General features: G+C 46.0%; 5 protein-coding genes across 6 annotated transcripts in view; 2 read left to right on the top strand and 3 right to left on the bottom strand.

Annotated features, from left to right (window-relative positions):
* DUOXA1 (dual oxidase maturation factor 1) overlaps positions 1-999 on the top strand; it is a 3,361-nt gene extending 2,362 nt beyond the window's left edge. For both annotated transcript variants that reach the window (XM_056134225.1, XM_056134224.1), the window contains 2 exons: positions 1-35; positions 692-999. The exon at positions 1-35 is cut by the window's left edge and continues 183 nt beyond it. In XM_056134225.1, the coding sequence (XP_055990200.1) occupies positions 1-35; positions 692-948 (292 nt within the window). In that variant the 3' untranslated portion in view covers positions 949-999. The remainder of the gene's footprint in view (positions 36-691) is intronic.
* Positions 1,000-2,080: 1,081 nt separating this feature from the next.
* DUOXA2 (dual oxidase maturation factor 2) lies at positions 2,081-10,835 on the bottom strand. The gene is made up of 6 exons (XM_056133982.1): positions 10,689-10,835; positions 4,440-4,497; positions 3,859-3,993; positions 3,404-3,617; positions 2,542-2,756; positions 2,081-2,271 (listed from the first exon to the last, which is right to left on the bottom strand). The coding sequence occupies exons 1-6, from the start codon at positions 10,833-10,835 to the stop codon at positions 2,081-2,083; spliced, it is 960 nt and encodes a 319-aa protein (XP_055989957.1).
* A 1,580-nt stretch (positions 10,836-12,415) lies between these two features.
* Positions 12,416-33,768, top strand: DUOX2 (dual oxidase 2). Its single transcript, XM_056133862.1, has 33 exons — positions 12,416-12,473; positions 13,020-13,109; positions 13,311-13,475; positions 13,993-14,180; positions 14,296-14,497; positions 14,806-14,972; positions 15,324-15,384; positions 15,682-15,778; positions 16,199-16,289; positions 16,689-16,791; positions 18,062-18,225; positions 18,891-19,066; positions 19,252-19,370; positions 19,650-19,787; positions 19,965-20,078; positions 20,276-20,478; positions 20,929-21,114; positions 21,972-22,197; positions 22,281-22,374; positions 24,220-24,403; positions 25,660-25,757; positions 26,135-26,218; positions 26,892-27,070; positions 27,211-27,441; positions 27,552-27,651; positions 29,295-29,344; positions 29,584-29,711; positions 29,912-30,065; positions 31,372-31,604; positions 31,824-31,982; positions 32,727-32,882; positions 32,986-33,114; positions 33,367-33,768. Exons 1-33 carry the CDS (start codon positions 12,416-12,418, stop codon positions 33,487-33,489), a joined length of 4,650 nt encoding a protein of 1,549 aa, XP_055989837.1. The 3' UTR covers positions 33,490-33,768.
* Positions 33,769-55,986: 22,218 nt separating this feature from the next.
* On the bottom strand, positions 55,987-108,813 carry SORD (sorbitol dehydrogenase). The gene is made up of 9 exons (XM_056134095.1): positions 108,665-108,813; positions 89,112-89,145; positions 85,374-85,538; positions 72,387-72,546; positions 67,597-67,715; positions 63,865-63,930; positions 62,546-62,721; positions 58,734-58,855; positions 55,987-57,650 (listed from the first exon to the last, which is right to left on the bottom strand). The coding sequence occupies exons 1-9, from the start codon at positions 108,725-108,727 to the stop codon at positions 57,485-57,487; spliced, it is 1,071 nt and encodes a 356-aa protein (XP_055990070.1). The 5' UTR covers positions 108,728-108,813; the 3' UTR covers positions 55,987-57,484.
* Positions 108,814-123,307: 14,494 nt separating this feature from the next.
* Positions 123,308-139,842, bottom strand: TERB2 (telomere repeat binding bouquet formation protein 2). The gene is made up of 7 exons (XM_056134356.1): positions 139,779-139,842; positions 139,606-139,687; positions 138,823-138,962; positions 135,456-135,517; positions 130,762-130,844; positions 126,611-126,699; positions 123,308-123,482 (listed from the first exon to the last, which is right to left on the bottom strand). The coding sequence occupies exons 1-7, from the start codon at positions 139,840-139,842 to the stop codon at positions 123,340-123,342; spliced, it is 663 nt and encodes a 220-aa protein (XP_055990331.1). The 3' UTR covers positions 123,308-123,339.
* Positions 139,843-142,888: the final 3,046 nt, after the last annotated feature.

Raw genomic sequence — 142,888 nt, 5'->3', positions numbered from 1 at the left:
CCTTGGGCCTGCCTTCTGGATCACACTGTCTACAGGTGAGGCTTGCTCCCAAAGAGGGGCTCTGGGGGCCCCGGTGTCAGCAGTAGAGGGTTGGGACCTTCTTCATGATGGGACATTTTGAAGGCTTGTCTCTGGGGACCTGGATGTTTTTCCCTTCTTTGAAGCTCCCCCTCTCATGTTCCTCATCCCTGGGGTTTCTCTCCAGGTTTCCACTTCCTCTCCTCCCCAGTTGTAGCCTCTGCTGCCCCTCTGTGTCTCTTATGGTCCTCATCCCCTATAGCTCTCTCCCCCCATCACTTCTAAAGCTTCATATTTCACAACCCTGCCTACTTCCCCCTAAATGTTTTTCTTGGGTCCCTTGTTCCTACCCAAGGATCCTTATTTAATGCCTGGTATATCCCTCTCCACAGTAACCTCCCACATGCCAGCAGGACTGTCCACTGTAGCCAGTGGCTCAGCTGCTGCCCTGGGTCTCTGCCCCATGTAACCCTTAAGTGTTCTCTCTCTCTCTCTCTCTCTCTCTCTCTCTCTCTCTCTCTCTCCTCTCTTATTAGTGAAAGATCAGTGGTATTAGCCTATGACTAAATCGGCCACTTCTCTGAGCCCATATTGTCCTCCCACGGTTCAGAAGGTCCTAGAAGGTGTCCTTGGGAGAGTCTCTGAGTAATGGCCCCCTGTTGCTCCTGCCCAGGGTTTCTGTGTGTGCTGCTGGGGCTGGCTATGGCGGTGGCTCACAGGATGCAGCCCCACAGGCTGAAAACTTTCTTCAACCAGAGCGTGGGGGAAGGCCCTGTGCTGAGTTGGAATCCTGAGGAAGGAGGACTCCTGAGCCCTCGGTACCGCTCCATGGCTGAGAATCCCGAGCCCCAGAACATCCCACTCTCAGAAGCTTCCTCTGAGGCCTGTTGCAAGGAAGAGCACCCTGAAGAACCTGACTGTGCCCTATAAGGCTCCTCACCCCAGTGGCCACCTAGGCTTCCAGCCTGGAGCCGGACATTGTCAGAGTACCATAAAGCCACTAACACAGCCCATAAGATGTTTGTGGCAGGACCCTGTTCCAACCTATAGGTAGTTCGGAGAATTCCTGAGACTGGGGAGGTACCTCAGCAGGCTGAGCACATGGTCTGCAGGCAGGAAGCCTGCATTCCCTTCTATTCTGGACACTGTGTGGCCCCCAAACCATGCCAGGTGTGAGCCCCCCCCCCACCCAAGGCAAAAAATGAAGCAAGCAAGAAAAATCCTAGTGTGCAGAAAAGACACTGGGGCTGCCCATGAAGCCTGTCACTACATAGGACTAAGCCAAGGCTGTTTCTGCCTGGTGCTTGTCTGTTTGCTGAAACTCGAGCTCTACCTACATAGTGACTTGTGGGTACAGTGGGTCCCCAGTGCCTGCCTCACCCCTTTGCTCCTCTTGTTTTCTTTTTCTCTGGGTCCCTTTGTTCTTCCCTAACTCCCCAAGTTTGTATGACCTCTTGGTACAATAAAAGGCAGTACTGTGGAGGGGAAGAATGTGAACTGGTCTAAACTAAAATTAACCAACCAAGACCCATTCTCTAGGAACTTCAGTTCTCAAAGTTTGCTAAATAAGGAGATAGGAGTTGCAGGACATCCTCAAAATTTGCATTTTGGTGACAGCTTCCTTGGCCTTCGGACACCACCTGCTAGTGAATCATCTGAAGTTAGTGAATAAGCTCAAAATGTGCCCTTTCCTTGTCCACCCTGCTGGGCCAGGTGGAAACCTGTGTCAGGGCCTTCTCCGGCCGCTCTGCCCGGTTCCCCGCTGTGCTCACTAGAGGGCGCTCCTCTCACTGTGCCGGTGAGGTTATCCCAAGCCCCCAGGCGCGGGGTACCAGGCTGCCTCCAATACTCCACTTGTCTGGAGCGCGCACATCCCCAAAGGACTTGGAGAGCCGCCGAAATGATTAGGAAATGGGTGTTTTTTTACTTTTTGAAAAATAATAAAAAGTAGTTTATTTACAGTTCATTCTGGAACTTTTCCCCCACGATGAACACGACGAGCACGGCTTCCCTGCCGGCGTGAACTAAGGTGGCTGGCGTGGGAGTCCGAGGCTGCGCCCCCTCACAAGTTAGTACTGGTCATGACCACCGGCTCTAACGGTTTGTGAAGCGGGTTATTGAGGACAAGGGATAAGCCGCTTCTCGTATGGTCGCCACAGTCCTTGAAGCTTTGGTCCAAGAAGATGCGAAGAGCGCCCGGTCGAATGTAGTGGAGACTCGCCACAGCGACGCCCAGGAGGAGACACAGGATGCCTGTCGCGGCGACGGAAGGAAAAGGGGGTGCTCAGCGCTCCAGACCAGATCTCGAGGGTCACACCCCACATGCACATGGCCACACATTCCCCGAAGAAAGGCCTTAAATGGGTCACACGACACGCTAAGTGGGGCAAGACCCTGATTGCTTCTAAACTCTTCCAGCCTCCCCTGCGAGTCCTCTTTGCAAGTAAACTGGGGAGGGCACATCAGTACAAATCCCCTGCCGCCCCGCAGCCAACCCCTGGTCCGGGTCCCCTCGGTCCTCACCGGTGGCCAGCGTGATCCAAAAGGCGGCCCCGTAGTGCGTGGTGAGGGCCGAGGAGCCAAAGCGGAAGGGGCAGAGGGGCACGCTGGAGATGGAGGCGAAGGCGAAGACGGAGAAGAGCACGAAGGCGCCGGTGACAAGCAGCGCCAGGCCGCCGTAGAGCGGGACGGGCATGGAGAACAGCGCGTTGGAGAGCAGCCAGAAACAGAACGCCACCCTGCGGGAAGCAGCGCCGCGCCGTGAGCCCGCAGCTCCCAGCCGCTCACTGCACGCGCCCTGGCCCGCAGCTGCCCGCCGCCTGCACCCCTGCCGTGAGCCCGCAGCTCCCAGCCGCTCACTGCACGCGCCCTGACCCGCAGCTGCCCGCCGCCTGCACCCCTGCCGTGAGCCCGCAGCTCCCTGCCGCTCACTGCACGCGCCCTGACCCGCAGCTGCCCGCCGCCTGCACCCCTGCCGTGAGCCCGCAGCTCCCAGCCGCTCACTGCACGCGCCCTGACCCGCAGCTGCCCGCCGCCTGCACCCCTGCCGTGAGCCCGCAGCTCCCTGCCGCTCACTGCACGCGCCCTGACCCCCAGCTCCCCGCCGCCCGTACCCACCCCGCCGTGAGTCCGCAGCTCCCCGCTTCGTGCTCCCGGGAGGTTCCTATCCCAGATCTCCCGCTCAAGGCTGGGAGCTCAGTGGCGGAGAGGAATCCCTGGGGGAATCCCGGCTCCCAGTGCTGGCTGAGTTCCCCGGAGTTTCCGAGAAACTGGAGAATGACCTTCAGTCTCCCAGCGAGTCTCCGAGAGCATCTTGCAGCGTCTGCGGCTCCCAACGGGTCCTGCCCAGCCCAGGCCAGCGCCTTCTCTCTCCCCCAGCGCTCACCACAGCGTGGCTGAAGCGTAGTGGCCCGCCAGGCGGTACTGGCTGTACAGCCCACACGGGCTGCTCGGGGTGAACTTCTCCGCCAAGTAGAGCACGGGATCTGGCAGCCCCTTCGCCAACGCCCGGGCGTACTCCTCCTCATAGTCCTCCCCGAAACGCCAATGGAACTGCTCGTTGTAGTCAATGGTTTCGTTCATCTGCCGCACTGGGGTCCCTGGAGAGCGGGGCAAGGTCATGAGGGCGAGGGTGGGGTGGGGTGGGGGCGCGCTGCATGCAGCCGGGACACCTAAACGCATTGTGATTGGAAAGCTACGGTGCCAGAGGATTCCATTTAGCAGACAGGAAAACACAAGTCTTAGAGGATCAAAAGGTTTCTGAGCTCCAGCTGCTAATGCCACATTTACCCACCCATGGGGTCTGCCTAGCTCAGTAGGTAGTGGACCCTACCCGCTCACCTGTGAGTGTTATGTTGATACTCTCCAGGCCCACGTGCAGACCGACATGCGCTCGGACCTGCTCAGTGCTGAAGGCTTTGTAGGAAGTATTGGTATCAACTCTGCCCACCGACCATTCTGCGCTGAAGTGCACAGCTGGGGGGAGAAGCACATGGGCGGTTGGGGGAGGGGAGCGGGTGGAGGTTTCTGCAAGAAGTTGGAGATAGAATTCAAAGGGGTGAGAGGTTGCATCGTGCAAAAGAGGGGGGTGTCCTAGGGATCCAATGTGTTGCATGCAGTAAACAAGGAAAATTTGCCACTCAAAGGGGCTTGGAGGGAGTTGGGGGTAGAGACAATGCAGGAGGATAGATATTTGTCATGCATGCAGCACCGCACCCCTGTAGGGGCACCACAGGATGCTCTAAGAAACAGGAATAGCCCCCAAACACTGCTTGGTGTGACACCCCTACCTCACCCCCCACCCCCTGCAATTAAAAAAAAAAACACTTGAAGGAGAAAGGAGGCAGGAACCAGCCACCCAATTCCCATTTTTCCCTCTACCCCCCATCTTCCTACCCCCATTGGCTGTACCACAAACTCACCCACAATTTCTGCACCTATAAACAGACTGAGAAGAACTCTCACCAACCAGAACCAGCGCTGTGGGGAAAAGCAACCCATTAGACCTGGGTACTCTGGTATAGAACCAGAACTCCCAAGACTTCCTTGACCCCATGACACCCTAATATGCAGGGCCCTGAAACTGCCTTTTAAGTTGGGGGAAGGCAGTCATGAGAATAAGTAGGACAGCTTGTTGACCTTCAAAGTGAAACTAGGTGGGGGGGTGGGGGTGGGGAAAGAGGGCTGTCACCTCTAACCCCACTTTGGAACATACATTTTGCCTGTCTTCTCTGATCCCAAAAGCACATCTGCTCCCAGACACATCTCTGAGATAAAAATGTGTAGGGGCCAGAGTGATAGCACAGTGGGTGGGGTGTTTGCCTTGCACAGGGCTGACCTGGGTTAAATCCCTGGCATCCCATATGGTCCCCTGAGCACCGCCAGAAGTAATCCCTGAGTTCAGAGCCAGGAGTAACCCCTGGGCGTTGCCGGGTGTGACCCAAAAAGCATAAAAAAATGTGTAGTTCAGGGGGCTACAATGGGTAGCGCATTTGCCTTGCATGGGGTTGATCCAGGTTGATCCCCAGCATCTCATATGGTCCCCCTTCCACCTCCCACCAGCACTGCCAGAAGTAATTCCTGAGTGCAGAGCCAGGAGTAACCCCTGTACATCGCCAGGTGTGACCCTCAAAAAGTTAACCAACCAACCAAACAACCAAACAAACAAACAAACCCAAAAGCAAACAAACAAAAAACCCAGGTAGTTCAGACCATCTAGATCGATGTGATTAAACCCACCAAGGCCTCTCTGTATGTGAGATTTTGGCAGGAGGGTGTGGAAAATGCTGGTTTTTACAGGCACTTAAGACAAAACCTAAGTATGTTCCCTTGGTTATTAATACTGCTATCTAGCAATGCAGAGCAGTCTGCTGTGTGATCAAGAAGAGAAAGGAAGGCTTGCCACAGCAAGCGGACCTTTGCTATGAGCAGTTTGGTGAGGCTGAAACTCAAGTTAGAAAAATTAAAGAGACCTCAGATCCATTGTGCAAAGGTGGGAGAGCAACGTGACCTCAGATTTAAGGTTCAAGCTCTTGTGACAAAGCCTGATTAGGACATTAAGTGGTGGGATGGGGGAGGGAAAGGAGGCAGATTTAAATAGCAATTGCTCAAAACTTCTTGGAAGAAACTTGCATTCCCCCAGTGTCCCAAAGGATAAAAAGGAAGATAGAGACTTAAAATACAGACTGCCAATACATTTGAGAAGCCTGTGTTCTCTCTTTAACATTCTCTCATCTCTCTCTCTCTCTCTCTCTCTCTCTCTCTCTCTCTCTCTCTCTCTCTCCTGAGGATTAAACCTGGGGCCTAAAGCATGGAAAGCATGCACTCTATTGCTGAGTGTTTAGCACAGCTATTAGTAATTTTGAAAAATTTCCTCAAATCAAATTCTGAGTCAAGATATATAAAAATTTGGAGCTGGAGCGATAGTACAGCGGGTAGGACGTCTGTCTTACATGCAGCCGACCCGGGTTCGATTCCCAGGATCCCATATGGTCCCCTGAGCACCGCCAGGAGTAATTCCTAAGTGCTTGAGCCAGGAGTAACCCCTATGCATAGCTGGGAGTGACCCAAAAAGCAAAAAAAAAAAAAAAAAAAGATCAAATTTATTCAGTCTTATTTGATTTGCTAAAATTTATTGGGATTATTGATGAATAACAAGAGATGCTTCCTCAAGTCTGGTCCAGTTGCCTGGGCCAGTATCACCTTGACTGGCCCCTGGTACCCTGAGCACTGCTTGGGAGGATTCTCCCTCCCCCCCAAAAAAGTGAAACTAAACTTTCTTTAGGGTGTAAGTGTTCTGGCAATTCCTTAAAAGTACTGATACGATGGGGCTGGAGCAATAGTATGGCAGGTAGGGAAGGTGCCTGTTTTGCACGCAGCCAACTTGAGTTCCATCTTCAGCATCTCATATGGTCCCCTAAAACCTCCAAAATGATCCCTAAGTACAGAGCCAGAAGTAACCCTTGAGCATCACAGGGTGTGCCCCCCCATCAAAAAAATACTGATACCTTCTCAAACAGTGTTACCATGTATAGACTTGTCTCTGATGCAGGATACTCTGCAGATTTTTCTGGAAATTTGGGGGCATGGGGACTTGATAGTGAAGTCACAGAAAAATTTAAGGTCCAGACCATTGCTGTAAAGCTTCAGAAATCATTTAAGTAAGAAGTACATTATTCCAGGAGTTGTAGTTGTTGGACACGAACCCTAAGGCCCCAAGTCAGATTCCTAAGAATGGAACAGAGTTTGGAGTTCTTGGAGGAATAGGGGATAGGGAAGTGAAGTATTTTTTCATCCACCTAGCATGGTGTCTCTGTTCCTTCTACTGTCAGGTAAAGAAAGGGCATGTGTGAGCTGGGGATCAGAGTGATAAACCACCCTTGAGAAGAAAGGCTAACATAGGAGTGAAGCAGATTAAAGCTCTGGACATCTTACAGACATTTGAGTTACTGTCTGTGACTACAGAAGGTATGAGCTAGGGCGCAACACAATAGTGCCTCTGACATTTTGGTTTCAGCTCTTTACGGGGTCCTGTAAACCCCCATAAAGCAACAGCTCCTATCCATACATGTGGAGCTTCTCACACAGCAGTGGTGGGTTGAACTGAGTTGTTGGCTGATCACTCAGAAGCCCTGGCTGGCCTTCTTCACGTACAACCAGCTCATTCTAAAGGAATTTGTCCTTTGCATTGGGCAGCAGGATGTTGAGGGGTGTATGATCACAAGAGGTACCTTGCAGGGTCAGGATATATAGAGAGACATCTGAGTGCAAGGACAAGAAAGGTGAGGAGGTCCTCACTGTCATACACATCTTGACTCTGACATTCCCTGTCAATAAGGAAATTGCTGCCCTCGCTCAGTTACCATCCTTAAGAATTAAAAAGGTAGATCTGTCACTGTCACTGTCCTCCCATTGTTCATTGATTTGCTTGAGCGGGCCCAGTAACATTGTGAGACTTGTTGTTAGTGTGTTTGGCATATCAAATACGTCATGGGTAGCTTACAAGGCTTTTGCTGTGCGGGAGAGATACTCTTGGTAGCTTGCCGGGCTCTCAGAGGGGCCGAGGAATTGTACTTGGGTTGGCCTACTGGCCACATACAAGGCAGATGCCCTACCCTACCTGCTGTGCTATTAACAATGCATTATTGAAAGAGAAATTGTAGATGCCTGAGAGATAATATAGAGGCTACTTTCCTTGCACATGGCTGACCCTGGTTTGATCCCTTGTGCTTCTTATTTAAATGATTCCTAAAGCTTTACAGCAATGGCCTAGACCTTAAATTTTCTGTGTCTCCACTATCTAGCAAGTCCCCATACCCCCAAGTTTCCAGAAAAGTCTGCAGAGTATCCTGCATCAGAGACAAGTGTATTCATGGTAACACTGTTTGAGAATGTATCAGTGTTTTTTTGGTGGTGGTGGTGGGGGCACACCCTGTGATGCTAAGGGTTACTTCTGGCTCTGTACTCAGGGATCACTCTTTCAGGTCTTGGGGGACCATATGGAATGCTGGAGATGGAACCCAGGCTGGCTGTGTGCAAGGCAGGAGCCCTCCCTCCCTGCCTTGACTGATACCTAATATGGTCACCGAGACCACCAAGGAGTGAGTGATCCCTGAGTGCAGAGCTAGGAGTAGGTCCTGAACATAGCCAGGAGTGGCCCCAAAGTGCACGGGGCGGGGGGAGCGAGAGAATGAGAGAAAAGAGTTGACTTGTGTGCAAAGCATGTGCTCTAGTTCACTCAGCTGAGCTACCCCTCTGGTCACTCACTCAACAAGTCTGAACAGATATCCCCCTCCCCCCACCCCCACACACACACCAAAATCTGTTCTTTCTGAACACTGAAATGTCTCTAAGGAGAAAAACCATCCTTCCTAAATAGAATGCATTTCAGTACTTGCTTCACCTGTGCCATTATCCAAACAGAATGGCATGCATTTAGACCTGAGGAGTCTGCTATCGTTGTTATTTTTTGGTTAATTTTGGACTACATGCAGCAGTGTTCAGGGCTGACTCCTGGCTTTGTGTTCAAGGTATTACTTCTGGTAATACTTTGAGAACCACTGGTGGTACAAATAAAGTACCTTAACTTCTCTATTATCTCTTCAGCCCACTATCATTGTTATTAACTCACACAAGTGGACACACATACTGACTGTTATAAATCATGATTTATATTATGGGGATTCCTTATAGAAAAGGAACTCACTAATACTAGAAATCACTGTCTTAAACTAAGTTTTGTCTCAAATGTGTCTGTATGCTGATGGAATTTGCCTCCAGAGTAGTCAAAAGCAGCTGAACAGCCCTGTCTAGGCTAATGAGGTCCCTTGCTGACTGCCTTGATAGCATCTGGAGCAGGCTATCAAAAGACACTTGCTGACCCTCAAGCTGGACCAGGGAATTATAGGTGCCTCACAACCACCCTCTCAGCATTTGGGGGGTGTGTTTCACTTGCCTTCTTGTTCCCAGAAACTGCCAAAAACAAAAAATCTTACCTATAAGATAAACTATAGTACTGTAGCATTGTCCTCCCATTTGTTCATCGATTTGCTTGAGCGGGCACCAGTAACGTCTCCATTGTGAGACTTGTTGTTACTGTTTTTGACATATTGAATATGCCAGGGGGAGCTTGCCAGGTTTGCCAGGCTCCCAGAGAGGAAGGGAGGAATCAAACCCATGTCAGCTGAGTGCAAGGCAAACGCCCTACCTGCTGTGCTATTGTTCCAGCCCCAGTAACAAGTCTCACAATGGAGACATTACTGTGCCTGCTCGAGCTAAAAGATAAACTATAGCAACAAAAATTAATTAAATATATTTTTAAAAAGATAGTTTTTAAAAAGATAATTTTAATATATATTTATATATTTAAAAAATAAAATGTATTGTTGAGACTACTGGATGATGTATGTGATTAAGCTCACTAAAGATTTTTGGATAAACCTTAAGATGTGGTGGAAGGTGCAAAAAAAAATGCTCTTGTTTTGACAAAGTGAAAGTCTCAGAAGGAAGTACCCTTGGTTATTAAAGCTACCATCTTGCAATATGCCGTTTTCTGCCGTTTTCTTGGGTCTCTCTTTGTTTATCACATGGAGTGGGACTTGATTTCAGATTATTCCTGGGATCATCTTGAGGCTGCACCCCCAACACCCTGTTGCCTCATTCGCTTTCCCAGTTACATTCCTGACATTTTGAAGGGAAAGCAATCTTTGAGGAGGAAGCAGTCTGGCTTTTCATGCAAGGCCCCCTGGATTGGTGGCATTTCTGATATTCTCTAGCTTTGCATTCCACACACACCCCCATTTCCCAGTCCACCCTACCCAGTGGTGAGGATGAAGGTATCTCTGACTAGTGATCTCCCATTGCCCTCACTCCCCCAGCCAACTAATTCCTGATCCTGCTTCTCACCTAGCTCTCTGCTGTGATGAGGATCAGTGAACCCAGAAGTGCTAGCTAGCAAGGATCACCTCCCCCAGGAGAGGGAGGCCCTGATCTGGTCTTCAAGTAGAGACGGTAGGTGTACAGCCGCTCAGATTTCCCTAGGCACATCAAGATCCAAGCAAGCCAACAGCGATCAAGGTGAGGGGCTGCGTCCCCCTAGACTTGAGAAACAGACAGTCTAGATGGTACAGGGAGGTGTGTGTGTGTGGGGGGGGAAAGGGGATGTGTCTAAGGAAATGTATCCAGAGTCCTACAACTTTGCATCTTGTCCTGGAGTTTCTCAGTTCATGGGATGAGAGAGCCCATATAGGTTCCTCTCAAGCAGCAGGTTGGGGGAAACAGCAGTCTGAATAGTTTGGGTTCTGTTATCTTTGCCCAAAAGTATTATGCAGAGGGCAGAATGAGGGTGGAGCTGCTGTCTGGAGGAGGTAGGTATCCGTGTGGAGGAGGTAGGTCTCCTCAGCACAGTGAAGACTAGAGTTGCGCGCAGGATTCCTGGACTGGGCACCTACTCTGCAGCGACCTCCCAATGCTCCAGACATTCCTAGGATATCTTGTACGTGAGCTACCCCTGATCTCGCAAAAAGGAAACGTACTGCACCTGGCTTTGGCGCCTGGGAGTCTGTTCTCTCTCACTTCGACTATTCACGGAGCTCCTTGCTTAATTCTCACCTGTCCTGAACCCTCCAGTTGGCGCCCCCACCCCCAGACCCAAGCTATTAGCGTTCCCTTACCGAATGGCCACGAATCCCGGGCAAGATGAGCAGGAAGCTGGAGGCCAAGGCCAAGAACACCACAAGGACGATGAGCAGCGGGACGCTGAAGCCCGCGGCGCGGGGAGCCTGGGGGTAGAAAGGTAGCACCCCGTCCCACAGCGTCATGCTGCCGGCGGTGGCCTGGAGCTGCGGGGAACCGGGTCAGCGGGCGCTGCGGCCGCACTCTGGCTCACTTTTCTTTATCCCGCCCCTCAATGTGCTAGGACTGGCCCTAGTGGGCTGGTGGATCTGAGCCCTCGGCTGGCCGCCCGCAAAAGCCAGGAGCTGGCCCGGGAGGAGGGGGCCGCGCGCGAGCAGAATTCTTTCTCACGGGTTGCGGCCACACACGTAAGTCCGCGGCTCTAGGCGAGTTTGCGCCGAGTTTGCGAGTCGCGCCGGGCGGGGTCAGGTTTTATAGCAGCGACGGCAGTCACTGAGGCCAAGCGGATGTCGAGGCTCCAGCGGGAAGAGGTCTTGGCAAGGAAGGTCGGCGATAGCTATGCAAATGAGAGGAGCCCCGCCTTTGCCGCCAGAGAACGAGCCTTGGGGCCAGATGCTCACACCTGCCGGCTGGTCGCGCCTGAGAGGACACTCACCCGCGCGCTGCGGCCCAAGAAACTGACACCGAGGGAAGGGTGAGAGTGCCGAGCGGGTGGGGGCTTTGGGGCTGGGGCGGCGAGGATGGAACAGGCGGTGTGTAGGCCGGGAGTAGGGCAGAGTTGCAGTTCCAAGAGCAAAACCTTCTAATCCTGGTTTTCACCCCACTGTGTGCATGGGGGTGCGGGGACATGCAGAGAGTTCCCCTCTCATGAGCCTCTTTTCCTCCCCACTCCCTGCCACCTTTTTTTTCCTTTTTGGGTCATACCCAACAATATTCAGGGGTTAATCCTGCCTCTGCACTCAGGAATTACTTCTGGCGGTGCTTGGGGGGCCGTATGGGAGGCCAGAAATCGAACCCGAGCCAGCCGCATGAAAGGCGACCACCCTACCAGCTGTGCTATCGCTACAGTCCCAGTCCCTGCCTCCTTCCTCCAAGAAGCAGTTGTGGAGGAGGACGGACTCAAAGAGTATGCAGAGCACTCTCGCCCGAGCCTTCCCTCACCCCCCACTTCCCCGGGTCTGGATGGTTCTTTCGAGTGATGGAGAATGGGGAGCAGCTGCAGCATCTGGAAGACCGCCAACTATCCTAAAAGAGAGAGGCTTGTGGGCCGAAGGGACAGCTCCACTGGGCTGAGCTCATGCCCTGATGACCCTGACACCGCAGGGTCCCTCCAGCAACAGACCCCTTGGAGCAACAACATGGGAAGTCTCCCGTGAGCCCATCAGAGTGTGGGCCTCAAACCAAAAATAAACAGATAAAAGAGGTTGCCAGAGCGATAGTATAGTGGGAATGGCACTTAACCTTTCATGAGGCTGACCCCGGTATCCTATATGGTCCCGGAGCCCACCAGGAGTGATCCTCAGCACAGAACGAAGAGAAAGCCCAGAGCACCGCTGGGGGCTTACTCCTGGCCCCAAAATACATTTTAAAAAGAAAGTGCTCAGTAGGTGTGGATCCTTGGTGGTGGGATGTTTCTAAGAGTTCTGTGCCAAAAATGAAAGCAATCAGTGCCACTCCCCTTGCAGCCGCTGTGAGTTTGCGGGGAGGCCAGATCCAAGCCTCTCAAGTTTCGCCTCTCTGCCTGCTACGCCACTGAACGGAGGGGATGCTCTCTGCAGAGGCCCTAGTGCTCCTGGGAATTCTGCTGACCGCCCATCCAGCAGGTAAATATCAGGTGCCTCTAGCTTTGGTATGTCCCGTCTGGAGGTGGGGCAGAAAAGTAATTCAGGGAAGTGGTTTCTTTCTTTCTTTCTTTCTTTCTTTCTTTCTTTCTTTCTTTCTTTCTTTCTTTCTTTCTTTCGGTTTTTGGAAGCTACACCTGGCGCTTACTTAAGCAAGCCACATCAGGGTTAACTTTTGGCTCTGTGTTCAGGGATCACTCCTGGGGCTCGAGGGGACCATATGTGGTGCTGGGATTGGGATCGAACTGGGTAGGCCGTTAGTAGGGAGCGCTCCTTACCGCTTTACTAGCCCCCCCCCCCCCCCGTCCCCCTCCGGCCCGGAAAGCGGTTTCTGGAGGTTGGGACGTCGGGTCAGATTGCGGCGCATCTCCCCATTGTGGGAGCTTTGGGCGTAGCCGCATTGCAGCGCTTGTCTAGGTCGGGCGCGGGCTGAGACTGCCTCAGAGATCCTCGTAAACGCAGATGGGCGCCTTGGAAGCCCCTGTAGCGCTGAGGACCAGTGCGGAGACTCTATTCCTTGTCCCGCAGGTGGCCAAGACCCGCACTCGCTGTCCTGGGAAGTGCAACGCTACGATGGCTGGTTCAACAACCTGCGGCACCACGAGCGCGGTGCTGCTGGTGAGTCTCGCGGCCCGACGGGGCTTGGTGGACTGCCTGCCTCACGGTGCGGGCGCCGGGGCGCGGAAGCTGGGCACGGCGAGCCGGGGGACCGAGCAGTCTCATCAGTGAGGACGGGGGCGAGTAGAGGGACGCGGATGCGAAGTTTGTAGGCCTCCTGGAGACACCGGCTCTGACCGCGAGACTCTCCTCTCGTGACAGGTGTGCGGCTGCAGCGCCTGGTACACGCCAATTACGCAGACGGCGTGTACCAGGCCCTGGAAGAGCCGCTTCTGCCCAACCCGCGCCGGCTCAGCGAAGCAGCCACGCGGGGCACGGCTGGCCGGGCATCCCGGGGCAACCGCACCGTGCTGGGACTCTTCTTTGGTAAGCGCAAAGCGGGAGAGCACTGGGGTTCTAAGCGCCTGCGGGAGGGACTCTTGGAGTCCCTCCACAAGTCCACAAGAAACCAGGTTTGGAGTGTGCCGGCCACCGGCCGAACTCACACTCCCTTACCAAGCAGCATTTCCAACCTTCCTTCATTTCGGAGAGATTAGTGGCAGTGGTGGTGGTGGTGGTAATGGTGCTGGGATTTTCTCGGCTCAGGGATGCTTGTCTCCCTCATAACTCCAACCTCTTATTCCAAATGCAGAAATAGTCCTGAACCCCCATTATAGGTGTTCCTCCAGCCCACCGCCCCCACCCCTCGCGCCCCCAGGGACGGGGAGGCACAATCCCTCAGGAAGTGGCAGAGCCCATAGATTATGTTTTGATTATTATAACAATGCTGTGAGGTGCGGTAGAAGAGGATTATATTCCCACTTTGCAGAGCTAGCGGTCCAGGCCCAAAGAGTGATAGTTTCCAGGAGTTAGCGCTCCTACTACCCGCCCCCCCCCCCCCCAGGCTACCACGTGCTGTCCGACCTGGTGAGCGTGGACAGACCCGGCTGCCCCGCCGAGTTCCTCAACATCCACATCCCGCCCGGAGACCCTGTGTTCGACCCCCACAGCCGCGGGGACGTGGTCCTGCCCTTCCAGAGGAGCCGCTGGGACCCCCAGACCGGCCAGAGCCCCAGCAACCCCCGAGACCTGGTGAGACGAGGCGGCCGCAGGACTCACTGCAGGGCGGGCGCGGGGGAGCCCCGGCTGGGGTCGGGGTGTGAGGGAGGCTCCCACGCCATCTCAGCGCCCCTGCGCCTGCCCGCAGACCAACCAGGTGACCGGCTGGCTGGACGGCAGCGCCATCTATGGCTCTTCGCACTCCTGGAGCGACGCGCTGCGGAGCTTCTCCGGGGGGCAGCTGGCGTCGGGGCCGGACCCAGACTTCCCGCGGGACGCGCAGAACCCGCTGCTCATGTGGGTCGCGCCGGACCCGGCCACGGGAGATCACGGGCCCCGGGGGCTGTACGGTGAGGCGGGGCCGGGCGAACCCCGGGCTGGGCTGGGTCTCAAGAAGGGGTGGCGGGGGAGGGGGCGGAACCCTAGAACAGTGGGGAGGGCGTTTGCCTTGCACGCGGCCGACCTGGGTTCAATCCCCGCATCCCACATGGTCCCCACAGCACCGCCAGGAGTAATCCTGAGTATAGAGCCAGGAGTGACCCCTGAGCATCGCTGGGTGTGGTCCAAAAAGAAAAAAAAAGAAGCAGAAGAGGTGGCGGGGAGGGGGTGCCCGGGACGCCCGGCCGCGGCTCACGTGCCCGCGCCCCCCTTGGTGCAGCCTTCGGGGCGGAGCGCGGGAACCGCGAGCCCTTCCTGCAGGCGCTGGGCCTGCTGTGGTTCCGCTTCCACAACCTGTGCGCGCAGAGGCTGGCGGCCGCGCACCCGCGCTGGGACGACGAGCAGCTGTTCCAGCACGCGCGCAAGCGGGTCATTGCCACCTACCAGGTGAGTCGCAGCCCAGCGCCGCCCTGGAGAGCCCCGAGGCCCCGCGCAGGCCCCTCCTGGACTGCCCCGCCGCCAAAACGCCCCATTCCAGCCTCCCCCCGACCCAAACCCCCAACGACTGAAGGCATCGCCCCTGGGAGTCGTGGAGGGGCAAAGGGCTCCTCACCCGGAGACTCTGGTCTGTGACCCCTTCCTGGAGGGTGAGGTGGGACAACGCCCCATCCGGCTCTGGAGGGGTCTCTCCCCAGTCAGCCCTGCCTGTGCCTCATCTTCCCAGGAGTCTCCCGGGCTCGGGTCCCTGTGGGTCCCTCCGCTCCAGCTCTCAGCCCCTCTCCCTCCCTTCTTCCTCAGAACATCGCCATGTATGAGTGGCTGCCCAGCTTCCTTGGGAAGACGCCCCCCGCCTATGCAGGTGAGGGTCTGGGGCCTAAGAAGGCTTGAGAGAGGCGCTGGGAGGACTGGAAATCTCTGGGGCACTTTTCTTGGAGGGCGCTAGCCTGGTGTGTTGGGTAGTTCAGGAGTGATATGCTAAACCACTCTATTTTGGGAGGGAGATAATACAGTGGTTTAGTGCTAGCCAACACAAGTTCAATCCATGGCATCCCATACAGTCTCTGGAGCCCAGGAGTAAGCCCTGAGTAATGCCTGGTGTGGCCCCCAAAACAAAACAACAACAAAATATTAAAGGCCCAATCTTCCCTTCCCCCAGGGTACCGCCCTTTCCTGGACGCTAGCATCTCTCCAGAGTTCCTGGCGGCTTCTGAGCAGTTTTTCTCCACCATGGTGCCCCCTGGCGTCTACATGAGGTGAGGGAGGAGCTGAGGGTCGAAGAGGGAAACCCTCTGCCAGAGCACCCTGGACTAGGGCACTAAACTCTTTATACACCTCCAGTTTATTAGAGAAGAGAAGCTAAATTTGGTCCTGTAAAGGCTCAGTTATAGCCGTCTCTCACCTCATCTGCTGCTTCTCCTTCAACTTCTCCAACTCAGGCTATTTTCAACTCTGGGTTTCCTCTTCCTTCCCTCTCTTCTGAGCCATGTGCACAAAGAGAACCTTCTACTCCCCACCCCAATCCCCTTCTCCTCTCCCCCCACATGCAAAATTCCTGCTGTCCTCAGGGAAATCCAGGGACTCTGACCAGTCCTGCCTGAGTTGTTCACTCCAGTTAATTACATCTTAGCCTTTCCCTAAATTCCCTTACTGCTCCCTTGATTCTACCATTTCAGAAATGCCAGCTGTCATTTCCAGAAGATCCTGAACCCAGACAATAGCAGTTCCCCAGCGCTCAGAGTCTGCAATAGTTACTGGATTCGAGAGGTCAGCCTGGGCTCGGGTCATAGTGGATCAATCTAATCAGAGAGGCTGGGAAAAGCAACTGCTTCCATTCTTGGATGTCAATGCTCTAAGATGGAGAGGGATGCAGGGTAGAGGGATCCAGACATGTGTTTTAGGGGGCGGGCCTCACCCGGTTGTGTTCAGGGCTTACTCTGCACTTTGTGCTCAGGGATCACTCCTGATGGTACTGGAGACCAAACCCAGGTGAAGGCAAGGTCCTTAAGTCACTCAGGTGTCTTGTGAAACCTTATCTGCCCTTAATCCCTATGGCTACAGTGAGTCTGGGACTGGCTAAGTGCCCTTTGTCTTGTGATGTTTCTTGGGTTCAGGCAAGAGGCTCTGGTGCCTGAGGAACCACTTCAGCCTGCTGTTTCCTTTTAGAATTCCAATCTGAATAGTAGCCAGGCAGTGGATCACTTGCTGTTGGGAATGGCCTCCCAGATTTCAGAGCTGGAAGACAGAATGGTTGTTGAAGATCTGAGAGGTAAGCTTGGAAGTTTCGGGTCCCTTCTTGGTTAAATCATCAAGCAGGTCTAGGCTGCCAGATCACAGCAAAGAGTCATCAGAATGGTTTAGTCCTTAATATTAATTTAGTGCTGCTTTTATTCTAAACAATTTCATGTCTGGATTGAGGGTACGATAGCAACACAACACTAGATTCTCTTTTTTTTTTTAATTTTTTTTTTTATTAGTGAAACACCATGAGGTACAGTTGTAGATTTACAATTTTTTGTGCTTGGGTTTGATTATACAATGATCAGATACCCATCCCTCCACCAGTGCCCATTTTCCACCACCATGGATAATATCCCCCCACCCCCATCCCCCCATCCCCCCACCCCCCCCTGCCTCTGTGGCAGGGTAATCCCCTGTGTTCTCTCTCTCCTTTTGGGTGTTGTGGTCTGCAAAAGAGGCATTGAGTGGCAAACATGTTCAGTCCATAGTCCACTTTCGACATGCATCTCCCCTCCTGGGAGGATCCTCCAAACACCCTTTATTTGGTGTTCCCTTGTCTATCTGAGCTGCCCTTTCCTCTAGAATGCCCGACTGGCCACTAAGCTATGGAGTAATCCTCCTGGTGCTGATCTCAGCTATTCTTGGGTATTAATCTCATATTTCGTTACTTTATGTCCCTCAGATGAATGCATAGATTCTCTTTTGTGCTTAGATCTTCTAAAGATTTTCTCAGCCCTTTCTTTAGAGTAAGGAAGTAAAAGATGGGGAATTTACATCTTGGTGACTGATACAATCTAGAGTCTTAGAGGAAGAGAGTTGCCAGAAAAACTATGCTTGGTCATACCTGGTGACATTGCACCCACATCAAGGCAAGGTCCATAAGGACACAAGTCATGCATGTGTCTTGAGTGTTGGATGTGGACAGGGCCAAGGCTGTCACGCAGAGGAGGGCTGGGGGGACCAAGCCCATAGCTTGGCCTCCTTTCCTCAGATTATTTTTATATTAGTCACTGTGAAATTACAAAGTTATTTATGAATGAGTTTCAGGAATACTTTTTTTTTAACACCAATTCCTTGGCCAGTGCCCACTTTCCTCCACTAATTTCCAACCCCTCTTTCCTCCTACCCACCAGTCTGCCTCTATAAGAGCACTTTTTAAAAAGTATGTAAGTTTTTGAATTGTGGTTTACTATACTGTTGCCATAGGATTTCATACAAAATACCTTACCACCTTTCAGCACCACCTCCACCTGTTTGATTTTCCCTCCACCACAATCATTTCTCCTTCCTCTCTTCAGATTACTGGCCTGGCCCTGGCAAGTTCTCCCGCACGGACTACGTGGCCAGCAGCATCCAACGTGGCCGAGATATGGGGCTACCCAGCTATAGTCAAGCCCTGCAGGCCTTTGAGCTAAAGGCTCCAAAGAACTGGACTGAACTCAACCCACATGTGGACCCCGAGGTTGGGAATAGTCTTGATAATAGCAGCTAAGCTTTCTGTGGTGATGCTGTTCTTAGACCATTACACAGTAACTGAGTCTTTGTCACAAACATAGAGTTGATACTGTCAGTTCCTTCTTTTTACTAATGACACAGTGTAAGGCAGTGGCAGAGGCAGGATTTGAGTTCAGCCATCTAACTCCAGAGCATGTTTGTTTCTGCAAGCCTACTCCTCAGAATGGGTACCACTCTCTGCTCCTGGAAGGTTTTGCTTCTTGAATTGGGGGGCCTAGGAATTTTGGGGAGTGATGGTCACATGGGCATTGAGAGTGGTCTCAGCATAGACAGGAAGACAATAGTCCTCCACTAAACTTGAGGGAGGCTGCCAGAAGAGGGACTCCCTTAAACCCAAACAGAAAGCTAGGCCCCTGATGGGGTCCTTTGTTTGCAAGATTGGGCAATTGTGGCTGCTTTCCCTGTAGTACCAACACACACACACACACACACACACACACATTCATACACTCACACATACACACACTCTCTCACATATACACACACATACACACACATACACTGACACACATATATACATACACTCACACATACATATACACATGTAGACTTTCTCACACCCACACACACAAATACTTGTGTGCTCACTCCTCACTTCTGGTGGTGTCTCAGGTACTAAAGGCCATAGCTGCCTTGTACAACCAGGACCTATCTCAGTTGGAGCTGCTCCCTGGGGGGCTCCTGGAGAGCCAAGGGGACCCTGGACCCCTCTTCAGTGCCATTGTGCTTGACCAGTTTGTGCGGCTGAGGGATGGTGACCGGTACTGGTTTGAGAACACTAAGAATGGGTAAGGCCTGCCGGGATCCCCCATCACACCCCTCCCCAGCCTAGTTCCCAGACCCTCTGCCTGTCTGACTACTTCCCGATGCCCCCGCCCACCCCTCCCTTGTTTTTCTCCCTCATCTGCAGCCCACGGTTTCTGGAGGCCTGCTTCTTTTTCTTTCCCAACAACCCTGACTTTGTCCCACACAGGCTGTTTTCTGAGGAGGAAATTGCAGAGATAAGAAACACTACTCTGCGAGATGTGGTGATGGCAGTCACCAAGGTGGCTCCGAGTGCCCTGCAGCCCAATGTCTTTGTCTGGCATGAAGGTGGGTGGGATATGGCCAGAGCATGAAGGTGGGGCTATATGTACAGGGGCAGGAGTCCCATGGAGCAGCCCGGTGAGTCAGGTACCAGGCAGGCGTGGTGAGGGGAGTCCCACACTAGCTGCCTCCCAGGGTCCAGCTGGAGGGGATACTTAAATATCTGGGATTTGCAAGGGGACATTTTGATGGATGCAAATTCCAGGTTGTTGGGCCTGGGCAGAAGGAGGTCTGGCTGGGGCAAAAGATCCTCAATTCTGAGGTGCTCTGCACCCTCTCCCTCAGGAGCCCCCTGCCCTCAGCCCCGGCAGCTCACGACTGAAGACTTGCCCCGCTGTGTGTCTCTAACTGAGTTGGACTATTTTAAGGGCAGCGGGCCTGGCTTTGGCATCACTATCGTGGCTCTCTGCTGTCTTCCACTAGGTGAGCCCCTCCCCCCATCTTCCCTCACACCATCTATTTCTGCTACAGAGTTAGCTCTGTGGTACTCAGGAGTAGAGAGGCTGAAATGGTGTTGGGAAGGAAAGGAGTAGCCACCAAAGCCTCAGTGATCTGCAGGCCAGGGGCTCCTCTCAACTGATGCCTTCTGTCCCCCTTCAGTGAGTCTGCTTATTTCTGCACTGGTGGCCCACTTCAGGCGCCGAGAGCTCAAGAAGTTACAAAAGAAAGGCAGAGAGAGCATGAAGAAGGAAACACACAGAGACGGGGTGCCAGGTGAGAGGGGACTGTGGAGACAGAGGGAGGAAGGGAACAAACAGGGATTCTGGGAAGAAAAACCAAGCAACAGATTGTGGGACAGGGAAATAGACTCACACTTTGGGTTCCTATTCAGACAGGGAGAGTGGAGCTGGCGGGAGGTCAGAGGTTGGGGACTTCAGTGGACTGCTTCTACCTACTTGTCCCTTCCTCAGCCATGGAGTGGCCAGGCCCCAAGGACAAGAGCTATCCCGTCACCATCCGGCTGCTCCCAGATGAGGGGCTGCAGGTCCTGGACCAGCGTCTCACCGTGCTCCGCACTGTTCAGCTGCGGCCCCCACAGCAGGTCAACCTCATCTTGTCCAGCAACCGTGGCCGCCGCACCCTACTGTTCAAGATCCCCAAGGAGTATGACCTTGTATGTCCCTACCTGGCTGCAGCATTGGTGGCCTGTTCCCATTCCTCTCTTCAGCAAGCCCCCTGTCCTGGTGATGGTGACAAACTGAATCTGGGGAGCAGCTTTGTTTGTTTTTTTTTTGCTTTTTGGGTCACACCCAGAGATGCACAGGGGTTACTCCTGGCTCATGCACTCAGGAATTACTCCTGGTGGTGCTCGGGGGACCATATGGGATGCTGGAGATCGAACCTGGGACAGCCATGTGCAAGGCAAACGCCTGACCCACTGCACTATTGTGCTAGCTCCAGGGGAGGGGCTTTTTTTTTTCAGAGGTCCCAAGACACCCTCTGACTGCCATGGAATCCTCACCTGGTCAGCCTGGGTGGAGGAGAAACTTTTCCCTCCCATACCAAGTTCCTTTGAAGGGAGAGGGAAGCCTGAGTTGCTTCGTCCGGACTTCTTTTTGCCCAGGTGCTGCTATTTAACTCCGAGGACGAGCGGGCTGCCTTGGTGAAGCAGCTGCAGGACCTCTATGCGTGCTGGGTGCTGGACTTGGAGCTGGCTGAGCTGGCTGAGGAGGAGCTGTTCCGGAAGGCCGTGACCAAGCAGCAGCGGGGCCGCATCCTAGAGGTCTTCTTCAGACATCTTTTTGCCCAGGTGCCATGGCTATGCCTTTTGGATGGAGCCCAGTCCAGGAGTTAGAAGGAACCTGGGCCAGACAGCAGCCTCTTTATGGGGTGAACTGACCAACTCTGGGGGTGAATCCTCGCTTTGCCACTCACTAGCTGTGCAGGCTTAAGTTGCATCATCTCTGCTCTGTATCTGTTTCGTCATCTATAAGCTATCCCATTGGTTCGCTGTGAGGATTCACTGACAGTTTCTATTGGTGCTTCTCAAAGTGCAGCAACAGCAGCTTTGCCTGGGATCATTAAAAAGCAGATTCTCAATGTTTCTCAAACATTTTAGAATAGAATTTCTATATGGCCCAGTGATTACTCTTCTTTGAGTCTATCTATTTCCCCCAATACAAAAGCATTAATTCAAAAGGAGATCAACACACCTATGTTAATTACAGCACTTAGTACAGAAGCCAGGATATGGGGGGAAACCCCCCCCCCCAAAAAACAACCTAAATGTCCAGTGATAGATGAACGGGCAAAGAAATTGTGGCACATAAAAACAATGGAATACTGTTTGGCTTTTAGAAAAGATAAAATCCTGCTGCAAAACAGATGTTAATCAAAATCATGATAAGCTAAGTAAGACAAATTCTGAATGATCTCACTCAGTTTTTAGACTATAGAGAGACAAAACGAGAGAGTGGATGGTATCAACTAACTCTTGGCCATCGATTACCAAGCAGTGTGAAGAAGATGAATGGAGAAGTGACATAGGATGAGAAGCAGCCATAGGGCTCATCTTCTCTGAGCTAGACTCTGGGGAAATATGAGAGTGACCAACTTCTTCCAGGGAAGGCCTCAGCTCCTCTCCTTATGTCTGCTGCTCGACTGCAGGTGCTGGACATCAACCAGGCCGACGCGGGGACGCTGCCCCTGGACTCGTCCCAGAAGGTGCGGGAGGCCCTGATGTGTGAGCTGAGCAGAGCCGAGTTCGCTGAGTCCCTCGGCCTCAAACCCCAGCACATGTTTGTGGAGTCCATGTTCTCTCTGGCTGACAAAGACGGCAATGGTTACCTGTCCTTCCGGGAGTTCCTGGACATCCTGGTGGTGTTCATGAAAGGTGGGGGATGGTGGACCATTGTGGGAGGCCACATGAGAGTCTTTCAGCAGAGAGATTACCTTCTCCCCACTTTCTTTTCCCAGGTTCCCCAGAGGACAAGTCCCGCCTGATGTTCACCATGTATGACCTTGATGCGAATGGCTTCCTCTCCAAGGATGAATTCTTCACCATGATGAGGTACGGGGTGGGACACTCTGATCCAGAGATTTCCTGGTTTGTTTTTGTTTTGGGGCCACACCTGGCAATGCCCAGGGGTTACTCCTGGATTTATACTCATGAATCACTTCTGGAGGTGCTCAGGGGATCATAAGGGTTACCGGGGATAGAATCCAGGTCTGCCACGTGCAAGACAAGTACTCTACCCACTGTACTATCTTTCTGGCTCCCTAACCTTCCAGTTTTAAACAGGAAGCAAGTCAGGTCTGAGAAGCTATGGTCATCTACATTGAGAAGTCGCCTACTGTCTGTAACACAGTAGCATCAGTGAAGGCCTTGGAGACCACTCAGAGGGCAGAGCTCATACTTTATATGTGGGAGTTCCAGGTCCAGTCCCTAGCATTGCATGGGGACCTGAGCACAGAGCTGGGAGCAGTCCCTGAGCACCAGTGGGTATGACCAAAACAGTGAAATAAACCAAAATGTACCTGATCAGGCCACTCTTGATCTCCACTGTCCATACCAACCAGAAAATTTATCTAGTTAAGAAAAAAGATCACTAATGATATCACCAGTAACAACATTCAGGACTAGAGAGGTAACTTGACAGGCTGAATGCATGCTTGAATCTAGGAAGCCTGAGTTCAATTCCCAGCACTGCATGTCTCTGAGCAGTGCCAGGAGTGACCCGCCCCCCCACACACACCAAGTATAGAGCCAAGAATACCCCCTGAGCACTGGCAGGCTGATTGTCCCTAACCCAAACCTACCTGCCCCAAACCCAAACCTACCAACCAAACAAACAAACAAGCAACAAAACCATCAGAGAATGTGCTGTGAACATTGATATAAACTCTGATATAATCTATGGATTTTAGTTTACAAACTGTATCAGAATTTAGAAAAAGAAGCCACTAGGGTGAAGCTGATTGCAGTATGTTTGAGCTGGGGGTGTCTTTTCAGGCCTCTGGTGGGCTTGGTAGTAGATGGCAGATCTCTGCCCCATCAAGGACATTTTTGTCCTGACCTTAGTATGGATCTTGCTTGTCTTTTGGGGTGATGTGTGTTTTTTAGTTTATTTTGGAACCCTACCCAGAAGTTCTCAGGGCTTACTCCTTGCTCTGTCCTCAAAGATCACTCCGGGGGGTGGGGTCAGGGAACCCTTTGGGATGCTGGGGATCAAATCCAGTTGGATGCATGCAAGGCAAGTGCTTTAGCTGCTGTAGTATTTCTCTGGGCCCTATTAAGTAAGTGCCATTAGTGCTTGCTGTATGGTGCAGGTGAAGGTCTGTTTGTATTTGCTACATTCCTAAACACCTATGGTCTGTTTATTTCTGTGCTCAAGCACAACCTCAAAACAAGAACTGGGTCACCACAGCTACCTTTCTGGATGTGCGTCAGCTGGTGCGTGGAAAGTTTACCCGTGCCCTGTCGTGTTGGCATGAGGAAGCAGCTGCCATCACAGTGACATCCTTTCCCTGCCCTTCTAGCTGACTTTACCACCCATCCCACAACCTATGGAAGGGGGAGCCCCTGGGGTGCTGTGGGAAGTATCAGCAGTGGATGAGAGGGCAGAGAGTCTGTTGAGCAAGAGGAGGATCTGGTCAGCTGGGTATGTCCCCAAACAAAATGGACTATTATCCTGCCTCCCACCGCCAATTTGAGGGTTCCTATCTCACACTTTCAGTTTTATTCTGCCTTCTAAGCCTGTGGCAACCCCACCCAGCTTAGTATCAGCCACAGCAGCCTACGTACCTTCTCAGAGCCCTGTTCCAGGTCATGGTAACTATGTTAGGTATTCGGGGCTGCCCCAGTCCCAGCCTGAGTGCACTGGGTGACAAATTGCCTGTTCTGCTCCTTCCCTAGCTCCTTCATTGAGATCTCCAACAACTGCCTGTCCAAGACGCAGCTGGCTGAGGTGGTGGAGTCCATGTTCCGGGAGTCGGGCTTCCAGGACAAGGAGGAGCTGACATGGGAGAACTTTCACTTCATGCTGCGGGACCATGACAGCGAGCTCCGGGCCACACAGTTGTGTCTCAAAGATGGAGGTGTGTATGTCTGCAAGTAATGTTCTGGATTAGGAGTGGCTTCCTTCAGAATGAGAGCTCCCGGTGGACAGGACGGAGATCTTGGACTGGGATGTGGCTCAGTGATAGAACACATACCTTGCTAGAACACATGCCTTGTGTGTGGAGGACCTGGGTTTGATTCCTGGCACCAGCATCAGCAGCACATGAAGTCTAATTTCTTTCTTAGTTCCAGGGACTTGCACAGAACCAGTCACATGTAATCAAGGGAGGGCACATGAAGCTATGCAGTTGGCACAAAAGTATAAATGTGCCCGATGAGGAGTTGAGAGGAAGAAGGAGATCTGGCCTTGGTGCTGCCTACCTAGCACTGCACATGGGTTGGGGAAGAGGAACTATTTTCTTGACACGACCACTGTAAAGTGGATGTACCTTTGCCACACTGTCTGTTCTGTGTACAGTGGGGCTCAGTGAGGCATTGAGGAGGAGGCTGGAGGAAGAGCTGGGACCAAGTACTTGGGGAGTCATGTGCAGCTTTTCCACCCCACCTGCCATGTGGGACGTCTGTTCAGCTTCTTGTTCTTGGTGTCAGTTTACTGTATCTCTGTCATCCTGTTGTTCATAGATTTCCTCGAGCAGGCACCAGTAACGTCTCCTTTGTCCTAACCCTGAGATTTTAGAAAGTGCCACATTGGAGGCTCTTTCAGGATCAGGAGAATGAGACCCATAATTGTTCCTGGTTTTTGGCACATTGAATATGCCATGGGGAGTTTGCCAGACTCTGCCCCATGTGGGCAGGATACTTTTGGTAGCCTTCCAGGTTCTCCAGAGTAAGAACTAGATAATAAGATGTTGCACGGCCACAAACCCAGGAGCTGGGTTTTATAGTCTCTGGGTCTTGGCCATTGATGGGATTACATGGCGCCGGGGGCAGTTGGTGGGTGTAACGCCTACATACTGGGAGATGGGAGATCTGGGTGGAGGAGGCCCAGTTCCAATCCGAGCAGGCTTGGAGATCTATGCCCCGGATTCCGCATACCTGGTTTCCTCTGCCAGATCCTTCATGCGTGAGGCTCATCAGTTATTGGAGACATTTGGCAGGTGTGTGTGTGTGTGTGTGTGTGTGTGTGTGTGTGTGTGTGTGTGTGTAGGAATAGTAGTGAAATACCTGGTAGTGCTCAGGGGCTATTTCTGGCTCTGTGCTCAGAAGTGACTCTTGACAGTGCTCGGGGGACCATATATAGTGATGGGAATTGAACCATAGTCAGCCTCCTGCAAGACCTTACCCCTATACTATCTCTCTGGTCCTCCAGGAGATATTTTTAAACCCAACATCAGTTGTCGAGTCTCATTCATCTCTCGGACGCCTGCAGGATGGTGAGCAAAAATGGGTGGTCCCTGGGGCCTCTTCTGCAGAGCAATGAAGATATTGGAGGGTGAGATCATCCCTAGGGGTCTGATATTTGTCCTTTGAAGGAAACTTTAAGAGTGTGGTGAGTTCCATCCTACATTCAGTTCCCCCCTCAACCTCCACCCACATATACCCTTTGTTCACATGCCAGGCTAGTTCTCTCTGCTACTCCAGGACAGAATCATTCTACAAAGAAGATCATCTCACAGTCATCTTCCTGTCCTGCTCCCAGTCTCCTTCTCTCTGGCCAGTTACAGGGCATGCATCCACTGCTCCCTTAAGCACTGACCTGCTGGTTCTTCTTTTGGCGGTAAAGAGAATGAGCCCGTTTTCCTTTCCTCAGCTCCAGATCCCAGGGAGTGGGGCTCCCTATGTCAGAAACCCCAGAGCTGCATGGCCCGAGGCTGAAGAAGAGGTTTGATAGAAAGTAAGTGTTTGGTAAAAAGTCAGTAAAAAGTAAGTGTTTCAAAGATCCCTGGGCCCACAGATATGTAAGAAGAGGTCTTGAGGTCTCTGTAACCCTTGGTACCTTCCGTTGTGTTTCATATAAGACTCTTCAGCTTTGTACATCAAAAGACAGATCAGCCTCCCCACCCTAATCTTTAGCAAAAGGCCTGACCCTTGACTGTAAGACCAATAGGACAACGAGGGGTCTCTTGGCTCCTGCTTGTTTTGAGGCTAGTGCAGGAAGTAGGAAGAGGGAAGGATACGAGGTGAAATAGCGGTGAACAGAAAAGTGGTAGATAGAGCAAATGAAGATGAAAGCAGGGCCTGGAGGACAGTACAGGAGGCAGAGCGCCTGCCGTGCATGTAGCCGACTTGGGTTCATTCCCAGGACCACATATAGTTCTCTGAGCATGACCAGGAGTGACTCCTGAGTGCAGAGCTAGAGAATGAGCCCTGAGCACCAAAGGATGTAGTAGCGCTGTGCCGCACCACCACCCCCTCCCTGCCCCCCTCCATGAGAACAAATAAAGATGAGGAGTTTGCAGTGTGGGATTTACCCCCAAAGTGCTTTTTCCTTTATAGAGTGTCATTTTGGGGGGTCAGGTGACCAGGGTGGTGCCCTTAGCCCCCAACCTCGTTTCTCATGGCTGCAGGTCTGTGGGGCCTCGCCCCCAGCTGTACACAGAAGCCCAGCAGGAGAAGATGCAACGGGGCTTCCTGGTCCAGAAGCTGAAGCAGTATAAGCGCTTTGTGGAGAACTACCGTCGGCACATAGTCTGTGTGGCAGTGTTCTCCGCCATCTGCGCTGGCCTGTTTGTGGAACGCGCGTATTGTAAGGGTGGGGAGGCAACCTTCTGCTGTCATTCCTTGCCCCTTGGCATCTGGCTGGGGAAGGCCCCAATTTGCAGAGGTCTAGGCCCCTACTTCTGTGTCCTGCTGATTCATACATACCACCCTCATCTCTTTCCCCAGACTATGCCTTTGCCTCACCACCCTCGGGCATTGCAGAGGTCACCTTTGTGGGCATCATCCTGTCCCGGGGCACGGCGGCCAGCATCTCCTTCATGTTCTCCTACATCCTGCTCACCATGTGCCGCAACCTCATCACCTTCCTGCGCGAGACCTTCCTTAATCGATACGTGCCCTTCGATGCTGCTGTGGATTTCCATCGCTGGGTTGCCATGGCTGCTGTCATCTTGTCTAGTATGTGTCTCTGGGGCCTCCCTCCCATGACTGCAGCCTACTCCCCAGCTTGAGCTGTAGGGAAGCCATGAGAGGCCTGGGTGGCGTTTCTAATTGTCTCTGTCTCTCAGTTTTGCACAGTGTCGGCCACGTGGTCAATGTCTACATCTTCTCAGTCAGCCCCCTCAGCCTGCTGGCCTGCGTCTTCCCCAGCGTCTTTGTGAATGACGGGTCAGTCTGAGGAAAGTCCTCCTGATCTTGGAACACCTGGGATAGGTCTAAGAGTACATTAGAAGGAAAATAGAGGGCCCTAGATACTGAGAGGGTGAGGCCCTATTCTTGGGGAGACAGATTGTCAGGAAGGAAGTTAGCTATGGTTGGCCAGGAAAGCAGTTTTGTAGATGAATCTGGGGGCTCCTTTCTACACATCTCTGACACCACAAGCTTGCCATCTTGACTTATTGTCACCCATGGAGCAGGAGTGATACCTGAGTTCAGAATCAGGAGGAAGCCACTGGGTGTGGCCCAAAAACCAAGAGAGAGGGAGGGAGGGACAAAGGGAGAGAGGGAGGGGGAGAGAGAGAGAGAGAGAGAGAGAGAGAGAGAGAGAGAGAGAGAGAGAGAAAGACAGCAGAGAGAGACAGAGAGAGACAGAGAGAGAGAGAAAACGATGGAGCATATCTTTCAATCTTTCATCCAGGTGCCAGGAGTAGGATGCTAATACACAAGCATTTGTTCAGGAGTTATATGTGGAACACTGTCTGACTCTGTGTGAGTACAGTGCTAGAGCACCCTTACTCCCCCCACCAGTTTTTTCTTTTTTTTTTCTTTTTTTGTAGGAGTACAGCTATTTATTAAGCCACTGATTAGCTGATTGAATTGTGCATGAACTCCACCTCCTTTTTTTTTCTTTTTCCATTTTTTATAATTTTATTTATTGAATCACCGTGAGAGCAGTTACAAAGCTTTTGGGTCTAAGTCTCAGTCATACAATGAAACACCCATACCTTCACCAGTGCCCATTCTCCACCACCAAAAATCCCAGTATACCCCCATCCCACACCCTCCCCCTGCCTGTGGGGCAGATGATTTCTACATTACTCTCTCTCTACTTTGATCACATTCACTATTTCGACACCAGACCCACCATTATTTAAGATTTTACCCCAACACTCAGATCTGCTGAAAAGGCAACAATAGACAATTTGTGTTCTATTGCTGGTTGTGAATAACATGATGTCGTGTGACTGCAGTAGGGCCATGTGTTTTTGAAATTCTGAAATTTTAACACTTAAATCTGGAGGGATTTCTGCCAAAAGCCACTGGGTTTAGAGATCTGCTCCTGAGTCTCTGGAATCATGGCCGTTGAGCAGCTTGATGAGGAGCCAATGAGGCCGTTCATGGGCGATGACTTGGGGTCTCATTGGGGTGGGGAAGACAGGCCCGGCTCCACCTCCCCCCTCATCCCGTGAGACACAACAAGTTTCGTCACTGCGGGCCCAAGCCTGACTGTCCAATGGCCTCTGGAGGATGACAGCCACCAAGTCGCCAAGAGGGAGCAGGCAGAGGGACAACAACACCCTTTCCTCCCTGGGGTGGCCCGGCGACAGTAACGTACCCCACCAGCTTTTTCGACCCCTCTGTCCCAGGAAACTCGCAGAGAGTGAATCAGGTGCTCAAGCAAACAAAAGTCAGCTGATGGAGATTCAGGACATGGGACCACTGTGGGAGGGCAGATAGTAAAAAGCAGGAGGGGCATGTGCCACGTTCCTTGGGTGACCTACTGGGTGGAGCCCTGTAAGTGCTGCTGTCCATGTGAATATGCTGGAACTCTCCGGTCCCCACCAGTGACTCCACATGCCTTTGTCCCACAGGTCCCAGCTTCCCCAGAAGTTCTACTGGTGGTTCTTCCAGACTGTCCCAGGTAGGGAATTGTGTGTGGAGTCTAAGGCTCTTTCTGAGCTTTTGTCTTTGTCTGCCCATCATATACATTTGATAGTGGTGGTTGTTGGTTCCCTTTCTAGCTCTGGGACCAGCCCCAGCTCCAGTCCTTTCAGGCAAGGGAGGGAGAAGGGAGGTCAGGGAGGAAGGGTGGGGAATGCTTTGTTGTGCTCTTAACCCCAGCGGAGGTCCTGAGATTGCTTCTATCCCCACTTTCCCCAGGGGTGACAGGGGTGCTCCTACTCCTGGTCCTGGCCATCATGTACATCTTCGCTTCCCACCACTTCCGGCGCCGCAGCTTCAGGGGTTTCTGGCTGACCCACCACCTCTACATCCTGCTCTATGTGCTGGTGAGAGACTCCTTTGGGCAGGGCTCGGCCATGGGACAGAAATGAGGTCTGACAATTCAGGGCTGAGAGCCTGAGATCGGAGAAGCCCAGAATCTGAAGCCCCTACTAGTTCCCTGGATCTAGGCCCAGGCTAAGGCAGGAAGTGCTGCAGGCAAGAAGCCTGACGGGGCATGAGCTACACTAACTGGCTGTGTCTTTAGATCATCATCCATGGCAGCTTAGGCCTGATCCAGCTGCCCCGTTTCCATATCTACTTCCTGGTGCCAGCACTCATCTATGGGGGTGACAAGCTGGTGAGCCTGAGCCGGAAGAAGGTGGAAATTGGAGTGGTGAAGGCAGAGCTGCTGCCCTCAGGTACTCAGTGAAGCCTGACCTGGGGTGATTGGCTGGGGGAGGGGTTGGGAGGGTTCTGGGGAAGATAGCTACCCAGGATATCTGTGGGACCCCTACCATTTGCTGATGCAAATACAGCTTTTATTTATTTATTTATTTAATCGTCTATTTTATTTATTTTAACTTTTAGGCACTTTCACAATATTGTTACTGATAGGGTGGCTTACATAACACATTCCTTCCACAGTCCCATCAGAGTAGTCATATCCCTCCACCATTTTCTCAATGTTGAGTCCCCAACCCCCCACTACATGGTAAGCTTCGTACTAAAGACAAGTTCTTAGTTTCTGTTGCATTTGGGTATTTGTTATACCCCACTTTGTTTTGTTATATCCCACTTATGAGAGAGATCATTCTGTGTCTGTCCCTCTCCAAATGCAACTTTTAAAAAGGCTGTGCTGCACTGCACTAGTCTAATAGCCAAGATATGGAAACAACCCAAATGCCCAACTACAGAGAATGGATCAAGAAGTTGTAATATACATATATACATATATATACATATATACATATATATACACACACGCACACAAACACACATGCAGAATACTGTGCAGCTCTAATAAAGAACAAAACCATGCAGTTTATAGCAACATGGATGGACCAAGAGGATGTCATACTGAGTAAAGTCAATCAATAAGGAAAAGAATAGATCTAGAATGATCTCTCTGATATTTGGGACTTAAAGATACAAAGCAAGGCAGCAGCAAATATCCAAAGGCAGCATAATGGATTAATTGATCTATATGTTGAGTTCGAAGGGATGAGAAGGAGGGGGTTGGTGTCCTTGGGGGAGGAAGATGGATACTCTGGTGATGAGTGTGGTGTTGCAATTATGTCCATAAGGAGCTCTAATAAATAGTATTGTAAAAAATATCAAATAAAAATATGCAAATAAAATTTAAAAATAAATTTAATAGACTGTGCTGGACCTTGAGGAGGGCGTGAAGGTTAGAGTATGCTATGAGAAGAGCCGGCTGAAAGCCATACAGAAAGAGAGGGCAGGAGATATCCCTCCTTGTGAATGGGTGCAGGACATGGATCTCTTCCCTGTCCTTCCCTCAGAATAAGCCTCTGAAGAAGACAGGCAAAGAGAGTTTTGTTGACAGTCAATGTTGGCCAAGACTGGGCAGCTTGATTTCATAGAGAGTGGCAGGAGATGCCTTTAGGAGTGTTGGGATGAACAGTCTAATTGTCAGGATTCACACAATAAGAAACTGAACCCGAGTTCCCTAAAAATGACTTCATTTCCCTTCTCTACTCCCAGGAGTCACCCACCTGCAGTTCCAGCGACCCCAAGGCTTTGAGTACAAGTCGGGACAGTGGGTGCGGATCGCCTGTCTGGCTCTGGGGACTGATGAGTATCACCCCTTCACGCTGACATCTGCACCCCATGAGGACACTCTCAGCTTACATATCCGGGCAGTAGGACCCTGGACCACTCGCCTCAGGGAGACCTATTCAACCCCGCTGGGTGACACTTATGCCAGATACCCAAAGGTGCCATTGCTGGGAACTACTTTCGGGCCCTAGACCTTGGTAGAAGGTTCCTGCCCACGTAGATCCTGAGATTCCCTCTGAGACCTAACTAGGAGTGGAATGGAGTGCCTCAACTGACTCTGGGGTGCCCTATATCCTCTACTCCCTGTCCTTCTTTCTTTTCCAGCCTCAGAAATGAGGAAAGATCTTTCTCACCTTATCTTCCCATTTTCTTGGCAGCTGTATCTTGACGGGCCATTTGGAGAGGGCCACCAGGAGTGGCACAAGTTTGAGGTGTCCGTGCTGGTGGGAGGGGGCATTGGGGTCACCCCCTTTGCCTCTATCCTCAAAGACCTGGTCTTCAAATCATCCTTGGGCAGTCAAATGCTCTGTAAAAAAGTGAGTGTCGGGCAACAGAGAGACAGAACAGGGTGGAGGCTTTCTTAAATGCAACCAACCCTGGTACTCCAGCACCACCTTGAATCCCCTGAGTACCACCAGGTGTAACTCCTGACCACAAAACCAGGAAGAGCCTCTGATCATTGCTGGGTGTGGCCCCCCAAATGTAGCACTGTAGCACTGTCCTCCTGTTGTTCATCGATTTGCTTGAGCGGACATCAGTAGCGCATTATGAGACTTGTTACTGTTTTTGGCACATTGAATACCTATGGGGAGCTTGCCAGGCTCTGCTGTGGGGGCGGAATACTCTCGGTAGTTTTCCAGGCTCTCCGAGAGGGATGGAGGAATCGAACCTGGGTTGGCCACATGCAAGGCAAATGCCCTACCCACTGTACTATTGCTCTAGCCCCCAAATGTTAAAAAGATAAAATTAAGAAAGTATTTCCTATTCTCAGAAGGAATGAAGATTGACAGTGGATATGTCCCCATATCACAGCAGAGAAACTGTCCACAGTTCAGGCACTGAGTCTGCTGGGATGCTTGGACCCAGTTGTCCAGATGGCAGACATCAGAGGCAGGCTGGAAATGTAGCCAGAGGGACCAGTGCTGGGGCTGTCAGCCTGGATCAGGGCTTGGGACACTGCCAGAGGGCTGATGTCTCTGAGGGGACTGGGATTTTCCAGGTTTCTGGAAAAGGATCTGGAATTGGGGAACCTCAAACTGAACTGAGCCCTTTTTCCCCAGATCTACTTCATCTGGGTGACGCGGACTCAGCGGCAGTTCGAGTGGCTGGCCGACATCATCCGGGAGGTGGAGGAAAATGACAGCCAGGACCTGGTGTCCGTGCACATTTACATCACTCAGCTGGCCGAGAAGTTCGACCTCAGGACCACCATGCTGGTAGGTCAGGGCTGGCCCTGTGGGGGCGGAAAGTTGCCACCTGGACGAGCAGCTGACCCTGGGCCTGCCTGGCGGGACCCTCCCCCTCCTCTCTGTCCCCCAGTACATCTGTGAGCGGCACTTCCAGAAGGTGCTGAACCGGAGTCTGTTCACGGGCTTGCGTTCTGTCACCCACTTTGGCCGTCCTCCCTTCGAGCCCTTCTTCAACTCCCTGCAGGAGGTCCACCCGCAGGTCAGTTTTCCCCTAACCATTCTGGGACATCTGGACCCTCAAGGACCCCACAGTTCTTTCCTGAGGCGAGAACGCCCACACTGACCCAGGTTTCATCCCCTCACCTTTGCCCCTCGCCCCTGCCTCTTCTTCAGGTCTTGGGGAAATTCTCTCGTCACTGCAACCAGCTGTTAGGAGCAGCTTCTTCCCAGAAACAGCAGCTCAGCCTGCCATGTGTTTTCTTCTGAAAACCCTCCCTCTTCCACTTGACAGGTGCGAAAGATTGGGGTGTTCAGCTGCGGCCCCCCAGGGATGACCAAGAATGTAGAGAAAGCCTGTCAGAGCATCAACAGGAAGGACCAGGCCCACTTCATGCACCACTACGAGAACTTCTGAGCTCAGCCTCCGTGACTCCCACTTTCTTACTATGGGGCCTGCCACTAGCACTTTCTCTGTCAGAATCTACCAAGGCCTCAAGTGCAGAGCTGGAAGGACCTCTCCCTCATTGTCCCTCTGTCCCATGCACTGAGAAGCTAGAAAAGATCTCTCCAGCTCAAGTCACAGCAGGTTGTGATGAACACAGTGTGCAGAATCAATCCCTGCCCTCAAAAGTCATGAGATCCAACTGCATGTGCCCAGTGTCTCTGCCTAACTCCCACAAAATCCATCCATGACTGCTTCAGCATCTTCTCTTGGCATTGGGGTGGGGGGTGGGGTGGGTCGGTATTTGCATGTGCTGTGAGGGCAGGGCTCAGATTGCAAATTTCCTCAGAGGCTACTTAGAAGCTACTTAGCAAAGGACAGCCTGGCTGCTTCCACCCAGTTTCTAAAGTCTCTGCAGCACCATGCACACCCACCTTCATGCTTCCAGAGGACCAGAAAGCATAGAGTAAAGATGCCTCCTAATCCTGATATTGGCCAGCGATGCCCCCTCTCTTCTTCTGTTGGTAGGCCCCTCTATACTTGCCAGAGCAGCCCTGGAACACAGACTGAGGGTGTCCGGCCCCTCAGCCAGACACCTCAGATACCGTTCTTGTCCCCCTAATACCACAGGAGTTGGGCATTCAAATGTACCAATTTGACCAGGACTATCCCAGTTTTAACACTGAACATTTCTTGTTCTTCGGAACCCCTCATTCCAAGGATATTTCAATCTGGACAACCTTCCTGGGAGTCAAACTGGGCTGTGACCCCCATAATTAACTCTTTAAGACTCTTTCTTTCCGTAGCTCTTCCCTGAAAAACTGCGCTTTGATGGTTTGGTACTAAAAAAATTAGATATGATTTTTTATGCAGTTAAGTGTAGAAACATTTCAAATTTTTCACAATTATAAATAAAGCTGCTAGAAACATTTTATACTGGTCTTTTGGTGAACTTAATGTTTTTGTTCTTTTGGGGTATTTTTATGGGAGTGGAATTGCTGGATCCTAGAGTTCTCTAGCTAACCCAACTTATGATGGAAGGTTTTAGACCACCCCTGTCATAGACTCCTTTCTTTGTTGGGCCACTCTACTTGTCTTAGATATGCCAATGACTGGGTTCCCAGTTCTCTCTATTTCTTCCCCTTCGCTATTTATTGAAATTAGTCAATGATGTTTTAAGTGCTTTTCAATAGTCACATTTGTTTTTCCTTAAGAAAGGACTGTGCGCAAATGGACAGTCTATTTTGGGGAGTGGGGGTGGTATTGGCTGTACTCAAGCAGTCCTCAGGGGCTCTTCCTAACTCTGTGCTCAGGAGTGATTCATAGTGGTGCTCAGGGAAACCTAGGTAGTGTCAACAATTTGAACTGGAGTCAACAGGATGCTAGGCAAGTGCCTTAGCCCCTGAACTATCTCTCTGGTCCCAACTGCTTTTTCTTTTTTCCTTTCTGTTATGGGCAGCATAACTGAGGGTGCTTGGACCCAGAGATTGAATCCAAAGTTTCTGCCTCTCACATTCAAGCTAGATACTCTACCTCTTGAGCCACATGCCTGCCCCTGGATTGTTTTTCCAATATGGTAATAAATAGTGAGACCAGGTGACAAGTATATGTTCTTCTCTGAGTGATTAGAAGTTGTTTCCAACCCTCTATATTGAAGATATATTCAATTTGATAGATCTGGATGACCATTGAGTCAGGAATCAGTGAGATAAACAATAGATGTGTAGTCTAGTGGCCACTTCACTTCTAAGTAGCAGCAGAGAAAAGTCCCTTAATCTCTTAATTTCCTCATGTATTAACATGTCTTATTAAGTATTAGGAAGTCAGGTAGTGAACAGGATCAAAAATTATAGATGAAAAATGCATGGGAGGGGCTGGAGTGATAGCACAGTGGGTAAGGCATTTGCCTTGCACACGGCCGACCTGGGTTCGATTCCCAGCATCCCATATGGTCCCCTGAGTTACCGCCAGTAGTAATTTCTGAGTGCAGAGCCAGGAGTAACCCCATGCATCACCAGGTGTGACCCAAAAAGCCAAAAAAAAGTATGGGAATGTAGTACACAACTACAATGTAATAATTATTATTATTATTTTGCTTTTGGGGTCACACCCAGCGATGCACAGTGGTTACTCCTGGTTCACACTCAGGAATCACTCCTGGCAGTGCTCGGGGGACCATATGGGATGCTGGGAATTGAACCTGGGTTGGCCGCGTGCAAGGCAAATGCCCTATCCTCTGTGCTATTGCTCCAGCCCCTGCAAAATATTATTACTATTAATCTACTTATTTATAAACAGCACCATGCTTCCAGGCTTCCTGTCCATTGCCAGGTGCATAGTCATTCATCCTCACCTCCCATCTTGTAAGGCCCAGTCTTAGCTTTATCCTCACATCTGATCACATCAGTGCCTTCCTTTCTCTTTCTAAACTTGTTTCCAAATACTTGTCTGACCCACACTAATTCACTGAATCTTGCCAGATCAGAGTGTGTTGTTAGTGTGGCTGATGATTCTCTATATGACCCCTCCTTAGCTCTGATATCCCTCGTCTGGAGTTTGAGTAAAGGTCTTCTAAAAATTTTATGACCACTTTTGCCCAGAACCCAGTAATGCCAAGTATACATCCAGCTGGTCAGAGGGATGTGCCATTATGATCAAAATTGTTGTTGATGTTTTTGGTCCACACCTGGCTTACTCCGACCTCTTACTCAGTGATCACTTCTGACGACTCCAGAGGACCATATGGGGTACTGGGGATCAAACTAGGGCCAACCGCATGCTAGGAAAGCACTCTGCCCATTGTATTAACTCTCCAAGCTCCTAATTAAAAAAATTAGTCACCATGATTTACAATACTGTTAATATTAATGCTTCAGGCATACAATGTTGTTTTACTACATCCTCTACCAGAGTGTCAGTGCCCATCCACCACTTATTCTAGGTCCCCTCTTTGGATTCTCCCTGACTTAGCCACTCAGTTATATAGGTCTGTAGCACTGCAACACTGTCATCCTGTTGTTCATCGATTTGCTCGAGCGGGCACCAGTAACATCTCCATTGTGAGACTTGTTGTTACTCTTTTTGGCATTTTGAATACACCAGGGAGCTTGCCAGGCTTTGCTGTGGGGGCGGGATACTCTTCATACCTTGCCGGGCTCTCTGAGAGGGATGGAGGAATCAAACTCGGGTCAGCCTCATATGCAAGGCAGATGCCCTACACTCTATGCTATAGCACTACAGTACAGTGGGTATATAGGTCAGTTCTCATTATTCCTTTATTATGTTCATTTATACTCTATGTATAAGAGAGATCATTCTCGTTTTATCCTTGTGCTTTGATTCACTTAGTTCTGCATGACATCTTCCAGTTCCATTCACGTGGTAATGAATTACAGGGCTCCATTTCTTGTTTCTTTTCCTTCTCCCGCTCTGTTGAGCCATGCCAGTAATGCTCATAGATTTTCTCCACCTCTGTACTTAAGGGGGTCATTCCTGATGATGCTCAGTAGACCGTGCAGTGCTGAGGATCAATCCTAGGTCTCTCGCATACAAAATATTCTCTCAGTCCCATATGCTACAATTTTTTATCTCCTCATTTGTTCTTGGGTGCTTGAATTGTTTCCAGATGTTGGCCATTGTTAATAGCACTGCAATGAATATAAAGTATAAACATATGTTGGAATGAATGTTTTTTGGCTTTTGGGGTAGATGCCAAGAAGTGGAATCTCTGAGTCATGTGGAAGCTCAAAGCACAGTGGGTAGGGCGTTTGCCTTGCACAAACAGACCTGGGTTTAATTCCTCCATCCCTCTCGGAGATCCCAGCAAGCTACCGCGAGTATCTCACCCGATTGGCAGAGCCTGGAAAGCTCCCCATGGCGTATTTATATGCCAAAAATAGTAACATCAAGGCTCACAATGGAGACGTTACTGGTGCCCACTCGAGCAAATCGATGAACAACGGGAGGACAGTGCTACAGTGCAGTGCTACTTTTCCCTCATTGTTAATTTTTTCTTGGGGGTGGAATCTCACCTTGCAGTGGTCAGGGATTACTCCTGACTCTGTGCTCAGGGATAATTCCTGGTGGTGCTTAGGGGACCATAGTGCTTTATAGTATAAAGTTGTGCCTTTAAGATCTTGAGAAGCCTCTGGTAGCACTCAGCCTGCTTATCCCGTCTCCACAGCCCAGTCAAGTCCTAGTTATCAGCTCTAGGCTGATCACATACACTTAGTTATTCTGGCTGCTCTGCCTAACTTTGTTCACATTCTCATAAAGTCCCTCATTTCTTGGATAAGAGTCAAGGACTTGCATAAAGTATAGACATGTCTTTGGGCTTTTGTCATGAGCTTCAATTAACTCCATCCTGCGTGAACTTTGTGATCGGCTCTCTTCAAGAAGTAGATGAGGGGCCAGAGTGATAGCACAGCGGGTAGGGTGGTTGCCTTGCACGCAGCCGACCTAGGTTCAATCCTTGGCATCTTATATGCTCACGCAAGCACTGCCAGGAGTGATTCCTGAGTTCAGAGCCAGGAGTAACCCCTGAGCATCGCTGGGTGTGGTCCAAAAAGAAAAAAAAGAAAGCAAATGAAAGTAAGACAAGAGCCATCATTCATCAAGTGATATGCCTTTGGTTTACATGATGAGGTCATAGGAAGTAAGGGGGAGGTTAAATTCTAGAAAATAGATAAACAAAGTAGGCTATAAAAATAACTCAAGGGAAAGAAGACTAAGAAAAGATGACTGAAAGGAATGTTTCATAGAAAATTTGACAGTGAGTGCAAAGTTTGGGTCACAACAATCAGTCTTAACCTTTAGGTACAATCCCAGGGACAGGGACAGGATGAGACTGGAACAGGGTGGGAAAAGGTTGCAGCTGGGATTGGAGATAGCAAATATAATGAGGGCGATGAGATTATCTGGAAAAGCCTTCATGAGAATGGAGTAGGCAAGAACAGGGAAGTGAAGAGGTTGAGTTTTGTAGGAAAAGAATGAAGGCTAGTTCTTTGCCTCTTTTTTCCAAGTTTCTAGACTCAGCTTCTTCCTCAGAAAGAAGGAAGAAACTGAGAATAAATGGAAACCTTCTTACCCATTAGCTAGGAATTTTTGAGGAAGAGGCACCAAGCATTGGTGTACTAAAGATTCAGTGGTCAAAAAGACAGTATAGAGGGTAAAGCAATTGTTTTGCATATGGCCAGCTAGGCACACATGTGGTCTTCTGAGCACTGTCAGCTATGACTCCTGAACACAGAACTGGGAGTCATCCCTGAGCACCACTGGATAAGACAGAAACCCCAACCCCTAAAAATACAAAAATAGTAAGAATTCATGAATCAAACTGGATTTCAGTTCTGATGCATGATCTAAAGCAAACAAAGGAAAATTGATGCCTCAGTTACCTCTCCATAAAGTGAGGATAGCCTAAGTATTTTCTTGATTAATAGAATTTGGACAATCCCGTGTGTTGAATTCATTTCAACAGATTTTTGCTAGGCATTTTTTATGTCCCAGACATAGATCCTGTTCTTACAGAATTTACATAGTAGTGGGAACAAACAAAAAAATAAGTTAAATTTTAAAAAAAGGAAAGGAAGGAAAAAGAGATCTTAAGAGATAGCTCAGTGAGTTGGAATACATATGTTGCATTCAGGAGGCCTGAGTTTGATCCCCAGTTCTGAAACAATGCCAAGAGGAACCCCTAACTGAACATGAAACTAGGGGAGGCCCCGAGCATTGTTGGAAGTGACCCAGAAGCCATTAAAAAGAATAAGGAAACAATCGTTTCAGGTAAGGATCAAGTACGTATTAATAATAAAGCAGAATATATTAGTGAGTCATCAAGGAAGGACTTTTAGATAAAATTATAAAAGACGGACAAGGGAGATAGCTCAATAGACCTGGTTTTGATGCCCAGCACCTAAGGACAGTCATTGTCAGGAGTGACCCCTGAGGTAACCAAGGGGAGTCCCTGAGCAGCACTGGGCTGACCCCAACTCCCCCAAAAGATAATTAGGAAGATTAGTGAAAGACCTCCAGTAGATTGTATTGATTTCTGTGCCCAGTGTTGCTACAAGTGTGTTAGATATATTAATTCACTTAATTCTTAGAATAATGTATGAGGCAAGCAGGCACTGCCATTCTCTCCATTTTTACAGGGAAGAAAATACAAAGAAAACAAGAACTTTGAGCAGCTTGCCTCTGAACAGCCTAGAATGTAAGTGAGTACAGAAAGGTTTTTTTGGGGTGAGGGGATTGGGGGTATATGGGCCAGATCTGGTGATGTTTAGGGGCCGCTCCTGGCTCTGGAACTAAGAAAATTTAACCTAAAGACCATGATCATAATAACCCTTTATCTTGCCCCTCAAAAGCAAAAGCTGTTATAGGTTTTCAGCAAAGATAATAAATGGAGGAAATGTACTTGACACCTAGCAATACTACTGTATCATCACTGATACTTAAAAAATTATTTTTGTTTTTGGGCTACACCCAGATATGCTTGAGGGCTATAGTCACTACTCAGTGGTTGGTTGTTGCTTCTGCTAGATGGACCAATCAGTGTTGGGAATCAAATCGAGGCTCACACACACAAAACAAGTGCTCCACCACTGAGACACATCCCTGATCCTGCTACTTATTTATTTTTTTTTAAAGGGGCTATCCCAGTGGTGCACAGGGCCTGTTCAGGAGGGCTGTATGGTGCCAGAGATTGAACTCAGGGACTACAATATGTGCTGTTACTTGAACTATCTCCCAACACTATCACTATTTTTGTTTGTTTGTTTTGTTTTATTTTGAGGTTTGGATTAGAGGCCATACCTGGAGGTGCTCAGGGACTATTTCTGGATCTGACCTCAGCAGTGATTCCTGGCAGTACTCAGGCCCCATATGTGATAATATGGATCAGAAACAGGGATAGCTACAGACACGGCAAGTGCCTGTCCTCCTTTGCTAGTTATAATTAAAGAGACTATTATTAAAGAGACACTGAAGCTCTGGAAGGCAGAGCTCTGCACTCAGAGGAGTCTGGAGTACTGGGTGCTTGAGTAATGTTTCGTGACTTGCTGCTAGTCCAGGCTAGTTAGTTCTGTGATGTCACCCGCCTCTCCCATGCTGGGAAGGAGAATCCCTTTCCCTGCTAGAGATACCAGATGATCTGGAATCCCTCCACCTTGGCCCTGCCTGGGAAGGAACATGACAGGGCAAGTAGTTTCCCCACCTAGTCTCCAGGAAGTTGTAAACGACCTGGGAATTGCTCCAGCTTATTTTATCAGAATCTGTAATCTTTCAAGACAGCGACCTTGAATGAACTCCCAGATGAAGATGGTCTCATATGTTTATTTATTTGGGAGCATACTCAGCAGTGCTCAGGGCTTACTCTTGGCTCTGCACTTGTGGGTCATTCCTGGAGGGCCCGGGAGACCATCTGGGGTGCTGGGAATTGAACCTGGGTCATTCTCAATTTTAAGAGAAGCGCCTGAATAGCACTGGATGCTAGCGTGGGTTCGTTTTCCAGCCTGGCCGCTTAAAATCACTATTCAACTTTAGAAATCAATCAAGCACTCTGGGTCTCCATTTCCACATGAAGAAAATAAGGGATTAGGTCATAACTTTTTGGAAACCTAAAAGTTTGCTGTTCCTTGCTGCACTCATTGTCCCAAATCAGTGAATTCCTATATTTGGAAAACAATTTCACTGGTTTCTCATCCAAGATTCATTTGGCCACAGGAAAGAAAGAATGTGGAAGCGTTTATATGTTAGAGTCTGCAGCTGATTTACAAAAACCCCTTTCACTTAATCTTCTTTAGAGGAGGCAGAGGAAGCTCCTGAGAATCAGAGAGCAAATTGTCCACAGGTATACAGCTAAGAGCCAGGAAAATTAGGTTTTAAACCCAGATCTCATAAAATTTCAAAATCTCTGCTCCTTTCATCCTCCTGCCTCTATAGGTTAGTAAAAGAAGGTGATCAAGAAACAATGAAGTGTTTTAATCATTTGCTCCCCATAGTTCAATCCTCAAGTCAAGTCTGTAGGGTAACCTCTGTAAAGACAGACCATATCAGATTCCATATACCCCAGAAGGAATACAAGACCCACTTCCCCCAGAGTAGAAAACCAGTTCAGCTTGGAGAGAAAGTGTATATGCAAAATCTCTCTCTCCTGTTATGCGGTAAACCATAGAAGGGAGGAACTGTGCCTTTGTTAGTCACTTTACCCTTCCTCCATTGCATAGCATAAGACAGATTCTCATGGGAAGGAAGTGGGTTGAGCTTTCCTCCCCACCCCGACCAGGGCTCCGGCAGCCAAAGACCTCCAGGACCAGCCACCACCATGCTGAGACCACTCTCCGCACACACATGAAGGTACTGGCAGAGGGACAAATCCACGCGGGTTCCGGGGGCCGAGATCTCCAAGCCTACTCGGATTTGGGCCGAGCATCCTCCACCCAGATCCTCCCAATTCCAGTAGGCGGGGGTTACACCCACCAACTGGCCCCCTGGCGCCGTGTAATCCCATCAACGGCCAAGACTCAGAGACTATAAAAACCAGCAATCGATGAATAACAGGATGATTTGTGTTGTGTGTGTGTGACTTCGTGAAGAAACTGCATTTTAAAAAGTGATGAATTAAACGCCAAGGTAAGTGGGAGAGGTTTTTTTTTTCTGGGTCACACCAGACGATGAACAGGGGTTACCCTGGCTCATGCACTCAAGAATTTCTCCTGGAGGTGCTCAGGGGACCATATGGGATGCTAGGAATCGAACCTGGGTCAGCTGTGTACAAGGCAAATGCCCTACCCGCTGTGCTATCGCTCCAGCCCAAGTGGGAGAGTTTTGAAGATTGAGGAGTTTGGAAAATATCTATGGATAAGGAAGGTTATGAGCTAAATATTTGGGGGAAAATGGGATCACACCCAGCAGTGTTCAGGATCTATTCCTGGCTCTGTGATGCCGTCACATGCAAGGCCTTATTTCCTGTACTATATCTCCAAACCCTGATTCTTGAGGAATAAAGGTCAATTGCACAAACTCATCTCTGAACTGGACTCCACATCCCAAACGTCCAGATTTGAACTTTGTTGCCTTTCATAGCCTGATCTTCCTCATGACAGCACCCTTAGAAAGAAAGCACATCTCTGGGAGGGCTGGAGTGATTGTACAATGTGTAGGGCGCTTGCTTGCCTTGCACACAGCTGACCTGGGTTTGATCACCATCATCCCATATGGTTCCCCAAACACTACCAGGAATAATTCATGAGTGTAGAGCCAAGAGTAATTTCTGAGCATAGCAGGGTCACTGTCACTATCCTCCCGTTGTTCATCGATTTGCTCGAGCGGGCCCAGTAACGTCTCCATTGGAGACTTTTGTTGTTACTGTGTTTGGCATATCGAATACATCATGGGTAGCTTGCCAGGCTCTGCCCTACGGGCGAGATACTCTCGGTAGCTTGCCGGGCTCTCCGAGAGGGGCGGAGGAATCAAACTCGGTCGGCCATGTTGGCTGCGTGCAAGGCAAACGCCTTACCGCTGTGCTATCGCTCCAGCCCACTGCAGGGTATGACCCCAAAACAAAACAAGACAATACCAACAAAAAAAGCATCTTTGGATTCCAATTATCTTTGTTTGGCTCTCCCAGAAATCAGATGGCAGTGCTATTGCCAGGTCATTCGACAATATTCCTTGGACTTATTTTATAAATGGATGTTTGTATTTTTTGACCATCCATCTCCCCACCTCCTGTTCCCCCCGCCCCCACCACACAGCACCCTGCCCATCCACACCTCTGCAAATCACGGGGTCTGTTGTGTGAGCATATTTCATTTTGGAAGATTCTACATAAAAGTGAGATCATTGGGGGCTGCAGCAATAGCAAAGCGGGGTAGGGCGTTTGCCCTGCACGTGGCCGACCCGGGTTAGATTCCCAGCATCCCATATGGTTCACCGAGCACCCCCATGAGTAATTCCTGAGTGCATGAACCAGGAATAATCCCTGTGCATTTCCGGGTGTGACCCAAAAAGCAAAAAAAGAAAAAAAAAGTGAGATCACGCATGATATTTGTCCTTCTCTGACTCATTTTACTTAACATATCATCCAGGACCATCTATGTGTTCACAAATGGCAGAATTTCTTTCTTTTAGATTAAATACTTTTTAAATTGCATGTTTATATCATATTTTCTTTTTCTTTTTTATTTATTTATTATTTTTTGCATTTTGGGTCACACCCGGCGATGCACAGGTAACTCCTGGCTTTGCACTCAGGAATTACTGCTGGAAGTGCTCAGGGGCCATATGGGATGCTGGGAATTGAACCTGGGTCAGCTGCATGCAAGGCAAACGCCCTACATGCTGTACTATCACTCCAGCCCTATATCATATTTTCTAAATTGCACTTGGAATTTTTCCATATGTTGACTGTTGTAAGAAGTGCTGCACTGAACATATGAGTGCAGATAGCTTTTCTTTTTCTTTTATAATATTTTAGTTAACATTGCATTATAGCATTTTATAAATTTTATTATAAATTGACATCACTGTATACTACATGTAATTAGTATACAAGTATTTTAGTATACTAAAAGTCCAATGCTATCTTTCATCAGACAATTGAGCCCTTTTATCCACAGTCCATTTTAGGGTGAGTAAAGCTGGAGATGAAAGACTGAAATCTGTACTTTTCTAGAGCAAGATATATGACTGGGGTTGGGAGGAGCTGGGAGACAGTTCAAGGGTTTAGGCACTTGCCTTGTATGGAACTGACCTTAGTCCCATCGAGCACTACCAGGAGTGACCCAAAACACAGAGCCAGGAGTAAGACCTGAGCACAGCTGGATATGACCTCAACCAACTCCCATGATAAATAAATTATTTAAAATATGACTTGAAATTGTAAATAGAAATGAATAGTAGGAAAGAGAAAATATCTATTTATTAATATTTCCTGTGGAAAAATGAGTTTAAAACATTAGAAAGATGAGGGCAGGAGAGATAGTACAGAGGGTAGTGATCACCAGGAGTGATGCCTGTGTACAGAGCCCAGACCAAACAGCACTGTAGCACTGTTCTCCTGTTGTTCATGAATTTGCTTGAGCGGGCACCAGTAATGTCTCCATTGTGAGACTTGTTACTGTTTTTGGCATATTGAATACTCCACTAAAAGTCCAATACTATCTTTGTATTGCCAGGCTCTGCCATGTGGGCGGGTAACTCTTGGTAGCTTGCCAGGCTCTCCGAGAGGGTTGGAGGAATTGAACCTGTGTCGGCCATGTGCAAGGCAAACACCCTACCCTCTGTGCTATCGCTCCAGCCCGAGACCAAAAAAACAAACAAAAAACATTAGAGAGATAACATAATGAGAAAACATTCTCTTTTGAGTTAGTTTAACAGGACCCAGAAAATACAAAGTCCTTCATAGCCACTCCATGTGAAATAAGGGAACAAGAGGGCTAGAGCAATAGTACAGTGGGTAGGATGTATTCCTTGCATGCGGCCGACCTGGGTTCGATTCCCAGCATCCCATATGTTCCCCGAAGCACCGCCAGCAGTAACTCATGAGTGCAGAGACAGGAGTAACCCCTGTGCATTACCGGGAGTGACCCAAAAACCTGGATAAAATGTATCTTTGTAAATCACAATGCCTTATTAAAAATTAAAAAAAAAAATAAGGGAGCAAGAGAAGGCAGTGACGAAGACCGTGACTCAGGGACAGTGACACTATATGAACCAGAAGTAAATGAGTACCAATGATTCCTTTGAAGTGGGGTCATTGATCCGATTAAAAATTAAAAGTCAGAATTCACAAAAGATGGCTAAGATCAAAAGCTAAAGGGTGGGTCTAGAGAGAGAGTAAGTGGTTGCTCATTGCTTCTCCTAGTTCCTAGGAACTGGCCAGGTTCTTGACATTCTTCTGAATTTGAGTCTGAAAGCCACAGAGAATTGTGACATCCTCACTCAGTTACTTTTTCTTGCGATTTATTGCTACACCCAATTGTTTTCCTTGCAATTTATTGCTACACTCAATAGTGCTCAGAACTTACTTTTCTGACTCTGTGCCTGGTTGAGGAGACCTTAAGGGATATCATCAGTCAAATCCAGGTCTCCTGTAATTTTAAGCATGCACTCAGCCTCCTGGCCTATTTCTCCAGCCCTTATACTCACTTTCTTAAATAACTGAGTCTAGGGGCCGGAGTGATAGTACAGTGGGCAGGGCATTTGCCTTGCACACGACTGAATGGAGTTCAGGGCCTGGCATCCCATATGGTCCCCAGCAAGGAATGATTCCTAATTGCAGAGCCGGGACTAACCCTGAGCATCACCATTGTGACTCAAAAAGCAAAAAAAAAAAAAAATTGAATCTGTACATAATGCTGGGCTGGAGCGATAGCACAGCAGGTAGGGCGTTTGCCTTGAACAACCGGGTTTGATTCCTCCACCCCTCTCAGAAAGCCCAGCAAGCTACCAAGAGTATCCTGCCCACATGGCAGAGCCTGGCAAGCTCCCCGTGGCATATTTGATATACCAAAAACAGTAACAACAAGTCTCACCATGGAGATGTTACTGGTGCCTGCTCAAGCAAATCGATGAACAACTGGACGACAGTGCTACAGTGCTACATAACGCTAGGTTTTTTTTTTTTAAAAGAGATCAATTTGCACAATGAAAATGAAAAGTTCTGATCTCTTCCCACCTAACCCTCCCATTCATCTCCCGAAACATTAAGTACTAACAGTTTGAGTCTATCGTTCTCTATACTTTCCAACACATTTTCAGACAGATATGTATGCCATCTGCGGCAAACTCTTCTCTGAATCTATTCTATTACATTCAAATGGGGTGAGAGTGATACTAGTGCTGTCAGGTGATTGTGAGGATGAATTGAGTGATGAATCTTGCATTCTCAGCAAAGTCCATGGTGTGTATAAGCATGCAGGGGCTGGTTGATACGATCAGTCTCTCCCGCCCCGGTGGCTTAGTCGTTTGATTATACCTCGATCAGTTTCTCAACCTTCTTCCCACTGTGGCTCCCTATCCGCCTTGTTCCTTCCTGTGCCCCCTCTATTTACCGTGATTTGTACTTGTTGGCCCTGAGGACTATCATGGAGGCACCTGGGGAGGGGACGAGAAGTGCTGCCCTTAGATGACAACAGTACTGAGAGAAGTTTTACTGATTCCATCACACATGCCCAAGAACATACACAAATTAAATGGGTATTCAAAACTAGTGAGGGGTTGTGCCCAGAACTTAATTTCTGATTCCAATCCAGGGGTCTCTCCACAATCTTTCTTAAATCACAGGTGTCTAGAGACACAACTGGTTCCATTTCTGTCCTTCAGGGAAACCCATTGCTGACTCATTTTAACTGGCCCCCTCCCTGCCTCTGATGGGTCTCAAGGGCCCGTGCTCTCCATCTGGTTGAACAACCCTCTATTGCCCTCACCATAGGGAACAAAGCTCTTACCTTCCTTGGGTTTTGGTTTGGCTTCATCTTCTTCTTCATGATAAATCACACTGAGAACTCGACATAACTCTTGAATTGGCTCGGGCTGATAGGCTGAATTTCTCTGGTTTGGGGCTGAGAACAATTTCTTGCTGCTTTTTCAGGTTCCAGACCCATTCAGAGCATGTGTGTGCCAGGCCCTACCCCAGAACAATGAAGGATGCCTCCACTAAGTGAGACATGATCATGGCTTCTGGGAGCCCATCTGGCATGAACCAATTATGTAGGGCTCCAGGGTCTGGGGACAGCACAGGAGGCAGATTCCCACCTCTCTTTCTGCCTGGCTTCCAGGTTGGCTCTGGTGCTGTCTCTTCGGTCCTGAAAATGATGGTTCAGCAGGGAGGCTGGGCCTTGGCTAGGATAAGGTGTTTTCTCTCATTCTGGAAAGTTCTCACATACTTCCAAGCACCTCTGTAGGCTCAGAATGAGACAAGTCTTGGGGATCATCACCCTACTATTTATCCAGGTGAAAAGAGAACATTTGGTAAGGGAAGGGCAGGGGGACTAGCACATTATAAGCACAATCATAAGGTCATTGATCATGCTACTGACTCAAAATGGCTTCATTTTACCCTATGACAACTCTGACATAAATACTGTTTTTACCACTTAAAGGTTGAGGGTTCTGAGGCTTGAAGAAGTGAGCTCCCATGGGGGCTAGAGCGATAGTACAGCGGGTAGGTTGTTTGCCTTGCCCTTGACTGACCTGGGTTCAATTCCCATATGGTCCCCTGAGTGTGATCCCCCCCAAAAAAAACGTGAGCTCCTCAGAGTCTTTTTTTTTTGCCTTTTGGGTCACACCTGGCGATGCACAGGGGTTGCTCCTGGCTCTGCACTCAGGAATTACTCCTGGTGGTAGCTTAGGGGACCCTACGGGATGCTGGGAATCGAATCCAGATTGGCCTCGTGCAAGGCAAATTCCCTACCCGCTGTGCTATCACTCGAGCCCCTCCTCAGAGTCTTAAGGAAATGAAGTAGTCCAATGTATCACTTCCTCATCTTACTCTGGATGCCCAGAGACATCTCAACATCTCCCTGGCCTCTTTATGACTTCCTCCAAGTGCAGGAGTGCTTACTGTCTGTCAGGATCAGGATTAAACACATATTGGGTGGCAGAAACTTTTCCCTAGATCACTATGCCAGATATGTCCACTTATCCTTGGAAGCATCATTCTCTTTGGATTCTGGTTCCAGGAGAAGGTAGCATGACTTTGGCAAAACAGAGGACAAGGTGATGATGTTCCTGATGTTCCTCATGCTCTGTTTCTCTGGGTGTGCAGCATATGGGAAAGTGTATTATGTTGGGGTCAGGACTCACCCAGTGAGCTCTGGCTATAGGCTGCTGTCCCTGGGCTCAGTATTTCCCCAGTATTTCTCCAGAACCAAATACCTCAGTTCGTAAAGGCCAGAAATGAGTTTCAGTTTTCACTTGGTTCCCTGGAATACTAGAAAATTTCCCTTATCTTTTTCTTCATTAATTTTCTTTCAGGTCATATGCTGTTCTTCTGTTTACTGAAAACAGCTTTTCTATTAGTTCCCTGAAATCAATGTTGGCATCCCTGTCCATCTCCTATAATAAGTGACTGAGGAGATGATTCATGATCATGTTACTAAAAACAACACAGCTCAAATATGCAGGCACACCTGAAAATCCACGTTGCTAAACTATAGAAGCACAGCATTAAAAATATGCAAGTGAAGGGGGTATGGTGCCACCCAGCAGGTCAACCTGTACCTGTGGGGTGAGTGCATCAGCAGCCTGATGATGCCTTCAGACTTCCTGATACCCCCAAATTGCCACTGTGCCTTGACCCCAACAACTTGGGACCAAGTTTACCAAGAAATTAAATGGCCCAAAGTTATGTATGTGGGAGCCAGGCCCACCAACCACCTCTGGCTCAGCTATACAAGCTCATTTATTGGCCATGATTCAGAGACCCATAAATAAATCTCAAAAGAGATCAAAATCAGGCTATTTAAGCACATTAATGGCCATGATTCAGAGACTCACAAATGAATTTCGGAAGAGAGCAGCACAGCAGAGATGCCTCCAGACCCCAAATATTTAAAAATCTCAGAATTCCAGAGCACACACCCATGACATCTCATACTATTCATAACAAATAATACAAAATAAATCATTTAGCACCCGCCTATGGAGCAGGTTTTGGTGGTGGTAGGAAAATTCAATTTGAAATAATGGTAGGAAGGTGTAATGGTGGTGGGATTGGTGTTAAAATATTGAATGTAAATAATTATTGTGAACAACTTTGATCACTTGATCACTTGACTTCCTGTTAATCATCGATTTGCTCGAGTGGGACCCAGTAACATCGTCATTTGTCTCTGTCGCATGCTAGTGTAGCCCAATGGCGTCTGTTCATTCTAGGAACATGAAGAGCCTCAAACCGATTGTTCAGGATCTTGATGAAGAAGTCTGACCATTTGGTAGGTGGGCGGCCATGCGGTCTTTTGACGTCCTGTGGAATCCAGTCGGTAACGGCTCTAGTCCAGCGGTCATCTCCAAATCTCATTACGTGTCCAGCCCATCTGATTTTTTTTTTTTGCCTTTTGGGTCACACCCGGCAATGCTCAGGGGTTACTCCTGGCTCATGCACTCAGGAATTGCTCCTGGCGGTGCTCGGGGGACCATATGGGAGGCTGGGAATCGAACCTGTGTCGGCCATGTTGGCTGCAAGCAAGGCAAACGCCTTACTCGCTGTGCTATCGCTCCAGCCCCCCATCTGAGTTTTTGACACCTTGGCAAACGAGACAGCATCCCTGATTCTTGATCGTTGATGGAGGTCGGAACTCCGGATTCTTTCTCTCATTTGAGTGAAACGTGGTACACCAAGCATAGCTCTTTTGATTCCTCTTTGGGAGACCCGAATAGCGTTCTCATCCTGTTTGCTAGGGCCCCGGTCTTTAAGGTGTATGTTAATGCAGAAAGAACAGTGGAATCAAAGAGATGTGCCCGGAACCGGAGGTTCTTCATCCTCTTAGCTATTTCTTCAACGCTCTTGAAGGCGTTCCAAGCTGCTCTCTTCCTCCTGCACAACTCAGGTGCCAGGTTATTCATATGTTGACTTCTCGACCTAGGTACACATAACTGTTGCATTCGGAGATGGTCGTTCAGTGAACTTTATGAAAATAAAATTTAAAAATTTAAAAACATTAAAATGAAAAAGTGCGTAGGCGATAAGATTAAAATAGCCATGTCACTACTATATTTGAATTACTTACCTGGACAACAAAGTACCTTAAGAATCCTGTAGAGTGACCATCTCTGGAAGCCTAAGAAACTAGTATTTGTATTTTAATAACTATTCTCACTTGTAAATTTTCACTAAACTAAAGATGCCAGAACTAAAAATGAACATTCCACATTGCTTCTTCCTGCTAATACATCAGCACTGTAGCACTGTCCTCGTGTTGTTCATCGATTTGCTCGAGCAGGCACCAGTCACGTTTCCATTGTGAGACTTGTTACTATTTTTGGCAAATGGAATACATCACGGAGAGCTTGCCAGGCTTTGTTGTGTGGGTGGGATACTCTTGATAGCTTGCTGGGCTCTCCAAGAGGGGCGGAAGAATTGAGTCCGGGTTGACCGCGTGCAAGGCCAATGCCCTACCCACTGTGCTATCGTTTCAGTCCACTGATACATCAAAGTTTGGCAAATTAGAGTGAACAGTTCCCTAGACGAAAGTGGTACTGAGGCTTCCAAAACAAGATTATTACCAAAGTCTCCTATTCCACAAGAGCCCATCCACGGTTCCCTGTGACTCCCAGGTCTTTACAGGGACAGACACCTCATTCCCTTGATGGAGGGTATTGTTATCATGTTCTGGCTGGACAGGTCCCCTGAATTTACTAATAAGGAAACTCAGGTTGGAAGAAGTGACCATACAACATTGTAGATGAAGAGCCTTGAGCCTGAAGCTTTACAAGGTTGGCCAGAACCTGGAGAGCCAGTGGTCTCATGGTCCTTCCTCTGCAGTCCCTAAAAGACATACCCACTGCCACGTCAGGTCCCAGAGTCGTCTCATATTGTCTGGGTACCCCAATCTCAGATTTTTTTTCAAGAAAATTTCAATATTTTCTTTCCTTACCTAATCAAATCACCTTTAAAATGTGTATCTTCGACCATCTGGTTTTTACTTTTGTTTTGGGGCCATACTCAGTGGTGTTCAGGGTTTGTTCCTGACTGTGCTCAGAGGTCACTGCTGGTGGTATTTGAGGGACCATATGTGGACTGGGGATCAAAACCAGGGGAGCTTTGTGCAAGGCAAGTGCCTTAACTTGTATACTATCTCTCTGGCCCAAACCCAGCTGTTTTTATTTTATTTAATTTTTGTTTTTATTTATTTTTCCAATGTAATGGATTTTTTAAAATTTTATTTTTTTTAATGAATCACTGTGAGGTACAGTTACAGACTTGCAAACTTTTGTGTTTATGTTTAAGTCATACAATGTTCGAGTACCCATCCCTCCACCTGTGCCCATTTTCCACCACCAATAATCCCAGTATCCCTTCCACCACCCCCACCACTTTGTTTTTATTTCAAAGAAAAACAGATAGTCAACACAATTTTATTGTAAGACAAAAACTCTGTAGACTCTGCAAATATATGAAGATACTGACCGGAAATGTCAGTCCTACCACATAACAAAATAGGGTGATTAAAAAAGATATGCATATTTAGTGACAGGAAATAACAATAAAGTGGAAACAAATGCGAAATAGTATACAGAGAACAAATAATGTAGCTTCTTCAAAACATAAAAATTTAGGGGAATTTTTTAAAAAGTAGATTGAAAAAGACTTCGGAGACAAATCAACTACATGCAGTGTATTTGGATCCATTTTCAAGGAAACCAAATGTAAAAAAAATAGTCCCATTTGTTCTTAATTAACTAGGGAGGGAAAGTTGGACTTAATTGTGCATTTGGGAGAGTTAAGGTGATTAAGAAATACTCCATCAAGACTAGCTCTGGGATCTCTGGCACAGCCATGGCTCCAGAAGCACAAAGACTTAATGCAGAGTCCGGCAGCTTGGGGCAGAAAAGTGAATGGACTATGCATTAATCCACGGTACCATGCCTGCCCGGGAGGGAAGGGGTGTCGCTCCTTTCTGCCTTTTTCCCTCTGGGCAGCAAGATGGCGGCCTCCTCAGAGCTTTTTGGAAAGCCAGGTATGAGCTGGCGGTGACGGGGCAACTGAAATCTCATGGGAAGGGGGGCGTTCCTGGCTCGTCCTTCACGCTACCGAGGTCATGAGTTGCCCCCCATGAGCGGCTCTCTGGCACGGCCATGGCTCCAGAGCCACAGAAACCAATCTCGTAATTATCTGTCTCTTGGCAGAAACACCTCCAGGCTTAATAAGTAAAATATCAGAAATCCAAAATCATATGGTTCTCATAACTAACTGTAGAAAACAAATTATTTCACAATGCCTTTTCAGCAGTTCTGATTGTTGGGTGTAAACTCTAAACAATAATAGTGCATCTTTTGTCAAAATAATGAATGTAATCAAAGTAGATAGAGTGTTAAGTAGAATTCATCTACCTCACACGTATTGGGAGGGGTAGGAGGGGGGTATATTGTGGTTCTTGGTGATGAAAAATAAGTACTGGTGAAGGGAAATGTGTTTGATAATTGCATGACCGAGACTTAAGCCTGAAAAGCTTTGTAACTTTTCCCACAGTGATTCGATAAACAAACATTTAAAAAAATTTTTTTTAAATTGTGTATTTGATGAAGAAATTATTATTATTAAATGTACTCAAAAGAACAAAGATGTAAAAAGTCTATTATGCATGAAAATTGGAGAAAAGTGGCCAAAGAGATAATCTAAGGACTAAGGTGCTTGCCTTGCATGTGGCCAACCCTTGTTCAATCCCTGGCACCTCATATTGTCCCCTAAGTATTGCCAGGAGTTACCTCTGAGCACAGAACCAGGAGTAAACTCTGAATACCACCAGGCATGGCCCCAAACAAAGGAAAATAAAAGGATAAAGATTAAGTCCATTCTTATTTCTGCTTTTAATAAATACATGCATTATTTTGGTCTTTTTTGGTTGGGGCATGCCTGACAGTGCTGGAGGATTTACAGTGCCCTGGACTAAATCAGGATCTCCTGCATATAAAGCATCACTTAGCCGGTAGAACTCTCTCTTTGGCCCATAGACATATTGCATATATGTATAGATATACATAAGGAAAAACAATAAACACCTCAATTTACGACTATCTTTGAAAATATTCTGGCTCATTTTTCTTTTAACATCTCTGCCTGAATTTGCCTAGCAGTGTGCAAATGTGTGTGATAAGGGAAAGCAATCACCTTTATATCTTCAGTGACAAGAGCACTGCAAACAGTCGGATGAGGAGGCCATTCAGATTCCTGCCAGGCAGAAGAGGGCCAGGCTTGTGGACAGGGTCTTCAGATCTATGAATGCCCAAATGGGCCCAGAGCTGGTGGCCAAAGCACATAGAACCTCCGAGATCAAGACAGACCAACTGACCTTGACACCAACCACCTGGAGCCTGGAGCTGGCCCTTAAGGAATTGCACACTCCCTGTGCCTCAGTGACCTACCTTCTTCCCACTCCCCCCAATGCTGTGAGAGGACAGATATTTCCTCTGCACCCCCAGTCCATGTCTCTGCCTCCAGTGTTGTGCAGAAGGGACATTAGTACCTACTAGTAGGAACTCAATGATGGCCATATCTCCTTGGGCTCAGCTCCACAGGGGACCCCCTCCAACCCCAAGACTGTCCAGAAGCCTGGGATCCAGGGACGTAGGTGTCCCTAGGACAAGGATAACCCTAGGCAGCCCCTTCCCTGCCCTGTCTCCCCTCCCACCTTCAATCAAGTCTCTATCAAACACTCATGACTGGAACTCAAATCCTAGGCTCTTCACCTCTCAAGGACAACCCTAAAGAGGCTGACTTCTCAAGGCCTCTGGAAGGTGGGAACCCTGAGCAATATCCGTAGTGAAAGACCTCCCAACCCTTTCATTCTTAAGGGAGGAAGCCAGAGCTTTGGGATGTTGACTTGGTGTCAGTGAATAGAAACCCTTTGCGATAGGCTGCCTCAGCTAGGTCCAATGGGTCCTCGACCCTGAGGACAGAGGTTTCTCCCCATCCCACCATCCCCACCAAAGACCTCCTGTGGGCTCTGAAGATTTACCAAGCAATCCCTCAGCAGGGACATCATGCACCCATCCATGCCACTTTCAGGTGCCCAAGGAAGCAGCTTAGTGTCAGGGCTTTGAGAGGTGAGGAAAGTGGGATGGGGAGTGGATTCCAGGGGCCCATGGACAGCCCTTCCATGCCAACATGGCAGAAGCTGCCCCAGGCAGCAGCTCGGGCACACTAAAGGCACTTCCCTTTGTCAATGAGTAGCTAGCCAAACCATGTCACTGCTGCCCCTCTCTTTCACCAAGAGCCTGCTTACAGGCCATCAGTCCTGCTCAAGGCCGTGGCCTATCACTAGGCTCCAGTACCCCAAGTCCAGGCTGAGATGACGTGTCGAGGAGTCTGGGATAAAGCAAAAAGCCAATGACTCACCTCTTCCACTCTGGCCCAACCCATTTCAGCAGAAACCTCCTTTTGCTCTATCAAAGAAACAAAAAGGGGTCCAGGATGGAAGAGGCGGCTGGGTGCTAGAGAAGCCATGCTGGGGGTGTCAGGGGACTTTACAGCGGCATCTGCTGCAGCCAAGGGTGGGACCTTTCAGGTCGGAGAGATAGCCTTCCCCCAACCCTCTTAACCCCTGTCCACATACAGGGTCCTTCTTCCCAGCTGTCCACACTTTCACTCCATTCTAGTGTGGGGAGTGCCAGTTGGGTGGGGTCCTTGGTGTTGACTGATAGCGAAGCTGGCTTCAGGCACAGGTGACAGAACACAGAGGCCCCATCAGTTTGGAGCTCACAGGGAATTCACCGTTTTGGTTCCGGGACTGATTCACTGAGTCAATCAATATTTATTGAGGAGATTGTGAGAAGAATAAACTCCCGAGTTCCCTGCAGTCCTTCTAAACAATGGGGCAGCATTACAGGAGGCAAGGGAACCGGTTCAGTGATATGGACTCTGGCCTCCTCAGTACCACATCCACTCCATGGGTAGCCAGCACTTCCTGGAGCATCCTTCTCTATCCGAAGCAAGCCCTGAAACAGGGTACCATCTGAGAGAGGGGAGACTTGGTGATGGGAAGTAGTCTCTGAACTGCTGGTTTTGTTTGTTTGTGGGCTACATCCAGCAGTGTTAAGAGGCCCAGTGGTTGCCCCTGGCAGTGTCAGGTATTGAACCTGGGCATCAGTACTGAAAGCCTGAGCTCCAGCACTCTGAGCTATCTCCCCAACCCTGACTACTGTTTCCAGTCTATTCTCTCCCTATCTCAGTATGGCCGGCATCAGGAGGCCCATGAGACATTGACTTAGAAGATTCAACAACACGTCACCGAAACTATGATACTGGCAGCTCTGCCTTGCTGTGGTTTTCTCAGCAGCATTTAAATCCATTTCCAGAGCAGGGACCTCTATCCTCAATTAACCAAGCAGAGGGAACGTTGCTATTTGTGAAATAAATGCAGAGACTCTACCCCTTCAAACCAGAAAGAGAAAAAGGTTTACTTTTTCTATTTTTTTGAATTTTGGAGTCATATCTGATAGTACTCAGGGGTTACTCCTGGTGGTGCTCAGGGAAACATATGCCGTACTCCAGGGGACCATATGTGATGATGGTGACTAGGAATTGAGCCAGAGTCAGTAGCAAACAAGGCAAGCACCTTAACCCCTGTATTTATTCTCCATCCCCTATTCATTTAATCTTCATGGAACTTTTGGACCCCCTGAGCTTGAAGAAAACTTCTGAGACAAATTTGTCCCTAGGATTTATAGAAGAAAGCACCTGTGAGCTCATGTACACACACACACACACACACACACACACACTTATTTTACAGTTAAAGAAATAGATAAACAGATAAACCAAGGAATTTATTCAAAGTCATATTCTGCTTCTTATGTAATCTCTGGGAGAGGGTAGGATCTTAAAAGGCTTCTCACACATATGTGCTTCCTTCTACACACACACACATGCACAGCTTGCTAAGAGGATCAGAGATTATTACTGCACATTGATAATTTCAATTATCAAATGTTATGATTATATTTGATGCAAGTAAATTATCACTTTTCAAAATATCCTGAATTCTTTCCTTTGTAAAGTGGGAAACCTGAGCCTTTCCTTCCCTCATCAAAGGTATACATGAAAACATTTTACAAGCAGAATTGGTTCCCTTAAAGCAATCAGGAATTCCAGACACTGACATAGCCTTCCCTTCTTACAAGAGAAGCAGAACCACTTCAAGCTGCTCCTCTCCCTGAAATGAGGGATAACAGGCTGCAGTCCGAGTTATATCACAGCTGCTACACTACATCCTCATTCTTGATTAATAACCTCAAAGTCGCAAATGTGATTGGGAAACAATGCTTGAAAACTGCAGGACTGAAAACAGACATGTTCAGAGGTACTATCCACATGGAAAGAGACCTTACCTGGATATGAGAAACTCAAAAAAGGGTTTTCTGTTTCTCATTCCCATAATTTAATAGAATTTTAATAATAGCTGTGAGTTTGCACCTAAAAGGGGGAGTTAATCCCACGAGGGTGCAAAAGATAGATCTGAGCTAATCAGAAGCAGAATCTCAGGTTTGCCAGGAGGACTCCAGTACTCTCTGCAGGGTCTAGTGACAAAGGAGCCTGCAGGGCTGACCCTGTCCATGAAGTGGATGATAAGTATTGGGATCATGATTATTCTTCACCTTGCACTATAGGTCATACAGAGGTTTAAGGGGAGACGATCTTCAGCCAAAAGTTTCCAGTTTCAACATTTGAAGAATGCAAGCAGGTTTCATGTCACATAGGTTTTGGTTTATTGCTTTGATTGATTTAAAAATGATCTTAAACACAGGAATGTCAGTCCCATTCATCAAACCAAGGCAGGTAACTCTTAGATCCAAAAACCCTAAGCTCTAAACTAAAGCTGCTGACAACCCTTCACTCTAGACCCTGAGTTGCAGATTTTCATGTCAATAAACTTCTTGGGTAGCCAATTCTCTATCCAAAACCAATCTCTTAATATTTCAGGGTGGAACCAGGAACCTAAAAGGCAGATTTCTTTCCTTATTCAACTTGGCTACTCCAGGAAGTGGATTTCCCAGCACCTGGCTGCTCTGTTTGCTGAATTTTTATCAGCACAAACAGCTTGTTTTGACTATCAGTTCTTCCAGGACCATTCCCGTTGTGTTTGTAAGGTATGACCAACTCCTCTATGCAAGTTATGCTTATTAATGAATTAATTTAATTACCCTTACTACTCGGAATAAATTCCTGTGTCAAAGCCCACCACCCATCCAATTATTCGGCCCCAAGGTGCTGAGAGGGTGGGCAGGAAGGTAAAGCCAATTCACTTTAAGGATTATGGTCGTTGGGGTCACATTTGAGCATGACTTTCACGCCTAATCCCTTTTTGGATGTTTCAAAGGCTTCCAGAGCTTTTTCCAGAGGAAACCTATGAGTGACTAACGGTTTTACATTCACAGACTTGGATGCAAGCATTGAAATCGCTGTCGGCCACCTATAAAAGATCATAAGTATTACATTAAAACCTTTAGGAGGAAAAACACATATTCCTAAAAGCACTAAGACCAAGATGATCTTGGTCATTTTTATTTATTGCACTGTAATTCTGCAAAGTCAATTCTACACTCTAACAGAATAGAAATGATCTGGGAATGACTTGCAATTTGGGAGGACAGAGATTATTCCTAAATTCCCTTCCACATCTGTAGAGTCTACTGTGAAGCCTATAATTCCTTTGGTATGAAGGCAGAAGGCCTTTGGAGGCCACTACAAATAGAAAAACCTCTGGGAAGTAGCTCAAAAATTATGTAATCACAGCTCGAAACCATTTGCTGAACTTGGAAACACTTGCTGAAATACTGAATGAGGGAATTATCTTTACTGAAGAAATGGTGAGAGGCTCTAGAGGTGGGATTAAGGGACATCTCTGGGAAAGGCTATTCCAGAGTGGGACCCTTAGCAGAAAGCATGTACAGCAATAGACCAGGAGGTGAGATGACTAAGACCCTCTCAGTTCCCAGGATGGTGGGTAAAGTGGCTCTACACTGGAAACCAAAAGACTTAGATTCTTGTCACAGGTCCTTTCCCTCCATCTTCCCTTTAAATGAGGGAAAATAAGGAACTGGTCCCTTAAGAATGGAAAAGCACAGGCTCAGGTGAGAGTGGTATATGCCCTAGGAGAAAGCATTCTTCGGAGCCAGAGAGAGAGAGTATGATCAGGGTGGTTGCTTGGCATGGGGTAAGCCCTGATTTGAAACCTGGCACCCCTTACAATTTTCCAAGCCCCACCCGGAGTGATTCTTGGGTGCAGGGCCAGGAGTAAGTCTTGAACACAGTTGAGTATGGCACAAAAAAACAAAAATAAATAAAATTTTTAAAAAGAAAGCACTGCCTAACTGCCCCTCCAGTCCTATGGTTCTTTCAAGTGAATTCTCTCTTTGGATCCCTACCCCATTGTATGGTGCTCAGTGTGGTACTCATAAATAGTCAAGACCCTTAGCCCAAGAGGCCATGTGTGTGAGGGCCTGCCCTAGTCCTTTTTGCTGCTCACAAGCCAGTTAATCCATAGCATACTCACGTGTTGCAGTATCGAAATACGCCCTTGATATCCACCTCTCGGACAGCTGCATTCACCAGGGGCACCTGGACCATCTCAGCACCCAGTCCCACAAGCACCAGGGTCCCTCCAGAACGAGTGACCTAAAGAGGAGGTAAGGGTAAGAAATTCTAGAAGAGGACTGGAGTGACAGTTCAGTCGAAATTGCTAAAATGCTTGCTTTACTAATGGCAGACCCAGGTGTGATCCCTGCTACCACATACTGTCCCCCAAGCACCATCAGGAGCGATCCCTAAGTGTAGGAAGTGGATTTCCCAGCACCTAGCTGCTCTGTCTGCTGAATTTTTATCAGCATAAACAGCTTGTTTTGACTATCAGTTCTTCCAGGACCATTCCCGTTGTGTTTGTAAGGTATGACCAACTCCTCTATGCAAGTTATGTTTATTAATGAATTAATTTAATTACCCTTAAACACAGCCAGATGTGGACAAAAAACTCAACTACAGCCATAAAAAAATCCTAGATTTCCCATTCTGCAAAAACCATGACCTTCATATGGGATCACATGAGTATTCAAAAATTCCAGAGAATATGATTCTTTCCTTGTACAGCTGTACTTTCAACATGCCAAACTCAAAAGATCAGAAAACATGGAGGGTTTGAGTTACATACGGTGGTGCTTAGGGTCACTTCTGGAAGGTGCTTGGAGATTGAACAGGGCTCCATCACAAACAAGCAACTGCACTATCTACATGTACCATTTTTTCTACATGTGCAGTATATATACCCTTACTATCTCTCCTGCCCCCACACATATTTATTTTTTCAATAATTTATGCTGTAATGAGTCATCTTTTTAGAACATCTACCAAATTGGTGCCCCCCCTATAACTGCTGGTCAGAGGAGAGTTTCCCCCAATGTTTTTAGTCACATAGAAAAAATGTGAGAGAGGGCCCAAAGGCTTTGAGTGGCCACAGACTGCTCAATGGAGTGGGGAACAGGACCTGGAGCAAGTGATCAAAAATCTCCGAGTGCTGGTCAGAATGCTTGATGCAGAAACTTCTCAAGAAAATGATTGAAGAAACCAGTATTCCTCTCCTTCATGGTGAGGATGAGGAGTGATACCACACAGGCCATCTAGGCTGCCAAGAGGCCAGCAATGTGTTGACCACAGACAGAAGAATTCTTGGCCCAGCTGACTATCATGTGGTGGGTGTCACCACAAAGATGATATTCATCCTAAGCTTGTCATGACCTGGCGGGAAAGGAACTCTCAAGTATGCCCACAGAAGGTGTCTCTTCCTATCCTGCCCCCGCCCCCCCGTTCAATCCGCTTAGGGTGGCTAGTAGTTTTACAGAACCTGTCTTATGTGTAGTTATGTGTAGCTCCATTTCCCACTCAGGAGAGCCTCAGGTTACCTGCACTTCACATCTACATTCAGTTAATTAGCACCAGGATCACACTATCACCAGCTGGAGATGCCAGCAGTCTCCAGGGAGGGCCCAAAAGGAAAGAAATCCTTGAATTGTGAAGTCTTGTCTCTCTAGAGACAACCAGTTACTCTTTGTCATTGCCTTCTAGGTGCCTGAAACAAGGTCTGGCACCTAATAGTACACAGGAACACTGAGCTGATGGGCCATAAGACCCAATGTCCCTCAATTGTAGTTTCCCTCCACTGAGAGGGGCTCACTCCCACCTGGCTCACTCCAGCTGCATCTCAAACCTGGCAGAAGGTGGCACCTGGTCCTGCTTCCTCTGCTACTTTCTTGTCCCCTGTTGCCATAGCATCCTAGCAGGAGGAGGATGGCAAGGCAGCATTGTTGAGGAAGGGGTGTCCTGAGGGCTATACCACAGAGCTTGAGGGAGTAGGCTCTGCGTAAGCTGTGTGGTATACTGAGGGCTATAGGTGCCTTCTTTCTGTGCGATACAGCCATGACTCAGAAGGAAGAAGGAAGTCAGCTGCGGAGGGGAAGCAGCCTGGCAGGTGAGCTTGGGGTGCTGATGGGGCACAGCACCCCCCCACCACCACCACCATGTGCCTTTCTTCCCTCTCTCTCCAAGCAGCCATACAGGAGAGAAAGCTGGCATTGCAGCAGCGGGCTCCAGGCTAATGACCTGGCCTCTCTCCTTAAACCGAGAAACCATTTTCAGGTTCATTGTAAAGATTAGACATTGTGTCTGGGGCACCCAGTGGAGGGCCTGGTGCAGGACATGGCTGGGAACCTGAATAGCATTCTTCTCTGCTCTCTTTTCCTCATTCTTTGAACTGTTAAATGACATTCTTGCCCTTGCCCTTTCACCTCCATGGAGGAGTCTATAGGGTTTGGGCTGTTGATCAATTCATAGTTTGCTTGGCCCACCTGTGGTGGGTGTCACCACGAAGATGATATTCATCCTAAGCTTTCGCCTGGTCTACTCAAACACAATCTAGTAATGACCTGGCAGGAAAGAACAACAGTAGTCAGGATTGATCTTAAAAGGCTTTTTATCTTTGTAACAACTCAATCACAAGTCATTTTGCATCAAAGACCAAAGTTTTTCCTCAATAAAAACAAGGGAGGAATTTCCCAGCCTCAATCAAGGTGTGGTTTCTGGTTCCTTCTGTTGATCCTTTCCTGGAGGAGGCTACCTTTATGAGCCTGAATATCAGTGGGCATTTGCATTTTTCAAGGCCCACCACCTTTTAGGAACCTCACAACCACCTTATCTTAAGTGCAGCCCTGTTACTGTGTCCCTGTTTCTATGGAGATAAGCAGATAAAGATACAAATACATAATTTTCCTCAAAGGCATACCATGTCAGTGGAGAAGTTTGATCCTATGATGCCTAACTTCTATTCTGTTCCCTCAAGAGTAGAAGTATGGGCCCCCAGAGATAGCACAAGAGTAAGGCACGTGAATCCTTGAATCCTGTTGGCGTGGGTTTAAACCCCGGCACAGCACATGGTTCCTGGGCAGTCAGGAATAGCCCCAATCATCACCAGGTGTGGCCCCAACCCCTATCCCCATTAATAATTAAAATGTCCTCTTGGGAAGCTCCTTTGTATGGCAGTGTCCCCTGACCTCCTGCCTTCAGCCAATCCCACTCACACTCTGCAGAGGGGAGCCTTCTGCAGGGACATCTCAGTTAGCATCTAAACAAGTTGAAGGATCTCCTTGCAAGAGCCCAAGAACAGGCTTTTCCATTTGGCAAATGTCTTCCTGGCACACAGCCCACTGACTCATGGCCCTCAGGTCACCCCTCCTGCCCAAAGTCTACATGGCATGGCTGTGTAGCTCTCAGGAGTGTGGCAGTTTTCCTATACATACATTTTAGGGCCGCAGCCTGCTCTGGGCTGGAGCGATATCACAGAGGATAGGGCGTTTGCCTTTCATGTGGCCAACCTGGGTTCGATCTCTTTGTCCCTCTCGGAGAGCCCGGCAAGCTACCGAGAGTATCCCACCCATATAGCAGAGCCTGGAAAGCTCCCTGTGACATATTCAATATGCCACAAACAGCAACAAGAAGTCTCACAATGGAGATGTTACTGGTGCCTGCTCGAGCAAATCGATGAACAACAAACGGAAGGACAGTGCTACAATGCTTAAAAAAAAATGAGTAGGGGGCTGGAGCGATGATACAGGAGGAGGGCATTTGCCTTGCACATGACCGACCTGGGTTGGTTCCCCTGAGCCCCACCAGGAGTGATCTCTGAGCAATGGTAAGCCTTGAGCACTGCCAAGTATGGCCCCCAAACCAATAACTAACTAAATAAAGGGGCAGAAGTACAACTTTGCTTCAGCACAGATACCACAAGCTGCCCTCAGCCCCATATATTCTCATCCCACTCACGTAGATGCCTGTCTGGATGGAAGGTTCTGCTCCAGTGCACTCGATGGTGACTTCCGGCTTGCACCCTAGCAGACCTTCCACTTTGCTGGCAATTTCCTGAGGTTTTTCCTTGGAGATCTGGAGGGTGAAATCAGCCCCAACTTCCTTGGCTTTAGATAACCGTGAGGCAGACAGATCTAAAGTTGACAAAAGGTTCTTTCAGTGAGAAACTGGATGACTGAGGAGGGAGAACATTTAAATGAAGATGCAGGTTCTGACGATCTGAAGACTGGTGATCTGAGAGGTCACTCAGTCCAACACACAAATTCTCTACACCTTCATATACCCCCTTATCACACAGCTTCACACATCCCTCTCACAGGTGACTTCTCACACAAAACACATATAGTCTTCTACTCACACCTCAGGATTCCACAATCACCTACAGACATCTCAGGGACAATCTCTCCCCACAGACTCACAGAACCTTTCTCTGTATATATACATGCTTCTACATGTTCCCATTGCACTCAATTCTATGTACACATATCTATGCTCTCAGAGAACCTTGCTTCACCCCTGTGCTCACGTCTCATCCAAACTACTAACCTCACATATAGACCTCCTCTCCAAATATATCACACCCCAATAATTGCACAACTCATACATCTCATAAACATGTCACCCACCTTCCCCTCCACCCCCAATAATTCCATATCACACACATGCAAACACACCCTCATTGCTTCCTGTACTACATCAGTAGAACCAAGGGCTAAGCCACTCCTCTTGGGAGCAAGTGGGAAAATGGGAATCTGAGGTGACAAACAACACCCAGGCCACTGGCTACCACTCCTCCCCACAGCTTCATAGCAGCCTCCTCCTGGGCCTAGGGATGTGACTTAGTAGCAGCAGACTTTCTTGTAGACAGAGGCCACTACCTATGATCCCCAGTATTGTCCTACCTGTCACCCATGATCCTAGCACCACACACAAAGTGTACCATCACCAGGAGCACTGCAGCCAACTCTATGCAAGAGCCTCAAGTATGTGTCCGAGTCATTGTAACAACAACAAAGGGAGGGGCAGGGGAAAAAAGAGTTTAACAAGAAAATGGGTCTCACATCCCACTCAAAAACAGGAAGAAAATGGGTCTCATACCCTACTCCAAAACTATAAGCCCTTCAAGGAGGGTGTGTGTGTGTGTGTGTGTGTGTGTGTGTGTGTGTGTGTGTGTGTTGTTGGGATTTAGCCCAGGGCCTCACACATGCAAGGCAGCATTTGTACCATTGAGCCACATCCCTGGTCCTCAAGGAAATTCGCAAAGAAAACTTTCTTACCAGTCACCACCACCTGAGCCGCTCCCATTGACTTGGCCACAAGCAACGTAACCAATCCAATTGGTCCTAAATAAAGCAGGAAATAGAAGATGTTTGTAGAATATTAAACAGCAGCGCCCCCTGTGGTCCATTCTAGGTCCTGGATATGCACACTGTCTACTGTGTACCTCTAAGATCTGTCCTGGTGCCTGACAAATAATAAGACATAAATGAAAGTAAGAATTATGGTTTATATGACATCTACTCCCACTACTGTGTTCTGCTTGTTTCCTCACACTTGAGAGCAAGTCATGTCACTCTTACTCTTGAGTAATGATTAGAAAAAATTTCAAAGAACCAGAGCCCAGGGTTAATAGCTCAAAGGCTGGACAGAATACTTTGCATGTGGGATTCCTGGGTTTGATATCCAGCACCATATGGCGTGGGAGCAACTTCCCAACACAGTCAGGATTAGATTATGAGAATTACTGGATATGACCCTCTCTAAAGCAAAACAAAAGAAAAATAACCAGAGGGTCTAAGGGGATATATTTATTTGTTCAAAGAGTCTTAGAAGGTCTAAATATTTTCTACTGATGTGATAAAATATTAATAATATTGTTTAAAATAGGTTAAAAAAGATCTGGAGAGATAGTACTGATGTTAAAACAGTGCTTGTTTGTATGGGGCCAACTCTGGTCTTATCCCTTGGCACTTCATATTTTTCCTCTGAGTACTACCAGTAGTGATCCCTGGGGCTAGAGCAATAGCATAACGGGTAGGGCATTGGCCTTGCACGTGGCTGACCAGGGTTCGATTCCCAGCATCCCATATGGTCCCCTGAGCACCGCCAGGAGTAATTCCTGAGTGCAGAGCCAGGAGTAACCCCTGTGCACTGCCGGGTGTGACCCCCCCCCCCCAAAAAAAAGAAGTGATCCCTGAGCACAGAGTCAGGAATTAATTCTTGAGCACCCCCTGGGTATGGTCCCCAAAGTAAAACAAAAGGTAGTATGAGGCCAGAGGGACAGTAGTGGGAGGAGGGAGCTTGCCTTGCAGCTGTATGACCCCAGTTCTATCTCTGACACTACATATGGTCTCCTGAACCCTGTGAAGAGCGACCCTTCAGTACAGAGCCAGGAATATCCCCCAAGTACTGCTGGATGTGGCCCCAAAACAGAACAGAAAAAAACCAACAACCAGGAATGGATAGAATGAATGGAGGTTTCTGCAGGCTCCACCTGTATGGTTTGGGATCTTTCTCTGCCTCACAAAAGCAAGTAGAGGGTTTGTTTATCTAATGACAAAATCCTCTCCCAAAACTAAGGAGTTGACTTTGGGATTCACAGGGAAAGAAAGATTATTCTCTAAACCTGAAAGTCTGCTTGGGATTTCAGGGGAAGGAGAAAGACCAGAATATTAAGAGTAGGTGTAGTTACCCCAGAATTAATCACTGCTAAGCCAGTCTGGGCTTAATGACAGTTGTGGAAGTAGAGTCCTTAATAAAATTATTATATATGTACATATATATGTTCATAAAAATAAGTAAAGATAGAAATAAAACATTCAGCATAATATCATTTTTAAAAAGTACTGCAGGATTGAACATCAAAATGTAAATAGTAGTTCTCTCTCTCTTTTTTTTTTTTTGCCTTTTGGGTCACACCCAGCGATGCACAGGGGTTACTCCTGGTTCATGCACTCAGGAATTACTCTTGGCCGTGCTCGGGAGACCATATGGGATGCTGGGAATCAAACCCGGGTCGGCCGTGTGCAAGGCAAATGCCCTACCCGCTGTGCTATCACTCCAGCCCCTAAATAGCAGTTCTCTTGAATTTCTCTGTGGGAATGCATGCATGTGTTCACATGAAATTATGTGTATGAGTTTACTTCTTTACTATCACACAAAGATATTATTACAGGCAGAGTTTAAAATAAAATCTGTCACCTGTAACCTGTGGTGTGCTGATGCAGAGAGGCAAGCCTGTGTTACACCCACCAATCTTTCAAGTCCTGCTGTTTCCTACGGAAAATCTCTCCTAACAGGTTATGCAACACCTGATCACACCCACAGGGAGTGTGGGTGTGCTGTCCGGGTCCCCAACAGAAACCAACAGTAATGCTGTCTGGGCTGCCGGGGCTTGTTCCAGTATTGTTGGCTCCTAGGTTCCCTTGGGAGGACCCTCCTCCCTGCCGGAAAACACTGCAAGTTTCCAGAGAGACAGAACTGAGTTTAAAGTGTTTGCCTTGCATCCAGTTGATCCTGGTTTGATCCTTGACATCTCATATGGTTCCCCCCAAACAGCTAGAAGTGATCCCTAAACACAGAGCCAGGAATAAGCCCTAAGAACCACCGAGTGTGGCCCCCAAACCAAAATCAAAACAAAATTTAAAACTTGTAAAATCACTTCCTGCCCCGACCCACGGGACTAGTCAACGTGGATAACTGGGAGAGGGTGCGCGAATGGGAAAAAGAGAGAGACAGAAGAATGGGAGCAAGACAAGACTCTGATCAAGCTCCAAATTTATTTCTTCTGCCAAGCTAGCTTTTTACAATTGATTACATGAGGAAGTGGACAAAATGGGGAATTAACAAAGCATGCAGATTTTCAGGGTGTGAGCCCTAACAGTGGGCTCATGGCAGTTATCTCGGGCATAGCTCAGAAACTTGCATAATGTATTTTAACATTTTTCCAAGAAGAAATTAGGTTCTAAATTGCATGTCAGGCTGTACTGACCTTTTGGCTCCTGGCAACCTCCAGGTTGGGACTTACCTCCAGGTTGGGGCTGGAGAGATAGTACAGCAGGTAAGGCACTTGTCTTGCATGTGGCTGACCTAGTTTGATCCCATATGGTCATCCCATATAGTCCCCTGAGCATGGCCAGGAATGATTACTGAGCAGAGTCAGAAGTAACCCCGAATATTGCTGGATGTGACCCCAAAACCAAAATAAGTAAATGAATAAAATTAAATAAATTTCAGAGAAAATGAATAAAATAGTAGGCTGTGAGAACAGAGATAAAGGTCAGGCAAATACTTACTTTGTACATTTGACATCTGGGTTCATTCTGGGCACCCAAAATTTAAAATGGTAACAATAATCCCTAAAGTGAATGACTAATCCAAGGTACATTTTTTTGTTGTTGTTTTATTTTGCTTTGGGGCCACGCCTGGAAGCACCCAAGGTTTACTCCTAGTTCTTCACTCAAGGACCACTCCTAGCAGGCTCTAGGGACCATATGCGGTGCCAGGGATCAAACCCAGGTCAGCCACATGCAAGGCAAGCACCCTAGTCCTATAATAGCTCTCTGGCCCCAAGGTTTAATGTTCTTTTTTATTTTGTTTTGTTTTTGTTCCAAGTTTCATTTTTTTCTTTTCTTTCTTTCTTTTTTTGGCTTTTTGGTCACACTGGCGATGCTCAGAGATTACTCCTGGCTCTGCACTCGGGAATCACTCCTGGTGGTGCTTGGGGGCTTGGGGGATCATATGGGATGCCAAGGATCGAACCCAGGTCGGCTGCATGCAAGACAAACACCCTACCTGCTGTACTAGAATTCTAGCCCCAAGTTCCAAATGATCCAAAGAATTATGTTGCCTAAGAAATAACATGAACTTTCATATCTGCATGAATTAGTTCATTTAGCAAAAACAAAACAAAACAAAGCAAGGAAAAAACTACTCAATTCTAGGTTGATTTTAGTTCTTGGAGTGATAAGATGGGCAGAGGGTCCCCTACCCCAGGCAGTGTTTCTCACCAGCTCCACACACTAAGACTTTCTGTCCCAGGGTGATTCCGGCTCGCCGGCAGGCATGGATCCCCACAGACAGCGGCTCGATCAGGGCGCCTTCCTCAAAGGTGACGTTGTCAGGAAGCCTGGGGGTCAGTCAACAGTCAGTCCCTCTGGGGGAGCAATCAGAGCTAAGATTTTTTTGAGCATTAACTTAAGTGCCAGGCAATATGTTAAGCAATTTCTATATATTCACTCAGGTAAATCCTTACAACAGTTTGGTGGCAGGTACCTTTGTTGCCATTTTGAAAATGAGGTGGGACCAAAGAGAGTTAACTTAGTTACAAGCTAAGCTAAACTAAGCATACTTAGCATAGCTTAGTGGCCTACACATACGGGCAGCTGGGGTTTGGCCTTAGCACCTCATGGTTCCCCAAACACTGACCTAGGAGTAATCCTCCATCTTCCACCTTTTTGTTTTGTTTTGTTTGTTTGGGGGCCACACCCAGTGGTACTCAGGGATCCCTACTGGTGGTGCTCATGGGAACTTATGCAGTGCTAGGGACTGAGCTGGAAGTCTACCATATGCAAGGTATGTGCTATCTGTCAAGCCTTCCCCTCAAGGTTGATGAAATAAACTAAAACTAAAAAAAACTAAAAATGAGCTTCAGGATGAAGTGGCTGTTTTTCAAAGTTTTATAGCTAGTGAGGGTTGCATAGGGTTTGATTAGGAAACCATATGTGTCCAATTCCAGAATTCTGGCAGCAGAGCCCTGGTCTAAAATGGTTTCTTCAGAGAAGCCACATCAAGGTATATGAGCTAATGTGGTTTTATTTTTATTAATGGTGTAGCTGCCATTAATGAAACAGGTTCATTATGGGGTTGGAATGATGATAGCTCAGTAGGTTGGAGCACATGCTTTGCATGGAGGAGAGGCCTGAATTCAATCTCTGGTCAGTACTGTATGATCCCCTGAGCACTATCAAGAAGTGATCTCAAGCACTGAGCCAGGAGTAGCCCCCCCACAGGCCCATTGTGTGTGTGTGGCTACTATTAAAATTTTTATTTAATTAATATAATTATAATTAATTAAATAAATTTACTATTTATTAAAAATTTAAAAAAACAACAAAAAACTATGGTACATCTACACAATGAAATACTATGTAGCTACCAGGAAAAATAAAGTCATGAGATTCACTTATAAACGGATGGACATGGAGAGTATCATGCTGAGTAAAATGAGTCAGAAGGAGAGAAATAGACAGAATGATTGCACTCATTTGTGGGATATAAAAAAAATAGTATGAGACTAATACCCAATGGTAGTAGAAACAAGGGCTAAGAGGGTTTGGTCCATGGTTGGAAGCCTACCTCAAGTGCTGGGGGAAAAGGCAGTTGGGATAGAGAAGGGACCACTAAGACAATGATAGTTGGAAATGATCACTCTGGATAAGAACTGTGTGCTAAAAGTAGGCAAAGGAACAAACATGATAACCTTTCAGTACCTGTATTGCAAACCATAATGTTAATGCTAATGCTCAGAGAGAGAGAAAGAGAGAGAGAGAGAGAGAGAGAGAGAGAGAGAGAGAGAGAGAGAGAGAGAGATGCGGGGTGGGGAGGGAAGTGCCTGCCATAGAGGCAGGATTTGGGGAGAGGGGCATGGCAGGAGGAAAACTGAGGACTTTGGTAGTGGAAAATGTACACTGGTAGAGGAATGGGTGTTGGGATCTTGTATCATAAACAGCCTTGTAACCGTGTATTTCATGGTGATTCAATAAAAAAATAAAATAAGAAGCTGGCGTGGTTTTACTTGCTGCCCCCTGTAGGACACATTCCAGTACATATATCAGATGTTTTGCCACTGCCAGCTGCTTTCCTCAGGCTAGAAACACTCCTCTGGTTAGATCACACATATTTGCATAAGGCGTTACAGGTTAGAAAAATTTCTGCTCCATTATCTCAATTTAAACTTCAGTGTAACTTTGCCAGGCAGGAAGGGCAAGCTTTATTTTCGCTCTAATTCTATAAAAGAGGAAATACTGCAAAAGGACACTAAGAACTTTGACCAAGATGACAAGACTGATGATGGGCAAAGCAAGCCTGACACCCAATACTCCTGACTTCTGTCTGCCCCGTGTCATCTGCCCCGTTGGTACAAGTAACCCTGAAGATAATTGCTTCTGCCAATACCTCATTTTCAGTGGCCTCCAGACCACTAGGTGCGGAAAGTAAAAGTTTCTCAAGAATCAAAAAGAAAGGTCAGAGACATAGTAGAGGGGATGAGGCCTTGCCTACAACAAACCCTGGGCTGTGGGGCCCAGACTTGGGGGGTTTCGAGGGGGAATCGAATCCTGTTTCCCCAGCCTTATGGAGGGAGGGAAGGGCTGAGGATCCTGGAAATGATGGGACTCTAAGCTTCTTCACCATCCTTACCTGCCTTTGTAAATACCCAGAATGAGGAGGTATTTTGGTGACTTTCACAGTAGAGTTCAGGGATCAGGAAAAAAAAGAACAGAGAATGTTCAAGAAGCCAAGGGGGAAGTAAGAAGAGAGAAAACAGCAGATAAGAACATACAGAGTCGACTGGAGCTATAGTACAGCAGGTAGGACACTTGACTTGCACGTGGTTGACCCGGGTTCGATTCCCAGCATCCCATATGGTCCCTCCCAAGCAACTCCAGGAGTAATCCCTGAGTGTAAAGCCAGGAGTAACCCCTGTGCATTGCTGAGTGTGACCTCCCCCCCCCCCAAAAAAAAAAGCCAAAAAGAACATATAAAGTCTGGAGATGAGGAAAGATTCACAAGGAGAAGCTGAGTCCTGAACTGGTAGGGGACACAAGCAGGACATTCCCTGGCAGAAGAGGAAGGACAGGGGTGCATATCCCCTGGGGACCCCTCCAGGCCCTCCCACTGCTCAAGCCAGAACACCACTGCCCTACATTTCTACCAAACCACTGCCATTCTACCCCACACGGCTCCCTCACAGGTCTGTCCCTGTACTACCCCTGATGTCATAAGCAGACCTGACCTTTTGGAGCCCAGGCCTCACGTGGAGAACCAGAGCCAACTTTCTGAGGAACCCAGGATCACTTGCATTGCCTTGCACTGACGTGAGAAAGATCTCTCCCTTATGTGCTTGGAAAGGCCCACAACCGACAGGCTGCTTCAGGAGCCTCTTGCTGAAGGGAGGGCTTTGCACGAGTCACCCATGTCTTCCAGAGTTCACCCACGTGCTGACTTGCGTGCATGGTGAAGTCTCTGGCCTGTGACTCCTCTCCAAGCTTCCGGGGGGGCGGGGGGCACTTGAAAACTCAGCTCCATCAGACTGTTCCTGTGGGGAGCACCTGGTTGCATGGCATGGACCCCAGTCCAGCCCATGGCATATCCTCGACAACCTGATGGGGTATTAGGAAAATGCCACCCAGTCAGGTGAGCAGAGTGGCCTGGAGCTTTGCTGTTGGGAACCCTAATTCTGACTCCAACACTTTATTCTGTGTGTTGGGGCAGGGCAGTGAGCACAGGGCAGGAACTAGATAATCACAGTGGCTCCAGATTGGTCCCTCACCCACTCTGTGCCAGTTAGCCTCCTGCTGCCTGGGAACCTGCACACACAACTGCAGTCCTCTTGCCCACCCCCCGCCCTCCTGCTGAAGGTTAGATAAGACAAGGCAAGTGAAGTACTGTGAGATCAAGGCCAGGCATGTGGTAACAGTAACTGACTTCACAGGCTGGGCCTCACTCTTCAGGTAATTAAAAGAAAGTAGAGGGCTAAGGCACTTGTCTTGCATGAAGCTGACCCTACTTCAATGCCCGGCATCACCTATGGTCTCTTGAGCACCACCAGGGGTGATCCTTGAGCACAATGCCAGCAGTAAATCCTGAGCACATCTGGGTGAGGTCCCCAAGTCCCCCAAAAAGAAATTAAAGAAAATGGATAGAGGGAGACAAAGTCGCTCCCTGAAAGTCATCAGCCTGGAGTGTACAGTTGTTCCCAGTGGTCCTGCCCGGATTCCATGCCATGTTTCCTTAGTAAACCTTGACTCAAGGTTGGAGCAATAGTACTGTGGGTAAGGCGCTTACCTTGCATGTGGCCAACCCAGGTTTGAGCCCCCAGCAACACATTTGGTCCCCCTAAGCCCCACCAGGAATGATCCCTGAGTTCAGAGCCAGGAGTAAGCCTTGAGCACTGAGGGGTAAAACTTTCCCCTCTTCCCTCAAAGAAACAAAAAACAAAACAAAAAACCCTCCATTCTTGTGTTTCGTGCTGTTGAACATTCTCTTTCCTGTGGTAGCAGTAGCTGGTAATTAAAAGAAAGGGTAAAGGTAAAGGTAAAGGCCCTCCCGTTGATCGTCGATTTGCTCGAGCGGGCCCAGTAACGTCTCCATTGGAGACTTTATTGTTACTGTGTCTGGCATATCGAATACTCTCGGTAGCTTGCCGGGCTCTCCGAGAGGGGCGGAGGAATCGAACTCGGGTCGGCCATGTTGGCTGCTTGTAAGGCGAACGCCCTACCTAAAAGAAAGGGGAGAGTCAAGTCACATCCAAGAGGGCTGGAGAGAGAGGCTGGGCAATGGGACAACCATTGTCTGCTGTGGGCCTGTGTCAGGGATGTTAGGGAAGTGTGGAAACCAAGCACCACTGTGAGTCAGTCTAGGCAAGCTGAGAAATAAGCTGCCCAGCTCCCCTCCCTCATACCACCAGACCTGCCAGGGGCATGTCTCACGTCTGGGTTCAGAGACTGAAAAGAACGTGATCGCCACAGGGAACTAACAGAAACCCAAACAGCTTGGGGGTGCGGCAGAGGGCACTGACTTATAGCAGAAGTCGGCGTTGTGCTTGTAGAATCGGCAGAGGTTCCCATCATCTGGCGGTGTGGCACAGAAGAAGATGGTGGGTGACAGATTATACCGGCCTATCTTGCAGAATTCATCAGTTTGTCGGGGAGCACCGGGCTCAATGGCAACGCGATCGCCTAGAAAGAAGAAAAAAGAGGCTAAGGGGACCTGTGTTCATGGGTTAAAGCCACCAGGCAGGGGAGTTGGGCCCACGTGCTCTGGCAAGCCCAGCTCTCAGAGCTTTCAGAGGAAATATGTGTGCAATGCAGGCTTGTACATTGTGGGGAAACAAGTTGCCCACTTCACACGCTGGCTTGACCTGCCCTTTAACCAACCTCAGGCCCACCTGCCCATCCCGCAGTGGCATCGCAGTCTCCCAGCTTGAAAAACATAGACTGTGCTCCACCTTGAAGAGAAGCCAGGCCAATTTCCCATCCCACACTTGTGCAAAACTTGCTGCTAGAGTACAAAATATGGATGGGTCAGAATCAGTTGGCCCTACTTCCCTTGTGACTGATCATTTCAGCAATTTCAGGTCCAGAGGCTGAAGTGAGGAAAGTCCCTCGTCCTCTGCACATCCGAATGGCCAACCTCCAACACTGGCTCACCAGCTGAAGGTACTTTTGATCTGGGGACCATTCTAAGAAGTTAAAGGTAAAGCTTTCTTTCCAGGGCCAGGAAGAAACCCAGACCAGATCCCTTACATCCTGGTCTGGCAGGAACTGGTTGAGAGACCCCCCTGCCTGGTTAAAAATAAGAACTTTATGAAACAGTACAGAGATGGGGTTTATTTTCTATACCGCTTAGTTTAATAACTGGGGTGTAGAAGCCATCAGAATAAAGTTTTCTCAGGGGGTATGGTGCTGCCAGCAGGTCAATCTGTACCTGTGAGGTGAGTGCATCAGCAGCCTGATGGCGCCTTCAGACTTCCATATACCCCAAAAACTTGGGGTAAAGTTTACCAAGAAAGTAGCACTGTAGCACTGTCCTCCCGTTGTTCATCGATTTGCTTGGGCACCAGCAACGCCTCACAACAAACTGTGAGACTTGTTGTAACTGTGTTTGGCATATCGAATACATCACGGGTAGCTTGCCAGGCTTTGCTGTGCAGGCAAGATACTCTGAGTATCATGCCAGGCTCTCCGAGAGGGACAGAGGAATTGAACCCAGGTTGTCCACGTGCAAGGCAGATGCCCAACCCACTGTGCTATCACTCCAGCCCACCAAGAAAATAAACGTCCAAAAGTTAGGTATGTGGAAGACACACCCACAAACCACCTCTGACTCCGCTATATAATTGGAAGCAAGGCCTCTCTGGTTCCTGATCAAACTGCTTAATGACCATGATCCCAGAGACTCAGAGACAAATCTTGGAACCCAGCGACCTTTGAGAGAGAGCTATCCAGTCCTCACAATGGGTTACTGGCGCCCAACCACCCCAGGGGGGGAAAGGGTGTTGTCCCTCTGCCTGCTCTGCTCCCCTTTGGCAGCTCAGTGGCCACCATCCACCAGAGGCCACTGGACAGTCAGGTTTGGGCCCACAGTGACGAGACATGTGGGGCCTCAAGGGATGGGGGTGGAGCCGACCCTTTCCTCCCCATCCCAATGTAACCCCAAGTCGCTGCCCCCGAACGGCCTCTCTGGCTCCTGATCAAGCTGCTTAATGGCCATGATCCAAGAGACAAAGGAACAAATCTTGGAAGCCAGCAGGTTTTGGCAGAAATACCTCCAGATTTAATTGTTAAAATTTCAAAATTCCAAAATCGCCCGGCCACTACTGTGGTCACATGACATCGTATGTTTTTCATAACCAGCAATAGAAAACAAATTGTCTACTGTTGCCTTTTTGGCAGATATGAGTGTTGGGGTAAAATCCCAAATAATAATGGTGGGTCTGGTGTCAAAATAATGAATGTAATCAAAGTAGAGAGAGAGAGTAATGTGGAAATCATCTGCTCCACAGGTAGGGGGAGGGTGTGGGATGGGGGGTATACTGGGGTTTTGGTAGTGGAAAATGGGCACTGGTGAAGGTACAGGTGTTTCATTGTATGACTGAGACTTAAACCCGAAAGCTTTGTAACTACTCTCATGGTGATTCAATAAACAAAATTATAAAAAAGGAAAAAAAATAAAGTTTTCTCATGCTTACATAAACATTAACAGTCCAACTATTTTCTTATGCTGCTATTTAGAAGTTTGGTGATTACCAATGGCCTCTTTTTGTTTCTAAAAATATTGTGTGAATTGTGATATTGTTACAGTATCTGGTGTAAAAAAATTCTTATGATTTAAGAACTTTTAAAATTAAGCCGAAGAAGGTTTTCTCATGTTTCATGAAAAATTGATGGTTCAAAGGCTTTCTTATGCTGGTGTGTCAAAATGTACATATTTGTTTTGTTTTTGCATTGGATTATTAGAATATCTAACCTAGAAAACTTTGTGAGCTGAAGAAAAAAATTATGGTACATGAAAACAGGTTCAAAGAGTAATGATTTAGCTTAAAATGTGTTTAGAGTTATAAGATTGGTTGCCAAATTTTTACCCTACTAGTGTTTTCTTTGATCTCTGAGACTTTTAGCAACTTAAATTTCTGGATATGCTTAGCAAAAAGTTAATAATGTGCTAAGATGTCAGCGTGATAGTCTGATAAGTTTCAAAGATATAGAACTTTCCTGCTGGAGCTCCAGACCAGCTTTCATTTTACTGGAGATAAAAAGAGAAAAAATAGCCATCTTAAAATTTGAGCAAACAGTCCCTTTGACCTTGTAAAGTGTGTAGTGCGGTGCAAGGCTCTGAGCCGCCCCAGCAACTATGAGTGATGCCCAAATAAAATAACTAGTCCACTTTCTGTGAGTGTTTTTATATCTGTTTATATCTTTATATCTGTTTATATCTTTTTGTATCTGTTTCTCTAGAAATTGGAATTTTAAAGAAACAACTTAGTATGTTTTAATTCCTAATGTGAAGTAAACTTTTGCTAGTTCGTTTTGAAGTTAAGAAATTGATATCTGTAAGAGCATCCAAACAGGTAAGGAAGAAATCAAAGCTCTCACTATTTGCAGATGATATGATACTAAGAGAACCCTAAAACCTCTACCAAGAAACTCCTAGAAACGATAGACTTGTAAAGTTGCAGGCTATAAAATCAATACCCAAAAGTCCATGGCTTTCCTATACGCAAATAGTGAGAGAGAAGAAAATGACATGAAGAAAGCAATTCACAATTGTACACCAGAAAATCAACTACCTAGGAATTAGCTTAACTAAGGAAGTAAAGGACCTGTACAAAGAAAACTACAAAACGCTGCTTCAGGAAATAAAAGAGGATGCGAGGAAATGGAAGAATATCCCCTGTTCATGGATTGGGAGAATTAACATTGTCAAAACGGCAATACTTCCCAAAACACTGTACAAATTCAATGCGATTCCTATTACGATACCTATGACATTCTTCAAAGAAATGGAGCAAACACTCCTGAAATTTATATGGAACAATAAGCCCCCATGAATAGCTAAAGCAATTCTTGGGAAAAAGAAAATGGGAGGAATTAACCTCCCGAACTTCAAACTCTACTACAAAGCAGTAATAAAAAAAGAGCATGGTACTGGAACAAAGACAGAGCTGCAGACCTATGGAACAGGGTTGAATATACTGACATCTCCCTTCAAATATATGATCATCTAATCTTTGATAAAGGAGCAAGAAATGCGAATTGGAGTAAGGAAAGCCTTTTTAACAAATGGTGCTGGCAAAACTGGACGGTTACATGCAAAAAAATGGGCTCAGATCTCTGCCTAATACCATGTACAAAAGTAAGACCAAAATGGATCAAAGACCTCAACATCAGACCGAAATTCATAAGGTACACTGAAGAAAAAGTTGGCAAAACCCTCCATGACATTGAAGCTAATGGTATCTTCAAAGATGTCACGCCACTGGCCAAGCAAGTGAAGACAGAAATAGACAAATGGGACTATCTTAAACTAAGAAGCTTCTGCACCTCAAAAGAAACAGTGACCAAAATACAAAGACAGTCTACAGAATGGGAAAGGATATTCGCTGAATACACATCCAACAAGGGGTTGATATCAAGGATATACAAAGTACTGTTTGAACTCCACAAGAAGAAAACATCCAACCCCATCAAAAAGTGGGGCGACAAAATGAACAGAAACTTTCTCAAAGAAGAAATCCGAATGCTAAAAGGCACATGAGAAAATACTCTATATCATTAATCATCAGGGAGATGCAGATCAAAACAACAATGAGATATCATTTCACACCACAGAGACTGGCCCACATCCAAAAGAACAAAAGCAACCTGTGTTGGCGCGGATGTGGCGAGAAAGGGACCCTCCTTAACTGCTGGTGGGAATGCTGACTGGTTCAGCCCTTTTGGAAAACAGTACGGATGATTCTCAAAAAATTAGAAATTGAGCTCCCATCTGACCCAGCAATACCACTCCTGGGAATATACCCCGGAGAGGCAAAAAAGTATAGTCAAAGTGACATCTGCACTTGTTTGTTCATTGCAGCACTCTTTACAATAGCTAGAAAACCTGAGTGCCCGAGAACAGATGACTGGTTAAAGAAACTTTGGTACATCTACATAATGGAGTACTATGTAGCTGTTAGAAAAAATGAAGTCATAAAATTTATATACAAGTGGTACTACATGGAAAGTATCATGTTAAGCAAAATGAGCCAGAAAGAGAGGGATAGACATAGAAAGATTGCATTCATCTGGGTAACATAAAGTAACAAAATAAGAGACTAACACCCAAGAACAGCTATGATAAATACCAGGAGGTTCACTCCATGGCTTCGAGGCTAGCCGCACACTCTAGGGATAAAGGCAGCTCAGATAGAGAAGGGAGCACCAAATAAAGGGTGCTGGGAAGATCCGCCCAGGATGGGAGATGCATGCTGAAAGTAGACTATAGACCGAACATGATTGCCACCCAATGCCTCTCCTGCAAACCACAGCACTCAAAAGGAGAGAGAGAACAAAAGGGAGTGCCCTGCCACAGAGGCAGGGTGGGAGGGGGGTAGGGGGGTGGGAGGGTTACTGGGATTGGTGGGGGTGGAGAATGGGCACTGGTGGTGGGATGGGTACTTGATCATTGTATAACTGAAACCCAAACACAAAAACTTGTAAGTCTACAACTATACCTCATGGTGTTTCACTAATTAAAAAAGAAAAAAAAAAGAACTTTAGCAGCTGTGTAGAAAAAAAAAAGAAATTGATATCTAAGTGTAAAAAAGTTTTGAATGCCCTTTGAATGGAATAACTCTCTTTTTTACCATAAATAGAGTTAAAATTTAAAGCATTCTGGCAGAAGAGTTTTATCTTTAGAAAAATGAAAGGAAAAAGGAGATAAACTGAGAACTAGTAGGAATATTTTCCCCTCTCTATGTTATGGTATTTTCAAGGATTGTTGGAGATGTGGGTTTGGACTGCATATATAGTCACATATGTATTTGAGTGTTTACTGGGGAGAAAAATTAAAATCAAGGTTAAAAATCATTTCAAAAATACAAAATACAGCACACTGAGAGTGATAGAGTGGGCAAAGATTGAAGGAAAGTGTAGGTAAATGAAACATATAAACCTTGTGAGTTTTTTGGCTCTCTTTTATTCATATTTTCCTAGAAAAATTACACCTGTGGGATTGTTCTAGTACCTTTTTTGGCAAGATCTATGGAAAAGATAATATATGGATTATCCGGACTCCTGTTACAGTGCTCTTAGATAACTAAATTCTATAAAAAGTTGGAGGAAAGAATAGCTGAGATCAACACCAGGAGGATTACTCCATAGCTAAGAGGCCAGCCGGGTATTCTAGGGGAAAGGACAGTTCAGATAGAGAAGGGAGCACCAAATGGAGGGTGTTTGGAGGATCCTCCCAGGAGGGGAGATGCAGGTTGAAAGTAGACTGGACTGAACATGTTTGCCACTCAGTGCCTCTTTTGCTGATCACAACACCCAAAAGGAGAGAGAAAACAAAAGGAAATGCCCTGCCACAGTGTCAGGGGGGAATGGGGGGAATGGGGGGCGGGGAGGGATATTATCCTTGGTGGTGGAAAATGGGCACTGGTGGAGGGATGGGTATTTGATCATGGTATGACCGAAATCCAAGCACAAAAATTTGTAAGTCGACAACTGTACCTCATGGTGTTTCACTAATAAAAATTTAAAAAAATAAAAAAATAAAAAAAATAAAAAGTTGGAGGAAATCAAGGTTTTTCAACATGGGATTGAATGAAATAAGTATGAAGTTAAGCTTCATGCTTTATCCCTTCAGATCTTAATGCTTTTGTGACTAGGACCCACAGCAAATAGGTACATCTCATTGTGACTAAAATGAGATGCTTGCTTTTCTCTTCTTTATGTCTGGTTTTTCTTCTTCAGTATGCCTGTTTTTTTTTAAATGCTTCATGACACTATGTTGGTTTGCATAAACCCAGACAAAAAAGTCTCTCCTCTCCGTAATAGGGTCTACCCCTAAGGCAGACAGGAAAACAGCTATGGGATCCCAAAAGTCCTCTTCTAGGAAAAGAGCCAAGGAATTAGTCTAAATGACAGGAGAAGGTATTTCATTATTATTATTACAAGTACCCTACAAACCTCAGGGAGACCCTAAAGGCAGGCCGGCTCAAGGAAGGACTAGACATCATCTGTACCATGGAAAATGAGGAAGCTGCAAATCTGCAATGATGGACCCCGCCAGGGTCTTGCCCTCAGTGTCAAAAACTGGAGGACAAGATCTCTCCCAGCCCTGAGAAGGGATGGGATGGACTCCTAACTACCAGGACTCCTATGGAGGGTGAGAGGACAGAGGCTACATCCAGTTCAACCTGAAGGCTCTACCTCTAGTTCATCATGGGACCTGATCATCACATTTTATGGCCAAGCCTGGAGTATCCCTGACATGAGGTGAAACATCAAATTCTGTTATTGGTTGTCTCCTGCTGTCTTTGGCCAATCCCCAGGACTTCTCAGTAAATAACGGGGTATCCCAAATGGAGGGTCTTCAATCTTCCTGCAAAGGAACAAGCCAGGTTTGTTAAGCCATCTGGCAAATTTGAAATGAAGATGGAGAGAAAACCATGTTTCTGTAACTTGCTTCTTATAAGACAGATTCTAATTCAACAGAGGTGATTGAATAAACATACTCTAATCTTTATTTAAAAAGTACGCCCCCCCCCTTTGGTAATTCAGTAAGTAAGCAGCCTAGGTTTTCAAGGAAAACCAATGTTGTAATGCTGTCACCAGTCTGGCCAGGGTAGAGGAAGCCAGAGTTTTGTCAGGGTGAACCTCAGCACAAAGGGCGAGATTGACTGCTATCCGCCAGCCTGTGGATTGGCTAAAGAATTGAGAGTGGACAAGTATTCATTCTTAGTTAATACATAACAGCTCTCGATCCTTGTTCCATCATGGGATTAATAACCCATTTGGAGAATATTTCCTATAGGGTAGAACACTCTACAGAAGAGGAAAAATGGGCATTGGAGCGAGGTTTCCAAAGGGAAGTTGAAAACTGCTAACCCCTGGACTACAGCAGGAAAATATTAGTGAAAGGAACGAACAGGACAGTAAGAAGGAAATAACTCAGAACTGTGCTTCCTATGCCATTAGCATTTGAGCATTTGTCATTTGTTTTTCTGCCTTCAAGGTCTGATCATTTCAAATAGCATTCCTTAGCCAAACTGATCTGATCTTTCAAATTCATTGCCTAGGGCTCATTTAAAACCTAAGGTAGCTTGAGATTTCACCACTTGTGCAGGCAGGGTCAAGGTCCTTATGTCAACAGGAAGCAGCTCCAGAAATGAAACTTCAACCATTTTCCCTTTAAAGATTTAAGGAAGGGTCTGGAGTGATGGTACAGCGGGTAGGGCATTTGCCTTGCACGTGGCTAATCCGGGTTCGATATTCAGCATCCCATATGGTCCACTGAGCACTGCCAGGAGTAATTGCTGAGTGCAGAGCCAGAAGTAACCCCTGTGCATTGTCGGGTGTGACCCAAAAAGCAAAAAAAAAAAAAAAAAAAAAAAAATTTAATGTAGCAAAATCTCTAGGAGAATATGATATAGGTAAATAGATTAAGGAAACATTCCCCCGCCCCCCCAAAAAAAATATCCTTTCCAATTGCTCTGTTTTGAGTGCAAACCCCCTTTATGTAAAAACTCTGCTCCCTTTGAAATTCTTTTGGGTCGACTGCCCCTACTCCAACTTGACCTTGAAAGAGGAAGTGTAGGCCAGAATGTGTGATCTCTTTCCTCTCCAGTCATTATTGGTCCTACAGTTATCAAGGCCCAGCTCCATGTGAGGCTTGGAGCACACCGCCAGAGTGAGGGGGAACTAGTAACTCCTCATCCATACGCATTGGAAGAGCTAATCTGGATCAGGTGACAAAAGACTGCCACCCGAGAACCTCAGTGGAGAGGTCCTTACATTGTGATCCTGACCACACCAACTGCTCTAAAGGTGGATGGAATCAAAACCTGGGTCTACGCTTCACACATAAAAGCTGCCTACCCCCTTGGAAACAGAATGACACCGGCCAGTGGCATGTCCGGACAACGGGAGACAACTCCCTTCAAGATAAAATTGAAGAAAGTGACTTAAAGAAACCATGGGAAAGGCATGGATTATTCTCTGTTTCTGCATGCTCTTGGTGACAGCTGCAGAGCGAGTTCCTTACATGCCCTAGTCTTGGCACTGAGTACTTTCTGATACCAAGACAGGTAGAATTAACCTTGATCTGTGCCAGTATGGCTCATACTGGAACTTGTGTTTGTTCAGGGATCTACAACTTGCAAGATTTCCCCCACCGAGCCTATTGTAACCAACTACAGAGTGGCCTCCCAGAGATTATACCACAGGGAATGTGAAGGCGAGATTAATGCCATGACAGGCTGCAGCTAACATTAATTCTCAACGAGGCCTCAGTTTCTGTTTTTCCCAAAGCAGGACTTGTAGTTGCTGATAAACTTCCAGTTGAGTAATCTGCCTATATAAGGAACTGGGCAGTTGGGTCTGGCCAGTCATGAGGGGTCGCCACACCCTTCTCAGAAAAACCCTAAATTGTTAATTGCTGACCACTATTGTAATAGGGTCAATGTTAAAAATAAGCCAGTATATCAACTGATCTTAACTTTGAAACCTATATAAACCACTTGTGATTTGGAGCCAGGGTCCTTGTCAAGACTCCACTGTGTTGGATGAGACTTGGACCCTAGCTTGAGCTAGCAATAAAGTTCCTTTGCTTTTGTATTATTGTGTGTGGACTTGGTCTTTCCACAACTGGGGATCTGAAACTCGAGCCCAATAAATATGAAGGTATTTTCTTTTCCTATCTTGGAAACATGTAGCAAGACCTTTATAGACATTACAGCCATAGTGATATTAGACATGACTTCTGTTCAGTCTGGCTACAGGAGCCAGAAACTAAAAGTCCACTCATGCCTACTGAGAAGAACTGAAAGTAATGCTCAAGCTTGCAAAACTGCAGGTTCCTCTCCCTCTCCTCTCTATCTCACTAGCCATTCTCTCCCTCCTACCTTATTATGAAAAATTTCAGATGTACAGCATTATTGTGATATTTTTCCATCAAGCAGTAAAGTTGAAAGAACTTGGAACAAGTGCATGGCCAGATTTAGATTCTTCACCAACCACTCATCTAATTCACTTGATCATATTTCATCTCACCATTCTTCCTCCATCCTGTCTTCTTCATTCATCAGTCATCTCTGCTGATACATTTTAAAGGAGGTTGCAGAAACTAGTACATCTCATGGGTCTAGGAATATAGCTAAGAAGTACAGCATTTGTCTTGTACTAATGAGGCCCTGGGTTCCCTTCCCAGCACCATTTAAAAAAAATTAGATTTGGGGGCTAGAATGGTAGTACAGTGGGTGAGGCTCTGGCCTTGCAAGTAGTGAACCTGAGTTTGAGCCCCAGCATCCCATATGATCTCCTGAGCACTGCTAGGATCATTAATTACTGAATGCAAAGTCAGAAATATCCCCTGAGCATTGCCAGGTGTTGGCCCAAACACAAACAAAAGAAAATTACATTTCATCCTTAAATATGTCAACCTGCATATAATATAATTAATTGGACTTTTTAACATCTTTCTGTTTGTGGACTTTTTTTTTTTTTGGTGGAGGAGATACCTGTTTGTGTTCAGGGTTGAAGCCTACTTCTATGTTCAGGGACCACTCCTGGTGGGGTCTGAGGGACCATACAAAGTGCGGGGATAAAACCCAGGTTGCTGCATGCTGGGCTAGTGGACCTAGCTGCTGCACTGTCCCTCTGGTTCTATGGTCTTTTATAAAGTTTGGTAGGTGGGAAAGATAGCTCACCAGGCTGGGTACATGCTTTCACATGGGGTTAAATCCCCAGCACCACAAGGTCCCCTAAACAAGACAGGAGCTATCCTCAAACATGGAGCTCCTGAACATCACCAGTATGGTTTCAAAACCAAAACTTTGAAAAAGGTAAAATTTGGCACCAGAGAGATAGTCCAGGGGGTTTAGGCTCTTGCCTTGCATGTGGTCACTGGCCACAACCCTGTTTAGAATTCCAGGCACCGTTTATAGTCCCCTGAGCATGACCAGGGACCACTTTTGAGCACAGAGCCAGGAATAGACCCTGAGTACTACCAGGTAAATTCAAGTAAAACTTGAATACTAATAAAATGCATAAATCTTAAGTGGTTCTTAGATGATTTTGATAAATGCATTGAACTATGTAAAATAGTCCCTATCTCAGAAACTTCATCCCTTTAGTGTTCCTTCTCCATAAGTCCCCACCCCCATGCCTACAAAGGCACTCTAGGAGAGTTAGGGTTCTCCTGAGCCTAAGGAGTGGGAGAAAAGGCCAGGAGAGTCTGTGGGAAGTCTTCCCTTTACCAACACAAACCTGTTAAGTCTTTTGTTCAAAGTAACCACCAAAATTCATTCAGGTACACTGCATAGTCAGTGCTCGTTGAAGGCAGTGGTGATTAATACTGCCAAGCCACTTTCTGGCATAAACTATGTTCCTCTGTCTGTCTATCTCTTTTTTTTTTCATTTTAAACTCTGGGGCCAGGGGGCTGGAGCGACAGTACAGTGGGTAGAGTGTTTGCCTTGCACGCAACCAACCCGATTTCGATTCCCAGCATCCCATATGGTCCCTCGCGCACTGTCAGGAGTAATTTCTGAGTGCATGAGCCAGGAGTAACCCCTGTGCATCACTGGGTGTGACCCAAAAAGAAAAAAAAAGATCTGGGGTAGAGAGATAGGACAGCAGGTAGAGAGCTTGCTTTGGATGTGACCAACCTGGGTTCAATCCCCAGAACCCCAGATGGTCCCCCTGCCCTGCCAGGGGTGATCCCTGAGTGCAGAGCCAGGAGGAACCACTGAGAACCTCCAGGTGTGGCCCAAGGTGGGATCAGGGGAAAAAATGAGGGCCATAAAGCTCTTGTGTTTCAGTGGTTGATGTTTATGTATATGCTGACATTTGGTCCCCTTTACTATAAGCACTTAGGGACTCCCTTATTTCAATTTCTTTCTTTTTTTATTTTTTGTTTGTGTCTGGGTCATGTCTAGCGATACTCAGGGATTACTCCTGGCTCTGTGCTCAGTAATCACTCCTGGCAATGCTCAGGGAACCATATGGGATGCCGGGGTCTGAACCTAGGTCAGCCAAGTGTAAGGCAAACGCCCTGCCTGCTTGTACTATGGCTCCCACCACTCAATTTTATTATTTTTTTGTGGAGGGAATGGCACTCAGGAGGCGGTCCACTGGCAATAATTTTCCTCAGTTGGTGATTGAAAGCAATGGCCTGAGAATGTGATGACGCTTGGAACCTATGATGACAAAGGTGTCTGGGTCACCTGCAGTGATGGGATGGGATCCTCCAGGGCTGCACCCAGCAGTGCTCAGGGGACAATAAAGGTCTGGAAATTTACCCTAGTGTGTGCTAAGGTATGTGCCCTAAATGCTGTACTATCTCTACCCCCTCAGATAGACTTTTATATTTCCTCAAGGTACCCAGCATAAAGCTGGACTTGTTATAGATGGTTACTAAGAAAACCTGTTATCACTTAAATTGAAAGAGATCCATTCCTTGTCATGACATATTTAGGGACCTCATTCCACAGGAATGACCAATCAGTAGCTGCTGGAAGTCAGACACCTTCCACCTTGAAATCTGCAAAACACTTGCACCAATGATGGAGAACATGACTCAATATTTCAGTGTCTTCGGAGTCCCTCAATTCCTGCCCATGCAACTTGGCTTAGGAATCATTGTAACTAAGCAAGGCCAGCACTCCTGCCAACTGCTGACCCCCAATCTAATGTCAGCTCCAGGTTGGGCACTGTCTCATGAGCAGAGGATGGTTAAAGCTGACAACTGGTTAGACCAAGCCAGCCTGGATTATTTCACTTAATTGCAGCATATCACAGTCTGCCACAGCTGAGAATTCCTTCCACTGGGAGAATCAGTAAGTAAATGGTGGTGGTTTTCCAGTCATCCCATAAAATAAAATTTACCCAAGGCCCTGGTTCTTGGCATGTGAAGACAGATTGTGTTTCCCATGCCAGGACTGTTTCCCCAAACTATTACTTTGTTTATTTCCCACTAGTCTTCAGATATTGGGTTAACTGTCCCATTCTCAGGGAGCCAGGGTCTGGGGACAATACCCCAACCACACCCTGTTTTCTGTATTCTCTTCCACTACCCTAAAAACCACTGTGATGAAGGATCTAAATCATGGGCTGCCTGTCCCCAGGTCTGCCGTCACAGTGGAAGGAAAGACCCAGGCATGTGGGAACACTGCACAGTGCATGTTTAACAGAGGCCTGGCTCTGAAAAAGTACACACACACACACACACACACACACACACACACACACACACGTCTACATGCAATGACCTAAAAAATTAATTCAGCTGAAAGGATTTGCTGACCTGGTTTTAGGTGCTTGACCGAGGATCCCACTTTTACAACAGTTCCTGAAGCTTCATGCCCCAGTACCATTGGCTTTTTCACGATAAAATCCCCGATCCGACCATTTTGCCAGTAGTGGACATCTGAGCCACAGATTCCAACCGAGTGCATCTTCAGTAACACCTCTAGAAGAGAAAGAAGGGGAGGATAAGTGAGGACTGGAAGCAGTTCCCTCCCTCTGACCACCCCAGCACTTTACCTGGACAAGGGAGAGGGTATGGTATCAAAGGTCAGGCACAAAGCTGAGAGCAGAGAAAAAGCAGCTAAATATCAGCTTTAAGTCTTTCAAAGCATAAAAGAAAAAGAAAAACATCCACAGAGCAAAGTAACTGCTTCCATATGTTAACTTAATTAGGTGATGGTTTCATAAACATTAGATGTTGTGAAGATTTTTTTAAATGTGACTAACACTTCCGCATTATTAACACTTCTACTGCATTCATATTGGCTAAGTAATAGAGGCAATTGAAGTATCCATAATGATTAAACATATAAAGTGTGATGTATAGATTTAGTCAATTTACTGAAATTCATTTCCAGAGATAGAAAGAGCGAAGATTGGGGGCCAGAGCGATAGTACAGTGGGTAGGGCTCTTGTCTTGCATGTGGCCAATCTGAGTTTGATCCCTGGCATCCCATATGATGTCCCGAGCACTTTCAGGAGTAATTCCTGAGTGCAGAGTCAGGAGTAACCCCTACGCATTGCTGAATGTGGCCCAAAACACTAAAAAAAAGGAGAAAGAATGAGGAATGGGCAAAATGAGGATCAAAGTTACAATCTTCCACTTACAAGGGAAAAAATGTGAGGCTAGGGAGAGTTAGAGAGTTAGAGTATGCTTTGCATTCTGGAGGCCTGGGTTCTTTCCTGGCACCACACTGTCCTAAGCAACAAGCTAGAAATAGCCCCCGAGCACTGCTAGTTGTCGCCCAGAAAAAGGTTCTCATAATTAAAAAAAAAATGTAGGTATGCGTAGTGGCACATTTTAACTAGTTTTACCAGAATGATCATTTTGCAATATATACAAATTATTATAAACTCATATTGTATATTTGAAATGAACACAATGTTATTTGTCAGTTAACACAGTATATTACCCTCCGTAATGTGGGAAAACCTCAAATAACAAACTGAAGGCCTTAAGAGACTGAAGGAATTCTCTTTTAGACAGTTTTATCACCTTTACCCAAACATTCAGTCCTCTGATGGGCCCAGAAAAATTCAGATTTGTTCATCCCCACAATCATATGAGCCAATTCCTTAAACCAAATCTCCCACTGAGCCAGAGATGTGGCTCACATACCTTCTTATGTGTGAGATTCTGAGTTTGATCCCTGGCATGGCACAAAAATAATAAACCTCCTCTCTTTCTCTGTATTACATATGTAATAACATGCACAAAGGTATAAAACAAATTAAACTTTCTCTGTTTTCTGGAGAACACTGATACAAGAAAAAAAAGAAAAACAATATATTATTAGTAAAAACAATTGTATTAACTACACAATAAAAGAGATAATACAGAGATTAAGATGCTTGCCTTGCATGTGGTCAACCCCAGTTTGATTTATGGTACCACCTGCGATCCCCTGAGCACTGTCAGGAGTGATCCCTGAGTGCAGAACCAGAAGTCATCCCTGAGCTCTGCTGTGTTTGGCCTCCAAAGTGAAAAAGAGAAGAGGGGGAAAAATGTGGGTGGTGAATATGCCTGATTATTATCTCCTTATAGAGAAAACTGGCAGAATTTGGGGCTGTGTCAACACTTAGTGTGAGTACCAGTCTACGTTCCTCATGCCTATTGTTTTCTTTAAAAGTACTGCTTTAGTGTAAACCATCCAAAGATTTCAGCTGATATTCCCCCTTCAGAGTTTTGAATGAAGCAAGATTTGGTGGTATTTTTGTTGTCAACTTTCCAAATTTAAAATAATGATGTTGTCGACAGGTTTTGTTGAAATAAGCAATAAAGGATTACTGGCCTCACTTGACCAAAATGACCATGACACAGCAATTTCCCTGAGAAAAAGCCCTGCCTTAAAAAGACAAAGAGATCCACAGCTCTGCTATGTAGTCAGCTGTCTCACAGCTTGCTAATCTACCCTTGCTGCGGGCAACCCACTGGGTATGACTCTGGAGGACCTGATTTGTCCTTGGCTTTAGGAAAGAGAGTACAAAATGACAAGTGAATTCCGAGATCCAAGATAGGAAACAATCTTTTGGGTTAGGAAATTTAGTCCTCTCCTGAAGTTACCAATTTGTGATTAGTATTGTAGCACTGTCCTCCTCTTCATCGATTTGCTTGAGCGGGCACCAGTAACGTCTCCATTGTGAGATTTGTTGTTACTGTTTTTGGCATATTGAATACACCACAGGGAGCTCTGCCATGCGGGCAGGATACTCTTGGTAGCTTGCCAGGCTCTCCAAGAGGGATGGAAGAATCAACCCGGGTTGGCTATATGCAAGGCAAATGCCCTACCTGCTGTGCTAGTAAATTTGACTAACAAGAACCCTCACTCTCATGTACCTAAGAGGTTCCCTTTCGAGCCCAAAGATAGCAAGAGACTGGAAGAGTGGGAGCAAAATCCTGGGGTAGAGACACAGCTCCAAGTGTTCTGGGTGGATGCTGGGTGACTGCCTTGGGCAATCAACCCTGATTTGGAGGTCACTATGGAGTGCCGCTCTCACATGGTATTGTGATGAGACCATGAAAAGCCCTAATTATACATCACTTTGCTAACCACTGATAGAAATGGCTATTGTCTGTTTTCACCTTTCCAAGTCAATAACTCAGTTGGCCTTTAAACCTGCAGGAAAGCTGCTTTCAATCTTTTCACACAGAAGCTTCCTTCAATTGAGGGGTGAGGGGAGCCAAGGTGGGGAAGCACATCCGAAGGGAGAGTTGAGTGACTGTCGGGGATTCACAAACTGTGGCCACTCTGCTCCTGCTGCCATTCTGGCCTGAAGCCTCAATTCAGGGTCCTGCAGATCAGCGGCCGGAGAGAGCTCAACAGGCTGACTTCACGCTGTGCGGAGGGGAGGGAGGCCTGGGTTTGATCCCAGAACCTCACAGTGTTCAAAGCACTGCAGGGAGTGATCCTTGAGTGCAGGGCTGGGGGTAGCCTCTGAGAAGCACCTGGTATAGCCCCCAATAAAACAGACCTCAGTGTCTTGTGGATTAGAAATAAGTGGACTCTGGGGATGGGAGGGTTGAAATCTGTCCTCAGGGATCTGTTGGTACGACCTTTCCAGATCGACCTTGCACAGGAAACATGCGTTTTAGCTCAATCCAGCAGGGTCTTAAGCATCATGAGAGTCAAGAAGGAATAGAGCAAAGGGATCAAGAGCCCTGTCCCAGTGTGCTCACCCACTTTCTGCACCTGATAGTCAGGGCAGTGGGGAGACACCAGCAGCCCCTCCCATCCTCACCAGCCAGAAGCTTCTCGGACTGCTCCTCTCATCGAGAACTGGCCTTCTGCAGACTAAGTTCTGAGGACTCGCCCCTTGACAGATACTGGGATTAGACAACCACTTAGCAATTTATGATAAGATAACACAAATCTGTCATTTCTACCTTTGAGCCATAAACTGAAAACAAACATAGGCATAGGTTTCAGTGGAGAAGATATTAACTAATAGGAAAAGGCAGCAAAGCACATGCAGAATGGACACCAGAACACATGAAATACAACCTCGAAGGACTTACCATTCTGGCCTGGTTCAGGAATAGGATAGTTCTCCTAAAGAAAATAAAACAGAAAAAAAAAATCCTTTAGCATGAACAATAATTTTTATCCTGAATATTTTTTCCACCAGTTAAAATGAAAGTGGAGAACTGGAGAAATAATACAGGGGTTAAGATTCTAGGGCTGGAGTTGGCAGGACACTTGCATTGCTTGTGACTGACCCAGATTCGATCCCCAGCATACCATATGGTCCCCTGAGCCTGCTAAGAGTGATCCCTGAGTAACTACTGAGTATCAGCGGGTGTGCCCCAAAACCACAAGAAAAAGGTTTTCTTGCACATAGCTGAACCCGGTTCAATCCCCAATAGCACATATAGTTCCCCAAGAACCACCAGGAGTGACCCTTGTGCACCGGGACAGGAGTTAGCCATGAATACTGCCAGATGTGGCTCAAAAGCCAAAAAAATAAAATAAAATGAGAGTGGAGTTTCATTCAGTTATTTCTGGGCCAGCCTATATATCGTGACTGAAGGGAAGTCAGGGGGATGCCTGAGAATTGTGGCTTCTAATGGCCAACCTCACCCCAGCCCCCCAGGGCACTCTGCCCGACTCTAAGGAAAAAAGGGTGCTGTGTGCACCTATAGGACTCTAAGGGAAAAAGGGTGCTGTGCGCACCTATAGGCAGAATCTAGGAACTGCACCCAGGTCTCAAGCACCACCTTCTCTATCAGATCCTTCTGTCCAAGAAAAACATTCTTAGATTTGTTTGGTCTGGCAAATGCGTCCAGGGAAAGCAGGAGGGTGCCCTGGCTACATCTGAGGATTTTCTCACCAGACAGGCTGGGGACAGCGTAATGCTTCCTTCCAAAATATTTGGTGGGACGAGAGGCCCTTGTGAACACTCTCAGAGGTTCAAAAAGCAGCCTGACTCTTTTTTTTTTTTTTGCTTCTTGGGTCACACGCGCGATGCTCAGGGGTTACTCCTGGCTCTGCACTCAGGAATCACTCCTGGTAGTGCTGGGGGAACCATATGGGATGCCGGGGATTGAACCCAGGTTGGTCATGTGCGAGGCAAACACCCTACTACTATTGCTCCGACCCCATAGCCTGATGATTTATGTACTTCATACGCTCCCTTATTCCTCAGTTTTCACTGCAGCAAGTCCTTAGGCCTGTCTGTCTCTAGTGCCTCTGATCTTATCACTACTAAATGCTTCGTAGGATTCAATGTGTGACCTGAAAATTCACATGTGAATAAAGGTTCATAGGATTCTTCAAGAGTCTTTCACTGGTACTGGGATGAGGGATGGGTGTTGGAATACAGCATGACTGAAATCCAATCATGAACAGCTTTGTAAGAATCTATCTCACACACACACAAAAAGCAGCCTGAGCAATTCTGCCACTGCTGCTGATTATATGTAGTTTATTAAGCGCTTTTTTTTGCTGTTATTGCCAAAATATTTAGGAATTCCTGGTGACAAGGGGGAAAAACACTGAAGGCCACATCCAAGTATCTGTTGATTTAATTCTTTGAAGGCAGCCAGGAGGAAGGACTGCAAGCTGCACATAGCATCCATAAGCACCAGTGTGTGGGGCTTTCCACAGTAGCAGCCCTGCTGTCTCCTCCACCCAATTTGCAAATGAATACCCTGTGGCTGGGAAGTTAAATAATTTGGCCAAGGTTGAAACATGTGAGCAGATAAATGAGGGCTGCATCCTGCTATGTGTCACTCCTAAGCCTGCTCTCACCATATCCCCTAGCACTCTCCAAGGTAAAGCAAGACTTTTATTTTCCTTCCTTAGTGGTGATACAAGAAGCTATCAATCAGGTCATGTGAATATGAGAACTGAAAGCCATCACTATTGTCACCTCCATAAAGTGTCCCTCAGATGCTCTTATAAGTAGCTAGCACCCATCTATTCTAGTAACATCAGACGCATGCCACAGATCATGCCTTCGAGCTTTTGCATATCAAGTCCAGAGGCCCAGGGACCCTACCTGTTGAATAGCCAATCAACACATGCTAATCACAAAAGGTCTGAGGTTCTCTCCTTTCCTATGTCATGCCCTTTCAACCAAAACAGTTCAATGCAAACTTGAACTCCAGTCTCCAGGGATGCCAGATTCCATGAGGTAATGCTTAGGCTGATGGGCTGACACTGACCAACTTCTCAGATTCACCTGACTGCTCTCTGCACGCAATACCTCCTGTCATCCTCACGGCAACCCTATGTTGTACCTGTGATTATTATTTCATCTTCCTTATAGCACAGCGGTAGGGCATTTGCCTTGCACGCAGCCAACATGGCCGACCTGAGTTCGATTCCTCCACCCCTCTCAGAGAGCCCGGCAAGCTGCCAAGAGTATCTCGCCCGCACGGCAGAGCCTGGCAAGCTCCCCGTGACGTATTCGATATGCCAGACACAGTAACAACAAAGTCTCCAATGGAGACGTTACTTGAGCAAATCGATGATCAACGGGAGGGCCTTTACTTTACTTACTTTACTTCCTTATGTGAGACTGAGGAATCAGAAACTTAAGACACTGCTAAGATTGTAGGTGATGGAGTTGAATCCATCCTGACATAGGGAAACTATTTCAGGCAACTTTTCATCTCTTCGTAATTTAAATGGGAGGGAAAGAAGGAAGGAAAGAAGGAAGGAAGGAAGGAAGGAAGGAAGGAGGGAGGGAGGGAGGGAGGGAGGGAGGAAGGGAGGGAGGGAGGGAGGGAGGGAGGGAGGAAGGAAGGAAGGGAGGGAGGGAGGGAGGGTGGGAGGGAGGGAGGAAGGAAGGAAGGAAGTAGGGAGGGAGGAAGGAAGGAAGGGAGGAAGGAAGGAATCGAGGGAGGGAGGGAGGGAGGGAGGGAGGGAGGAAGGAAGGAAGCAGGGAGGGAGGGAGGGAGAGAGGGGAGGGAGGGAGGGAGGGAAGAAGGAAGGAAGGAAGGAAGGAAGGAAGGAAGGAAGGGAGGGAGGGAGGGAGGGAGGGAGGGAGAGGGGAGGGAGGGAGGGAGGGAGGGAGGGGGGAGGGAGGGAGGGAGGGTGGGAGGGAGGGAGGAAGGAAGGAAGGAAGTAGGGAGGGAGGGAGGGAGGAAGGAAGGAAGGAAGGAAGTGAGGGAGGGAGGGAGGGAGGGAGGGAGGAAGGAAGCAGGGAGGGAGGGAGGGAGAGAGGGGAGGGAGGGAGGGAGAGAGGGGAGGGAGGGAGGGAGGGAGGGAAGAAGGAAGGAAGGAAGGAAGGAAGGAAGGAAGGGAGGGAGGGAGGGAGGGAGGGAGGGAGGGAGGGAGGGAGGAAGGAAGGAAGGAAGGAAGGAAGGAAGGAAGAACCTATCTAAAAGCAGACAAGACAACGGTCATGAAAACCTTTCCTCAATGACGCTACTGGTCTCACATCTAATATTACATGACATCAGGGACCACCGTGTAAAGATTCTTCTATTGTACTGTGTGTAATTTTTTGGTTTTAGACCACATCCAAAGGTACTGAGGAGACCCTGCAGTTCTGGAGATCAAACTTGGACCCCTTGCATGCACTCAGCTCTTTTGATTATCTTTCTGGCACTAAATGGGGTGAAATTTTAAACTGCAGGTTAAAATTAAGTAAATTAAGGCCTTTGTTTCAAGTCTGGAACAACAGCACCACTCTCCCTGCCCCTGCTTAGTAGGCAACTTCCCAGACACTGGGAATTCCACCGCCCACTCTTCATAGCCTTGCCTCCAACCAGGCCAAGCCTCAACACCCCATTTTGGAAGATAAAGAGGCAGTAATACCCAAGCCCAAAACAAGAGTGGGCCCACTAAGTAGACTCTAGAGATTACCACTGTAAATATTTGTTAGAGATAAGATTCTGGCTACACCTTGCAGACAAAACTGCAGTGACTCTTCCAGACACTAGAGGGTGGTGTGCCCACAGCCTGCTCTCTCCACAGTGCAGGAGATTTCTGAAAATGCATTTTGGTTTTTGGTTTTTGAGCTGCACCGCGCTGTGCTAGTTGGACTTGGGATGGGGGCTGGGGGTGATCTCTTGGAGCCATGTGGTGTCGGGAATTAAACCCAGGGACTCACACATTGAAGGAAAATACTCTACCACTGAGCCACACTCCCAACCACATTCTAGAGAAAGTACCTCTTCCCTACTACAGCTGCCAGGACTAGGCCCAATGCTTTGGGGACCTTGCCAGGGATCAAAGGTGGGGCACATACCTATATACCCGTAACAATAAACTTTGAGCTTATTGTTAGTTATTCTATAAAAGAATTTGTTTACATGCTTTATATCTTTGACAGTTGGTATTAGTGATGGTGGTAGAGGATATATACTGAGAGGTAATTAGCATAAGCATCTCTGTCTTGATCTTGGTATATATAAAACTGTGTTAGATTATTTGCTCAGAATATTGTATCACTTTGTTTCCACTGTTTGACATGTGTCCTGAATATTTCTGAGTGTAATGTGTTCATGTTCACTGATTTATCAAGCCCCTGATGACTTTAGTAGAACAACAAATGGTTTCTTTTGCCTAATTACCAAAATTGCACAGTAAACCTGATAAACTATCTTTATCTGGTTTATTCAGTTAAAGTTTTAAAAAATATTTTATTTCAGGCACTTGTTGTTTGCAATACTGTTAAAGATTTTATTTATTTTTTGTTGATTTTATAAGGTAAATTTAAAAGATATCATTTTTAATTTTTTTGTTTGTTTTTGGGTCACACCCAGTGATACTCAGGATTTACTCCTGGCACTGTCCTCAGGAGTTACTCCTGGTGGTACTCAGGGGACCATATGGGATACCAGAGGTCAAACTCTGGTCAGTCATGTGCAAGGCTTACCCACTGTACTGTCTCTCTGATCCTTCATATTTAAACTTTAAAAAAAATACATATTTAAATCTTGTTTTGAAACAGTGCTGTCTAAAGTGGTATTTTACAATATTCATTGTAGATACTATTTACCTTCCTAGAATTTATTATTCCCTCGTGTATCTTTAATTATCACTGTCATCCTGTTGTTCATCAGTTTCCTCGAGAAGGCATCAGTAACGTCTCCTTCGTCCTAGCCCTGAGATTTTAGAAAGTGCCACATTTGAGACTCTTTCAGGGTCAAGAGAATGAGACCCATCATTGTTACTGGTTTTTGGCATACTGTATACGCCACGGGGAGTTTGCCAGACTCTGCCATGTGGGCAGGATACTTTCGGTAGCTTTCCAGGTTCTCCAGAATAAGAACTGGATAATAAGATGTATCATGGCCGCAAATGCTGCCGCACACTTCCAGGAGCTGGGTTTCATAGTCTCTGGGTCTTGGCCATTGATGGGATTACACGGCACTGGGGGCAGTTGGTGGGTGTAAAGCCTGGCTACTGGAAGATGGGGGATCTGGGTGGAGGAGGCCCACTTCCGATCCGAGTAGGCTTGGAGATCTATGCCCTTGGTCCCGCACACCTTGGTTCCTCTGCTGGTTCCTTCATGCGTGAGGCTCATCTGAACGTGTGGGGAGTGGTCTTAAGCATGGCTGTGGCTGGAACCAGAGGACTTCAGCTGCCAGGGCTCTGCTCGGGGTGGGGAGGGAAACTCAACCCTCAGCGCAGTCTCCTGCCTCCGTGTCTGGCTGTCCTCACCGGGGCCCCTTGGAGGAGGGTGGGTTGAGTTTCCCTCCCCACCCCAAGCAGAGCCCGGCAGCTGAAGACCTCCAGTTCCAGCCACAGCCTTGCTTAAGACCACTCTCCACACGTTCGGATGAGCCTCACGCATGAAGAAACCCAGGTGTGTGGGACCCAGGGCATAGATCTCAAAACCTGCTCGGATCGGGACTGGGCCTCCTCCACCCAGATCCCTCATCTTCCAGTAGCTAGGCTTTACACCCACCAACTGCCCCTGGCACCGTGTAACCCCATCAACGGCCAAGACCTAGAAACTATAAAACCCATCTCCCAGAAGAGAACAGCACAAAGTCTCCTGCCTCCGCTCCTGGCTGTCCTCACTGGGGCCCTTTGGAGGAGGGTGGGTTGAATATCTTTAATTAAAAAGGTCTTTTCTGTTGATTTTGATTTTTGGAACATGCTGAGTTGGGTTCGATTCCTCCGCCCCTCTCGGAGAGCCTAGCAAGCTACCGAGAATATTTTGCCCACACGGCAAAGTTTGGCAAGCTATCTGTGACGTATTTGATATGCCAAACACAGTAACAACAAGTCTCACAATGGAGACGTTACTGGGCCTGCTCCAGCAAACCGATGAACAATGGGAGGACAGTGCTACAGTGCTCCCTACAAACCAATTTTCCTTTCCTTTCTTTTTTTTTTTTTGGCCGGCAATGGGGTGGGTGGGGGAGCATGGGGGGTGGTGGAATTTGGGGGTCACACCCCCACACCCAGCAGTGTTCAGGGGCTATTCCTAGCTTTGTGTTCAGGAGTGGCCCCTGGCAGTCCTGAGCTTGGGGACCATATGTAGTTCTGGGGATGGGAACAGAATCAGCCACATGCCAGGTCAGCACCTTACTTCCCATGCCCTCTAGCATTCTAGCCAAGGGCTTGGCTCCTGAGTCCCCCTCTCTGCAGGAGACATGCCATCCAAGCACTGAGCACCGGAACTCAGCCTTAAATTTGTAAATATTATCCTAAGCATGGCAGTGGAGCTCAGAATGCTTTAAAAAGTTATCACAGCACAGTTACTAAGAAAACTGCTCTTTAAGCTGCAGCCCCAAGGACTCCGTGGCAGAAGCAGCGGTGGCGACGGTGGTGGCGGCGGTGGCAGCAGCTGGTAGGGTGGACTTGTTTGTTCATTTCAGCACTCTTTACAATAGCCAGAATCTGGACACAACCTGAGTGCTCGAGAACAGATGACTGGTTAAAGAAACTTTGGTATATTTACACAGTGGAGTACTATGTAGCTATTAGAAAAGATGAAGTCATGAAATTTACATACAAGTGGTACTACATGGAAAGTATCATGTTAAGCGAAATGACTCAGAAAGGAAAGGGATAGACAGAGAAAGATTGCATTCATCTGGGGAACATAAAGTAACAAAATAGGAGACGAACACCCAAGAATGGCCTAGGAATTTTACTCCATGGCTTGGAGGCCAACCACACATGCTAGGGGAAAAGGGAGCTCAGATAGAGAAGGGAGCACCAAACAAAGGGTGTTGGGAGGATCCTCCCAGGATGGGAGAAGCATGCTGAAAGTAGACTATAGACCAAATATGATTGTCACCCATTGCCTCTTTTGCAAACCACAACACCCAATAAGAGAGAGAGAACAAAAGGGAATGCCCTGCCACAGAGGCTGGGTGGGATGGGGGAGATGGGGGATGGGAGGGATACTGGGATCCATGGTGGTGGGAAACGGGCATTGGTGGAGGGATGGATATTTGATCATTGTATAATTGAAACCCAAGCACAAAAATTTGTAAGTCTACAACTATACCTCATGATGTCTCACTAATAAAAATTTTTTAAAAAACAGCTCTTCACTTGTGGGTCCTTGATATGACGTTGGTTATAATCCTGTTCACTTAATCTCCTTTTCTAGCTCAGATTTCAGTAGTGATATTCTTTAATTTAGCCTTTTTCTTATTTACCCAAGTCTCTTAGCTCCTTGGAGATCTAGCACTCTTAGTCCCTCAGCTCCTTGCTTCATGCCCAAGGTAATCTGAAGCATGATCATTTACAATCCTGTTCCAATTTCTTATCTTTCTGTGAGTGATATTAATAATGAGATAAGAGAAGTAACTGTTCTCTCCTGTGGTTATGCCAGGCTTTTGGTCAGAAAAGTCTCTCTCTATATTGGGACTGAAGGGATAGTGTAATGGTTAGGGCACTTGCTTTGCATATGGCTGACCTGGGATTTAATCCCCAGCATCCCATATGGTCCCCTGAGCACCACCAGAAGCAATTCCTGGGTGCAGAGCTAGGAGTAACATTTGAGCATCAGTGGGTATGCTCACCATCTTTCCCCTCCCCCCAATAAAAAGCTGGTATCACACCTCCCTTCTAAAGTCCTCAGTGCCCCCTCACTGCAATCCCCCCACCCCCACACACACACCACATACACAATAACAACAAGAACCATTAAAATCAGAAATTTCCAAGCTTATTTCACCTACATTTTTCCCTTTTTAGGGGAAAAAAAACACCTCACCCCTGCCACTCCCCAATCTAACTTTTTTAAGCAAACACAGGAGCCCCCCAACTGCACTCGAGGCTACTAGTGTTCCCTCCTCCACATCATCCTGGGTTGTACCCTGTCCCCTTGAAGAAACACTAATTTAAATCATGGGACTACTTCAAGAAAAACCTCTGTGGGCACATAAAACTCTCTCAGGTATCCTAACTACCTCATATGTCCTAAATGGAACTGTCCCTTCCCTTCCCTGAAAAAATTTTCTCGGACTAACCCTTATCCATACTTCCTCACAGTCCCTTTCCTCTCCTGCATCTGAGGTACATTAGCCCTGGTGGCAGCAAGGCATCTCCTCACGAGAAGTCAGGAGAAGATACACTTGCCCTCCATTGGCAGTGCTCAGTGATGTGAAGAACTTGGACTCAGGTATCACCTGCACACGTGCTAACCACGCTCTCCTCCAGTCACCGAGCAATGACCATAGTTATGTAACCTGTTTGTGTCCTCAATTTCCTCCTCTGGACCATGATCAGAAGAGAAGACAGACACAAACTAAGTTTTGATGATAAAAGAGAAAATCAAAGTTGCCGTTTATCTATAATTAGCTTCCCATGAGGTTGACTCTGCTCTGGGTAACCGTGACCTTTACCTTTTGAAGAGAGACATGTTTTTAAATTTTGTTTGGGAAAGAAGTATTTCGCTCATTTTCATGTCAGTATGAAGAGAATTTGACAGCCCCATCTAAGGCTGGAATTTGGAATAGTGCTGTTGAATTGCAGTGAAGTTTTGTTTTGGGGGGGAGGGGGAAGGAAGGGTCACACCTGGTGATGCATAGGGGTTACTCCTGGCTCTGCACTTAGGAATTACTCCTGGCGGTGCTCAGGAGACCATATGGGATGCTGGGAATCGAATCCAGGTTGGCCGCATGCAAGGCAAACACCCTACCTGCTGTGCTATTGCTCCAGCCCTGCAGTGGAGTTTTTAAGGCTCAACTCTCAGCTGTGGGAAAGAGTCAAAGGCCCTATCATTGCCTTAGCAGAGGACAGCAGGGGAGGTAGCCTGCTCCAGCCCACATATAGTCTCCTGATCCGAGGCACTGGTCAACCTGTGGGCTGGCTTCCTTACACACTGAAGAACAGAGTAGGAGGCTTTAGTTTTGCTCTCCTCCCGCCTCAATTTTCTCTGTTGATTGCTTGCAGGGTAAGAGCAAAATCTAAAATTTTCTCAAAATTGTCCCTTTGGTTATAAGACACTTTCTTCCTGTCTCTCAGCATGACTAGAGTGTGGAGGTCAGCATAAGACAAGTATCTAGAAAGTTTCTTCGCCTTGGGCAGGAGAACCAATAGAGACTAGGCAAGTGCCCTACCCTGGCCTTACAGGGATCCCCGAGCACCTCTGTGTGTGGTCCTGGGGGGCCCTGAAGCCCAGTACCAAGGGCCCAATGCAAGGGGCCACCCTGTTTGGGGAGAACTATCACAGGGGCCCCCTAGAAACTTCTGAGTGGCATCTGGGAACCCAATCCCCCAAAAGAAAGTTTTCTTCTTTCTTTGACCAAGTATTGGAAAGAAGTATAGCTGAGGGACTGGAGCAATAGCATTTGCGTTGCAAGTGGCCGACCTGGGTTCGATTCCCAGCATCCCATATGGCCCCTGGAGCACCTCCAGGAGTAATTCCTGAGTGCATTAGCCAGGAGCAATCCCTGTGCATTGCCAGGTATGACCCAAAAAGGAAAAAAAAAAAAAAAGAAAGAAAGAAAAAGTAAAAAAGTACAGCTGAAACTGCAACAAAAGGAGACAGTATGCTTCCAAAATATGGGGGCTATGAGAGGACAAGGATTATTTCTTATTAGAGATGGTGATGTTCTTAGAAAGTTTGTAGACTGAAATAAATCACCACTGAAATGGCATCCCATGAAGTTACTTCCATGGAAGTACTGAAATCTTTAACTACATAAATAATTTCCACGCTTCTCTTTTATAATAAACTAAGGCTATCCAAACTAATAGAAAGAGAAATAGGAGGGCTGGACACTCTCCCAAAGTCCAGAGCTGGTGGCCTCTAGCTCAGGGCTCAACCAGTCTCAATCTGTTAATCTTTCTAAGACACAGTCACTGAATGTGCCTAATAGTCCTATAAAAAAAAAAAAAGGCTCAAATCTTCAAATCTCACATGGCAGCCACCAGACTTCCTGCAATTTCCAAACTCAAATTCACCCACACTCACCTGCTCAATCCCCTCCCCAGGCCATCGCTCCACTTGCTGATTCAAGATTCCATTTAGGAGAGGACTGGGAAGGGAGGCATCCGGGCTAGTCCCATCCCTGTGGAACTTGTGAAGGGTAGGTATGCAGACAGGGGGGTTGCCGTAACTGGGTTGGGTCATCCAACATGTAATTGTCTTCTTAGGACTGGTGCTCAGGTATTGATAGGGGAAAGCAGCTCATAGACACAGACACAAGAGAGTGATCAAATACTTGTCACTGCTTGCCATCCTCAGGCTACAGAGGGGAGCTATTTCTCCCTTTGAGATTCCCTGGCACCTACACTTGGATTCATATAGGATTATTAAAAGAATTGTTGCTATGGGCCAGAGTGATAGTAGAGTGGGTAGGGTGCTTGCCTTACAGTCAGCTGATCCAGGTTCTCTCCCCACATCCCATAGGGTCCCCCAAGCACCGCCAGAAGTAATTTCTGAGTGCAGAACTAGGAGGAAGCCCTGAGCACTGCTATGTGTGGCCCCAAACCCACACCCCCTCAAAAAAAGAATTGTTCATTGCTCAGCTATGACAGATGGGTTAGCTAGGTAAACTAATTAAAAATGTACTAACGGATTGGAAGAACACTACAGTGGGTAGGGCACTTGCCTTCAACACGGCCAACCTGGCTTCGATCCCTAGCACCACCAGGAGTAATCCCTGAGTACAGAGCCCTGAATACCTCTAGGTGCAGTGCACCCACCTCCACCCCCCCCCCAAAACAAACAAACAGAAAACAGAATGTACATGCATCTGCCTACATAAGCCCTACAGGAACATATTAAATGGTTCTTTGTCTTTTTCTGAGGGGTGGGAGCATTTCAAGGAGTGACCTTCAAGCACAGAGACAAATTCTTGACACCATAACATGTGGCCCAAAACAACAAAATTAAAAACAAATAAAACTGTTCAGTTGAATCATCACAAATTTGGAACATATATTTCTCCCCATTGGTGTTCTTGGTATAAATACGGCTCTGAGAAACTGTTAGCTTTAGTGGTCACACTAGGCTTAAAACAAAAAAAACTAGGGGCTGGAAAGATAGTACAGTGGGTAGAGCACTTGCCTTGCATGCAGACAACCTAGGTTTGAACCCTGGCACCTCATGTAGTTCGAACACTACAAGAGTAAGCCTTGAGTGCAGACTCTGAGCACTGCCAGGAGTGGCCAAGAAACTAAAACAAAATATAAAAAAAGACTTAAAAAATAGATGCTGAACTGTTTGCATCTATACTTGTTTCTCTTCCTGCTTAGTTTTCTTGTCGTGAAATTTTATAAGAAAAGTTTCCCCCATGCCCATAATTCTAGCTTCCTCCTCAAGAGAGAGTTATGTTTATCAGGTCTTAGTATTCAGACTTACAAAGTGGTGAACTCTACTTGTGCAATTATTGACTGCTCTGGTTGCTTTTAGGAGAAAATGCTAACTTTGTGCTTTTTTTTGGCATTTTGCAGATAAAGGCAATGTGCTTCCAAAGTAGTTGGCAGAGACAAAAGGATTTCCTGGAGTTATTCCCTGTTTATCTAATTTCATCTTGATTTACTGTTGGAATTTTAATTTTATTATTGAAAGTTTTGTTTTATTATTGAATGAGAAGAGAAAAGGTATTTCTTTGAGCAATTTGCTATTATCCTGATTCTCTTTTTTTTATAAAGGAGTTTTTGGTTTTGGGGGTAGGTGAATTTGGGGCCTGTACTTGGCTGTACTCAGGGATCACTCCTGGTAGAGCTTGGACAACATATGGTGCCAGGGATCTCATGTGGGTCTATGTGCAAGACAAGTGCCTAGCCCACTGTGTTATCTCTCCAGCTGTGGAGTTTTAGATTTTACTTTCAGTCTTAAGAGCATCAAAGGAGTCTAGCTCAGGAATTGAACGGCAAAGTTATCTTCATGACCTCACTTGGTTATCTCCAGTTCAATGATCTTTAAAGGCTATCGGACGGGCCTAAGAGATAGCACAGGGGGAGATAATACAACTGGCAAGGCATTTGCCGCAGATTCTTGTTTGATCCAGCACTGCATATGGTTCCCTGAGCACCACCAGGAGTGACCCTTGAGCACAGAAACAGGAGCAGTGCCCGAATACTGGGGAAAAAAAAAGGGCAAAATAAATAAAAATGAAGACTCTCAGGGTTAATCTGGAAGCAGCTTGTTTTCTTAGCTGTTAGCAAAAACTCACAGAAGACCTAATGCTTAGATGATCAGGGTTAATAGCCCTTCATTACACAATCCCTCCCCCACCCAACCACCCCCGCTCCAATCTTGACAGTTATGTGTATATGCATGGAAATGTATATGGAATATGTTGTTTTACAGATATGGAATTATCTTCTCTCTAAACAGATTAGAGATTCAAAGCAGTTCTTAGCATCATACACTTCCTCAAAGAGCAAGAACTGAAGCTCTATTTTCATGGCTCCCCAGTTAATGTTTAAACTTGATGCTGATGTGAGGTTTCTTGGCCCTTGATAATCAAACATCAACTTCTCATTCTAACATGCCTGTGGTTTACTCATACAGCGAAGCACGCAACAAAAGCCTGACTGGCCCCCAGGTGATCAGTGCCCATGTCCCTAGAAGGAGGCGGCGGGCTTGCTGCCGTTGTGCTCCCCAGGCAAGCGCACGTGTTTGAGGTCTGGCAGAACTGGCTGCCAGGGCTAAGGAGGGACAAAGTGTACTTGGTATGGTCGATGGGCTGCTGCTGTGAAGTGGTGCAACAGAGAGAAAAGGCCAAGAGAATTTAGAAATGTTTGCAGCTCTCTGGCATTGCTGCAACATTGGCAGGCAGTAACACAAACATATTGTTGGATGGTCAACTGAAAACCACAATAAAATTTGCTCTTTCATCTGGGAAAGTTTGCGAAGCACTGCATGAAAAGCACAACGTGGGGCCAAGGATGTGGCTCGGCAGTACAGCCCGTGCCTTGCATGTGCAAGCTCAGCTTTCGATTCCTGGCACCACATGGCCCTCTGAGCACTGTGTCAGGAGTAGCCCCTCAGCACAGTTGGGTGTGGCCCAAGGAAACAAAGAGAAGTAGTAGTTGCAAAGGCCAGGTATGTGACTCAGTGAGAGAACTCATGCTTCTCAAGTGTGAGGCTCTGGGTCAGGCATGCCTGTACAGTCCTGTTACCACAACAAAAGGGAAAACAAAGGATATTTCTTTTGTTTATTTGTTTGATTGGTTGGGACCCACATCCGACGGTACTCAGGGCTTATTACTCCTGGCTCTGCATTCAGGGATCACTCCTGGAGGTGCTCGTGGAGACTATATGGGATATCAGCAATTGGACCCCGGTTGGCTGTATGCAAGGCAAGAAAAACCCTACAGGCTGTACAATTGCTATACCCCTATAGGACGTTTCAATAAGAAGATACCTCCTGTCTCTGCATGTTTGTGTACGTGTATTGTATTTATAGGCTCTCACTGACTGACCACCCTGTGTAGTCTCTTAGAGCACACAGACACCGGTCTACAGGCCACATAGTATCAGAGGCTCCAGTCTTCCTCCCTTGCTTTGGAGCCAAAATGACCATTGGGGGTTGATTGATCTTTCTTTCCCTGCAATCATACCTTCAAAAGGATGCAAAGGGAATCCTGCCTTTGCCATAGGCAGGAGGCAGGCTGGGTGTTAGGTTTCCTTCCTGTCAGGTGGGGGGACCAGGTTTCAAGCAGCCCAAACCACATTTTCCCACAGAACCAGTGTCCCGGCCTCTGGCCGGTCTTTGGCCGTATGTGAAGCAGGAAGGCAGAACCAGCAGAAATGAGTGAGCTCTTTACCTCTTTCCTAAGAGTACTTGTGAAAACCACTTCGGATTTAGGAATGCACTTTTCTCCAGATAATCCCCTTGGAAGGTGTTTCTGAAGCAGGAACCATCTCTCTCTACAGATGGTCTCCCCATTCCTAATAGCCACAGAAGGGAATCTCAGATTTCATTCCTATTCACCCATAGGGAGGAGAACCAGTTGTTCTCCCCCAGAATAATCCCTGCTGCTTTCTCTCCTTTGCTGCTGGTTCCACCAACCAAGTCCAAACTATGTGGGCACTATTCACCATAAGGAAGGGGGAAGAGGGTTTGGTACCTGCCATCAAACCTTTGTTACCCCAGCTGCCCAACCTTTCTTTCTCATCAAAAACGGAGAAAGGGCTGGAGAGATAATACAAGGGGTGAGGCCTTGCTTGCAATCTACTGCTATTGTATTCCTGGCACTATATTTGGTCCCCTCAGAACCACCTGAGCACAGATCCAGGAGTAAGCCATGAGCACTGCTGGATGTGTCCTCCCTGCTGCCTCCCAGAAGAAAAAAAAAAACCTGAGAAGAATTCCTAGTGATTAAGAAAGCAAAACAATGACTGGAGGTGTGGCTTGGTGGCAGAGCACAAAGGAACAGCTATAACATTCTAGTGACTTTGATTGGATTAACATAGAACCTAAAAAAGTGCCTTTGTACAGATTAAGCCCCAAACTCCTGGTCGGGCAGAGGTGATCGGTGAAAATTACAAAGTAACCCTTATTAATCTAGTCCTCATTGTAGAATTGTGGCACTGTCCTCCCACTGTTCATCTGTTTTCTCAAGGGGGCCCAGTAACGTCTCCATTGTGAGACTTGTTACTGTGTTTGGCATATTGAATACGTCATGGATAGCTTGCCAGGCTTTGCGGCGCAGCCAAGATACTCTCGGTAGCTTGCTGGACTCTCTGAGAGGGGCGGAGGAATCGAACCCGGCCCAGCCAGACCGGCTGGGCGCAAGGCAAATGCCTTACCGCTGTGCTATCACCCAGCCCTATTCCTCATTATCACATGAAAAATCCCTGCTTCCATATTATTTCTCCCGTAATTCCAGTACATGGGATTTACCTAAATATGCAAGATTATGATTGTTCATTATTACGTTCCTCAACTATGAATGCTCACTGACCCTTGTAAATATGCATATTTCCTGGAAAACCCCCTAAGCATGCAGTGATATTGCCTAATTTTACTTACCACAGAATCTGACTCCCACTTTCTGAAGCTGCCTCCTCAGCCTGGGCTGGCCAAGCTGTCCCAATTTGTAAACTGTTCTCTTGCCAATAAAGACTTTCCTTTCTATTCAGCTGCCCCTGTGGTAAAACATACCCTAGCCCTGGGGTACACTAAGAAGGTACTGGGGAGATGACCCACTTAAGAAGGAACACCTGTGGGGGAGTTCATGAACAATTCAATCAGCCTAATCAGTGGCTGAATAAATAGCAGTACTCCTACATAAAAAAAAAAAAAAAAAAAGAAGAACTCAAAGGACCATATTGGATGCTGGGAATTGAACCTGGGTTGGCCGCTGCAAGGCAAACGCCCTACCCGCTGTGCTATTGCTCCAGCCCCCTACCCCAACTCTTTTGGTCCTCCCCCCCACAGTACTGAGGTTCTCTTAAGGAAATGTCATCCATTCTTTCCCTGGCATGTACACCATGGGAACAGCCCAGCCTGAGCCAGGGCTCTACCTGTCTCTAGGGCACTATTAAGTCAGGACAACTTGTTCCTGTGCAAGACATGGTGAAAACCAAAGTCAGCTTCTCTGACATTGTGACAACGAAGGTCAGCTTCCACAGTTCCCCTAGGGAGGGCATGGACTGCTGCTTGAAGAAGCACTTAAGTTGGGAATCCCCAGCCCAGATACCGTCCCTGTGCTCCACATCCCCCAAACCAAAGGAATGTCTCAAAGATACCATGAAGTTTGATACTGAGACATCGTAAACTCACATTTCAAACCTGACCTCAGCTTCATTCACTCTCATCTAACACATGCTCTGCCTCTCACTCTTAGGCCTGGGAGTCCTTCAAAATCCACTCTGTGCCCTTCCACCAGATCAGGTATCGGCTCTAGTGACATTCTCTAGCCCGCCACACTTTTACAGAAATACTGCTATAATCAGGGAATAGATATAACAAGGTTGATATGCTCTACCTAAACAAACAAAAGAATAGATCAGGGCTAGTTCAGACTCTGGCAGTCCCTGGCGATCATTCCTGGTAATGCTCAGAAGTCCATGCAGTGAGTGTGTGTGTGTGTGTGTGTGTGTGTGTGTGTGTGTGTGTGTGTGTGCAGTACTTCCTCAAGCAATCAATTTTAAGAACTCCCTAGCCCCTTCAATTTCCAAGCCTTTGTTCCACAGAACCATGATCCACAGAATTAGTATGATTAGCAGCTTAACAATATGAATTTAAGAGCTGTAGAAAGTTAGAACCTAGATTTGCATTTCTAGGTCTTCTTTTGTCTATTATTTTTGGCTTGGGGCCATATCCCGTTCTCAGGGCTGACTCCTGGCCCTGTGCTTAGGTGGTGACATGCACAAGGGATGAACAAGAGTCAGCTCTGTGCCAGGCAAACACGCCTTAGCCTCTCAACTATCTTTCCAATCCTGCAACTCTAGATCTGAAAGCAGGCCCTGAACAGATGGAGAGACGAGCACTGTCTTCTTCTCCACCTGCCCCCCTCAAGCATTCTGTTAATCAGACCTATTTGCAGGGGCCAGGAAATAGGACCTAAAGTCTGGGACTACACAGCCCTCTGCTCTTGCTCTTCCATTTGCTCCCCAGGATTCCAACTCCAAGCGTCTGTCTCGCCTGTGGTCTCTTTCTAGAGCAAGGGCCTTTTCTGAGAAGCCTATGCTCTCTGAGGTTCTCTCTCTCACCATCACACTATTTACTTCACCTGTCTAACCTTGGGGGGCGGGGAGGGGGAACAGTATTTCCCTTCTCCTTTTTGGGCCCCAGCCCAGCACTTAGAACATGGTAGGAACAGTCTCATCGAACTCACTGAACAACTAAACTTGAAATTACTGAGAGCTGTGTAGAGCTGGACCATCCTCAGAATACCATCCCATTTATAGTAAAGTGTCTGAAAATAAACAGCAATAATCGTGTCCTACTTGGGTAGAGGATTCAGGTTAAGTAAGTAGAGGCAATGGGAATGCAGGAATAAGCATCTGAACTCAAGTTTTTCTCTGGACTCTTTTAAACCGGGGTGGCCACTTGCAGAGGAAATGGAGAGTTGGCTCTGGATGAGATTTCTTATTTGGGGTACAAACCTCTAGAAAATTCATAGAGATTTGGGGTTCAAATCCCTGAACTGGCACTGCCAGAGGTCACTCCTGAACACAGGAGTCCTGCCAGGTTTAGCCTAAACTTTCCCACCCAAAAAATGGGGGCTGAAAAGATAGTTCAGGGGTTAATGAACTAGCCTTGCTTGCAGCCAACCCTGGTTTGAATTCCCAACATCACACATGGTCCTCAGAGCACAGAGCCGGGAGTCAGCACTGAGCACAGCTTGGGTATGGCAGGGGCATAAATAAATAAATAGATAGCCAGGTAGATAATAAATAAATAAAATCTCCAAACTCTTAGCAATTGTCAGACTTGTCTGTTTGCATTCTGTGAAAAGACTTCAGATTCTCAGATGGTCCAGGACCGCTAATCTGCATATCCGAGTCTCTCCTGCTATGCATTCTCCACAACAATCAGATCCTGAGGCACTTTCTATTTGAGGAAGAAGGGGCTAGAGAGAGGCCTGGCACCCCTCCCATATACCTCCAGCCACTCCAGGCCTCTCTGAGATGGACTTTGTCAAGAGAGGCCTGGAAGGAATAGAAGGCTGACTGTGCTCACTGAGCCCTGGTGAGTCTAGAGGCTGAGGCAGTTTCTGGGGTAGGAGACAGACTCTGCATAATACTCTTAAAGGGACGGGAGAAAAATTAAAGGAAAACTGCTGGAAAGAGAACCAGAAGTTAACTAATGACATAAGGATGGAAGGAACCTTAGGGACAAAGACTATCAAGATCTAGAAGTCCAGATCCTAGCAGAATTGTAACTTAAAAGTAGGGACTTAACTGCCAGGAGTAATTCCTGAGTGCAAAGTCAGGATAACCCCTGAACATCGCTGGGTATGACCCAAAAACAAACAAAACAAACAAACAAACAAACAAAGTAGGGGCTTACACAGGCTAGGGGAAAAGGCAGCTCAGATAGAGAAGGGAGCACCAAATAAAGGGTGTTGGGAGGATCCTCCCAGGATGGGAGAAGCATGCTGAAAGTGGACTATAGACCGAACATGATTGCCACTCAATGCCTCTTTTGCAAACCACAGCACCCAAAAGGAGAGAGAGAACAAAAGGTTCTCCCACCCTTCACAGAGGCAGGGTGGGGGGGAGGGGCGCGGGGGGGAAGGATACTGGCATCCCTGGTGGTGGAAAATGGGCGCTGGTGGAGGGATGGGTACTTGATCATTGTATAATTGAAACCCAAGCACAAAAATTTGTAAGTCTACAACTGTACCTCATGGTGTTTCAGTAATAAAAATTTAAAAAAAATAAGTAGGGGCTTCTAAGTATATGGTCATGAGTTCAAATCCCAGTGTTCCACATATACCAGGAGAGACCCTGTTAGCTCAGCTTCTTGAACTTAATAATAACTCTGCATTCCCTGATTGTCCACACACAAACGTTTACTGGCCTCATAACATCCAGGTTTGCATAAGCACCAGGAGGTAGTATTTTCAGCAGCACAGCTGCTAAAGATGTGCAAGCCCCACAAAGTAGGAAAGTGCAGCCTCTGCAAGCAAATACTCATCTGTGAGCATCCAACCATAACACGTGCTTCTCCACCAAGGGTGTGAGCCTGGTGTATAAGCGGGGCATCTAAAGGAATACCACCCTCCTGGGAGCTCGGAGCAGGAGAGCACGCAAGTGCAACCTAACAGGCTCCTCCGGGGAGAGCACTACAGTGTCAGTGCCACAGCCTGGATGGGAACCCGCATCTTCCGTGGCATCAACAATTAGAGGAGAGGTTTCTTTTCTTTAAAGTTCAACCAGAGGCTGAATTACAAGCCTGCAGTTGGCAAAGGAGGAAGGGCTTTCACCGCGGTTTTGGTTTTGGTTTTCGGGTTTGTTTATTAGTTTTGCAACTCTCCTGAACCCCTCGTGTACCACTACGGAACCAGATTCCCCTCATACGGCAAGATCCCAGCCTGACAGCACCTAAGCAAACAGTCACCAACTGCCCCATCCCCCGACCTGGCAACCCGCTGTAATCTGTCAGCCCGGGCGTGGAAGGCGCGCGTCTGCGCACAGCTGGAACTGGGGCGCTGGGGCTGGGGCCGGCCTGGTGTGGGTAGGGGGTCGCAGGGCAGGGTGGGCATACGCTCCTCACTCCCTTTTCCGTTTTACCAGGCGCAGGTCCCCGACTCCATGAACCACGACGGAGAGGTTCTCTGTCTTGGTCGCCGCCATGTCGTCCCTCCTGCTCCGGTCCGGTCTGCACTCCGCAGGACACGTGAGGAGAGTGGTGCCTGCCCTGCAGAGGGTCGATTTTTCAGAAGCCGACGAGGCTGGGCTTAGGCCGGGTGGCGCGTGCCGAGCTGGGGCGGGGCTTCTTTGTCCCTGACGACTCCCAGGCGGGCCTCGCGGGCTGGGCGGGGCTCGCGTCCTACCCGTCCCCCCCCCCCCCCCCCCACGCGATCCGGAGAGGGGAGCTAGGGAGAACCGGGCGTGCAGCGGGTGGTCCAGGCGGCCTAGCCCGGTCTTTCACACCCCAGGACACCCTGACCAGAGCCTGCAGAAACAACAGCTGCCAAACCTGCTTTCTCATGTTGACTGCAACAGAATACGGATGAGCCGAGTAAGGATTTCCCAAAATTTAAATCAATCCAGATGAAGCCGGAGGGTCTGTATAATTAGTTCTGGGAATATCTAGAGGCAGTTGAGTGATGTGTCTGCCTTACATGCAAGAGAGCCTGAGTTCAATCCCTGACACTGCAAAATAACAATGATGACAATTTTTAAAATAGTAAGAATTAGGGATCAGATACTACAAGGGATAAGGCGGTTTGCCTTGCATGCTGCTGGTTCCAGTTAGACCCTTGGCATTGTGTAAGGTCTTCGGAGCATGGACATGAGTGGTCCCTGAGCGCAGAACTAGGTAGGAGTAAATCCTGAGCACAGTCAGATGTGGTACCCAAATAAACTAATAATAAACATCTTTAAAAAAAATGAAGACGTTACTGGGCCTGCTCAAGAAAATTGATGAACAACGAATGGGAGGACAGTGTTTGTTTTTTTATACTTTTTAGTTGCATCACCGTAAGATACACAGCTCACGTCTGTCTCATGCCTGGCAGCGCCGTTAAGGGCCGGGCTCTGATCTCTTTCGCAGCCGCCCAAACGCAGACTCGGCTCCTGGCTGGGTTCCAGTTCTTTTTTTTTCCCGTTGTTTGGGTCATACCCGGCGGTGCACAGGGGTCACTCCTGGCTCATGCACTTAGGAATGACTCCTGGTGGTGCTGGGGTACCCTATGGGATGCTGGGAATTGAACCTGGGTTGGCTGCGTGCAAGGCAAACGCCCTCCCTGCTGGACTCCAGCCCCAAGGGTTCCAGTTCTTGGGGTGGGCTCTGGAATGTGTGGTTTGGGGCGACCTCTGGGGATTTCATGGGCCGGTTGTGGCTGAGAGAGCATTCCCCCGAGGCTGGATGATGCTCCCCTTTCTGGGCCCCCAGGATATTCCCAAGAGGCCATGGTGAAAAGGTAAAGGCCCTCCCGTTGATCGTCGATTTGCTCGAGCGGGCCCAGTAACGTCTCCATTGGAGACTTTGTTGTTACTGTGTCTGGCATATCGAATACTCTCGGTCGCTTGCCGGCTCTCCGAGAGGGGCGGAGGAATCGAACTCGGGTCGGCCATGTTGGCCGCTTGTAAGGTGAACGCCCTACCCGCTGTGCTATCGCTCAGGGCTGGAGCGATAGCACAGCGGTAGGGTGTTCGCCTTCCTCCGCCCCTCTCGGAGAGCCCGGCAAGCGACCGAGAGTATTCGATATGCCAGACACAGTAACAACAAAGTCTCCAATGGAGACGTTACTGGGCCCGCTCGAGCAAATCGACGACCAACGGGAGGGCCTTTACCTTTACCTTAAACATCTTTAAAAAAACACATCAAGCTTGGGGCTGGAGCGATAGCACTGTGGGTAGGGCATTTATTTTGCACGCGGCTGACCTGGGTTCGATTTCCAGCATCCCATATGGTCCCCTGGGCACCGCCAGGAGTACTTCCTGAGTGCAGAGCCAGGAGTAACCCCTGTGCAACACCAGGTGTGACCCAAACAGCAAAGCAAAACAAAACATAAAGCTTAATGACATAGCCTTCGGGTATATATCAGCAATAGAATATTTGCCTTGCATGCATGAGATCCTGGGGTTGATTTAATAATAATAGTAATAATAGAGCAAGTAGGGCGTTTGCCTTGCACTCAGCCGACCTGGCCGACCAGAGTTAATTCCTCCACCCCTCTTGAGAGCTACCGAGAGTATCTCACCCACACGGCAAAGCCTGGCAAGCTACCCATGACATATTCAATATTCCAAACACAGTAACAAGTCTCACAATGGAGAGATTACTGGGCCCGCTCGAGCAAATCGATGAACAACTGGAGGACAGTGCTACAGTGCAGATTAATGACATGACAATAAGCAGTCAGGGTTAAAAATATTGTTGTACATAGTATGAGATGTCCTTTACCAGAGTCAAAAGGACAGTGCAAGGGTTAAAGTACCGGTTCAGTCTGTGACATCTCATATGCTTCCCTCAGCACTGTCATGAGTGACCTCTGGGCACAGACTCAAAGTAATTCCCTGCCCCACTCATCCGCACGTGTTGTGGTTGGGGTCCAAAAGCCCAAAAGGGGATCAAAAAAATGAAAGACGTCATGAAGGGATAGGACAGATAGCTCTCTGGGGTGAAGCACGTGCTTTGCACGCAGGAGGTTGAGATTTGATCCCTGGAGGCTCATGGTTCCTAAGAGCCTCTGGAAGGGACATTTGAGTACCCAGCCAGAGTAGCCCCTGGACTCTGCGGCCCAAAGTTCAAAATAAATAACTAGATGTCATCACAAAGAATGTCTTAACATGTTAGTAAATTCCCAATTGAAATAACAGTTATGAAATTTGACAAAATTTTGAAATAAGACTGACCTGGAATAAAATTGTGAGTCTATCATTTAATAGCTATGTGATTTTGGATAAGACTGTCAGTTTTCTAATTTTTAAAATCACTTGATCACTTGACATCCCGTTACTCATCTATTTGCTCAAGCGGGCGCCAGTAACATCTCCATTCGTCCCTGTTTCCTGCTAGTGTAGCCCAATGGCGTCTGCTCGCTCTAGGAACACGAAGAGCCTCAAACTGTTCGTTCAGGGTCTTGAGGAAGAAGTCTCACCATCTCGTAGGTGGGCGGCGATGCAATCTTTTGACGTCCCGTGGAATCCAGTAGGTAACAGCTCTAGTCTAGCTTAAGAAGAGAACTCCCAGAATGACCACCAACTGGGAGCTCTTTGGCACTATTGTGGTAACATGGGACGATGCTGTAGTTGACGATGTTGATGAAGAATACGATTGACTGGTTCAGCACCTCCATGATTATGTGAGGAAAGCCGAAGGAGATAAAGCCACACACACACACACACACACAAAATCTGTCTTCAAAAACTCTCAAGCTAGGGGGCTGGAGCAATAGCACAGCACAGAGGGTACGGCATTTGCCTTGCACGCTGCCAACCCGGGTTCGATTCCCAGCATCCCATATGGTCCCCTGAGCACTGCCAGGGGTAATTTCTGAGCGCAGAGCCAGAAGTAACCCCTGAGCATCGACGGGTGTGACTCAAAAAGCAAAAAAAAAAAAAAAAAACAAAAAAAAAACCTCTCAAGCTCATTCACCAACGTGGCTGGGCGCGAGCCTCAGGCAACCATTTTAAAAATAAAAATTACATTAACTACTTTAAATGTTCATTTGTGGAATTAATGAAACAGTATTTTTATGGGCAATATGTTAGACTGGCATCCCCAAAGTATCCTCAGATTTCCAACAATATTCCAATAAAAGGAATGAAAATATTTTTCAGTAGAAATGTCCTGTGTAATAGAATTATTAGTGAATGATAAAAATTAGGTGAGTGGCAAGGTCTAGATGGAATTAAGGTAGCATATGTACACTGGTCTGAGCTGGATTAGATTAAACTCTAGTGTGAATGATTATATTTTGGTTTTTGGGTCATACCCACCAGTGCTCAGGAATCAGTCTTGGCAGTGGTTGGGGGACCATGTGGAACCAGAAATCAAACTCAGACCTCCTGCATGCAAACTGTTGCATTCCAGTCATTTGAGTTATCTTCCTGTATAATAATGTGTGTGCTGGGAGCAAGATAGAAATATGATAGCATCAGGAGTACTTGGTCTCCAAAACCATTTTGGAAAGGCTAAATGAGACTCCAAAGATCCAGGTGCTAATCCTTGAAATCTGTGAATGTTACTCTATATGGCAAAAGGGATTTAGCAGATGTAATTCAATTAAGGAATTTGAGATGGGGGAATAATCTGGATTAATTTGGTGGTGACTAAATGTAATCAGAAATATCAGCAGCAGCAGCAGTAGCAACAGCTATCTCTTCATCCCCAGAACTTAATCATTTTATTGCTGAAGTTTAAACTCCTTGAGTAGTATTGGAAAATATCTAGATTTTCACAAATTCTGTATTTTAGGTTCCATATACAAATGAGGTCTTATATTTTTCTTTTCTTTCCTTTTGGTAGGGTGGTTCTGAGCCACCCCCAGTGGTGTAGTACAGTGAATGATGGGGATAAAACCGGGTGAAGCACCTTACTTAAATGCTATACATTTTTCTCTGGCCCCCATTCAGTTTTGTTTTTTATTTCACTTAACATAATTCCCTCAAGGTCCTTCCATGTGGGAAGCTGGCCCTTTAACTGACCAAGGCCTAAGTGCCTGTATGGTCATCCTGACCTATGACCCCACAGCAGGCACAGCCTGTGCTATGTATGGTCATCTTGACCTACGTGACCCCGCAACAGGCAAAACCAGTGCTATGTATGGTTATCTTGATGTATGGTTATCCTGAGAGAACATCTGTCATGGCTGTCAGTAATAACAAGAAGTAACTATCTCGTGTCTGGTATGTGATGCATGTAAATTTTATAAATCATATGGACATGGCTCTTTGTGTATCTACCTCATGTCTGGTAAATCATATGAACATGGCCCTTTGTGTAATCACCTCCTGTCTGGTACCAGATACACATAAACCTTGTAATGCATGATAGGTGAAAACAAACCTTCCTAACCATATATGGGCACGACCTTTTGTGTAGCTGCCTCACTAATGGATATATACCCTGATTGCCCCCAATAAAGTCCTGTCCCTTTTTCTCTCTGTTTCTGAGCTGCATTCTGTCTCTTGTGTCTCGTGTTCATTCGGTCGGTCCTTCCCAGCACCTACGGATCCTAGGGCCACCTCCGCAGGCCAGAGAGTGGTCTGGCGGGGGCCCCCGCACTTCCAAGTACTCACAAATGGCAGAATTTCCTTCCTTCTCATGACAAAATAACATACATTCTTAATATACCTTTATGTATACATATATATAATTCCTTATGTATGTTGCTTATACAAGTTCTAATACTTATGTATGATTTAACATATACAAATCGGTAAATGTGATGTACCATGCTAACAGAAAAATGAAAGAAAAATCATAAGACCATCTTACAAGAAGCAGGAAAAGCATTTTACAAAATTTAAGATTCCTCTGCCCCCCGCCCCCAGATAAAGAAGGGAGCACCAAATGAAGGGTGTTGGGTGGATCCTCCCAGGATGGGAGACGCATGCTGAAAGTAGACTATAGACCGAACATGATTGCCACTCAATGCCTCTTTTGCAAACCACAGCACCCAGAAGGAGAGAGAGAACAAAAGGAAATTCTCTGCCACGTGGCAGGGTGGGATGGGAGGGACGGGGGGTGGGAGGAATACTGGGATCAGTGGTGGTGGAGAATGGGCACTGGTGGAGGGATGAGTACTCAATCATTGTATAACTGAAACCCAAGCACAAAAATTTGTAAGTCTACAACTGTACCTCATGGTGTTTCACTAATAAAAATTAAAAAAAAAAAAAAAGATTCCTCTGCCCCTCTCAGAGAGCCCGGCAAGCTATCGAGAGTATCTCGCCCACACGGCAAAGCCTGGCAAGCTACCCGTGACGTATTCAATATGCCAAACACAGTAACAAGTGTCACAATGGAGATGTTACTGGGCCCACTCCACCAAATCGATGGACAATGAGAGGACAGTGACAGTGACAATATCCTGTCAAAATATAAATGCTCATGGCTGGATTGATAGTATAGCAGGTAGGGCATTTGCCTTGCATGCAGCCAACCCACATTCAATTCCTGGCATCCCATATGGTCCCCCAAGCACTACCAGGAGAAACTCCTGAGTGCAGAGCCAGGAGTAACCCCTGTGCATCACCAGGTGTGATTGTGACCCAAAAAGAAAAAAAAACCCTCAAAATATGTATATTCTGATCATCAATATGCTTAAATATTAATTTTAATTAAGATGCACTGTAGCACTGTCCTCCCATTGTTCATCGATTTGCTCAAGCGGGCCCAGTAACATTGTGAGACTTCTTGTTACTGTGTTTGGCATATTGCATATGTCATGGGTAGCTTGCCAGGCTTTGCTGTGTGGGTGAGATACTCTCGATAACTTGCCAGGCTGTCCAAGAGGGGCGTAGGAATCAAACTCGGGTTGCCTGGGTGCAAGACAAATGCCCTACCTGCTATGCTATATTACCAATTAGGAGAAAACTATACAAAAGGACAAAAAAAGACCCACTTTCAGTAGTGCTGGGTGTGTGGGGAGCCACCAGGGTCATCCCTGACTGGGCTTAGGATGTCATGTAGTGGAAAAATCAAACCTGGGGCCTTAAACATGAAAGGCCTGGGCTCCATCACTTGAGCCACATCTTCAGCCCATTATAATTAAAAATATATATATATTTATAGGAGCTATTCTTCATTTCCACATCAGGTGGTGCTCAGGGAAACCATACCATTCCAGGAATCAAACTTGGGCCTCCAGGGGCTGGAGTAATAGTACATCAGGTAGGGTGTTTGCTTTGCAAGTGGCTGACCCGGGTTGGATTCCTTGCATCCCATATAATCCCCAGGAGCACCACCAGGAGTAATATATATATATAGATATATATATATTTTTTTCCCCTCTAAATTTGTTGCCTACTGTCTGAACCCCATCAAACATGGTGTGGTAATTATGGAAAATGGGTAGAAAGTGTTTTCCAGCCACGTGGTCCAGAAAGCGGCCTGGAGCGTGGCGGCATTGGGTAGTGGAGGTCGGTTGCTGGGGCTGCATCCCTTGGGGCGGGGAGGGCTCTCACCTGCCTCCCTCTGGGCACCCCAAGTGAAAACAGCCTGGCGTGGAGTCCGATGGCATGGTTATGGGAGTCCCATTTTGTGCTCCCTTCTGGGAGAAGCAGCTGTGAGTTTTGGAGGGTGGCTGATGAGGAGACCATTTGGTGCCTGCAGGGAGTGGCATCTGAGTGTGACTCCTGGATCACCGGAGATGGGGAAGAAGGTGGGGGATCTCTGCTTTTGGGTCCTGTTGGGCCCAGAGTCCAGGGTCACAAAGTTCCACATTACCTGGGTTCCATGCGGCTTCACTCATGCATGAGGCTCGGCCCAAGTGTCTATTTATATATTTATTTGTAAATAAATATTTATTTGTAAATAAATAAATAAACAAACTTGGGCCTCCTGCCTGTGAATCATGTACTTAGCCCTGAAAGCTATCTTCCAGGCCCATAGCTTATCTATTTTACCATTTAGACAAATGTTAAATATTTCGAATTTCCATTGTGAGTTTTATATGTTTGTTTGTTGGGGGAGATGGTTTGGCCACAACCTGTGGTCTTCAGAGGTCAGTTCTGATGGTGCTTGGGTCGGAGGTGGTCATCATATGTAGTGACAGGGATTGAACTAGTTCACATGCAAGGCAAGTGTTTAAACCCCTGTGTGATTCCTCCAGTCCTATGATTTAGTTTGTGGTACATAGGTTATTTATAAGTATAGCTCTTACTACTCAGACATGAGGGTTTAAAATTATTGTATTTTATTGATTTCTAACCTACTTGCACTCTGGTTAGAGTCCTTTGAATATTTCAGTTCTTTGAAAGTTGTTAAGTTGTTAATAGTTAAGACATACTTTATGTCCTGTATATAGGCCATCATATAGCAGTTAATCTTTTCCATAAATGGGCCCAATGCCCTTTTTCTGATTTTTGTTTTTTGAGCTATAGCTGGTGATAATCAAGGGTTACTGCTGGTTCTACTCAAGAATTATTCCTGGTGGTGCTCAGGGACCATATGGGATGCTAAGGATAGAATCTGAATGAACCACATGCAAGGCAAATGCCCAACCAAGGAAAATGCCCTACCAATAGTACCAGTGTACTATTGCTCCAGCCATTCTAATGCCTTTTCAATGTGATTTTGAAGTTTTCTCATCAAGAGAAATGTAGGGCTGAAAATATGGTTCAATGGTAAAGCACATGCCTTATATGCAGGAGACACAAGTTTAATGCTTACTGCCACCATCAGCAAAACAAGCTAAAAGAAATAGAGAATGTATGCTTCTATCTACTTAAATTGAAGAAGACTCTGTAACTAACCAAGAGAAAATAAGTTATCCAGCTGACTTTGCTTCTAGTTTCTTGGAAGATGGCTGCCATGTCAGCAGCATAACAACTCCAGACCTTCATGAAGTATGAGATACTGTAAGAAAAAGGCTAAGGATCACTAAGATACCAGGACGTGTTGGATAATCTCCGCAAATCTTCAGATAAGTCTAGCCGCAGTCAAAAAGGAGACTGCAAGTCAAAGCCACTAATCAACATCCAGTCAACATGCAGAACCTAGAGTCACCATTTTAAGCTTACACTTTAAAAAATAATTTTAATGTAGTAATCATTATCCAGAACAGTCTATTTGGGTGTTTTGTTTGTATTTTAAAAAATGAATATGAAGGGTGGGAGGAATACTGAGATCTGTGGTGGTGGGAAATGAGCATTGCTGGAGGGATGGGTATTTGATCATTGTATAATTGAAACCCAAGCACAAAAATTTGTTAGTCTACAACTGTACCTCATGGTCTCTCACTAATAAAAATTTTTAAAAAAATGAATATGAAGGAATGGGTGTTGGGACCATTATATGACTGATATCCAATCATGAAAAACTTGTAACTGTGTATCTCACTGTGATTCCATTTTTAAAAATAAATAAAATTAAAAAACTAAAAACAGGGGCTGGAGCGATAGCACAGAGGATAGGACGTTTGCCTTGCACTCGGCCAACCCGGGTTCGATTCCCAGCATCCCCCAGCACCGCCAGGAGTAATTCCTGAGTGCAGAACCAAGGAGTAACGCCCGTGCATTGCTGGGTGTGACCCAAAAAGAAAAAAGAAAAACCTTAAACACGGGACTAGATGGATAGTACAGCAGGCAGGGCAGTTGCATTGGATGGGTGTGACCTGAGTTCAATCCGCGGCACCCCATATGACCCGCTGAACCCACCAGGAGTAAGCCATGAGCACTACTGGATATATCCCATCCCCACCAGAAGAAAAGAATGAACGACTGAGCTGGAGAGATAGTTCAGGAGGTAAGGCATTTGCCTTGCACGAGACTGACCCTGATTTGAATCTCTGGAACCATATATGTTCCTCTGAGCACAAATCACTCTCCCAATAAATAAACACTAGGGCCACACTAAGCAGTGTGGAGCTAATCCCAGCTCAGTGATCACTCCTGGTGGTGAACCAGGAATTGTTCACTTTGTGCCAGGAATGGAACCTGGGCTTCCTGCATGCAGAGTATGTGTTTCAGACAACTAAATTAGCTCTCCAGCCAAGATGTTTATATTTTAGCAGTTCATTATGTATTTCTCTATTATGAATTTATTATTTTTTGGTTTGGGGATCATACCAGATACTACTTCTGGTTTTGTGCTAAGGTTGCTCCCAGTGGCGCTAAGTACCTGCAGTACCTGGATTGGCCACATGCAAGGAAAATGTCTTATCCCTGTATTATCTCTCTTCGCCCGCATGGCAAAGCCTGGCAAAGCTCCCTGTGATGTATTCGATATGCCAAACACAGTAACAAGTGTCACAATGGAGACGTTACTGTGCCTGCTCAAGCAAATAGATGGACAATGGGAGGACAGTGACAGTGACAGTGACCTAATTGCTTATTTGTTGTTGCCCATGGATTTAGTAACCCTGGAGGTCAGGATAGATAAAAACCTGCATGAGGGGCCAGAGTGATAGTACAGCAGGTAGAGCGTTTACCTTGCACATGGCCGACATGGGTTTAATCCCTTAGCATCCCACATGGTCGCCCCCCAAACACTTCCAGGAGCAACCCCTGAACATTGCTGGGTGTGATCTCCCCCCTGCCCCCTCAACTGCACTGTACTGCACTACCCTCCCGTTGTTTATTGATTTGCTTGAGCGGGACCAGTAAGGTCTCCATTGTGAGACTTCTGTTATTGTGTTTGGCATATCGAATACATCACGGGGAGCTTGCCAGGCTCTGCCGTGCGGGTGAGATACTCTCAGTAGCTTGCCAGGCTCTCCGAGAGGGGCCAAGGAATCGAACCCGGGTCAGCCAAGTAGGCCATGTGCAAGACAAATGCCCTACCCATTGTGCTATCGCTCTCCCCTCCACCCCCCCCCCCAAAAAAACCCTGCATGAGCTCCAGCACTGCAAAAACCCTGAAGCTTGCTGACCTCACAAAGGCACAGAAAAGCTGTACCTGAAACCACCATCACCCCTTCCTGCTCCCACCTCACCCCACAACACACTCCCCACCCCACCCATCTGTACAAGGGGGGGTATTTGTCATTCTCATCCAAATACTCAGGAAACCATAGTTCTCAAGCTAAGACAAGGTCATGCTCTTTGCAGGAAAATGAAAAGTTTTTCTCTACCAAGGTCTTAGGTTTGTTGTCCTTTTTGTTTGTTTGTTTGGGGATACACTGGTGGTACTCAGGGGCTACTCCCAGCTTGGTGTTTATGGGTCCCTCCTGGTAGTTAGGGGACCATGTGGTGCTGAGAATTGGACCCAGGTCTCATATATGAAGAGCATGCTCTGGTCCTTTAGACTCTCTCCCCTGCATCATCTATGCTTGAAGAAAAGAATTTCAGGAGATGAATAATGAAGAAAAATAGTTTCCTTTAGAAAATAAGAGAAAGGATAGAGTAAAAAGAGAAGGATGCAAAGTAAATAATGCAGTCCAAATTGGGTTGCATCGTGACTCCAGGATGCAGTGCTCAGGGAGCTGTCCTGGGAAGCAGTCTTGCCAAGTTGTCCTGGCATAGGCCTTTTTCCAAACTGTCCTGGCCTGGATTTTCTATGCACAGCAGTCAGAATCCATTATTAGGGCCTTGTCAAGGACTTCAAACAGTGGTGATTTTCATTCAGAGGCTTATCAGCTACTATTAGTAGTGAGTGTAGTCTCTGGGTTTGGAATAGGTCTGTCTTAAGTTGAAGTCTCATGCTGGTCCCCCAAGTACAGGCTAGGTTTTTGGTTTTTGTTTCATTTGGGTTTTGGCCATACCCAAGTGGTGCTCAGTGAGATACACTTGACTCTGCTTGGGGATTGTTTTGCTTGAGAGACCATGTAGTACCCAGGGCTTGAGCCCAGGCCTCCTGCATGCAAATCATTCACTCAGTCACAGCCTTTGTACCCAATAATGGCTGTTTGAATATTATTGAGGAAAATGATGAGGATTTGGTTGCTGGATTTGGTCTTAAGAGCCATATTGTTGGTTACATTCCTGGAGTCTGTTTAAAGGTTGTTAAAATAGCAAATAAACTTTATACAAAGTCAAGAATGAAATGTAACCACAAACATCTCGTTCACCTGCCACTCTAGCATTAGACAAAGTGACTGATAGCAAAAGAACTTTTTTGGCAGCAAGTCTTCAGGACAGAAGATGGTGGGCTCAGGTTCTCAAAGTAATCATCTTGTCTGAATGGGGAAATAAACGGTGTTGAGAAAGAGAACAGGGAAGAACTTTTTAGAAAGGATACATTCCAGACCACTGGGTGCCAGAAGGACAATAAAATACTCTCAAGGGCTGCTACACTGAGGCACACTCTGTCTTATCCTCATATCTAAACACAGTTAAGGGTTAGATTTGAGGGGGAAGTGTAAATGAAGACAAACTTTACTCCTAGTGCGCTTAGAAGCCACTCCCGGCAGTGCTGGGGGGATCATATGTGGTGCCAGGAACCAAAACTGGATAATTCACTTGTGAGGTAAGTGTGTTAACCCTTATACTCTATATCTTCAGCTTCCAGCCCTAACTTATTTGCTATTGTTTTTTGCAATGCTGGGTTTGAACCCAGAGCCTCACACAGGCAAGGGCTGTGCTCATGTTGTGCTTCCTCGCTACATGCTCAGTACTCTCAGTGGTGCTTGGGGAAAACTTTAGTGCTAAGGATTGAACCTGGCTCCCTGCATGCAAAGCATGGGCTCACTTCACTGAGTTATCATCTGGCCCTGAAATAGAACTTTCAAACTGATGTTGAGTTCAGTGTTAAAAGTTTGTTATGAAATTTTAGTCATGGGAGAAACAATATGCATGGAAATTAATGACTGAAACAGTACATTTTTGTTTGTTTGGGGATCACACCTGACAGTACTCAGGGGCTACTTCTAACTCTGAACTTAGGGGTCACACTCCTAGCAGTGCTTGGGGAACTGTATGTGGTGCCAGGAATCAAACCAGGGTCAGCTGCATACGGAGCAAGAGTCTCAATCCCTATACCATTTTTTTCGTTCTTAAAAGTACATATTCTTTTAGTTTTGTTTTTGGGCTACATTTAGCAGTTGTTTGGGCTTACTCCTGGCTCTGTGCTCAGAGATCACTCCTGGTCAAGGTAGTGCAGAGAATTGAACCCTAGTCAGCTGGAAAGTATCTGAGAAGCTGTATCATCTCAGGCCCATATATTTTGTAGCAATTCTACAATGGATTTTTTTCTATGAGCAAGTACAGTGTTTAAAAAAAAAGTTTGTTTTCAGTTTATGAGCAACACCTGTTGGTGCTGGGGTTGGGAGAATGGGGACTGAACTTAGGCTTCTTGCATGCAAGGTATATGCTATAGCCCACTGAGCTATTGTTCCAGCCTGAAAGTAAGCTTTATGATGATTAATTATACTTAACAAAATAATGTCATTTATAAACATTTAATATTACAAATATTTAAAAATTACAAGTATAATAACCTACCATATTCTATGTATCATAATCATATAAATAGTTTCCTCTTGAAATCATCAATTCTAAATACCAATACTATTTCAACTTATTTAAAACACAGACCAAGCATGTTGGCTCATTTCTACACCCCCCTGTAGGTATGCTCAATCTTACACCTGACATAGGTTACAGTTTATGCCATGTGGAAGAGTGAGGGAAGAAATGGCCTGGAAAATCAAAAGGGTTGTGCTCCAGACCTGGGTTCATCCCAATTAGTCACACTAGACAAGATAACTTCTTAAAGGCTCATTTCCTCATTAAAAACAACACACAGGCGAATAGAGATTGTGCAGTGTGTGTGTGTGTGTGTGTGTGTGTGTGTGTGTGAAAGAGAGAGAGAGAGAGAGAGAGAATAAACAGGTTTGATTTGATGTTCTATAAATACCTTCCTAGCATTGTGATTCAACGATATATTTCAGGTTTGTTTTATTTTATTTAATTAATTGATGTATTTATTTGGGCTGGAGTGATAGCACAGCGGGTAGGGCATTTGCCTTGCAAGCAGCCAATATGGCCAACCCAAGTTCGAGTCCTCCACCCCTCTCAGAGAGCCCAGCAAGCTACTGAGACTATCTCACCTGCACGGCAAAGCCTGGAAAGCTACCCGTGACGTATTCGATATGCCAAACACACTAACAATTGTCACAATGGAGACGTTACTGGGCCCGCTCGAGCAAATCGATGAACAATGGGAGGACAGTGACAGTGATTTATTTTTCTTTTTAAGTCACACCAGGTGATGCACAGGGGTTACTCCTGGCTCTGCGCTCAGGAATTACTCCTGGCGGTTCTCAGGGGACCATATGGGATGCTGGGAATCAAACCCGGTCAGCTGTGTGCAAGGCAAACACCCTCCCTGCTGTGCTATCGTTCCAGGCCCTTCAAGTTTGTTTTAGATGACATAATACTGTTAACATTAAATATAAAATGTCCATCTACACTGAATCTTCTTTGGTACATTTATTATTAGAAATTGTCCACACATGAAATCTGAGTTAAATGGTTGAGTGTTTTACTCTTTATTTTCAAGTCAGAAACAATTTGGGACTCAACATCTTATTTTTTAAAAAAATGACCAGGATCATAAAACTTACTATTTCTAACACCAAGCCTAGAAGAAAACATTTAAAAACGTACATTGTTAAATTAATATATTAACGCAATTAATATATTGTTAAAATCAAAAAAGCATTGCCAGATCACAACCTCTAATGAAGGATATTTCAGTAAAAATTTATTCCATTAGTGGGCTCTAAGAATTTGTGAACATGTCACAAACTAGGAGAAAAGTTCAGCTTTTATGTCAAAAGAGCCAAAATTATTCTTGTTTTGTTTTCTTTGGGGGCCAATCTAGCAGTGCTCAGGGTTTACTCCTGGCTCTGTGCTAAAAAGTCACTCTAGATGGGCTCAGGGGACCATACGGGTTGCTGGAGGATCGAACTCAGGTCAGCCACATGCAAAGCAAGTGCCTTACTGACGGTACTATCTCTCTGGTCTCTAAGGGTCATAATTATTCTAAATTTCCTGCAGACACATTTTTATTTTTAAAGAAGGAGCTTTACCCCATTTTCCTATTATAAAGTCCCAAAGGGAACATTTCCAATTGTGCAACAATTTGGTAGCAATTTATGAAACAAATGCCCAGCTAAAAGTGCAATTTAACATTTCTTCTTCAATTTGCTTTTTATAGCAGACATGTTAATTTCATCTTGAACATGATATGCCAAATACCCTGAGCTTCCAGGTATGAAGTCATTTAACTCCCCAAGGAATTTCTTCATGGCATCAATTGATATATACCCTACAAAATAAAAACAAATAACATATGTGTTTGAAATCCTATCATACTATTTGATTAAATATAATGATGTACTAATGATAGCTAATAATTGAGACTAGGGATGGGGCTCTGTAGTAGAGTACTTGCCTTACATGTGTGAAGCCCTGGATTTGATTCCTAGCACTGTAAGAGTGGGGGATGGAGGGTGAGAGAAGATGGCGAAATTTTTTTTTTTTTGGTTCTATACCTGTGGTGCTCAGGACTTACTCCTAGCTCTGTGCTCAGGGATCATGCCTGATGCAGCTCAGGGGATTATATGTAGTGCTGGGGATCAAACCTGGTCCACTGTGTGCAAGGCAACTCCTATACTTAACGCCTTAACTCCTATACTATTTTTTAGGTCCAAGGCTGTATCTAGGTAAGTAAAAAAAATACATTATAACCAGTGAGAAGAGTCTCATGAAAACTGATAATTATTAGGAACACTCCTTCCTCACCCTTTCCGTGCAAACTTCTACTGCTTTACTTTATTGATTTGAGGAGAGTACAGTGCCAGGGATTGAACAAAGAGCTGAAATTCTGTGTAAAAAGAATTCTGTGTGAAAAAAAGACACTAGTTTATGACCATCCCACTCTGAACATGCCTGATCTCATTAAAAGTAAATTAGTGCATAAAAAATTGTGTTAGTTAACTATACATATAAACTATATGAAGTTTCTAAAGATAGTTGTGAGGATAGGAATAAAAAATAATTATTATACTAATAAATTATTTAAATATAAAGACAATTTTTGCCTAAAAATAGATTATAGTAGTAGGTTTTTTCTTTGCTTTTTTTGTTTTTTGGGAGGCACTTCCCCCATACCCAGCAGTGTTGGTAGGGTTACTCCCCAAGGTGCTCAGGGAATCAAATTCAGGCCACATGAGTGATCTTTGATCTTTTAGTGGTCCAACTTGTTCTTTAGAATAACTGTATCCTGACAACTTGATTACAACCTTATAAAGGACTTTGAAAGAGAGAACCCAATTAAAATGCTTTTATATTTCTGGCTTTCAGAAACATGGAATAACTTATATCTATATTGTTATTTAAAGCTGCTAAGTAAGTTTGGGAATAATTTGTTACATTGAAACAGATAACATACATACTAATAGTCTATTTTGGATTCCCAAACTTTTTTTTTGCCTTTTGGGTCACACCTGGCAATGCACAGGGGTCACTCCTGGCTCTGCACTCAGAAATTACCCCTGGTCGTGCTCAGGGGACCATACGGGATGCTAGGAATCAAACCCGGGTCAGCCGCTTGCAAGGCAAACATCCTACCCACTGTACTATCCCATATTCCCAAACTTTTAATTATCGTAAGTTTTTGGTCTGATATACTTTTTACCTGTAAAATGTTAATTAGGCAAAAATAGTGTAGGATGATAATTATTAGTAAGTCTTCCTTTAAAAAAATACTTTTTCTTTTTACCAATCACATATGTAGCTGTCGATTAGAATATTTAATGGGTGATAACACTTAGTTATATCAAACCGAAGGGACTTTACACATCAACCACAAAAAGTCACCCCCCACCTCCCTTCCTGCCAAAAGACTGTCTTGATATTTTATGGGACTTTTGGCAATGTTTGGAGTCATTAAACTTGCTGTTGGGTGAGGTGATATGCTACTGGCATCTAGTGGCAGAAGCCAGGGTTGCTGTTAAATATTCTACAATGTGGAGTACTAATTTTTCTATACTAAAGACTTTTTACACTAAAATGTTAATAGTTCTAAGACCAAGACAGCCTATGCTAGGTCATAGCTTCAACTTTTCTGGAGGTGAAGGTGGTACACTTAGCAGTGCTGGCCAGTTATTTCTGGCTCTGTACTAGGGGGTCATTCCCAGCAGTGCTCAAGGGACCAGAGGGTCAGAGAGTTCAACTGGGGTCCCTGCTAACTGGGGGTCTCTGCTAACACTTTAATTAGTTCTACTTTTAGAAATTTAACATTCATTGAATTGAACTCAACTCATTTTGAGGATAGATATTAAATTTATAGTCATAAAAATACCATTGCCTAAAATAGAATTTTTGCTTCTAAGTTGGGTAGGGCATTTGCCTTGCACACGGCTGACCCGGGTTTGATTCCTCTGCCCCTCTCAGAGAGCCCGGCAAGCTACCGAGAGTATGCCGCTGCACGGCAAAGCCTGGCAAGCTCCCCATGGTGTATTTGATATGCCAAAAACAGTAACAACAAGTCTCACAATGGAGATGTTACTGGTGCCCGCTTGACCAAATTGAACAACAGGAGGACAGTGCTACAGTGCAAGTTTTAATACAAGCCAAATTTCCCCCAAAGATGTTCCTTTCTACAGAAACACATGGGCATGGCACAAAGGAAGACATACTTATCTTTTCACATCAAAATTAAATACAAATGAATTTAGTTCTAAAAAATAAATCTTGGGCCAGAGAGACAGCAGAGAGGATTGAGCACTTACTTGCCTTCCACATGGCCAATCCAGGTTCAATACCCAGCATCCTATATGGTCTCCTGAGTACCAACAGGAGTGATTCCTGAGCGCAGAGCCAGGTGGAATCCCTGAGCATTACCAGATGTGGCCCGAAAAACCAAAATAAATATATTTTAAAAAATTAAAAATGAATCTTTCTTCCAAAAGCTATTCAAATTTTTGAAACATGAAGAAAGAAGGGCCAGAGAGAGAGCTCTACTGGCTGAGCAGCCTTCATGTGGAAGGCCTGGGTTCATTCATTCCATGGGACCATTTGGTTTCCCTAGTACAGAGCCAGGAGTAGTTCCTGAATATCACTGTGTGTGTCCTAAATAGATAAATAAAACTTTTTTTTTGGGGGGGGGTCACACCTGGCATTGCACAGGGGTTACTCCTGGCTCATGCACTCAGGAATTATTCATTAGGGAACCGTATGGGATGCTGGGAATCAAACCCAGGTTTGCCGCATGCAAGGCAAATGCCCTACCCGCTGTGCTACCGCTCTAGCCTCATAAAACATTTTTTCAACTCTCAATTTTTGTTTATTTGCTTTTTATAGGGGCCACACCCAGCATGCTCAGGGGCTATTCTTGGTTCTGTGCTTTCCCCCTATTTGGGGTAATATACTCTAACTTTTACATTAAAATACCTGTGACCATGTTGTTCACTGGATAATTCTGAAGAGGGAAATACATTTGCTTTTCTGTAACTGGAGTCCTTCTAAAATGCTTTTCTGTGCTGTAAAATTAAACATGCATTGAGTGATATTTATATTCTTGGATTTTTTTCAAATAAAAAGTCATTGCAGGAAATATGTAATTCAATTGCTATTTTACCATATTTTAGTTTCACTGGGAAATGCCATATTTTTTTCTGCTTCTAATTAATACAAATAGTTTTGGTTTTCTTAGCCATTTCAGAAAAGAAATATTTAAGGCTTAGAGGATGACACAGTAACTTAGTGATTGCTCAGCAAGCAGAAAATCACATGTACAGACCCTAGTGTTGACTGTCTACATGTGTCTTGGCCACCCTTACAGCCCCTACACACATCATGACCTTTAAAATATTTATTTCACAGGGACAGTGGCAGAGGGTCTTGGGCACATTATAGTGCTGGGGTATAATTTTATACATCAATACCATAAACGTTAATACTGCTAGCAACCACATTACCTAAACTATAATAATTTTAAACAATGTTACTTAAACCAAAAATCTTTTAAATAAAAAATTAAAAGATAAAAACAAATAAAATGTATTATTTTAAAAAAACTTAGTTGAAAAATCTTTGGGTCACATCCAGAAATACTTAGGGGTGATTCCTGGCTTGGTGCTTGGAGGTCAGGGATTCCTGGCAGTGCTCAGGACCATATGTGGTATCAGGGATCAAAACTGAGGCTCATGCATGCAAAACATGTGCTCCAGCCTATTTCTAATTTTCTGATGTGCCAGGAATACAACCCCTGGTCTCCATCCATATAAGGCAAGTGCTTTATCAAGGAGTCATATCCCTGGGGGGGGGGGGGGGGAGCGATAGCACAGTGGGTAGGGCGTCTGCCTTGCACGTAGCCAACATGGCCGACCCGAGTTCGATTCCTCCGCCCCTCTCGGAGAGCCCGGCAAAAAAAGTCTCCTGTCCTCGCGGGGGCCCCTTGGAGGGGAGCGGGTTGAGCTTTCCTCCCCGCCCCAACCAGGGCTCCGGCAGCCGAAGACCTCCAGGACCAGCCACCACCATGCTGAGACCACTCTCCGCACACATGAAGGTACTGGCAGAGGGACAAATCCACGCGGGTTCCGGGGCCGAGATCTCCAAGCCTACTCGGATTGGGGCCGAGCATCCTCCACCCAGATCCTCCAAATTCCAGTAGGCGGGGGTCACACCCACCAACTGGCCCCCTGGCTCCGTGTAATCCCATCAGCGGCCAAGACTCAGAGACTATAAAAACCAGCTCCTGGAACCTGTGGCCGCATTTGCGGCTGCGCAACATCTTATTACGACATCTTATTATCTCATTCCTACTTTGGACAAACTGGCAGGCTACCAAATGTAGCCTGCCCACACGGCAGAGTCTGGCAAACTCCCCGTGGCGTACCCAATATGCCAAATACCAGTAACAATGATGGGTCTCATTCTCCTAAAGAGCCTTGAATATAATCTCAGGGCTAGGATGAAGGAGACGTTACTGGGGCCTGCTCGAGGCAATCGACGAATAACAGGATGATTTGTGAGTTTGTGATTTTAAAAAAGCATAAAAATGCTTTTGATAAAATACCATATGCAACCATTACATATAATAATATCAAACAGTTTTTCCAAAATGATGAACTGCCCATGGAAAATCAGGAGACAGTCTATATTTGTGGGCTAACTTTAACTCTATTAAATGTCTGAATTTTTATAAAACCTGCAAGAGATATACTATTGTTGATGATTATCTGAGTGATGAGGTTGCCCCAGACTTGTAAGTCTTCTTTGATAGTAAGGAAATTAGCCTTGCCAACTGTTTTATCCCAGTGTGTATTTTTCTTTTGTCTTGTTTTTTTTTTTTATATTCTTACTGCCCACACAGGCCTGGAGCGATAGCACAGCAGGTAAGGCCCTTGCCTTGCATGTGGCCGACCCGGGTTCGATTCCTCTGTCTGTCTTGGAGAGTCCGGCAAGCTACTGAGAGTATCTCACCCGCACGGGAAAGCCTAGCAAGCTACCTGTGACATATTCAATATGCCAAAAACAGTAACAACAAGTCTCACAATGGAGATGTTACTGGTGCCCACTTGAGCAAATTGATGAACAACAGGAGGATAGTGCTACAGTGCTACTGTCCACACAAGTTAAAAATATTTATAGTTTTCATTTTGCTCGAGGGCCCTCCCGTTGATCATTGATTTGCTCGAGCGGGCCCAGTAACGTCTCCATCGGAGACTTTGTTGTTATTGTGTCTGGCATATCGAATACGACACAGGGAGCTTGCCAGGCCCTGCCGTGCGGGCGAGATACTCTCGGTAGCTTGCCGGGCTCTCCGAGAGGGGTGGAGGAATCGAACTTTTACATATTTATTTTTCATATATATTTAGTTTTCATATTTATTAAAATTTTTATTATTTCTTTTTATAGGGCATCTGTTTCTTAATGAATGTTCATGTCTGAGATAAGAACTTTTATTTTGGGAGGTAGTTGGGGTTGGGAGATAGTATAGTGGGTAGGGTGCTTGCCTTTAATGTGGCTGATTGGGGTTCTACCCTGGCATCCCATATGATCCCTGAGATTCTAGAAATGATGCTTGAGCACAGAGCCAGGACTAAGCCCTAAGCATAGCGAGGTGTAGCCAAAATTTTAAAAAATTGTATAATTTGCTAAATTAATTTAATCCTTGATGCTGCAGTGCTAGGGATTAAACCTGGGTGAGCCATGTAAGTGCCCTACCTGCTATACTATCTCTTCGGTGCCTAAAATAATTTTTTCTTTAAACTCAGGGTCTCATACATGTGAGGCATGTACTTAACCACTGAACTGTATTCTAGGTCCTTATCCGTTTCTTATCTTAAAAAGCACAACAAATAAATTCGAAGAAGTGGGTTTCATTTTGTTTTGTTTTTTAAGGGTGGTATTTGCAGCCTCAGTGATGCTCAGAGATGACTGCTGACTCTTTACTGAGAGATAACTCCTAGAATGACTTAGGGATCTTATGTGGTTCTGGGGAATGAACCAGGGTCGGTTGCATACAAGGCAAGCACCCCACCCCCTGCATCATCTCCCTGGCCTTCAAAGAAGGATGCTAAAGAATTAGAGCGAATAAAACAGCAGATTAAAAGGTATAAGAAAAAAAGAAAAAAGAAGAAAAAAAATTTAATGGTATAAGAAAAAATTATGACTTGATGTGCAGTCCCTGGTGAGTATCATTCACAGCTAAAAATTGCTTGAGCACCATAGTCAGGCATTTGTGCAATCTCTGTTTACCACAACATCAACCATAACAGCAACTGGAAGGGGAGAAGGGAAAAAATAAAAGTATGGGTAAGGGGTTGGAGATATAGCACAGTGGCCTGGAGTGCATGATTTGCACATAGGAGCTGAGGATTCAACACCCAGTACTGCGTGGTTCTGCCAGTACAACAAGAAATGATCCCTAACCCATCCCCAACAGAGTGAAGAGCAGCCCATGAGCACCATCCACTGTCACTCCTAACCAAAGAGAAATTAAGGCAGAAAATATTAAAATGGAAAAAACCTATATAATTAAATGTTAATTTTTATATTAAGCAAAAAAACCCATATTTAGTCTTTTTAAAGAAATTTCAGCAGCTAAATATTAAAAAACTTTAAAATCTTCCCAATGAAGACAAGGGGCTGGAGTGGATAAGGGCACTTGCCTTGCACATGCCAACCCAGATTCGATCCTCAGCACCACGTATGGTCCCCTAACACTGGTAGGAGTAATCTCTGAATGCAGAGTCAGGAGTTAGCCCTAAGACCACCAGGTATAGCCCAAGATGTTGGGGAGGGTCTAAGGTGCTTGTCTTGGATTCAGCTGAATTTAGTTCAAACCCCAATATCCCTCAGCACTTCCAGGAATAATCTCTGAGCACAGAGCCATGAGTAAGTCCTGAACACAGCCGAGACTTAAAACAACCCTCACCCCCCAAAAAAGTGAAAAAAACGTTCCTATTAATACTTGAAACTATAGAAATAGTGATAGTAATATCAACCTCATAACAATGTGAAAATTGAGATAATCATATAAGGCTCAAAGAGGTCTATATGGAATTGAGTATCAATAAAGTATATGAATTCAGTACCTTTTGGATACTTCTTTTTTGTTATCTTTTGCTAGTTCACTGCTTTCCTGAAGTATCTTTATTTCATTTGGTGATTCTTTATGCTGTCAATTAAAAAAAGAAGTCACATTTTTTTTAAAAAACAGCATATTGCCAGGGATATAATCCTGCAGAAGAGCACATGCCTCTCCTTTGTGAGACCCTTCCTCTGATTCCCAACACTGCAGAAACAATCAGCACAATAATCCAGTCAACAATGTGTAAGGCTAAACTGACCATGTGGCTCATGAATGTACTTAGGTACATTCAATCTATTCTGGTGAGAAAACTCACAAAATTTTGCATATATGTAAATTATACCATATATTTTTAGAGATAAAAATAACCAGAATTTTAAAAATATCAGTCATAGTTGCATTAGATAGTAACACTTTAATTTTATTCTCTTTTAATTTTTTATTGGAGTAAAACAGTTTTATTTAGAGAAACTTATTTAGAAGGGTTCATAAAATAGGTAAGAGAGAGGTGTGGGGTTTCAAGAGAGAACAAGCACTCCTCCACAGGAGGGGAAACATTCCTTTTTAATTTTTGAATATTTCCCTAATGTGGCCATATGACTCTTTAGTCCCAAAATATTGAGGCCAAAAAAAGTACTAGTGATTTAAACTCTGTTTAGTTTTGGGCCACACCTGGCAGTGCTCAGAGGTTACTCCTGGTTTTGCATTTAGGAGTTACTTCTGGCAGTGCTCAGGGGACCAAAAGGGATGCCAGGATCAAACCCAAGTTGGCCATGTGCAAGGCAAATGCCCTACCCATTGTCCCATCTCTCTGACCCCAATGATTTAAATTTTCTTAATTCCTTGACTTGACAACTTCTGGGTTTCCTGTGAACTACAAATTTTAAAAAATGAGGATGAACAAATTATATTTCCCGTTCAAAATTAAGTGGAATGTTTAGTTATGAGATTAATAAATAATTAAATATATATTAAGCTTTCCCAAAAGAAATAGATACTGGTACCTATTACATCCTCTTGGAGAGCCCAGCAAGCTACCAAGAGTATCTCGCCCGTACGGCAGAGCCTGGCAAGCTACCTATGGAGTTTTCGATATGCCAAAAACAGTAACAATAAGTCTCACAATGGGGATGTTACTGGTGCCCGCTGGAGCAAATCGATGAACAACGGGAGCACAGTGCTACAGTGCTACCTATTATAAAATATATTTATCTCTATATTTAGGTCATAAATTTATTCCAAGCAATAACAATATTTCCCAAATTATTTTTCAGATTTACCCTTGCTATTTTTATTCAATAAAGTACTATTTATATATTCAATGATTTTATTACTATAATTGGTTAAAATTCTACATCAATAATTATTTTGAAATAATGGAATCTTTTATTTGGTAGTTATACAATTTCTAGAGTAGAATATACAATGAAGTCATATTCTACTAATTTTTCAGCAGGAGTAAAACATTCACTTGGGTTGAATCTCAGGAAATTTGCTTCCACTTTGCTATTACTGGGTTATGTGAACTAACACAAGTCTTTACTTTCTCTTTCAGTTTTCATGTTTTGTCTGTTTGGAAGCCAGACATGACAGTGCTCAGGGATTACTTCCTACTTCTTGTTGGGGAATGCTCGTAACTCTTCTGGGGACCATGCAGTGGTGGGGATCCAACCAGTGCCTTCTGGATGCAAAGCATGTTTTCCAGCCCACTGAGCAATTTCCCTGGCCAACAAAAGGACTTCCATATTCATTTTACTGTGGTAGCCATACCACAACAGATATGTCAGCTACCAGGGTCACATCAGGAGTTGTGGTCTGGGGTGAGGAGGGGCATGAGGTGCAGGGAATTGAACTCAAGGTCTAGCACATGCCAGGCATATGCTCTGCACTGCAGTCACTTCTCAGTGACTTCTAAACAAACAAAATGACCTTTATGCTCCTTCAGCTCTAAAGTTTTGGAATCTTTAATCAATAATTACTGTCAAATAAGAATCATTCTATCGCCACTCACCTATTTCTTTTTTTTTTCAATTGAATTATTGTGAGATACACAGTTACAAAGTTACTCATGATTGGTTTTCAGCACACAATGTACCAAGAACCATCACTTCATCAGTATACACATGTACACAATAATGTCCTCAGTTTCCCTCCCATCTTCACCCCAGCCTGCCTCTATGACAAACTTTTTTCCCTCCTTCACCTTCTCCTCCTTCTCTTCCTCCTCTTTCTTCCTCACTCCCTCCCTGCTCATTCCCTCTGCCCAAATGGATATCCCTTACATACTTTCAGCATCCAGTCCTGGTCCAGAGTGATCAAATCCAGCTATCATTGTCATAACCATTCACATAAAGAAATGACATGATTATATCATATCATATCATCTGAGAGTATTTGATATGCCAGACACAGTAACAACAAAGTCTCCAATGGAGACGTTACTGGGCCCGCTCGAGCAAATCGACGATCAACGGGAGGGCCTTTACCTTTACCTTTACCTTACCATAACAGAGTCAAAGATAGTAAAAATCAAAACAAAACAAAACAATTATTTACAGTTAACAATATTCTAGGAAAAAATAAGAATTAAAAAGGGACTGGAGTGATAGCACAGCGGGTAGGGTGTTTGCCTTGCACGCAGCTGACACAAGTTCGATTTCCAACATCTATATGGTCCCCCAAGCACCTCCAGGAGTAATTTCTGAGTGCAGATCCAGGAGTAACCCCTGAGCATCGCTGGGTGTGACCCAAAGAGCAAAAAAAAAAAAAAATCACAAAAATAAGAATGAAAGAAATACAAAATATTCTAGTATATTACTTAGCACTGTAGCACTGACCTACCATTGTTCATCAATTTGCTTGAGCGGACCCAATAATGTCTCCATTGTGAGACTTCTTGTTACTGTGTTTGGCATATCGAATACGTTAAGGGGTCACAGGTAGTTTGCCAGGCTTTGCTGTGTGGGCAAGATACTCTCGCTAGTTTGCCAGGCTCTCTGAGAGGGGCAGAGGAATGAACTCGGGTTGGCCATATTGGCCGGTTGCAAGGCAAACACCCTACCAGCAGTGCCATCGCTCCAGTATATTACTTAGCTTTTGCAAATCACTGTCACTGTCCTCCCATTGTTCATTGATTTGCTCAAGCGGGCCCAGTAATGTCTTCATTTTGAGACTTGTTGTTACAGTGTTTGGCATATTGAATATACTCTCGGTAGATTGCCGGGCTCTCTGAGAGAGGCAGAGGAATCAAACCCGGCTCTGCAGGGCTGGATGTGCACAAGGCAAATGCCCTACTGCTGTGCTATCACTCCAGCCCATGACACTTATAGGAGATAATAAATTAGGAAAATAGGGTTACTGATAATCCATTTGGAACAGTTGTATTTGGTAAAATAGCAGAATAGCAGACAGAGAAGAGAGATACTTACTCCAAAAACAGACCCAGAAACCACAAATAAAGAGATCCATAAATTTGACCTCATTAAAATAAGTAATTTGCAGAGCCTAGAGATGTGGTGCAGTGGTAGAGCACCCGCTTGAATGCATAAGGCTTTGAGTTCAGTCCCCAGCACCACAATCAAGGGTAAATCTGAACACTGGCATATGGCAATGATGACCAAAAAAGGGGGGGGGGGAATAGTTAAATTTCTAATATACACACATATATTTAATGTATGACAAGATTAAAAACAAAAAAAGGTATGAGAAACTGAGGGCATTGGTGACAGGAAATGTGTACTGGTGAAGGGATGGGTGTTTGAACACTGTATGCTGAAACTCAACTATAAAGAACTCTAACTACATCTCAAGGTGATTCAATTAAATATTTTTTTTAATTAACAGACCATTACATATAGGGGCTGGAGCAATAGCACAGCGGGTAGGGCGTTTGCCTTACATGCGGACAACCCAGGTTCGATTCTCAGCATCCCATATGGTCCCCTGAACACTGCTAGGGGTAAATTCCTGAGCGCAGAGCCAGGAGTAACCCCTGTGCATCGCTGGGTGTGACCCTCCCAAAACCCCCCCCCAAAAACAGACCATTACATATAAACAAAAAATGTTAATAGCTGAAAACATGAGAAACTTTAACATATTACTAAGAAAAGGGGAAGTTCATAACAATGGGCAAAAAGTGAAGAGGTAATTCACATGAAATAAGCATAAAATAGATTCAGTTATACCACCATCTTTTTCTAAAAATTTTTTTTAATTTATTTTGGTTTTGGGGCCATGCTAGTGGTGCTTTGGACATACTCCTATCTCTGCCTTCAGGGATTACTCCTGGAGGGGTTTGGGGCACCATATGAGAAGGGGGCTGAGGATCAAACCCAGGTAGGCTGTGTTCAAGATAAGCGTCCAACCCACTATACTATTTCTCCAGTCCCTAAACATTTTTCTTCCAAACTCCTTAATTTGAAAATTAAAACTTAGCTGAAAAGTTAATATAGGGTCAAAGAGATAGCTCAGCAGACTGGAACCCATGCTGGGCTACAGGAGAAAGTATTTGATCACCAGAACATGTTCTCCCTTGAACATTATTTCACTTGCTTGTCTCTATGCATCTTTGCTTTCTCTAACTCTGAAAAAATTCCACATTCCCTCTTGAATACATATTTCTTCTCTTTCTCTCCCATCATGTCTTTCTAAGTAAGTTTCATTCAATAAAAACTATCAATTACTTTACTTTATTATTACCTTTTTTCTCAGAAAATTTTGATCTTGTTCCCAAATAAAATTACCAATTTTTCTTCTTATTCCTGTAAGAAAACAAAATCCAAAACTATTTTTTAAAGAAATGATATGACTTTTTGAATTTACAACAAAATCACCTAAAAATTTATTTACTGCATTTTGAGAACATTGCAGAGTTTCTGTGCTTCATTAAGTGACAATTTCTTTAACAGAGGTATTATTAAAGACAATTATTTGGCCAGGGATGTATCTCAGCAGTAGAGCTTTTGCTTTGCATGTGGAACACACACACACACACACACACACACACACACACACGCACGCACACTCTAACACCCCAATTATCCAGTCACAATAATTTTTTTTCTCTTTTGGATTTTGGGCCATATCTGACTGTGTTAAGTGGATATTTCCAGCTTTTTGCTCAGGACTTGCTCCTAGTGGTGCTCAAAGGATCAGTTGGTGCAAGGAATTGAACAAGCGTCAAACACATGCAAAGGAAGCACCTTAATCCTTGGGAAATTTTTCCAACCAAAATATTTTTTTCTTTTCTTCAGTTTTTGGGCCATACTGGTGATGCTCAGGACTTACTTCTGCCTCTGCACTTAGGTATTACTCCTGGTGGGGCCCAGTGAACCATATGGGGTAAATGGAATTGAATTCAGGATAGCTGTGTACAAGGCCAGTGCCTTACTCACTGTATTATCTCTTTGGCCCTCAAAATAACAATTCTTAAATTTGTAGAGCAGAGGTCTTCAATAATCTAATAATTCACTTTGAAAAAAGAATGGATAAGGGAATCAAAAAGATTTTTCAGGGGTTAAGGCACTGGCCTTACATGCAGCCAACCCTGGTTCAGTACATGTACTGTATGCTCTCCTAAGCAGTGCTGGGAAAAACTCCCAAACACAGAGATAGGAAAAGTCCTCCCACCTACCATTACTGGGCATGGTCCACACATGACATAAGGATGAGGGCCTGCAAGACATAAATGGGTGATCCAGGATTGAACCCTGGCACCTCATGTTTTCCCAGAGAACCACCAGGAAAAACTTCAAGTACTAAGCTGGGAGCAGCCTCCAAGCACTGCCAGGTATGGCTATAAAACAAAACTAATGAATAAAAGAATTATGGGCAACATGTTTAATGAGCATGGAATTTAAGAATGCTTGCACAATCAAAGACTATGTCATCATCTTAACTCAGTGATCTGAAAAGTTTCCACAGATCCAAGCTATTCATTATAGTAGCAATTACTTAGATTTGGGGGTGATATTGAAATATATAGCTAGTACAAGTATAAGATGTGATGCAGAAAATCAATACTGGATGTCAAAGACTTAATATGAAAAAAATAATTATCATGCATTATACACATGAAATACTATTTTAAATAAAATATATTCCTGAATTGATCTTTATACATTTTTCTTTTTTATGTAACTATAAGAAAAGTTAAAATTAATATGTGGCTCACATTTGGTTTCATATTTCTACTACATAATACCAGTTCAGGTAAATAAAAATACATATTTTTAATTTTTAATATTTTTGTTGTTGCGATGATAGGAATCTCAGCTGGTGGTGCCATCAGAGCAGTGCTGGGGGTGGCAAGGGAATGCAGTTTACTTAAGCTAAATTTACAGTCAATATTCTCTAATTTTAATGTATTTATTTTGGGTACTGAAGTTTGGGCTACAGTTACTGTGCTCAGGGCTTACTCCTGGCTCTGTGCTCAGGCATCACTCATGGTGGGGATGAGTGTGCAAAGCATGAAACTGCATGCAAGGCAAGTGTCTTACCTGTTGTACTACATCTCTACACATATCCTCCAAGCATAGAGCCAAGAATAAGTCCTGAATCACAGCCAGATGTGACTCAAAAACCCAAAAGGAAGGGAGGTGGGGAAGTACATTGAGAATAGAGACACAGATCAACAAGCTAAATGTATGCTTTATGTGTAGTAGGCCCAGATTTGCCCTCTGGTACTGATGCCCCACAAACACTGCCAAACAACTCAGCATAGAGCCCATAGCAGTCTCGAGCACTAGGAATGTACGCAGCCCCTCTCAAAAAACAAAAACAAAAATCCAACCAGGTTTTGAGGCCAGGAAGGTAAATCAAATCAGCGTACTTGCCTTTCATGTATGTGAGACTCTGGGTTCAATAAAAAATAAATAAAGACATGCATTATGGGAGCCCAGAAAGTAGCTCAGGGTTAGAGCACATGTGAGAGGTTTGACACTACACCATCAGGTGTGATATCACATCTAGTCGTATTAACCAATCAGACCCTCACTGCTAGGCAGAATTCCAGGGAGTGGCTACTGGACCATGGTCATGAACTCTAGACTTGAGCCACATTGTCGCATTAAATGGAACTAGGTCACACCCAGGTGGTGCTTGCCATAGGAACTGCCGAGGATCAAACCTGGGTCAGTCAAAGGCAAGGCAAGTATCTTATCCCTATATTATCTCTGGTCCTTAAGCAGTTTTTGATATAAGAAACAGCTCAAAGACAGAAAAAACTTATATTTAAATTATATCAGACAGTCATTCTACAATATGAATGTATTGTACATTCATATTGTACAATCTTCAAAACTTGAAGATGAGTATCCACAGACTGGCACAAGTAATTTTTAATAAATCAATTGTCCTATCTAGCACATAATCATGAAAAAGTTTATTGTTATGAGTAAGCCTTTCCAGGATATCAATGAGAGACATGACCCAGAGCACCCCCTCAATACCCTCCCCACTAGGAAAGAGCAAGAACTGAGTACTTCTAGGTGTGATCCCTAAACAAACAAACCTGCAAAGGCTATGTGAGTGGGGAAAATCTAGTTGGGGGGTGAGGGTTGGAGGGAGAGACTTGCCTTGCATGTATGAACGGTGTGAAGCCCATAGTTTCTTCTCTAGAACCACAAACAAAAACCTAAACACACATACACACACACACACACACACACACACACACACACACACACACACACACACACCTGGGCCAGAAAGACAGCTCAAATGACTGAGCAGGTACTTTGCCACCATATGGCCCCCTAGCACAGAGCCAGAAAATTTTTGGTTTTGGTGCACACCTGGCCATGCTCAGGGTTTACTCCTGGCTCTCTGCTCAGTTATCATTCCTTGTGGTGCTCAGGGGATATATGGGTTACTCGGTATTGAACTTGTGTGGGCTGTATGTCAGACAAGCATCATACCACTGTACTATCAATCTGGTTCAAAGCACAACTTTTTTTTTTTGTAAAAAATCTAACAAAATCTGACCAAGAACAAAGATCACAAAACTTCAGTGATGTGTATCTGACTTTGTCGTTTAACCTGGACTGGATGAATGGCTTTTGCTAACCTTCTTGCAGGCATGCAGGAGGAAGGATAAAATGGCCTAAAGCCACTGAGCCTTTGATTTCAGAGTGAGCTACTGCAGAGAGATAGTAGGCGTGAAACACTGTTGCATTATCTTCGATATAGTCAAGGCTTTGATATATTCTAGAAGAGATGAAATGTTTTCAGTTATGCAATAAACAAGAAGGTATTAAGCTTTTCAAAATAAAGAATAAATGTTTGGCAGAAGAGGATCTGCAGGTAATCAAGACACTGGAAGCAGGGAGTGGGGCAGTTAGAGGATCAGAGCTCTTTGCAAATTGTAGGTTTGAAATCCAGGAGGGTCACAGGGAAACAAACTTGAAGTGCCACCTCTCCAGAAGTCACCGAGAGTTTGTAGAGGGGCCAAGAACGCTTACAGGGGAAAATCCTCTCTATTCTCAGTGTTTAGCCAACACCCAGGGGAATTGTTATTCAAAAGAAACTCCCAGGATTTTAAGTGTGAAAACAGGCCCAGATTCGAGGATGAGATGGAGCTGGAATCAAACTACAGTGCCTTCAAGGCACCATATGGAGCTATGGGAGTGGCCGTTGGGAACATAACTGGCATTTGGGAAGGGATCAGGAGGCCAGGTCAGACGGATTCTGTCGCTGTGCCAGGGGAAAAGGTTATCTATTTTCTGAATCCCCGACATCGAGGACTAAACACCTGTTTCCACCCTCTTCCTCTTATTGACATTTTCAGTGGATGGCAACTTTTATCCCCAACTGAGAGTACACATAGCACAGCCCCGGGACCTTCTGGTACCTCCTCGTGTCTGGGTGCGAGGCATCGCAGCTGAACAAGTAGTCGGCGGCCTGAGGATCACTGAACCTTCCCCCTTCGGCCTCTGTGGAGGCAAGAGCACAGGGTGAGCCTCGCAGAGGGAAGAGGGATGCTCCCGTTAGCGTTTTACCCATTCACTCCACACATCATCCTACCCCAGAACCGCCTCAAGTCCCGACTGACGCTGCGGCTGAACCAACCCTGCTGCCCCCGAAACATGGCGCCTCCTGACACGCCGCGCAGAGGCTTGGGAGTGAGGAAGAGGGGCGGGTCTGGAGTTCGGGTCGCCGATTGGTCCCACGTCCTGAAGTGGAGCTGGCTGGTTGGTTCTCAAGGAAAATGGGCGGGGAAAGCCTGAGGCATCGTTTGAGGGATTCCCCTCACTGCCCGCTGCGACCAGCAAACTCGCTGTCCCTCGGGACGGAAAACCTTCCTGCCAGCTTCTCCTGGGACTGTGGAGGTGGGTCGGTGCTGGTTGTGAGCTTTAAATCCAAATGATTAACCAAAGCATTGTGTTCTGGCTTACAGGTTCTGTCTATGTGCCAATTATTTGAAGAAAAATTCTATTATCTACATATTTTATCGAACCTAGGTTGGCCTCGGGGAAAGCAAGCGCCATATCCATTACATTAGCACTCCAGTTCCTATACGAGCTTTTTGACCCACAAATTATTTGAATTTTGTTTGCTTAGGGGCTACACCTGGTGGTGCTCAGGGCTTACGCTTAGTTCTATGCTCAGGGATTATTCCTGGCAATGTTTGGGGAACCCATATGCAATTTTTGGTGATAGAACCAGGGTCAGTTACATGCAAAGCAAATGCCTTAACCACTGTTTTATCTATCAAGTCTTTCTTTGACTTTTTAAAATTCAGTTTTGGTGAGGGAATACAAGAATAACTTTTTTAAAAAGTTATATTTCATTGTATGAAAAGACAACAATATTAAATACAAAACTATAAAGGTAAAGGTAAAGGCCCTCCCGTTGATCGTCGATTTGCTCGAGCGGGCCAATATGCCAGACACAGTAACAACAAAGTCTCCAAATGGAGCCGTTACTGGGCCCGCTCGAAAATACAAAACTATAGTTGAAAGAATTTCCAATTGATTTTTTTTCTAAATTTTTGTTGCCCAAACCACTCCCCCTCCTCGAAAGAAATCATACAACATCAGGTCATTTAAAATTTAAAAATCAGAGCTAGAAGCTGGAAGGAGTAGATGCTTTGCATGCAGGAGACCCGGTTTGATTAATGGAGCTGCATGGTCCCCAGAGCACTTGCAGAAGTGACCACCAAGGATGTTATCTGGAAGTAGTTTCTGAACACCATTGGATGTGGGACCTCACCAAAAATAGTTTTAAAATCAGACAAAGCAAAACTATGAATTTAAGGATATACACATATGTGATATAGAACAAACTAAATAGTAAATTGGTTGAAAAACATACCTCTGAACTATTTTCAAAAAGAGAAAAATCCAGACACAAAATGTGGGATAGTGATTTCTTCAGGCATAGTAACAATATCTAGGTAAGTTCAGAGAGTTTTTGTTTAGTTTTATATACTGGACCATTGTAATGCTTGTGCAATTGACTATTGTTTTTTGATGACTGTAGTGCAGACATGTTAGATTTTTGGCAGTCAATGGTAGTTTTCCTGACCAGTACAGTCTTCAGTAATTATAAAGGGTTATTTGATTAAAACTGCTGTCAAGTATCTCATGGTATTTCACTAATAAAAATTAACAAATAAATAAATAAAAAGTAAAAAAAATAGCTGCTGTCAAAACAGTAATTTATTCATCGATCATTTTGGGGATTGTTGGTAACCTGGGCATATTAAAAAAAAAAAACTTGCCTCTCTGTGAGACAAAGGTCCAACTTGCTCATGTTCTATTTTCATAGATATATGGATACATTATGAATAGTTTTATATTACTCTTTAAATTATACATATATTACATACTCTATATAGTCTACATGTACATTTAAAAAGAAAGTATATCAATTTAGGAGGATTTTAATCAAAATTAATTAAATATTTGATCTTGAATAAACCTCTTCTACTCACCTGAATAATTAATTTATCCAGTGCATTTTTTTTGCTTTTTGGATCACAACTGGCGATACACAGGGGTTACTCCTGGCTCTGCACTCAGGAGTTACTCCTGGCGGTGCTCAGGGAACCATATGGGATGCTGGGAATCGAACCCAGGTCGGCAGCGTGCAAGGCAAACACCCTACCTGCTGTGCTATCTCTCCAGCCCCTATCCAGTGCATTTCTTTCCCTGGAAATATCTGGTAATTTGGTTTTACTATCTCAACTATGAAATTCCATAAGTGCATTAATTAAAGAAAAGTGCAACACATTCTTTAAGACTCTCACTTCAGAGAATTCTAACACAGTTATTGGGAGTCTTTTCTTTTACTTCACACAAAAATATTTTTGATACTATTAACTTCAATCTTCATCTTTTGTAGCCTAAGATAAAACAATATATATTTATATATAGACATATACATGAATATGTATGTATGAAAATACAACATATATATACAGTAGTTTTATTATTCTTATATGTTAGTCATAATTTTTTGGTATTGGTTTGGTTTTCATGGAGGGCAACACATCAGGTGTACTTGGAGAACCCTGGGGACTGAACCCAGCATCTATACACAAAACACATACTCTAGTCATTCAGCTATCTCTCTGGCCCATGGAAATAATTTCTAATGAAAACCTTTTAAAGTCTAGTTCTAGTGATGAAGCCCATATTGGGATTAATTTTGTATCACGTATACTCATTTAAAGGACTTCAGCTTTTAATTATAAACTCAGTCCTAAATAGGGGAATTGTGCAAATTATTCAGAACAGAATAACCAAGTACTTAGGAAAACTGGGAAAATTAATTTGTGCTAATTGTTAAGACAAATGTTGTAGAACTGAAGCAGTATGTCAGAGAATATTCACAGATTGTGGAAAATATGTGTACGCCTATTGTGTGCCCTTATTCCCCCATTGATCTAAATAAAAACACTGATTTTCCCTCTTTTTAAAAAACAACTTTATTTTAATGACAATCAAATCCATAAAATGTTACTCATTAAAAATGTACAATTCAGAACTGGAGTGATAGTACTGTGGGTAAGATGCTTGCCTTGCACATTGCCTTCCAGTTCAATTCCTGAACCCTGCCAAGAGTGATCCCTGAGCATAGAGCTAGGAGTACAGCTGAGTGTGAGCCAAACAACAACTACAACAACAAAA

This window comes from Sorex fumeus, unplaced genomic scaffold, assembly GCF_029834395.1.
Source record: "Sorex fumeus unplaced genomic scaffold, SorFum_2.1 ptg000098l, whole genome shotgun sequence".
Classification (NCBI taxonomy): Eukaryota; Metazoa; Chordata; class Mammalia; order Eulipotyphla; family Soricidae; genus Sorex; species Sorex fumeus.
This window is presented reverse-complemented; position numbering and strand designations above follow the sequence as displayed.

Excerpts from the sequence above, each read along its gene's own strand:
- DUOXA2 (XM_056133982.1), bottom strand. The coding sequence starts at position 10,835 with ATGACGCTGTGGGACGGGGTGCTACCTTTCTACCCCCAGGCTCCCCGC. Across the intron at positions 4,498-10,688 it reads CCGGGATTCGTGGCCATTCG|CGCTGGTTCTGGTTGGTGAG; the intron begins GTAAGGGAACGC and ends TTTTCCCCACAG. Across the intron at positions 2,272-2,541 it reads TTGGATCACGCTGGCCACCG|GCATCCTGTGTCTCCTCCTG; the intron begins GTGAGGACCGAG and ends TCGCCGCGACAG.
- DUOX2 (XM_056133862.1), top strand. The coding sequence starts at position 12,416 with ATGCTCTCTGCAGAGGCCCTAGTGCTCCTGGGAATTCTGCTGACCGCC. Across the intron at positions 14,181-14,295 it reads CCAGCAACCCCCGAGACCTG|ACCAACCAGGTGACCGGCTG; the intron begins GTGAGACGAGGC and ends GCCTGCCCGCAG. Across the intron at positions 15,385-15,681 it reads GACGCCCCCCGCCTATGCAG|GGTACCGCCCTTTCCTGGAC; the intron begins GTGAGGGTCTGG and ends CCCTTCCCCCAG.
- SORD (XM_056134095.1), bottom strand. The coding sequence starts at position 108,727 with ATGGCGGCGACCAAGACAGAGAACCTCTCCGTCGTGGTTCATGGAGTC. Across the intron at positions 89,146-108,664 it reads GAGTCGGGGACCTGCGCCTG|GAGAACTATCCTATTCCTGA; the intron begins GTAAAACGGAAA and ends TATTTTCTTTAG. Across the intron at positions 58,856-62,545 it reads CCATCCAGACAGGCATCTAC|GTCACTCGTTCTGGAGGGAC; the intron begins GTGAGTGGGATG and ends CCTCCTCTTTAG.
- TERB2 (XM_056134356.1), bottom strand. The coding sequence starts at position 139,842 with ATGTTTCGGGGGCAGCAGGGTTGGTTCAGCCGCAGCGTCAGTCGGGAC. Across the intron at positions 139,688-139,778 it reads GGACTTGAGGCGGTTCTGGG|AGGCCGAAGGGGGAAGGTTC; the intron begins GTAGGATGATGT and ends TTGCCTCCACAG. Across the intron at positions 123,483-126,610 it reads AGTGAACAACATGGTCACAG|GGTATATATCAATTGATGCC; the intron begins GTATTTTAATGT and ends TTTATTTTGTAG.